Below are 144,179 nucleotides of genomic sequence, written 5' to 3' on the forward strand. Positions count from 1 at the left end.
TTGACCATCTCTCTATCGCCGAGGGACCGGGAAGAGTAGTCACGCTGACTGAGGTACTACTAAGGTTTCAGCCGCTCTCTGGTCTCACAGAGCAGGCCTTGTTCTGTCGTGAAAGTTCCGGTCTAGTTTTGTTTCAGGACCACAGGGGTAATCAGCAAAGCCTTTGTGGTCAAAGAAACCTCTGCAACAATAGGGCTGCCCTCCTCCCAAAGTGCTTGCTCCACACGGGAGGGAAGCCCGTTCCAAACCCAAGCTGTTCAGTGCTGTAGACAGAAAAGTTCCCAATGGGAGAAAGAGGCTCCCGTCTGTGCTTAGGCCAGTACTGACTCAGAAGGATTGCCCCAGCCCTTCCCTGGTCGACATCAGCCACACATATTCGGGCGGGACAAGATGAAACAAGATGCTGCTGAACCACGTGCCATATGCGGAACCCAGAATTTTCTACTTGTTATAGTTGATAGCTATTTCCTCTAGAGTTCTGGCTTTTCTACCAACAGGGGATTCCTTCGGAGAAGGGAAGGTGGAGGAAATCTGCAACTTTACTGAGCGTTTTCCTGAACACAGGAGATGCAGGAAGCACCACAATAAGGGTTACTATTTTTGAAGTGTGTATTGTGTCCCATGATTCGTGTTTGTCACTCTGCGTGATACTTTAGGTCACCTTCCATTCATTACAGTCTCAGAAGTATTCCTGTCATTGGATTGTGGGGTTTCCAAGGATAAGTGACTGGCCTAAAGTCTCCGTGTGTAAGAGAAATTTAAATGTAGAATTTAAATCCACATCTGTGTGACACAGAACCCCATCCTTTGAACTGAAATATAAATGACATATAACACACTACATATATTTAAAGTGTTAATAAGTTTCAGCACATGGGAAGTCAGTATAAAGATACACTTCAACTCCCAAATTCCTTTGTACTCCAAGTAATATCTTCTTTCCACAGTCAAGAATCCCTAAGGTCTGTGATCAATATTCATTAGCTTACAGTTTCTAATATTTGTAGCCCCAAGAACCATATAATATGTACTCTTTTATTGTCAAAACTTGTTCTTGGAGCTGGAGAAATGGCTCAGGGGTTAAGAGCACTGGCTGCTGCTCCTACAGAGGGTCTGGGTTTGATTCCCAGCACTCACATAGGCCACTCACAACTATTACAACGCTAGGCCCAGGGGGATCTGACACCCTCTTCTGGCCTCCATCGGTACTGCACACTCTGGTACACACACATGTAGGCAGACATCCATACAAATGAAATAAATATAAATAAATCTTTTCAAAACCCTAACTCTTTATTTGTATTTATGTTTTCCTTCTGCATGTAAATGATTAGGTTGCATTTTGTTTTGTTTTTAGAAACCACTTGATGCTCTACTCCCCAGATGATAATCTTTCCCCAGTCTAAGAATTCCTTATCCTTTGTCACGGCTTGTGAAAAATGATGTTCTTGTGGGAGAATTACTAGGTCCTGGAACTCAAGACTCTGCATAAGCAGTCCCAAACCTGGCAGGAAGAGGCAGCTGGAAGGCAGATACATTGTAATCTCCTGGACTAAGGTTCAGCTTATGCATGTCTAAGTGCAGACATTGATCCCACCATAACAATGAGAGCTGACCTTCTGAGGTAGAACACTCCACAGGACTGTGAGGGGTGGGGAGGAAGTCTACAACACTTACAGATTAAACCCCTAGCTAACTGCTTTCCTCAGAATGGCTCTCTTCTCAGGAAAACAAAAGATGCAGGTTTTAAAAATAATTTTTCACTTACAAAGATTTGAGTCGCTGATACATTAGCGTTCCTGGTGCAAGACAAAAGCGGCCAGTGATGGTAACATAAATCTGGCTTCTTGGCAGTCATGTGGGTGCACACCTTTAATTTCAGTACTTAGGAGGTAGCGGGAGAGAGATCTTTATAGTTTCAAGACCAGTCTGGACCACATTAGAAAGTTCCAGGACAGTCAGAGCTACACAGAGACCCTGTCTCAAGAAACAAACAACAAACTAACTAAATAAATAATTGACTAAAGTCTGGCTTGTTTTCTGCCCAATCATTCTGAGACTCATCCATATTGTGGGCATCACTGGTTCATTATTAAAGACTGCCTGCTGGTATTCCAGGATGAGAATAGAAAAGAAGTATCATGTGTTTCTTGCTTCTTCTCTTGGTACACAAATTCGGGTTCTGCCAAATTTGGGGCTACTACAAGTGAAGCTGTCATGAGCCCTGGTTATCCAGATGCGTGTCTTTGTTTCTTGTGGGAAGACACTTAGGAATGGAATGACTGGATCAAACCACTATTGTCAAAAATGATTATATCATCATATCTTCTACTGGCAGTGTATGAAGAAGCCCATTGCTCCACATGCTTGTGGACATTGGTCCCGTCAGCTTCATCCCAACCACCCTGAAGGTGTACAGTAGAGTAGCTCAGCTTTCCGAGTTTTGTTCATTACTGTGCATCTTCCTCCTTCATGAAATGTTTGTTCAGATCGTTTGATTTTGTATAAACAGATTTTTAGCAATAATTGCACTGTAGTCCAGATACTATACTGGGCTATATACATATATATTACATATATATGCACATACATACATATATACATACATATATATGTGTGTATATATATATGTATATTGAGATTTTATTTTCTAAACAACTTTGTCCAATTCTAATTTTTTAGATTTATTTTTATTTTATGTGTATAGATGTTTTGCATGTACATGTGTCTGTGCACCATGGGTATATAGTCCCAGGAGAGGCCAGAGATGGCATCAATCCCCTGGGACTGGAGTTACAGAGGTTAATGAGCCATCATGTGGGTGCTGGGAATCAAGCCTGGGTCTTCTAGTGTTGCATAAGGGCCGCATCCCACCACCCGGCTCCTGGCTAGCTTACACTCAAAATAATTACACAGAAACTGTATTCTTTTAAACACTGCCTGGCCCATTAGTTTCAGCCTCTTATTCGCTAATTCTCACATCTTGCTTTAACCCATATTTAGTAATCTGTGTAGCACCAAAGATCCTAACCTGACTCTGTCTCGGAGAGGAGAGTCATGGCAACTGCCTCACTGCCTTCTTCCTCCCAGCATTCTGTTCTGTTTACTCCACCCACCTATCAGGCCAAGCAGTTTCTTTATTAATTAACCAATGAAAGCAACAGAAATACAGAAGACCCACCTACATCATTCTAGAAGAACGGTCAGTGCCCTTAACCTCTGCCACCTCTCCTGCCTCACGTCCTTTTCCTTTAAGTTCAGTCTCGCTTATATTTTCAGGATATGGCCTCTAACCTGGCTTCTGGTGGAGTCCTTGTACCCCTGAAACCTTAAGAACACAGTCCTTATTTTCTGCATTTCTAACCATATTCTGTTTCTGAATCCCACTAGCAAGGCCCACTAAGCTTTGCAAGTCCAAACTCTTCAGCATTACCCCTGCAATGATCAGACGGCCTCAGAACTGCTGGTCAGGTTTCTCAGAACAATCACCTCATTCCTGGTACAGATTTTATGCTGTAATTACATTGTTTCTGGTTATAACTGAACTCTCTGGCAAAGGTCAATTTAAGGGAATGAGGAGCTTATTCTGGCTCGTGATTTGCAGGTACAGCCAATCGTGTTGGGGGAGGCAGAGTGGCAGGAACACAAGGCAGTTAGCTGGTCACATTGTGTCCGTAGTCAAGAAGCAGGTGTAAGAGAAAGTTCAGGCTCCCCAGACTGTCTTCTTTCCCACCTTTCATTCAGTTTGGGTCTCTGGTAAAAAACTGCTTTAAAACAGGCAGTATGACACCACGGCAGCGAATCCGATTACTCAAGTATCCACTGGCTAACAAGGCAGGAAACACAGTGTGTATTCTGGACAAAACAATGATTTATTACACTGTTGAGCCAAACAGCAAGCAGTTTCACCATGCTGCTCAGAACAGTGCACAATTTAAAACTTGTTTACTTTTGGAATTTTCTACTCATTATTTTCAGACCCAGTTCGCCGTGGCCTGTAGCAAAATGTGCAGCGCTGTGCAAACGCTTGAGCATCTTGGAAAGAAAGTCTCCTGAACAGCCTTCACATTTTTTTTTGGTCAAAATAATCAAGTAACCTTGTATCTGTGGGTCTATTTGCAAGCTTGTCATGCTGTTTAGTTGACTTATGTTATCGATCATCATGTCAAATCACCATTTATTGATTATGTTAGCTTTAGAATCAGTCCTGATATCAGGTAGGATTGGTCTTGTTATTTTTAGGAAATTTTATTTCAGTTTCTACATCTTTTGAAGAATTATGGATTTTAGATTCAGATTTCTTTTTATGGAAGCTTTAAAAAAAAAAAAACCCGTGTTTCTTTTAACAAACATTCGAGAGCTGGGCTAGAAGCTTGGTTAGTAGTGTACTTGCCTAACACACACACATGCCTGGGTTTGACTCACATTTCCACATAAATCCCGTCGCTGTGGTTTGGAATCCCAACGTTTGGGAGCTAGAGACAAGAGGATCAGAAACTCAAATGCACCATTGGTCATATACGGAGCTAAGGCTGGTCTGCCAAGCAGAGACCCTGTTTAACTGTACATGCACCCCCTCCAAACACACCTGGGCATGGTGATGAACCCAACATTTTCAATCATTTTACATGCTATCATATTTAACCCTTCTCACAAATTTAGGATTTAGTCATTATTCTTAACTTTGTTGTTGTTGTTATTGTTGTGAAGATGAAGAAACCAAGTCTCGCGCAGGTTATAGAATCTCACTAAGGATAATAAAATGTGAAGTAAAGTCAGCCGTAGTCTGTGCTGCCAACCCTCACATCCTGGTACTTGAAAGACCCAGCTGGTCATCCAGGGTTCCTGTCATACAACCCTCTCCCTGTCTTTTCCCCCTAGTCCCGGCAACTAGTGTCCACAGTAGCAGGGTCCTTTCAGCGTCTGTCTTGCCTCCCCGTGGCCCCTCTGAGAACGATTTCTTCTTTCTGTTTCTTCCTGAGATGCCTCTCCTCCTCCCATGTAGACTGCTCTCATGTGCCACCTTGTCCACAAAGTCCTCTCTAAGGACCTGAGTGGCGTGTGTAGGTTCTCAGCTCACTATCCAGAGTTACCATCCAAGGTCTGACAGGAGAAACACCGGATGAGGTTGATAGCGCATTAATTCAGCGGTTCGATGATATGGAGACAGACGTATAAAATGAAACCCCACAAAATCAAGAAATGTCAGGGAAGACAGACAAACTGTGGGACAACTTCAGATGGCTCAGAAAGGTGTCCTGGAGGGTACATATTGAGGAGATAATAGATGGATTTTTTTCTAAATTTGATGAAATTATAGCCCCAGAGCCAAGAGTGCTAACAAAGGCCCGAGACAATGAAATAGCAGGGCGAGTGCAGCAAGGCATGTCTCTACCAGCTCGCTTAGTCAGTTGCTGTGACTCATCTGCCAAATGTTTGTCTGTTAGAACGTGATCTCCGACGTGGTGTGCTGAGAGCTGGGGTCTTTAACAGATACTCAGGCCACGGAGCAGTACTCTGGGGAGGAATTGATACAACTTTCACAGGTTGGTTCCTGCAAAGAGCAGGGCATCAGAGAAGAAAGATCCCGACCCCTCCCTACTTTCCTGATTTTTTGCACATGCACTCCTACTCCATGGCCATGTTGTGATGCAAACATGGAGTCCTCCCTGGAAGCTGGTGTGGCCATCTACTTTTTATTTATTTGTTTGTTTGTTTAGAGCTTACTTGCGGCCAAATTAGTATTTTTTTTAAAGCACCTTGCATCAGGTTTTGTTTTTGTTTTTGTTTTTCAAAACAGGGTTTCTCTGTAGCTTTGGAACCTGTCCTGGAACTCACTCTGTAGAGCAGGCTGGCCTTGAACTCACAGATATCCCCCTTCCTCTGCCTCCTGAGTGCTGGGATTAAAAACATGTGCCACCACTACCTGGCCATTGTATCTTTTTAAATGCAATACACACCAGGTAAAATTTTTTAATTCTCTTTTCTTTTAAGACTTTTTTTTTATTTCTTATGTATACAGTGTTCTGCCTGTATGCCAGAAGAGGGCTCAAGATCTTGTTATAGATGGTTGTGAGCTACCATGTGGTTGCTGGGAATTGAACTCAGGACCTCTGGAAGAGCGGCCAGGGCTGAACTCTCTCTCTAATCCCCGTTCTCTTTTCTTAAAATCTCACAAGCCTGAACTCTAGCAGAGGCAAGAGACCTGTACCCCACCCACTTCCACCATGCATTTGACTTGACCAATCTGAGCCTGTTTTATGTTGGGGAGAAGAGTAAGCGGGCTATGCATATGTGTGAGAGCATGTTCATGAATGTGCACATTACTGTATGTGCACTGTGCCTGTAAAGGCCAGAGGTCAACTTCAGGTACTATTTCTTAGGTGCAGTCCATTGTCTTTTTGGAGACTGGGTTTCTCATTGGCCTGTAGGTTGCAAGCTAAGCTGCCTGGCCAATGAGCCCCAGAGATTCTCTTGCCTTCACCTCCTCAGGGCTGGGGTTACAGGTGTGCCTCACACTCATTTTCTCTTTGTTTTTAAATGTGGGTTCTGGGTATCAGCTTTATATCCCCGTGCTTATACGGTGTCCGACTTTTTCTGCTGCTGTGATGAAACACGGACCAAAACCAACTCTGAGGAAGAAAGGATTTATTTGGCTCACCCTTCCACACCATAGTCTGTCACTGAAGGGCGTCAAGGCAGGAACTGAAGCAGGAATTTGGAGGCAGGAGCTGGCGCAGCGGGCATGGAGAAACAGCTGCTTACTGACTTGCCCAGCTCACTCTACTAAATACCCCAGGGCCATCTGGGTCCAGGGGTGGCACCGCTCACAGTGTCACCACAGTGCCAGTCTAGTACCTGCCTCCTCATCTCCAAAACGATGTTTGTCTTCATCCGACGGCAAAACTGATGCTGCCGTGGTTTTTAGGACAGTTTCTAAGAGCAAATTCACAGAAAAATTAGGGTCGTAGATTTCAACGCAGCTCCTATCCCTGTGCGTGTATAGCCGTCTTAGCAACATCCCCATGAGTGATGTGTTGCTAAAGTCTACAGGGGTGCATCATCACCAGTTAAAGACGGGGTAACACGAGAGCTCACCCTCGGTGATGAGCGTACACAGGCATGTATTCACCATGGTGGTATCACATTCAGTGACTTGACTGTCCTCAGAGCCACCTGTGCTATCCCACCCGCTAGTATCATCTCGTCCCTAATCTGCAGTTCTTTTATTGTCTCTACAGGCTGACTTTTTTGAACACCATGTAGTAGTGAGAGCAGTAGAGTATGTGCCTTTTTATAAGATCGATTCCTTTCACTCAGTAATATATGTTTCAGACTCCACGTCTCTTGACAGCTTGTGTGTGTGCTCATGTGTGCATGTGTGTGTGAGCGCGTGCGTGCATGCGTGTGTGCATGCGTGTGTGTGTGTGTGTGTGTGTGTGTGTGTGTGTGTGTTATTGTCCATCATCTGGATGCTCTATGGCTCATCTTGGTTGACAACAAGTTTGGAAATGATTGTGAATAAAGCTCCAATAAATATCCCTGTTGAGGGTTTTGTGTGGACACAAATTTTCACCTCATTCAGGAAAATAGCCGTCACAGCATCTCATGTGATACATGTGTTCACTTCCGCCAGAGCTTCAGAGTGGCTGTGCTGTTTAAGAAGCAGTGCTAAGTTGGAGCCCCTGTTGCTCTATCCTAGATGGCATTTGGTACTGTCAGTATCTCTCTCATTCACAAAAAACATTTCAGACTTTAATTAAGCACATAAACTTGATATATTTCTCCATGAACTTTTTTGTGAAATTCAGATGGAAGTGCATTGTTTACAAATCCCTTATATCTTTTTTGATCACATGGACATTTGCACAGTTCTTTAACAACCCACTTTCTTTGAACCTTGATGTTGGCCTGAGGTTGGGATGGACCAGTGAGATTAAGGAGAGGGTTTCCAACCAGAATATTTTCAACGCAAATTCTCTCATTCTCCGTTTTCTATTTTGTTCCTTCCTGGCTGATCTTCAGCTCTTTCCTTTTTGGTTTCTTCCAGGTCTGCAAGAAGAGCCTCGGTTTCATCGTCATCTCTCTCCTCTTTAACATCCCCATCTTCCTTATCTGTGAAGACCGTCACCATCAAGGCGGGCTTTGAGAATCTGGTCTGAGCAGGGCCTCGTTGATGCTGAAGGGGAAGCTGTATGTTCTTGGGTTGGACAATCCTGTCCGTCTGTCCATCCATCCGTCTACCCGCCCCACAGCAGTTTTCTCTCTCTTTTAATCCCTCCCTGAAGTCATGGTTCCTTCCAGGGCATCCTGTGTATATTATCTTAGTGTGAGAGGGAAGGTCTCTGCTTGAACACCACTTTGAGACCTACAAGGTTGGCCTGGCTGTTGTTGGCGTCTTTTGTTTTAGTGGGGCTCTGACCCAGCACTTTCAGAGGCTCACCCAGGTACCATTGCTGCTCTTAGTATCTCATTGCTTTTAACTCGCGGTTGCTACCAAGCAAGAGTCAAACCATTTTTGTATAACTCCTCCCTTGGCTGAACTGTCACAATCCCGGTAACTACAATTTGTTTTCTAGAAGTAGTTTCTCCAGATTCTTGACTGCCTGCCCCAGGGACCCCAGCGATGGCCTCCAGGAGAGCTGTTTATGGATCACCCAACATTCTTGAACTGACTCATTAGTTACCCCTGGCAATGACCAACTGTGGGCCACAAAAGGAAACCTTTTATCTGCCTTCTGCACGATCTCGTCTCTGCCCTATAACTACCCTGGCTGGTAAGAGGACGGTCGGCTTCAGTTCTTACAGAGACAACTTCTATAAGTTGCTCCCCAAACAAAGGCCTGTGCCAACAGTAAGTGGCTCATTCCCTTGCCCGATTTCCTTCTGAGGGGCATCTCAACAGTTTTCGCGGGGCATATGATGTCGTCATGATGTTGAAGCACCGTTTTATATGCCAGTGTGCCACCTTCCTTTCATCTCTGTTGAGATCTTCCCAGGCCTCTGTGGGTCCCCAGCTGCACACCTCCAGAACCTCTGGTGCTGTGGTTCTCAGCCACCCTACTGTTGCAACAGTTCCTCATATCGCAGTGACCCCACAATCAAAAAATTATTTTTATTACAACTTCATAACTGTAATTTTGCTGTTGTTATGAATCATAATGTAAAGAGCTGTGTTTTCTGATGGTCTTAGGTGACCCCTGTGGAAAGGTCATTTGACACCCCTCCCACAAGGGGTTTTGACCCACAGGTTGAGAACCCCTGCACTGGTGACTAGGTCTTTGGTGTTGCAACTCTATAGTTTGGAAGGAAGTGAATAAAAGGCCTCAGGACAAGATAATTTATGAATTCCCCATGATCAAAAGACTGTTTGGCATCTGGTGCCACATGTGGAAGCCTGCAGTGGGGGCAAGCGTGGCTCTCCGTCTTTAGGCGGTGGAGCCTCTTGGTACTTGAGGACCAGCACCAGAGCGTACGCTCAGGGAAAAGCTCTGGGTCTAGTGTGCGGAAAAGCTGAAGGGAGTGCCCATGACCTCCAAGTGCAGAGCAGACATGTCTCCAGGGCCTCAGCAGCTCCAAGTCAGAAACCAAGTTAAGCCACAACATTGGCACATAGTTCAAATGCAAGCCTGAAGTCTGTGCAGTGGAGAACATACTCACAGAGTGTGCTGTGGCTGTTATCCTGGAGTAGGGTGAGTTCTACAGCAGCCTGGGGGGTGTTAAGGGGATACAAGGGAGAATTAGGTGAGATGAAAGACTCTTATGAGATAGATAGATAGATAGACAGATAGCTGATAGATAGATAGCTGATAGATAGATAGCTGATAGATAGATAGATAGATAGATAGATAGATAGATAGATAGATAGATGAATAGATGATAGATAAAGTGTCCTTGGTAGAGAAAGATTACTTTTGTCCTTTGATGAGAGCCATCCGGTCCTTAGTTTATTGTGTTGCTGATGTGCGGAAGGACTTCCTTCTCGAATTCCGCCTGAGACAGTTTTAACGCAGACTCAGGACTGAGCCTGTCTGATCCCCTCCCATGATGAGGCTGTCTTGTGTTATCTAAGGATGGGAAGTGGTATGGAAGGGAGAGGCAGACAGGGCATAGTGAGAAAGGTGGAGGTCACCTTTTGAACATGGCTCCTGAGGCTATGTGTATGTCAGCATGGACTCAGACACAATCCCACGTGGTCCAGCCCCTCTGCATCTCTCATGCTGAAAATGAGATAGAGGCCACTATATGCTGGCCCTGGGGGGCAGGGGGTGGCAGAGAGACAAGTTCTGTCCTTTATCAGAATGGGCCCTTGTTGCCAGAGATCAGAGAGGCCTTGCTCACACTACAGACTGAATTGCATTGGCATCTGGCTGGCTGTGCAATAACCATGCCCTGCCGGACAAACATACCCTGTATTTGCCTCCAACACCAAGGGAAAAAATATCCAAATCTTGGGACTTAAAACAGAAACAATTCAGGAGAGGGTAGAAGGGAAGGGGAGGAGAAGGGAGAGAAGCAGAGAAAAATATATAGTTCAATGAAAACAATAAAAAAAAAGCAGAAACAACTCTACAATATTCCTGACAGAAGCTATCCTTGCTAGAGATAAAACGGGTGTACCAATGGGCCTGTGGGGTGCTGGGAAGGCCCATGTCCTGGGCCTGGGGGCTTAGTGTTCAATGAGGTATGGTAGTTTGTGAAGAACTGTCAGGTTGTACTAATGGCTTGTGTACATTACACGTTAATAAAAGACATCTCTATTCAAAAATGAACCAGAGAGAGGAAAAGATGTGGGTGGCTTAGCCACCAATCAGCAGCCCCATGCATGGGGCATAGGCTTCCAAGAGCCCCAGCTGTAACCAAGGAGGGGAGAATGTTTGAGGGCTGGCTGCTGGCATGTATTGGCAGAGCAAACACATGGGCTTCCTCACACAGCATCCCTTCTATGTACACAGGGTGTTAGGCCAGTCTCTGCGAGCCGCACTTCACCGTAACAAAGACAACAATGCCACCATCTCGTCGTTGTCAACAGCACGGAGGCCCTCGAGTCTTTGGCCCAATATTTACGCAGCCAGAGAAGGCATGTCTACTTTGCAATATTGACTTAGATTCATTACTCTCCAAAAGAAGTCAGTGCCCAGACCTGCTCATGTACTCTGGCCTTTGGGAACGCCAATCCTAACTCTCGGGCGCCATAGCTGCCTATAGCTGCCTGGAGGTCAGGAACCTCCCCCCACTGCTGCTGAAGGTTGCCTGGAGTCCTTAGTAGTGCAACCTGCCAAAGGGTGCTGGGAAAACTGAAGCATGTCTGCCTTCTTGAAGTTCCTAGAACATCACCATCTATTAAGTTCTTCTTCGGGAAAACTTTTTTTTTTTTTTTGTACGAAAAATGTTTCTTTCTCATAAACGGCAGGCAATGCTACCCTTCAGTTGGGAGCTTCTTACATTCTCCTGTTGTTTCTGAGTGAGATCCTCGACTACTGACAAGTACAAGAGATTGCTTTTCCACACACTCTGTTGTCAAGGGAGGTAGCTGGGCCCTTTTGTAAGCTCCAGGGTCCTCAGGCCCGGCCACGACCTGTGACCCCCTCAACATCAGCTGGAGAAAGTGAGGGGCCCAGCTTGCACCAGCTGACAAATGAGGGCCTGGACACAGTCTCGAGGGCTCTGCTTTTGGTGAGGGGCTGGCCCCTCACTGCAGGTGCTGTGTCCCCAGGGCATCTTGGATGCCCAGTCAGGTGGCAAGGGGCTGCCACATGCTTGCTCTGAGGGTGTTTCCCTTTGCCCTCGCTCATCAAAAGAGCTTTGAGGAGACTCCTTGTCCTGCCCTCTCTGTGCCTCCGGGGGCCCACACAGCCAGTAAGCCCTCCACAACCATTAATTTAGCCAATTTCCTGGGCCACACCATCCCCCAGGGACCCCACTTTGGTGGGCAGCACTGGAACAAGACTCCCTGCTGTTTCCATTCCCTTTTAATTACTTAGGGACAAGCTTCCTTGGGCTGACTTTGGGAGGCAAGCCCCTGGCCGGCCTGGCTGCCCTCTGCCAAACAATGCACACATGTTCCGGAGAATTCCCTCCTCGCCTAATCCGGGCTGGGAAGAAAGGGGCTTTTCTTCTTGTCGTCAAAGGGGATCTTCGATGCTAAGATACCATTTTGTGTCTCAAGTCATGTCACGGGACTTCTGCCTCGGCCTCGCTGCCTGCTCTTTAGAAATGAAAGACACAGTCCTTGATTCACCTCCAGACAAGTGCCCTCCCCTCCACCCGGGAACATAAAAGAAGGCCGGGGAGCACGAGAAGCAAGGGAAGTGGCCCGCTCCCACTGTTCCTTTCTCCTCTGGGCAACCTCGGCTTTCTGGACTGTTTGCCCAAAGGGTGAGCAGGGAGGACTGAGCCTCACCTGCTGATCTCAAGGGTCATGAATATTCTTATAATCCCCGAGGAAGAAGGGGCTTTCATTAGAGGGGTCTGTCCAAGAGGCCGTGAGCATCGCCACCACCTCCTCCACCAGCTCGGCTTTCCGGCTTTCCGTTTCTGTTCCGCAGCCTGCTTTCCCTGCTTTCCCTGACTTCCCTGCTTCCTTCTGCTTCCTGTGGGGGGCTGCCTTCTGGCCCTGCTGTGGCTGGAGAATCAGGATTTCACCAGGCCTGCTATGCTGGTCTCCGTCACTAGTTCATGTTCCAATTTTATAAGAGAATGAAAGGAAATGACTAGGAAGTCACCGACTTGCAAACTGCTGTTCCACAGGGTGGCTCTGAGCCTGCTAGCCGACTTGCCTTGTCCCTCCCTGGAACCTGTTCCCAGTTACACTCCCATGCTGCCTCCAGGGGTGAACAGATATGGGAGATTTTGGAGTGGCAGTGTGAAGTCATGCCAGGGAACGAGTTAATGCTATATAGGCAACGTATGATTCTATATGAAGGCTAAATTGAACAACGGTCAGTTGAAGTGAGGGGCAGCAAGCAGTTCTCTCCTAGACCGAGGTCTGGAGCACCTTGACTCATCTGAGGACTTCCAAAACAAAACAACGCCCCCTCACCAAACTAAACAAAACAATAACAAAAACAAACAAACAAACAAAAAATCATGTTCTGCATTTAAAGTGTTAATCCGAACATCTCTGCACTACAAACAAGGGTTTTGGGAGGGAGGGGGGATAAAACAGCCTGAATCTAGATTCTCTGCATATCCTCATGACAAACAAACACAGATGTGTGGCAGCCCAAGTTTCCTTCAGAAAACTGTTTTATTCACTCTTGGGCCAAACCTCCCAGCCCCTAAGCACTGCACAGGTGCAGCCAGTGGGGAGCCACACAGCCCAGCAGGGGCCACAGCCGCAAGTGCAGTCTCATCCAGGCTGGCTCCAGGAAGCAGGGCGCTCAAAGGTCAGGCGGGTCCTTGGCTTGGCCCAGTGGAAGAAGCATCTTGGGAAAATAAGTGGCGTTCGATGTGCCTGAGCGGACGCTACAGGAGGTAGGCAAGCTTCCATTAATGTTTCTGGCACCATTCTTGTTTGGTTTGAAAACACCTATTGACTGGCTCTTGATTTAGACCCATATAGTTGTCATAATCCTAGCTAATGCTTTTGAACACATGCTGGATGCTTGGAAAGTTGCACATCACCTGGCTTTGATTACACCACCACCACCACCAACAACAACAACAACCTGAGATTCATACATACACACACGGATACACGCATGGACACCACATATGTGCACACACAGAGTTCTATTTTTATTTTACTTTTTAATGAAATGAGAACTCCAGAATTTGAGAAGAATTTGACACTACCTAGAGAAGTGGCTTCCCAGAATGCTGACCCAGTCAAATTTTCTTGCAGCACCCACAGTTTCCTCATTACACTTTTGGGGGAGTGGGGTGGGGTGATGCCAGACACCAGGATTGCTCTATTCTTTGGGAATTCCTTTTCTGAGCAGATATTAATCTCTACTTTTTTTTTTTATAGTTTCCACATTCTGATAAGCACACTCATTCAATAATAATTTACTGAGCCAGCCACTGTGTTTAGGAAATCAGGGGTCTCTGGTTGTCATCAAACGCAGTCTATCAGACAGACATGAGTGATCAAGAAGCGGCTCTCAGAAGACAGTCCAGGACATGTTCTTGGAAAACTTAAATCCTGACCCCAGTTTTTCACAATAAAGCTTCAGTTTGAAAAACAAGATGTCCTAAAAGGCAGACAGTCATGGGTTCAATCATGGGAGCTGGAACTGTCTGTAAAAGCATTCAGACACCACAGTGTGGGACTGGAGAGATGGCTCAGGGGTTTATGGGCACTGATTGTTCTTCCGGAGGACCCAGGTTCAATTCCCAGCACCCACGTGGCAGCTCACAACTGTCTGTAACTCCAGTTTCAGGGTACCCAACACCGTCATACAGATTTACATGCAGACAAAGTATCAGTGCATGCAAATTTAAAAAAGAAAGAAAAAAAGAACATCACAGCTATATTGTAGTAGCCACCAATGATCAGAACACTATTGTCCTTGAGGCTCAAGATAATTTGTTCTAGTTATATAAAAAGTAGGTCAGGTGAAGGGATACAGCTCAACTGAGGAAGTACTTATGTCTTAGTTACTTTTCTATTGCCATGACAAACACCATCACCAAGGCAATTTATAAAAGAAAGTATTGAATTTGGGAGCTCAAGGTTCCAGAGCTTTAGAGTCTATGGCGATTACGGTGGGGAGCATGGCAGTAGGCAGGCAAGGCTTTCGAGCACTAGCTGAGAGCTTACATCTGACCCACAAGGACAAGGCAGAGTGAAGCACGGTTAATAAAAATTCAGAGAGAGAAACTGGGGTTCAACCTGAAGATCCAAAAAGTGAAACAGCCAGCCACTGGCTCTCATCTTGACCTCAGTCTGAAAATGGCGATCCTGCCTCCAGGAATCTCAGAAGGAGGCGGACTGTCTGAGAGCTGTTTCCTACCACTTTATATTCCTCTCTAGGGCTGGGATTAAAGGTGTGCACCACCAGCATTTAAAGGCATGCACCGCCCAGTTTTTATGGCTACTAGTGTGACTCCTGGGATCAAAGGTGTGTATCATTGTGACGACTGGGATTAAAGGTGTCTGTCGTTATGGCTATGGGGATTAAAGGTGTGTGTTACCATAATCTGGTCTGTAAGGCTGACCAGTGGGACTGTTTTACTCTCAGATCTTCAGGCAGTATTTACTTATTAAAATACAACTGAACTGCCACAATAGGAGAGAGATAGACACTGGGGATGCTATGGGTTTTTGAAACCTCATATCCTACCCCTAACGACACACTGCCTCCATCAAGGCCTCCCTAACCCTTCCCAAACCGTTCCACCAACTGAGGACCAAGTATTCAAATATCTGAGCCTATGGGGGTCACTCTCAAACCACTACAGTTTGCCTACCATGCATGAAGTTCTGGGTACCATCTCTAGAACCAGACTTGGTTGGAAATGCTTAGGATCCCATCATTCAGGAAGTGGAGGCAGGAGGATCTGAAAGGTCAGTCGCATAGCAAGTTCAAGGCTAGCCTGGGCTACATGATATCCTCTAGTTAAGTAAAATAGAAAGAAATGGGGTAGTGGAGGGCAGTAGTAAGATCAGCCTTGAGGTATCTTTGAGAAATATACGTGCAAGTGCTGAGGGGCTGGGGATCATTGCTGATGACATAGCTGCCTTTGGGACCGGATGAAATTTAGCAAGAGCGCATAGACTGAGAGCAGGTCAGGACAGAATTCTCAGTGGTTGAATGGGGAAGGAAAAGCTGGCAACACAGATATTAGACATTCTAGCAGAGGAGGAGGAAAATCAGCATGGATATAATGGAGAGGTGGCCAGGATTTCAAGGCGGGGCTGGCCAACAGTGGTGGGTCAAACGAGATATAGTCTGAAGACAGACACCTGAGTGCAAGGATGGGAAGCCACTGGACCCTCAAGGGACAGAACAGACCGGGAGGAGTTGTCCAAGGACCTGAATGGAGTCCATTCTAGGACGTTTGCTATGCTGCTGCTGGTACTTGTCATTCACAAAAGAGACCCTGACTTTAGGTTAATAGACCAAGGGAGTTTATCATGGGGAGTACAGTTCTACAGTTAAACACGGGGTTGTTTGTTTGATTAATGCAAATCACTGTTACGAGGCTTAGCTATAGGATCAGGTCCTACGTAATAAAAGCAATGGTCTCTTTAGGAAATTTCAGTTTTTAAATCAGAGTACAACATAAGGCATGCTTGAACAAAGTGTGTGCCGTTGAGTTTCAATTCTGTTGCTGTGACAAAGACTGAGGCAAGAAGCAACATAAGGGAGGAGGAAGGGCTTATCTGTTTCACAGTCCCAGGTTATAGACCCTCGTTTGAGGGAAGTCAAGGCAGAAGCTCAAGTAATTGGTAATATCCCATCCATAGTCAAGAGCCAAGAGAGACAACATCCATTCTTGTGCTTCCGCTAGCTTTTTTCTCTTAGGAAATGGTGCTTCCCGTATTGGACTGGGTCTTCCATTAGTTAACATCAAGACAATACCACAGCACCCTACAGACATGCCCACAGGCTAATTTGATCTTGATACTTCTTTCTTAAGACTGTCTTCCAGGTGACACGAGGTTGTGTCAAATTAACAATTAAAACTACAAAATACATGTATGCGTGTAGTAACAATTGATGGAAAAAGAGGCCACAAATTTGCAGGAGAGGAGAAAAGGGTACATGGGAGAGTTTGGAGGGAGGAAAAGGAAGGGAGAAATGTAATTAAAACACAATCTCAAACTGGGCAATGGTGGCACACGCCTTTAATCCCAGCACTCGGGAGGCATAGGCAAGCTGATCTCTGTGAGTTCGAGGTCAGCCTGGTCTACAAGAGCTGGTTCCAGGACAGGCTCCAAAGCTACTGAGAAACCTTGTCTCGAAAAAAAAAAAATACAATCTCAAAACCAAACAAACAACCAAAACTCAACAACAAACTATGCACCAGGACAGCTCCAAATGCTACATCTATAACACAGTTCCTGTACCCAAGGCAGATGTAACATCTGGAAGGGGGAGTGGAAAGAGTGAGAGCCAGAGGAACAGGATGTCAGCTCTGGGCTTTTGTCTTCTAAAAACGACAGGGAAACTATGCCCACAAAGTCTCACCAACACAGTTGCCTAAACCAGATCTGAACAACGAGCTGATACCAACAGACATGCTAACATGGGGGGGGGGAGTCCCATGTGTGAATCTGTGTGTCTATATGCCACAAACAGTGTGGGAGTGGCCTCTGAGGTTAGAAGAGGGTTTGGCTCCCATGGAATTGTAGTTACAGGTAGTTGGTTGTGTGCTAGGAACTCAGGTCCTCTGAAAGAACAACAAGTACTCTTAGCTCCTGAGCCATCTCCCTAGTCTCTGGAGTGTATTTTTTTTTAATGAAAAACTGCATTTGCTTATTTATTTACTTAATGTGTGTAACAATGTAGATTTGGAGGTCAGAGGGCAATCGTCTCTGGAAGGCAGTTCTATAGGCAGGACAACCAGACAGGAAATAGAGGCAGGTCAATGAGAACAGAATTCTAGGAAGGAGGAAGCCCATTCTTCCCCAGTTCTGCCCAGACACAGAGCAAGGAAGATGTGATCTGCTCTGCTGGAATCGGTACTAGCCATGTGGCTAGTATATACTAGAATAATGGGCTAATATAAGTTGTAAGAGTTAATAAGAAGCCTGAGCTAATGGGCCAATCAGTTTATAACTAATGCAGACTCTCTGTGTGATTTCTTTGGGGCTAAACAGCTGAGGAACTAGGCAGGACAGAGACCCCAACAAGCAAGCCTTTGTGTTACACAGTTCTGTCTGCCATGTGGGTCCTGGGGATTGAACTCAGGTTGTCAGGCTTGGCTGCAGATGCTCTTACCCACTGTGTCATCATGCCAACCCTGGCACCTTACTTAGTTTGTTAGAATCAGGTTGTTATGTGATCAAGTATGAATCACCAAACTGTCAGTCACTCCTTTAAGGAAAATGGAGTTCCTTGGAGAAAACTTTAGTTTAGTTCAGCTGACCGAGGTTTCTGTCCTACCCGGTCCTTCAGTCATTCAGTCCCAAAGAAACACACAGAAGTCTACATTAATTATAAAACTGATTAGCCCATTAGCTCAGGCTGTTTATTAACTCTTATAGCTTATATTAGCCCATTATTCTTGTCTATGTTAGCCACGTGGCTCTGTACCTTATTCAGTGAGGCAGTCACATCTTGCTTCCTCTGAGGCTGGGTCACGTAGACTGAAACCTCCCTCTTCCCAGAATTCTTGTTGCTCCACCTATATTTCCTGCCTGGCTACTGGCCAATCAGCATTTTATTAGAAATAATACAAGCGACAGGATGAAAGACCATGTCCCACAGCAGTTCACAAACCAAACAACTGAATAGGTAAAAGCCCTCAAGATTTCCATCCTATTTTATATGCAAAATCTTCTATTTGACCTTACCAATTTGTTCTCACAGCCTTTTTTTTTTTTTTTGCAGCTCCAACAAAGACCCTTTACTGAGAGCTCCGAAAACATCCAGTCCTTGATCTGAGCATGTTTCAACTCAGCTGATGACTGACTTAGGTAAGGCTTCTCGGTGACAAGAATGCTTCCCTCGATAATACCAAAACAAGTTCTCGACTCCTGAATGAGCATCCTCAGGGCCTCTGTCCCATCTTCTTCAGGGTTCGATTAAGCTCTTCAAATTTGTGAATCTGCCGGATAAAGAAATCCCCATAACGTCTGGCGACCTTGGTGTCTGCAATATGGATCATGTCCTTATCAATATAGAAGTCCACCTCCGAGGCTGACTGGAATTCGCCATCTAGGGCAGAAATGCCACTGGCCCACACCAGGTTCTTCATCTTGTGCTTGAAGACAAGCAGCTGGATACGGAACTCCTGCTCTGTGAGGTCCAGGAAGCCGGCCAGCTTGGCCACAGGCATGGTGGTGTAGAGCTTAAGGAAGCTGCGGATGGTGGAGAGCTGGGCCTGCTGCTGCACTTCGTCAGAAAACACCTTCAGCTGCTGCAGGAAGGGCTCTTTGTGGTAGTTAGGATGCACATTGTCATAGTTGGGCACCACAGGTGACAGGAACTTGGGACAGGCATAGCTAAAAAGCTCCTCATAGACCTGGGGGTCGCCCTTCTGCATGCGCAGCATCTTGTCCCCGTATTTCTCTCGCAGCTGGAGGTGGATGCTCTCATCAATCCGCATGGGGTACATGGTGAGGGCAATGGCCAGCAGAGCATGCATCTCTTTAATCATTTAATTAAATGATTTAATCAAGTATTAATCATTTCATACTTGTATGTGGTCCTCTGGAACATACTCTTGGTCCTCTGGATGTACAGTAGGATGTTGGCAAAGACCCGGATAGCATCCTGGTAGCGACGCATCATCAAATACGCAAAGCCAACATAATAGTATGTGGTGACCTGGCACTCAGGCACACGGGAATACATGCTCTTCTTGTTCAGCTCGATATTCTCCAGCACTTTGATAGCCTGGTAGTAATCCCCCAATAGGGAATGCAGGCGCAGAAGCCCCACCAGGCTGAAGTAGCCCAGCATCTTGTAGAGGGAGTGTCGTCCATACTCCCCAGCCACGCTTTCAGGGTCACCTCCACTAGTGTAGACCTCCAGCTGCCGGTTGATGTTGGATTTGTCTACCAGTGAATGAAGTACATTAAGGACACTGTGAACATTCCAGATTTTAGGGTTAGATCTAAGGAAGTCAATCTCTTCCTCGGACTTCTTGGCAGTCTTGCAGCGGTACTGACTAAATGACTGGAACTGGTAGATGAACTCATCGATGATGTCCCAGAGCCACTGGTTGGGGAGTTCGAGGGGAGCAGGTCCATCAGCATTGAGGATGTAGTTGAATAGATTGCAGTAGTTGTAATAGGATTCGAACCTCTGCTCTAAAGAGGGTCCCCCACTGACTTTGGCATATATATGCCTGTAGTATAATTCTTTGTACAAAATTAGGAATACAGCATCGTTACCAACTTGGGGAGCGATGGCTTCCGCCTCAGGCCATGGTGTATTCTTGAAGAATCTTTCAGTTAGCTTGGTCCAGCTGTTCTCATAAATGTCCTGGATCTCATACACCTTCTGGTAAATGACATCACTGGAGACACGACTGGCCTGAAGCTCATACACTTTCTGGTCAATCAAATCTGAGACAGTCTTGTGGAAATACTGGATGAAGTTTTTGATCACTTCAGGAATCACCTGGTAGGTCTGCTGCTCATACTGCCGTTCGTAGGCAAGGTCCTGCTTCGGGTCTCCTGTGTGCATATCATAGTCGCCGGGGTATGCATAGGGATCATATGCAGCCTCAGACTCGTAGTCATCAGCCGGGTAAGACATGGCTACCACGCTCCAGAGCCCCGCGGGAGAGAGCGGAAGAAGTACCTCTCACAGCCTTTTATTAACCAATTTCTCCTTTATAAAAATTGTCCTTGCGTTGGTGGCTGCTGTAGGCTGGTGCTATTGACTGGTTCCCTCCTAAGGCCCTAGTATTCTACCAGGGCTGTTTCTTGGCCAGTGGAAGAGTAAAGCAAACACTGATGTTGCAAATTCATGCTGACCTTGGGGCAATGAAAGAACCTGGAAGACTCTGTACCTGATGCTGGGGCACAAGAGAGCTGGTATCTGGACTGGAGACACAGCTCAGCAGCTAAGACCATTGACTGTTCTTCCAGAGGTCCAGAGTTCAGTTCCCAGCAACCACATGGTGGCTCACAACCATCTGTAATGAGATCAGGGGCCCTCTTCTGGTGTGCAGGTATATATGCAGGCATAATAAATAAATAAACCTTAAAGAGATTTTTAAAAAAAATAATTAAAAAAACAAACAAACAAAAAATCCAAGAGAGTTGGTATCTAAGGGGGCAGTGACTCATGTAGAGACTCCCCTATGCAAAAAAAAAAAAAAACTAAAAGAAAAAAATGAAGGTACAGTGTTCTTCTTGACACATTTCCTATGTTGAGTCTAGTTGATAGTGCACAGAACCAGAAATGTGTGCAATATACAGTTAGAACTGTCTCAAGAAGTTTTATTGTCAGAATCGAACTGATTGATTAAGGTTTAACTATTTCATTCGAGGCATAATAAGAGAACTGAACCTATTCATTTCACACAATGCCTGCCTTATCCACCGGATTGATATATCTTGAAGATTCCTGGAGATAACAGCCATGAAGGTCACCTGCCAGTTGAAGGTGATTTTGTTTACCAAAGGCAGTTTCCCAGGAAGATGATCAAGGCTTTGGTGAGACCAGCAGGACTCTGATTTCTATCAACAGAGAAATCCAGCTACATAGAATCAGATCTTAACAGGCTGGGGGCAGGCGACAAACACAAGGCTTGTGGCAATCACAGAAGTGACGTATATGGGCCACAGTGAGTGTGTCAAGACAGGAGACTGGGAGAAACAGGTGACTGGTAGAAACAGGTGACGGGCTCGTTGATCATACTGAGGGGGGCACTATCACGTTTCTGTCTGGTGCACAGCACAGTGCCTGCCTCTAAACAGCACAAGTCAGAGAAGGGACAGTGTCGCGGAGGGAGGACTGGCTGCCCTTTGGCTGGGTTAGATAGAAACCATATGCAAGGAGCCTGCTGGAGATGAGGGTAGGAAGATGGAGAGAAGGGGACAGAGAGATGAGAGCCTGGAGTTGGCACAGGGAGGGGACCAGTCTGGGAGGGGACTGCCATCCCAGGGGCACCGACAGACAGCACTGTGTGTCGGCAGCCACTCTGTCATTTAGAGAGAAACCCAGGAAGGGGTGGTGGCACAAATACGGGGTTTACAGATGCGGCCAATTGATTTTCAGATGTGAGGATTCAATGACATTTTAAAAGTTCATTTTCCTTACTGCTGGGTAACTGCGTTCACAGAATCCAGGACGGAGAAAGTTAAAGTCATGGTAAAGAGCCCATCCACATGAAAAAGAGTAAAATAAAAATAGCTAATATAACAGCTATCCTGAGTCCTCAAGTGGTCGTGAAAGACAAGGGCTAGACCGATACCAAGGCTGTTTGTATAGAAGGGCAATCTCCCGCGTCTTGGCCAGGAATTAAGTTTACGCACACCTCACTTGGTGTCTGCTCTCAAGGCTCCTTAGCCTTAGAAACCTCCCTTGGTTTCAGGCCGGTTCACCCTTTTCTAGTGCAGACAGCTGAGCCAGGGCTCTTATGATTTCCCCCTGAGGGGAGGACTTGCCATCTCTGAGCTAGATGTTCATGAGGGACTCAGAGCTCAGTTCTTAGCACTGGGTTCAGAAAAGGTGTGCCTGGGGTAGGTGAAGCCATTGCTGCTTCAGTGGCCCTAGGAGGAGGCCTATCCACAGTTCCATGTGCTTACCTTCTGAACTCCTGACCTCGCCTCACCCTTCTGGACACACCCTGTGCCAACCACGATTTCTTCTTCTTGTCTTATACTGGGCAAGAAAGTTGGTGTTTTGGTGTGTGTGTGTGTGTGTGTGTGTGTGTGTGTGTGTGTGTGTGTGTATATATATATATATATATATATATATAATTATATATATATGATTAATTGCCTTCAGGCCCTGTCTGAGTTACTGTCCTAACTTCCTTTGAGGATGATGAGCAGTGTGGAACTGTAAGTCAAATATAGCCTTTCCTCCCCAAACCGTTTCTGGTGATGGCGCTTCATTACAGCAATAGCAGCCCTAACAAAGCTGACGTAAAAGCTTCTCCCTAGGCTCGCGTGTTTGAACTGCATCGCCTGGCAGGATTAGAGGAGGTGGTTCAATCTCTAGGAGGTGGAGCCTCCCTGGAGGAAGGAAGGGGGTCATCAGGACTGGGCCTTGGGATTTCACAGCAGCCCTGCTTCTCCACTCCCTACTTCCTGACTAAAGAGATCCTATGTCCAGCCATGTCACGCTCCTGCTGCCAACTGCCCCTTGCTGTGATGGTCTGTGCATCTTCTCGAACTCGAGGCAGAATGAAATCCTCCTGTGAGTGGCTTCCTGTTAGGTATTTTGGTCCCAGCCATCAGTTCTTATTCTTTTTCATTTCTGGTACAGGAGAAAGGGCTCTCCTGGGCCTAAGCAGATGGCAGAGTCCCAGAACAGGCGTTCTTCACGTTGTCTCCTGTGATCTGTTCCTCTTTTGACACAGTCAGAACTCTGGACGTGCCCAAGGCGTTGTCTCTCCCTGCTCAGCAGCAGCCTCTCCTAGCCTACTGTCAGGCAGGCTTGAGCTTTTTAGAACAAGGGATGAACTCTGTTGTGAGTCGTGATTCCATAGCTACATTCTTTGTGGTTTAAGGGGCACCCTGAAGAGGGCTGTCCTTTGGGTAAGAGATTTGTTAGTAGAGCTATTGACCCCATTGACAAATGGACAGAGAATACTGAGGGTTCTGAGACTTCAGGCCCATGGAGCTGAGTGGGGATCGTGTGTGTCTTGCATTTGCAGGAATGTGACTTTGAGGGTATGTGTGTGTATGCGTGCGTGTATGTGTGTAGGAGGAACCCATGTGTATCTACCATCCAGGTGCACCGCAGGTAACTACTGATAGTCTGGAGTTTGTTAGCCTGGGGTCTGTGTGCACAATCAGCTATTCCAGCTGCAGACGATCAAGACTCAAACAGCAGCTGGGATCTAACACACCCACCCAGTGTACAGACAACTGGCTTTATTGGTGGGGTGGTTTTAGGGAAGCGGTGCATCAATTACTAAATTACGAAGACTTTGAAATGCCTCTTCTATGGTAACGTGTAAAAATGCAGTTACCTCTTGGCAGAATTTGTCAAAATGAACAAACTGGCACGGTAAGCGCCGTTTCTCCCTGCGGAAGTTCACCAGTGTGCCTTTTGGAACCGGAACACACCGGAAACCGAGAGCACAAAGGTTTTTATACATCTGTGTGCAACTCATCCAATGACGGCTTTCCCTTCATTGCTGCTGAACGTAGCGGCAGCAACATATGCCTGCGAATGCGTGCGCTTGAAAAGAGGTGGTGAGCGCTCACCCAAGCTTGTGTGTGGAGAGGTCAGGGACTGGTGGCAACCCGTGGATGCCCTCCTCTATTGCTCTTCCCAGCGCGCGCTTCATCACCTGAGCTCTCTTCAGCACCTACTATGGCATCTTTCTGTGAACCTGGAGCTGGATGCCAGCAACGCCCCAGGGCCTCTCTGCTCCCACCACTCCCCAAGTGCGAGGGTTAGAAACGTGAGTGGTTGCAGCTGGCTTTTTCCAGGGCGCTGGGAGTCCAAAATCACTTTGCACACCAACCTTCAGAATATATGGATTCCTGTGTTTTTAAATCTAAGGGTCTGCATCATAAAGACACTGATACCTCAGGATAGAACAGATAAGGAAGCTCCCAGCCAAGGCCCAGTCCTTTCTGCAGTTGCGTTTTCAGGGCTTTGCAGCTACACTTACACGGGCTCCCATAGAGGCCCTGTCAGCTGGCTAGCATGGACTTCATATCGACCTCATTAGGGTACACTGGTAAGATGCTGATGGTGCCTACACCAAGAAGCCGTAAAAATAAGAAGGGCGGTATATTTGAAGCATCTGGAATACAGCAGTTGTTTAATGAATGATTACCCTCCAGGCCAGTCTCATCATAAAGCTGCATCTCCAAGAACAACCAGAAGTCGTGTTATTTTCAGGCCTCAGAAGCACCCAAGTCCACAGACGGACAGACTGCTGGAGCCGAAGGCCCTCAGACAGCCACTCACGGGTGGGCAGCAGGCTGAGTGTAGATACTTCTGACTTACAGGTGTCTGGATCTCAAAACTTAGCTTCAGGCATTTAAAAATAAGATGTCATATGATCATCCCAAGCTCCAACTTCCCTTACAGGTGGCCTGCTTGTGGAGGTGCTGTCCCGTGCCCTTGTGCCTGAATCTCCGTGGAACAGAATTTGCTGGAATCAGGAACCGGCTCTTGCTGTAGCGCCAGCTGAACCAACAGCTTTTTTGGCCCCCTCCGCCCCCCTCCCCCGCCTCTCTCTGCAAAATATGAGCTCTAGTATGGGGCTCTGACGCTATAGTTCATCTTTAGGTATAAAAAGAAAACCTGTTCTTTTTTTGTTTGTTTTTTTTTTTTTTAAGAATCCTTCCATCACACCATACTATAGCCACTTAGGTACTAGGACAGACAGACAGACAGACAGACAGACACTCACACACACACACACACACACACACACACACACACACACACGATTATCCTAACTGTAGACATCAGTATAAAGGTCATGATGACTCAGGAGTGAAGAACTCCCCTATGCAGAAACACACTGGGCAAGGCTTGAGCTTCCTGGCAGCAGATGTTGAACATGCCGACGTGTGGCATATCCATCTGCTCTAGAAGGTTCCCCATTTCCATATTCTCATCTTGCTTTTTTCTTTCTTTTTTTTCCCCTGAGGAGGTTAAACATGCCACGCCTCATCTGCACAGACTTTCTGCTTGGCTGGCCTCAGACAAAGTTACCATTAACTCCCCAACCTGCAAGAAAATGATTTGACACAAAGGAGTCCAAAATGTCCTCCTCTCCCCCTACAAGCCCGCAAACAAATAGTAGAGGAATGAGGTCAGAAAGGAATCCCCACCCACCAGGCACTGAATTCATTTACCTACCTCAGTGCCCATTCACAGAAAGGGGTGGGGCAGGGAACAAGAGCTGCATAGAGGCCAAGGAGAGTTTGGGGGTCGCACTACATTACAGGATTTGACAGGCCTTTGCCAGCCTTCAACTTCTTTGTATCCTTTCACAGAATGGAGCGACACAAACTGAGCAGCCACGATCCGTGGTGCCGCCCCAGCACCGAGCACCCTCTTTGCAAATGCTAATGGTATTGCAGCATCCTGTCACCCGCTAGCACAAAAAAAGGATGTTGATTTTCACATGAACCAGAACAGCCTCATTGTACACAAGTTTGTGACCAACTTGTACTATCTGCACATCAAAAGGCCAGCCAATCATCGAGTGCACAGCTGGCAAATCGCACCAAAGGGGGGCGCCCATGGGGAGAGCATCCCAGTCCCAGTGCCTCCCGCCACATGAAGAACACCGCACTCTATGGTCGCGATCCAGCTATGGCCATAGTAATTAATGTAATTAGCGGGAATGTAAATGTATCAAGATGTTTGGAAAGAGAAGTCTGGATGCATAAAAATGGGAGTGGCTTTGTGTTGATGGTGAGACCCTCTGAAAGTGTCTGAAAGACAGACATACTCCGAAGCGTCTTGGCAGGAAAAGCTGCCATTTCCATATTAAGGCTTGAGAAGTCTGACGTGCCTCAAAGCAAGAGAACCAAGGGGCGTATACGAGATTTCTGGAAATAAATTTAGTTGACGTTGTACAGGCTTCTGTTAACACCTTTCCTTTCAAAAGTGTTAGATTTTTTTAAGTAACAAAAAGACAACCAAAGGAGAAACTTGGGAAAACTAAATTTGGTACCACGGAAGAAAAAAACAATTAAAGTTTTAAAAACCGGGATTAAAAAAAAAAATTCTGCATCTTTAGAAGTTAATCCAAAAAGATCAGTATCCACAACTGTAAGAGGTGGAAATCCCCAAGGTGAAGGGAAATGGCACAGGAGGGCTGACGGGAGCTCATGCCCCGAGCTGTGCCACCACAGCCGGGCACACTCTGCTCAGAGCCGTTCCTGCAGCACAGCCTCACGAACTTCCCGACTGTTTGAATGATGAGCTCATCTTGCACTTTCTCACATATGTGTGCCAGTCGGCCCCAATACCATGCACATGCATGCTGTCCTCAAAGCACTTTGTAGAGGAGGTTACTGAGCAAAGTGGTTTTTGACCACTGGCTTTCAAAGCCTGACTTTGCCACCACAGTGGTTTTGTCAAAGGCAGTCACAGCCACAGAGACAGTTCTGCTAGTGATAAAAACACAAGGCATGCTGGATTTCTTGCTCCGGATTCGAGTTTTCTCAATCAATCCATAGGCACAATCTTCTGGCAAGATAAGCCATTGACCATTAGTGATTCCGGCGAGCTCTGGAAGGATCTCTTTGCTCAAGGCTAATTCTTTACAGTGCTGAGCCCAGCTCGGATCTTTCACAGGCCTTCTTGCCAACACACTTCCGGCACCTCCTACTCTAGTGCTGTTCAGTGAGGAGGCAGGTTTACTACTGTTTCTGGGTGTGTGCGCTTTGTTGTTGAGGCATTAGTATGGTGACTTCTATCTATAAATAACAGAAAAAAAATCATGTATTTGCATTCCAGGGGGTCTGGCTGGTAGGTTCATTATTGTTTGTGTGGACCTTTCAATTTACATTCACTAGACAAACATGTTCTTAACCAAGAGACAAGTAAGTAAGCCTCACAGTACTGGTTGGGTGTTGTCTTCAATCTCCAGTACCATGGAAGAAAGAAGGGAGGGAGGGAGGGAGGGAGGGAGGGAGAGAGAGAGACAGAGAAACAGAGGCGGAAAAAAGGAGAGGTGGGCACAGAAAAAAAGAATTCAACAACAGAAGGAGAATAGACTGGGCAACAAAAAGTGGTTATGCTTATTCCGCAAGCTGAAAGGTCAAGGATTTGCAGAACTTTCTAGAGGCTAAAGCAAGGCCAGTAAAATCTGAGTTCTGTCCAAAAGAACAGAATATTTGTTGTCTCTCATGGAAGCTTTGCAGGCTCAAAATTATCGAATAATTTTAGGGTAAGAGTGACAATCACTAGACTTTTGCAAAAGATACTGCTACCTTCCTTGAACAAAGGCATCATGAGAGCCAGGTTCTACCACCGTGGAAGAAGGTGAGTCGCCCAGATTGCGGGAAGAGGGAGCTAACCTATTCCTTTCAAATTCCATCACGAAACCTTCAAGGTTTCATGAGTGTTTGGTACATCCTACAGTGGATAAATACTGACTTCCAGGTTGTTGCTCTGTGACTCAGTTATGCAAGACCCGGGGTAGACTTGTCCCCAGGAGTGAGCAGGGGACTTGGTCCTGGGAGGCTGCGGCCAGCAATACTATGTGGTGACTAGGTCTTTGGTGGGGTCTCTGTTTCTCCTTCCAAGCTTTCGGTCTCAAATACTTGCACAGGAACCAGTTTATACTACTAATAAAAATAGCCGTGATTCTTTCCCACAAAGAGGTACAGAAGAGCTGACTTAAACATGCTTAAGAATAGTTGCCACCTTCCAAAAGAATCCTAACCATGGTTTTAAGAACATGTGTCACTCACTGAAGTCTTCCCAGGAGGAATCACGTACATGTTTGCCACCATTTGATTTGAAACAGGCTGCCATGTAGCTCAGGTTAGCTTTGAACTCCTCTTTTGAGCTAGGGTTTCTCTGTGTATCCCTGGCTATCCTGGAACTCACTATACTAGGCTGGCCTCAGACTCACAGAGGTCTGCCTGCCTCTGCCTCCTGAGTGCTGGGATTCCAGAAGGTACTACCACATCTGGCCACGTTTCTGATTTTTGAGGTGGTAACTCAATTCTGTCATTTTAGGAAAGCAATCTAATATAATGACTTATGAGGATGATCTTTCTTACCCATAATTTTATGAACTGTGCTCCTCAGCATAAAGATCACCTATTTAGTCTTTATAATGTTACTGTAAGCCTCTAACAATTTTGTAGTTCTTGTTTTAACCTTCCAGTTTTCTGTAAACGTCTACTTAGTCTGATTAGTGTAGGGTCAGTGACCATCAGAGCTATCTCAAACTGGTTACTTAATTATTCATAAATTTTCCTAAGGAAACACACTTGTGTTGTCTTTAGCACATTGTAACTATATTAATTCCTTAACTGAATAAATATGCTAAAAAACCAAATTGTTCTATTGAGTCTTTAGTAACTAAATTCTTCACTTTTTGGATGAAGATATGGAACTTGAAACACAGAAAGGACGAAAGCTTGAATTACAACAAAGGATCTTACGTTCACTGACCAGAAATCTGTCCTTCTGTATCTTCTCCCAGTGTTGACTGTGCCGAGCACACGAAGTCCCGCGCTCCGCTAGCTAACCACCAGGGAATTACTTTATAAGCATCACTCAGGAGCAAAGTGTGGTGGCAATGAAACGTGAGAATAGGACATTTTAATCAGAATGCATAGACGTGATGCTTACAGTCCCCTCCTAGCCTCGGAGTTAGTTAACATCCCTTAGCAAGTGTCCTGTGGAACTGAACACATCAGCATCATTAATGGAAGCGATGGTCACAGCAGCACAGTGTAGCTAGAAAACTGTTCTTTTTCACATTTTACTGAAGAAAATACCAAAGTGTTTTGACAAATATCAAGGCAGGAAAAGCAGCATCAGCTGGACATGGATTACAAGTGTGATGTACAAGGTTCAGGACATTCAGCCTTCTGAGAAAAGCCACTTTGAAAGCTCCCTAGGTCATGGGTTTGGCTATATTATGGGGCCAAATCACGAGGCGTCTCTTTCTCATTAAAACAAAGACAACGTAAAAAGATGCTCTCCATAATAGAAGTATAATGTCACTTCAGTATCTTTTAATTACCCATCTACACAAATGACCTTAGATCAAGCACAGGCAAATAGAAGTCGTAGTAACATTTACATCGAGTGTAAGGTTTAAAAAAATAATACAAAGTCCATTCACAGTGCACATGAAGACATGGTTAAGTTTTAAATATTTAGATATCAAATAGCCATGACTGTTTAGAAGGTAAGCATATTTCCAAGCATATTTCCATTTGCTACAGCAATGACAGTCTACCATACACCAGCGAAGAGGATGGAGATACGCCAGCACTGTGATCTCATTTACTGCAAAGAAAAAGATACCATGTTTCTTTTTATCAGATAAATACATCTGAAATAAATACAAAATTAACTAGAAATTTGTCCATTAAGTCTACACTCTTAATTGTATGGTTTTTGTTTTGTTTTGTTTTGAGACAGGGCCTCCATGCATAGCTCTGGATTGCCTTTAAGTTATGATAGTCCTGCTTCTGCCACTTGAGGGCTGGGATTACTGCTGCGTGCCACCAGAATCCTCATGTGACATTCCAAAATTGCAGTTAGGAAGTCCTACCTGATGTGTTCCCTGTGCACATTCACACTGCTGATTCACTTGGGTACCAGGTAATCTGTGAGAGTCCACTGAATATGGCCTAGAAAATGGGGCTAATACGAGAGAGTAGGAGTAAGACCCCCGAAAGGCTGGCAGCTCCGCCTGTAACTGCAACTTGTCCGTTGTGTGTGTAAAGCAGCAAGCTTGCGTCCTCTGGTTCATGTTGTTATAACCGACATCCCCACAGTTCATTTTGCTTATCATCTACTAAAAATCCCCTAGTTCTCCAAATAGAATTTTGTACACTCCATTCTCTGCAAATGAGGATGTAAAAAAAATCAACCATTTCTGGTCCAGTTAGACTTTACCTTCTATATATCAAGCACTTGAACTAGACTTGATACACAGGGCCGACTGCTAGACTGAAGTTTATCTCCTTTCTACAGCTTCTGCATCTGACAAATACCAGCCTTCGAGGGGTATGTGGAAAGACATGGTTAGCAGGAAACCAGGTTAAAATAACCCGTGGGGACATGAAGAATGACATGGATTTTTGGTTGAAGTTACAAATATTGACTCCCACAAAGAAATATAAATTCTCTTCCATGAAAAAAATTTATAAAAAGTGATATGATGCCTAACATCAGCTTTTCCTTAGGAGAAAACTGTAGCTCTCCTCTGCTGGCCTTAGCCAGGGCTTCCACCCAGTTAGATTAGCAGGGCTTAGGGGACCCTTTCCTAACCTGTGTGTCAATCAGCACGGGGCTCTCTCTACACAGCTTCTGTTCAGCACTGTCCCACACCTAAGGGACACAGGGCACCAGGGTACTCACATCCTAGGAAACGACGGACGCTGCTTTTCCTGGTGAGGACAGTACCTAAACTTCTTATTCCTAATTTAAATAAAATGCTTACTGAATTTGTAGTTTCTGAATATTTTGCCTTCCATACTGCCATATTTTCAGAGAATCAGAATGATCAATATTTATATATATGTATTTTAAAAGTATGTGTGTGTGTGGGTAGAGAATTGTTACAAAAACTAATTCCAAGAAAACTTTTTATAAAATTAACTGTGAAATAAAAACTACAACACTGGGCATTTTTACCAGCACAGTAAAGCCTTAATAATAATAATGATAATAAAAGTAGTAGATGAAAGGGACGTTTGAGTAAAATATGGTGCATTTGTTTGCTTTGCAGTCTTTTAACCAATACAATCCTAAATAAAGCACATGAAAATACTGTGAGGGTTGCTACTGTAACTGCAATGAATTAAATGGAATTCTCAGCTTTAAGGGGGCGAGTCACCATCCTCCCACTTGTTAGAATAACTTCATTTAAAACAGTGCCTGAAGGCTGTGCGGCAGCCTGCCCCTAATGCCCACTTCAGTGTCTGGCAGCGCCCTAAGTGAAACTGTCAGCTGATTACCTTGACTCTTCTCCATTTTGAGTCATAATCCAATGGCTGTCAACAGGAGAGACCCCACTACTATCGCCAGAAAGCCTGATATAAAGCACACAATATTCAAAAAGAACTAATTGTAAATGGGCACAGAGACTGTAAGAACAGCAACCGTGTAAGCTGCTGCTACTGGTTGCCAAGGCAAGTTTCTACACTGGCAACGGAAGGCTGATGTTTCTGACACTGAGTACACACTGAACCGTGCAACACGTGTTACCCTGTCTGAAGTATCCTTTGGTAAACCAGCTTCCTTTCACGGGGTGAACATAAACTATTACATAAATTATTACAGTCAAACAGTCCTGGATACAGCACACTGCAGGCAGATGACGGCTCAGCAGGCAACTATCACCATATACATAATTGATGCCTTTTAAAAAATTACCATGAGTTTTATTCCAAAGCAACTACCATTATATGTCTGAAGACATCCATAATGAATCCCATTGGTACCACCACAAATAAGACTTGAGAGATAACTTCCTTATCTTTGAGGGCTAAGCCTACTGGCCATGTCAATTGTTTTTTCCCAGTTTGTCACGTCAGTACAAGCACATAGACTGGGGATGCTGTTTTTACTGTTCTTCTGCTCAAATGGCAGCTGGGGGTTGAGGTGCCTGTAACACACATAGGTTAATTTTACCCTATGACTTTATTTTGCACTGAAAAGGCAGAACGGGAGAAAGGAGGCAGGACAAAAGACTGAAGTTTTCATTCTTCCAATGTATGCAGAGGTGATTATGAGCAGATTCTGTAAAAATAAATCCATTTGGTAAACTCAGATTTGGCAAGACAAATGAAAAGAGATAAGCAACTTAATCATAACTTGACTAAAAAGTAAAGCTTAACTATTCAAATCTACTAGATTTATTAAAATAATCTATTTCTGCCATAAAATTGTAGCACAATTTTACCAAGCATATTATGCAAACAAACATGTAATAGGATTCCTTTCTTTTCTTCAAATTTCTTTTCTAACATTTATTGTGAGCATGTGTTTGTACAAAGTGTGGGTGTGAAAGTCAGGACAGCAGGACTCGTCTCCGCTCTAACTGCGGGTGGGCATCGAACTCAGGTAATTGATGGCTAGCCCCTTCACCTGCTGACCTGCCTTGTCAGCCCCAGAACCCATTTCTTTCTTTTTCTTCTTTTGAGACAGGATTTCTCTCATGTAGCCCAGGCTGGCCTGGAACTAACTCACAGAGAAGTTTCCGTTTCTACTTCCCGAGTGTGCCACCACACCCACATTCTAGAATTCGTTCTGAAAACAGAACTAGAGCACAGAAAAGTAAAACTGCTACCCTGAGGCATGCCACACAGGCTGGCATCAAGGGTGAATACAGTCTACTTCTGGTGGAGCTTCAGTGGAATTGACAGGGAAGCTCTGTACGCTGAATTATTTAACACACATAACTACGTACTGTGAGCATGAGGGTGAGAAAGAGACAAGATCAACTATATCTTCAAGTTCAATGTAGAGAATGAGTCACCTACATGTTAGAAAATCATCATTAAATACTTTTATTAACCTTGGTTCTGTCCAAAATGGGTTCTAGAGAATAGTTTTAGTTTAGTCAGAAGGTAATCAAAAGACTTAAAGGCACGGCCCAATACAAAGGAAGCTGGTTCCGAAAGCCATGTTATCAAAAGGATCACATCACACAAAACAAGCCGGATGCTGTCATGCAGAACCATGAATTATTAGGAGAAGCTTTAAGTCCATGTTTTGTGCCAGTGCACCCCAGTCTCAGAATTACTCACTTAATACAGTCTACTTCTCCTGGTGAAGAGCTTCAATGAAAGCATCAAGCTTTTCTTGAATTTCTCTAACTTTCTCTATGGAGATAAAAAGAGATAAACACATTTACTTTTCAAAGGCAGCACACATTAGAGAGAATCCTTATCATTAAATCATCTACAAAACTTCTTTAGCTATTTGAGGAAAAGGGAGAAAATCATCCTCACTAAACCTCCTGTGGTCCATGTCCAAATGGGTCAGGAGAGCCACAAGCAGCCGCTTTGGGAAGTGAAGGAGGAGAAATGCTTGACAGACAGACCCCTTTGGGAAACTATTAAATAGAGCTGTGAACTCTTATACAGAGCAAGGCTTATGTGCCTACCCACAGACATGTTTTACTGCATCCTTAGATTCCTTGAAGCTCTACTGAAAAACAATAAGGCTGTTTTTAGGAATAGGAGGAAATGGTGGCTTATGCTGTACCCAGCTCGTGGAAGGCTGGATGTGAGTGGAACCAGCCTGGGCTGCTGGCAGACCCTACTATCTCACAACGAACAAAACTGTCCCTCATCTGAAAAATGACCTTTTAAATTATAAAGTAGAGGGTGAAGTTACCAGGAAGGTCAGGTAAAACTACCACAGTAAGATGCACACATCAATCATATTTCAAAATGTCACGAAATAAAGGCAAAGAAAACTGGGAAATATTTTTAACTAGGTGTGAATGTGGAAAGTTAAAAAAATATAAAGAACCACTGAAAGTAGATTTATATTTATTTGAAATTTTTACTTTTTCATGTTAATTGATTTCACGTAAAATCTCTAATTTCTCTCTGCAGATACGCGAACTGTCCCCATTGTATGCTACTGCTGCGGATTCAGTCATATACCTCCTGCCTTAGAATACCAGTTACACTACGCAGTGTGAGAAATGCTTCCATCCCTTCCACACAACTTAACACAGAAGTGGGAATTACCAGTGGATGGAAGCCAACGAGTTCAAGGCTAGTGACTTAGACATGAGACTGGCATGCATTCTGCTCTCTACTCAGAGGAAAGATCATAGAAGGTGTCTTCAGAGCTCAACATTTATATCTTCTGTAATTAAGCCATCTGTGTTGGAAGATACAAATTCTGCTAGCAGTGTGCCCTGTGATGATTGCCCAGCCAAAGGAAGAACCATCCTTCTGTCCCTTGCACAGCATTGTAGGACTCCAATGGCGGCTACTACAGTCACATCTGCAGATGCCCTGTAATTTAATACTTCTAATTCTTGGTATTAGATTAAGAATAAAGAAGCACATGGAGACGAAGCTCTATTGTTTTGATCAAACCACTGAGAAAATGTGGTATCAGTTAAGGCAGGAGTGACATTTCCTCCTTCTTCATATGAGTGAACCAGAGAAGCTAAAACAATATCAATCTATCTCTTACAATTTTAAATTACATATATGTGAGTGTGCATGCATGTGTGTGCACATGTGTGCAGGCTGGTAGGAAGAGCTTTAGCCAGAAGATACAACAAATGCTCCATTGAACTAAAGCTCAGTGTTCCCCTGGGCCACTTTGGGCTTCTGATGCCCTTAGGACAACAGGCTGAGGCAGGAAAGTGTTAGGAGGGGTGATCAATCTGGACTTCCATTGGGAAAGCAGACTGCTTCTCCCCAATGGAGATAAGGAAGATAATATCTAGAATACAGGAGAGCCTTTAGGACACCTTGATGTTACCATGACCTCTGAGCAACAATGGGAAACTACACCAACCCAATCAGGGCAGATGACAAATGGCCCAGAGTCTTCGGGATGAAGGTATTGGTCCTTTCTCCAGGGAAAGAACCAGACCTGCTGCGGTGTTTGCTGAGGGTTGAGGAAATAAAGAATGAGTAGTAGGGGAAGGTAGTAATAAATACCAGATAAAGTCATGTGACGAGACACAAAAATAAAGATGTAATTGACATTCATGTTTCTGTACTGTTTTGTTAAGAAACGACTGCATATCTGCGTCCATGTTAAGCAGACATCGTGCTTCCTTCCTCTCTTACCATGTACTACAACATCAATTGAGAGATGACATAGGTGGTTAAGTGTACTACAACAGCAACTGAGATATCAGTGGTTAAGGGTTATCAATCTATATTTTCATATTTAAGTTAGAAGGTGCTCAAAGACTAAGCATTCCTCAAGGTGACTTTGCCAACTATCTTTAGAGAAACATAACTGTGGTTGTATGTGGGAGAGTTACATCATGTTAGGTAGAATTATAACCGTGTTATTGTCTTCAAGGTTGATATAAAGAGATGTGATTGGGTGTCAAGTTGACGAGGAAAGACTTGTGATGGCTACTCTTGGTTGTCAATTTGACAACAACCTAGAATCATGTGGGAAGAGGTAATGCCAATTGAAGAATTGCCTTGATTGGACCGGTTTGCGGAAGATTTTTTTTTGGATTGATAATTGATATGGAGGGGCAGCCTACTGTGGGTGGCACCATCCCTACTTAGATAGAGCTGAGCTGTAAGGGAAAGCAAGCTGAGCATGAGCTGATGTGGAAGTCAGACAGCAGTACGCCAGTGAGCCACATTCTACCTGAGCCGCTGCCTCGAGGAAGCAAAACAAACTTTTCTTCCAGTTTGCTTTTGCTCAGTGTTTTAGCACTGAAACAGAGAAGCAAACTACAACGCTCCCTGAGCCGCTGTGCAGGTCCTTAGAACTGCAGCCTACACTTCTCTGGCAGGCTATCTTCCATTTCTTAATCAGCAGTCAAACTAGCAAACACATTTGCTTCTCCAAAAGAAACCAGTCTTAGTTTTAAAACAAATTCATTTAGTTGTTTAAAAACAGGTGATTTTTAAAAAATGAGTATTTTTCTGAGTTTCATATACATTTCAGTTCTTTAAATTGTTCTTTAAGAGAGAAGAAAAAGTTTTTCAAATTATCTCACTGCAGTTCTAGAGATGATCATAGTTTTTGTAAAAACAAAACAAACAAGAAAACCCCCAGCGAGGCCCTGGCGAGCTTGAGCAGCACACACAGGTGAACTCCCAGGTGAACTCCCACCGGTGTCTTCAGCCCTGCAGCCCCCATCACTCCCTGCTGGGCGGTCTCTCTGGGAATGTCAGGCCATATGCAGAAAGAATAATCCAATTTTATTCCCTACATGAGCTAAGTACAACTGGGCAGCCACAAGGTCACTTTGCCAACCTTTGCCCTATCAGTGGCCGCCATCCTCCGAGGGCAGACTGTCTGTAGGTGTGTGGCGGCACAGTGGTGTCACCCACAGGGGACAGGTCGGAGCAGGAGCTGTCTGTGTGAGGAGACAAAGCCCCACTGAGGCAGTGTCAACCTGGAAGGTCTAAAGGGAAATCCAATTTTTAGAAAATGAAGAGGTAAGCAATATTTTTTTTTCTAAATGAAAGTTAAAGAACTGTTTAACACAAAAATAAGAAAATTTTAAATTTCTTAAAAATCTACACTTTTATGATAAATGTTACAATTGATGGTATTGCCTTGCCACAAAACCTTAAGGATGCCACAAGAGTATTTAAGTAAGTACTGGAAGTAACGAGGATGGGAGGTGTGAGGAGAAGGGAGAACGGGCTGATACAAGAAGAAAAGAAGTTGTCAATAAGCATCACTTTCACCCTGAAGAAATTCAGCTGTCCTTTTCACCTCTAAGATGAACTAGATGGAGTCGTCTGGGACATGAAGATATTCTAACCTTCCCCTTTTAGAAGAGGTTTACCTGTAATTACACGTACGTGTGCCTGTGCTGTGTGGGCATATGAGCAGCCAAGTGTGGCTGTGAGTTGTGGTCCTCTGCTCTTCCCTGCTCAGCTGCTTTCCTCCTTTAGGAAACATTCCTTAGTGTTTAATCCCAGCAAGGGCAGGCGGATCTCTGAGGTAGAGAGTCTGGTCTGCAGAGCTAGCTCCAGGAAAGCCAGGGCTACACACAGAAACCCTGTCTCAAAAAACCAAAACCCTAAAACCAAACCAACCTGAAACAAAACCCCAATCCAACCAACCAAACAAAATGCATTCCTTGCTTATTCTTTTACTTTCAATTGAGGAACATCTACTCTTTTGAAGTAACTGCAAATTTGACATTTTGTTTGTCTCTTTCAGTCCTGTAGGCATCCCTGCTAGGATGAGCCATGGTCGCTTTCCTCTGATGTAACACACAGGAGGGCTGCTGCTTCATGCCAAAGCAGAAGAGCAACAGAGCAAATGGCACTGGAGTATTACCTTTTATGTAAAACAGAATACGTTTGGTAAAAACCAGAAATGAGCACAAATCAGCATGGTTAGTTGTAAAGCAAACTCCTATTCCTCTCAAAAGTTTGGGTTAAATATTCACATAGAGAATTCTTATAAAATCTGTGGTCTCTTTGATAAATTAAATCGACTCAGGAAGGGCTTAAACCATTCTGTTACACAGTTCTACATCTAGTGAATACAGAGGCTCGTTCCCATTTACCCAATGTTTACTTAAAAGATGAGCCATCTCAAACATCGATTCATTGTGCATCGTGATTGAGTCATGAATATTCCCATAATCCTCAACTCATAAACCACCAGCCTCAGTGAATGACGTTCCTTCTCTTTTTTCTTCTCTTCAGATGACTTGACACCCATTCACATTTTAGGTCTCTTTATCCCCACATGAAATGGCACTGTTACTCTCAGTGCTTTGAGTCTTCTGATACTTGCTCTAAAAGTCCCAAATACAGACTAATCTGTAATTAGGTTTTGAATACACTGCAACTGCCAAAAGGCCTAACCTGGGAGAGGGCTCACTTCAGTGGTTAATATCAGTTTAGAACATGAACAAAGAGCCACCCATAAAACACTACCTCGTGCTCTAAAGTAAACCTAAGACAGTGTTTGATGTCTTTAAAGAAAGCATGAAGAAATCAGCTGAAGAACTAACACAATGCGCTTTAAGAAACCATACACCCACAGATTCAAACCACCTAACAGCTACCCCGTAACATGGTGCACACACACTTTGGGACATGTGGGTGAAGTTCTTCAGTAAAGGGCTGTTCACTGCAAGGTTGGAATGATTGGCACCCCTCTTCCTTAGGAGCTCACACACCCTACTGAAAACATTTGCTGTTTATCACACAATTGTACTCTATAAATGCCCTTTAAAACTCAGGGACTATAGGAATCTAGGATACAGAGAAACAAGGAAAAAAATTACGAAGGGGAAATAGGAAATCAGAACCAAAATGATCAAAACTATAAACAAAATTGATAACTACGATTACTTGTTCATTCACTGTTTTGCCTCAAGTGAAACTTAATTTAAACATTAAAGGGTACTATTAAAAATGTGCTACTTAATGTCCCCAAAGTCGCCTTAAAGTTTGAGGGGAACAGAGCAACCCCATGTTTGCTAAAACATACACAGCTCAGTGACTCCCGGATAAGCACAGCTTCCTTTCTTTTCTTTCCCTTTTCCCAGAGAGGCTCTCATTGCTGTCTGTCCTGGACCTCACTGTGTAGACAGGCTGGTCTCCAACTAACAGAGATGGACCTGCTTCTGCCTCCTGAATGCTGGGATTAAAGGCATGCACCAACATGCCTGGCTCCGAATCCAGTTTTCTTAAAGCCTGTTCCCTCCCATAAAATTTCTCTGTGTAGTCCTGACTGTCCTGGAACTTGCTCTGTAGACCAGGCTGGCCTCGAACTTATCCTCCTGCTGCTCTCCCAGTGTGTTGGGTTTAAAGCATGTGCCACCACCACCTGGCACTTAAAAAAAAAAAAAAAAACACTTTAAGGCAAGCACTCCTATCAGGCTCCTTTGGTGAATATAAAAGAACGTTCATATAATTTCTAAATATTTTGAAGTCTATTCTCCAAAGGACTTTGGCATGAACACAGAGCAGCCTTACATTTAGGTCTTTAGAGCTGTTACATTCTGGAATCTTCCTAGTCAGATGGGACCACTAATTTCAACACAGCTACCTATGCATGACTATGGGTCTGTCTCATTTAACAACAGAGAACAGTGCCATTCAAGGTGCTGACCAAGTTATGAGATAACTTTTGGTTATATCATACTCACTAAAAGGCTGAGCTGCTCAATGAAAGCAGTTATATGTGGGATGGAAAATTCATCTACTTCTGGAGATGCATTTTATCTTTAGACAAGTCAAATTAAATAACTGAGTATTTGGACAATCTTGTGGATTCTCCCAGGAGTGCTTATACTACTGGCTCACACTGAGGACAGATACTGAAGACCCAGGGCTGGGAACATAGCTCAGCTGCTAGAGCGCTGCCTGACCCGTATGAAGCCCTGGGTTTAGTTTCCAATACTGCATAAACCAGGTGGGAGGTGGAGATGGAGGGCAGGGAGCATCAGACATGCAAGTCATGTTTGATCTTGGGCTACAGAGCAAATTCAAGGTTAACCTGGGCTACCGTAGACTTACAACAACAGCAACAGCAACAATACCAACAACACATCCCTAGAAACCGAGTGTCCACTCTGAGAGGACCACTAAGAGACATTTCTATCAGGTGTGTTAGCAGATGGATCCATCCTACTCCTAATCCAAACTGCTGTGTGGTGGTCTAGTGGCCACAAGAACCAGTTGTTCAGCCTTCCTTTCCATGGGTATTGGCCATTTGATGTCTAGGAGCACACAGAGACGTCTGGAGTGTGCACCTGAAGTGTGAGCAGCCCTAATCAGGTCATACTTGTGCAGAAGATGTGCACTGCCTGCTGACTCAGGCTTTTTATACTAATGATGCTTTTAAAATCAGAACTTTAAAGCATCCTGTAGGGTAATGGTGGAAATGACGGTATTTGTCACATTTAACCTTTAGAGAATTCTTTTTTATGGAAGGAAAAATGATTTATATTTTATTCTTTTCTTTATTTTAAAACTTTGAGAAAAGGCCTCGCTATGTAGCCCAGGTTGGCCTTGAACACATGGCAATCCTCCTGTCTCTGCTTCTTGAGTAGTGGGACTACTTGTATGCCCACCATGCTTTTGCTACGCTCAATTCTTAGCAAAGCCGACATTAGCAGTGTCTACAGCATTTACTTTCAGAAATAACAGAGAATGAGCTGTTATGGCATTCGTGACCATCGTTTCCAGTAAAGGTCACAGAGTCTGCCATGAGGCTACAACTGTCTAGTGTGACTCATTTTATTTTGTGTCCGGGACACAAAGTATTTAAATTATACCAGTTCACATTATGATAACAAAAATTTAAAATTATTTAATATTCTAATTCATTAGTGATACATTGTTTTTCCTCTAATAAGCTAAAATATACTTTGTCAAAAATGAATCATTTCATTTGCCCATGTATTGCCAGTATAGAAAATCTAAATACCATATTTCAATGAAATACTAACATAGACAATTATTTGCGACAATGGATAAGGTCAGTAAATTATTCTGTCCAACCAATTAAATATGAAGTTAAAATCTTTTAGTTTGTCTTTTCTACTTTTCTCCTATTTTTTAAAAGTATATTTTACTTTGAATTTTGTTGAGTAGAAAGCTGAAACATTTTGAAAAAAGAAAAACCACCCAGGCAGCCCTTAAAGAGGTAGGGCATCATTTATCACTTGCAAAGACAGATTTATAAGAAGAGGGCCCCTTCTGTTCCTTTAAGACTGCAAACAGATGGGAAGTGAATGGACAGTCCCTGGGACAAGAAAATGCTCGGGAGGTGCTGCTGTATGCGTGTTCCCAGCAGAAGAAAGGAGGCCAAGATTGGAACTGCATGACCGGGTCCTGGAGAGGGTCTTCCTTCAAGCTGGCCTCGTCCTGCTGTCAAACTGTTATAAATATTGGTTTGTCAAAAGACCTTCAGGACTGAAGCCTGAGAAAGGAGTTATAGCAGACAAACGAAGCCCGGGAGTGAGTCTCAGACAGCTCATTAACGTAATTTCAAAAGAGGAAGAACAAATATAAGCTCATAGAGTGTAATTCCAATTTATGAATTGAAAGCTTTAGTCAAGCTTAGGCTGAGAATAAATAAAAAATGTAATGCGACTTATAGCTCTTAAATCAGATGCTCCATTAGGCAAAGTACTGCCTAGCCTGTCGGAAGCACTGGGCCTGCAAGGGGGTCTAGTTACTAATACAAGCCGACTCTTCCCAATTAGAAATACTTGGGACCAGAAATTTTATAGACTTCTGCTTTTCTAGTTGAATTCCCTAAATCTAAAAGCCCCAAATCTACAATGTGCCAGCATCAGAGAGTCAGAGAGCATCAAGCGAGTGCTCAAGTTCAGACCTCACAGCCTGTGGTTAGAAAAGCCCAGCCCGTGCTGGTGCGGCAGGAGCAGGAAACAAGCCAGTCGCTGAGCCGACGTCACAGATTAAGTCAATTAGAGATCATCCTCAAAACTTTAATTACACTTTCTTTTGCTCAGCTGCCTGATATGGTGCTGGAATCAAGCTCGGGTCCCCCCTGAGAGCAGTATATACTCTTAACCCCTAAGCCATCTCTTTAGCCCCAAATTCTAGATTCTTTTTTAAAGAAACAATTTATATTTTAATTAAAAAATAACAGATATGTGTGTGTGTGTGCTGAGCATATGTGCACGTACAGACTCTTAAGTTTCTTTTTTGTTTGGTTTTGTCTTTGTTTTTTGAGACAGGGTTTCTCTGTGTAGCCCTTGTTGTCACGGAACTCACTCTGTAGACCATGCTGGCCTCAAATTTATAGAGATCTGTCTACCTCTGCCTCCTAAGTGCTGGGATTAAAGGCGTGCACCACCACCACTGTCTGGCACAAACTCTAAATTTCTGACGCTTTGTTTCACTAAGAAAACAGGCTCTGAAACACTTATTAACAATACAAACTAAGAAGCTAAATTACAGAGACTGTCGTTTCTACCGTCACTCACAAACAGAAACCAAAGACTCAAGATGAACAGGACCACCAAGCAATTCTAAAAAGGCACCACTGCTAACAGAGCTAGCCTCAGCTTCGCCATAAACACTCATGTAAATGGCTAAGTTATTAATTCAATGAGCATCAATTTCTAACCGCCTCTCAAGCCCTACAATTTTAAAAGATGGTCTATTAACTAAATAAGCATGAGGGACAGACAAGTTTGAAGCAGGACATGTAATTCAAAATAAGAAATGATGCAGTTACATGGAAATATTCTCTTTCTGAATAGAATATATCTCCTTTCTCTTTCACTACTTTCCTCTCAATTTTTAGTAATCCATGGGAACAATTTCGGTAGAGATGAGGAAGAAACAAGTGGATCGTGAAAAGCAGGGCAGCAGGCAAACATTTTTCCCTCCCCTGAATATAAGAAAATCAAGGTAAAAAGGTGGTTAGTCTATATGGAAAGAACGATGCATTAATTTTAAGATAAAAACAGTCTGGGCATCTTTGGAGTAGGAAGGATGATGATGGCACAAGCACACGCAGGAGAGCCAGGGTCCTGAACAGGTGGATCGACTCTCAAGGAGTGACTATTGGCCTCTGGGACACACAGGCTATAAAACAACTTCTCCAGAGGTTTGAGTTGTATTGATGCTGCTTGTTCTCTGACTGAGTATTTAAAACCAAGTTTGTACAAGGAAAAGGAAGGGAACTGTAGCCCACTGCCAGATGAGAAGCTGGATACAAGTGCACTCACAGTGAGCTCAGAGAAGAAAGCAGAAGAGACAACCCACAGCCCTCAGGAGAATGGTCCTAGAAACTGCCCTGAGGCCACTTCAATAGTCTGTTAAGCTACAGTGTTAAGAGTAATAGTCTCTGGTTGAAGCATTTTTTCATAATGTATATGTACTAGCTTTTTTGATAATAAAAGAAGACTTTAAAAATTAAAACTTAAATCCTTGCAGTATACCCGCTAGATCTGTATAAGAGCTGTGCACACAGCTCAGAGTAAGAAGTTGTGCAAAAAAGAGATAAAACATTAAAAACAAAACAACTTGAATTCCTGTCCCAGAATGGGAGGAAGAATTTCTTCTACTACAATTCAAAGTACTAACACTGGAAAAGATCAAAGAGATGTGTAAGGCATTAAAGTCGATGACTCTATATATGTAAACTAACAGTGAAAGAAAAATCTCCCTAAACTATCACAGTCTGAAAATTTCACTAGTTCAAGCAATACTCCAATGTGTTCCCATAGACTACTCTAGGTAGGAGAGGAAAGGCACACTGACTTCCAGCTATGACGTGAGCCATCATCATGTAGGCCGATGCAATGTCTCCTGGGAACGCTACGTGGAGATATTATTTGGAAAACATGAATTTCCTTCTAAGACTGAGCACATCATGTACAGGTTTCACCACTCCCGTGACAAGGTAATTCAAATGATGAAACCTCTAGGGAATTTTGTACTTACTCATTGGGAGGAAAAGTTCAGAAATATAAGATAGCAAAATATCAAAATTCCTTTGCCTCAACTGATATCTTCATCTACCCTAAGCGGTGTGCTTCACAGTGAGCATGGTGGTGCATGCCTTTAATCCCAGCACTCAGAGGCAGAGACAGGTGGATCTCTATAAATTCCAGGCCGGCCAAGGCCACATAGCAAAAGCCTGTCTCAAAAACCTAAAAGTAAAAAAAAGGAAGTGTATTTCCCATACACTGGTGTAGGGAGTCTGTAGTGGGTCTGTAATTCATCAAGGCTTTTTTTTTCCACAGTATCTGTTCTTGCTTTAAAATTTTAAAACATACTTTCATAAACCAGCAGACTATACTGTGATTAGAATTACATCACCATTACTCGTTTTAAAATTTAAAAAGGCAGAGCTGAAGAAGTGGCTTAGAGGTTAGGAGCACTGGCTGCCTTTCCAGAGGATCCAGGGCCCTCTCCTGTCTCCTCAGGCATCAGGCATGTATACACTGCACTTACATACATGCAGTCAAAACATTTATATACATAAAATCAGATAAAATAAAAAACTTCAAAAGAAATTCTGAAAAAGTTTAACCCCAACTTCAAATTTATTATTTCATTATCTATTGCTCATTAAGGAAATGGTAAGCATTATTAGGAGTGGGGGAAACTCAAATTTCTAGTTTTAAATATGTACTCTGGCTTCCATAATAGTACATAAATGAACTTACTTTAAAGTAATGGTTCTCAACTTATAGGTCGTGACCCCTTTGGAAAACTTCCACCTCCAAAAATATTTACATTATGATTCATATTAGTAGCAAAATTACAGTTATAAAGTAGCAATGAAAATAATTTTATGTTTGGGGATCACCACAAAATGAGGAATCATATTTAAGGGTCCCAGCATAAGGAAGGTTAGGAACCACTGCTCTAAACTAATAAAGAATGTTGATATGGTTATGCACACCTTTAATCCCATCACTTGGGGGTGGAGGACAGAGGCAGGCAGACTTCTGAGTTCTAGGTCAGCCTGGTCTACATAGTGAGTTACAGGCCAGACAAAGCTACCCAGTGACTGTCTCAAGACAAAACAAATACACATAAATCCCCAACACAAATCCAATCCACAGATTACTGAATGAAACAGTTTTATTCTCATTTAGAATCATAATCTCATTTATAATAATGAGTTATAAATTATAATTTATAATAATTTAAAACTGCACTTGATTTCCTAACCTGGTGACAATTTCTAAGGCTTTTATAATTTCATATACTCTATTTTGTATTCAAAGTTGATGACAAGTGTCAGCTTACTTCTGGAGCATGTTTCTAGAAATAATCTCTTCTCATAAAATCTATAGCTATCACAATTCCACATGATATTTTCCTTGCATAGTAATGGTGGTCAGATAAAATGCATGTAATAAATAGATTAACTTATAAGCATGTTCTTCAAGTGTTTCCCCTTATCAGAAGAAACCTAGAAAACTTTTTCATAATACCACCCCAATTAAATATAATATACATCCACACTCACACAAAGATTTGGAAGGTATCACCCAAGGGGTGACATAAAATGTGTGGAAGACTCACAAGCCACCTAGAAAGAACTATGTTATAACAGCGTGTACAAGCTCTCACAGCAGTTACAGGATAGAATTAGCAGAAGTCTTGTTGATGTTCTTAAAAACAAATCCAACTTTATTCACAGAGAGGTAAAAACTGAAAATTTTCTATACTCGAAGTATAAAGCCTCACTTCACCTTAGAAAACAATGAAGAAACCTACACATGAAAGCACCTTGCTTTCCCTCCCTTCTAGGATGTCACTGTAAGAGGGAAGCTAGTCACCCTATTCTGCTGTCTTCTGAAAGGCTAATGAATCAGCGACTGCAGGCTCCATCGCTGTCTTTTATTTCTCTATTGCATAGTCATTTTCATGTCTAGAAATGGACAATTTAAAATACATTGTGTCCTGTGATGTCTAAAACAGAGAGTGTTAAAAAAAAATCACTGCATACTTATAAGAATATAGCTCTGAACTTGAATTATATTGTTTTTATAACTATGCTCTTGAAGTGGATTACTTTGTTAAAATTTGAGGCCTGCTCACTTGGCTTAATTAAAGTAAGTGTTCCTGTTCTTACAAATTGTGTAAATGGAATAGAATTATTTTCAACTATGCCATTTGGAGGGGGAGAGTCTGACTAATATTTGATTCAGTGGTATGGAGAAAGGAATTTAGTAACCAGCAGAAAAAGTCTGAGGACCAATAACATGCAAAAAGGTGAAAATAAAAATGCAACAACAAAAAAAGATATTTGTGGAAAGTAGAAAAAGACAAGATCTCCTGAGTAAATTGGGAGCATGGGGACCTTGGGAGAGGGTTGAAGGGGAGAGGCAGGGAGAGGAGCAGAGAAAAATGTAGAGCTCAATAAAAAAAAAATCAATAAAAAAGAAGATATTTGGTAACAAAGTATTGAATATAGTAGCCTGTATAATATAAAGTAAGTATTCTTTTAATTTTATACCAATTTATTCCTCAATCATGACTTTAAAACATATTTGAGCCATGAAAAATGTACTTTCACCCAAAGGCTCAGTTTGAGCCTGTATTCCTCATTAACAACAGGAAAGCACACTACTGAGGCCTCGTCCCAGGGAATTCTGTGTGGAAATAATGACTTCTCAAACAAAAGCCTAAGGGTTGCTTTTCTCTTTGTGTCAGCTGCATCCTTTTTTGGCTATAACACAAAGCAGAGCCTGCCTTGCACATGCAGACTGCAGGTAAAAATAATCCTTCACTTTCCCTCAGTTGCTCTATCTCACTTTAGTGTGAAAAATACACAGTGGCAGAACTTGCAAAAGTAGTAACTCATGAAAGATGGCTTAAAGAGTTACTAGTAACACAGAACAGAAATGTTTACTCTTTCCTTTTTACAAACATACATATATCTAGAAATTACCATTTCAAAATACTCAAATCCAAGGGAAATGTGTTCCAATAAGCTTAAATTCTTAATATTAGAAATTATTTTAATTTTTTCTGGTGCATGTGAAGTGGATGGGCTAGCTATTAGGAAATCACTGGGGGCCCATAAATCAGTGGTTTCCATACAGTGCAAGCCAGACTACGAGAAGTCAGTAAGGGAGGTGTGGGTACCAGAGCCAATACAGCAAATGTGAGCCGCTCACAAGGGATGAAACCGGAGCTTCTGGCGAGACAGAGAAGAAAGGTTTCTGGCACCTCCAGTGCCACCCCTCCCTTTGAAGTCCGGAGAAGGGCTAATGAAAGTCAGTATTAAGATAGTGATCAAGCATTCACTGACCATGTATGATATATTACACAAGCTACAGTAGTCAGAAATGAACCAGATCCTTCTGCTAGGGTGAGTCAATCATAATAGACAGGAGAGTATTTTCTTTAAATGGTTATTTCGGCCGATTTACATTGGGTAGTGGAAAGGCAGTTTCTTTCTGCTCAATTACACAACTGTGGCAGTAGCTGAGTATGCTTTTAACACCGAGGGAAGGCAAGTAAGCAGGCAAGAGGAAAAATACTGGCTTAGGTCAAATGATAATGACCTAGCAGGAAAGATGAAATGGTACTGGGGCCGATGAAAAGGCAAGAGGACCGAGAGAGAAGTGAGGTCTCAGTCCTGCTCTCATGCTTTCTTCTCCAGTATTCTGACTGCACCTCACTTTTTTTCTTTTCAAAAGACTTATTTCTTTTTGTTTTATGTGTGTATGTGAGTGCCCGCATATCTGTGTGCAGGTCACTTGTGTGTCAGGGTCTACAGAGGCCAGAATGAGGTGCTGGAGCCCCTGCAGCTGGAGTCCCAGGCAGCTGTGCGCTGCCTGCTCTGAGTCCTGGGAACTGAACCTGGGCCTTTGCGAGAATAATAAAGGGCCACCTCTCCAGTCCCCACTTTTCCTCTCTGGACTGAGTTTAGGTACCTAAACTCAGTGCTATCCTTTTCTTTAAAACTTGTTAAAACTGACTTCCTTTGTTAAGTCTACATAGACGAAAGTGACATGCTACCGCATTTGGAGTTCAAACGACTTAAATTTGTGACAGTCACACACTACCCTGACTAATGGAGAGAAAATTGCCTTGCTGTGAACAGAAGAATTCTCCAGAATAAACAGGGTGGGGAAGTAAGTGGTGGTGGTGACTGACCACAGGGAACTTTGTTTTCATGCCATTTATGTTCCACATTCAAAATAAAGTGACCCTTGTGGGGTGGTGTTAGTCCCACATCTTTCAGGACCTCATCTATGACAGGGCAAACACTGGGGCAGATTAAACATACAAAGCAACCAACAGAAACTAAATCTCAGACTCACCTGATAATTTCCCTTTCTAGATACAATAGAATAAAAACATTCCAGATAACTAAGGTTCTAATAGTTATATCCTACCTGCCTTTTAATTCAGATTTTAAGAGGGTATGAAGAAATTCTTACGACTAGCCTATAAATTAGGATGGTGTTTGAGTCTCCGAAAGTGTCTTTATAGACTTCGGCGGTTTTGATAAAGTTCTAACCATGGGTTTGCAAATGACGTCTTTGGTCATTCTTCTGTTGCTTTTTTTTTTGTCATCATGATTCAAAAATGAACAAGTATATCTGTTTTCTGTCATTAAATAATATTAACCACAATGAACAGAGTTCTCATAGTAAACATGACTTACATTGCTGAATTCTGGTAATTCAGAGATAAAACCCCTTGTATCTGTAGTCTCTATGGCCAAGTGTTAGCGTCACAAGTGAATGTCATGCAGCCTAAGATACAAAGGTTGTATCTTTGTGCCTTTCTAATTATCAAGAGAAAGCACAGGATGGCGGATAAGAGGAGGGTGGGAACGTGAAGGAACACAAAGAGGAGTCCGAGTAGCATTGTATACGCTCAAGAGAAACAAACTCTAAGTTTCCAGTAACAATTGCTTGCTGTCTGGGAGATGCTCAGGCATCAAACAATAAAGAACAGTCAACAGAGGCAAGAGGCCGAGCATGCTGCTCTCCTGCTCTCTAATCCCTCTGAGCTCGGGTAAAAAGGCCAGCTGTTGCCACCTCGCGTAGGATGGAGGCAGTCAGCAGAGCAGATTAACTGGGGGCAGGGAGAGGGGATATTGCGAAATTTTAAATTAACAGTGACTTTGATTTTACTGCTTTTAACATGAAAGCTATTCAACTATATCATTACAATAAGTAAGACTGCACAATAACAGTCAGAGTTCATTATTGTTTTTATAGTTCATGTATTTTTCTTTATTTTATATTATTGGTTAATGTGAAGGAATGCACAGAAATTTGGTAGATAACATTTTAACACTTTCAATCCTACTCAACAAAAACCATAAAGTTAGAATGACAGCCAGTTAAAGCTGAAAGGGTTGGTGTATTTCATAGCTCATGAACACAGCCTCACTGAAGAGCTCTTAGCTTGGGGCCTGGGGCTGCGGTTCAGTTGGGAGCCTTTGATGAGCATGGGAGAAGCCCTGGTGTTTTGGGCCTGGAATACTTAAGTACTCAGAAGGTGAGAGCAAAGAGCAAGTCAAGCATGAAGTTCAAAGTCATTCTAGATACATCGTGAGGCTGAGACCAGCATGGGGGAATATCTAGGTTTTGGCAACTCTGATTATAGTAGGATCTGGTAGTCTTGAGACAGTTTACAGCCATATAAAGAAGATGCGTTCCTTCAGTGCAGCTGTTGACTTCATAAGCATGTTGGTGTTCTTTAACCAGATGTTTTCAAAGAGTGGAAGTCTTAGTTCCAAAGCTTCTTGGTGCGGGAGAATTGTCTGTAATCTGTCAATCATATTTTAAATAAATGCTGATTGGCCAGGCAGGAAGTATAGGCGGGAAAACCAGACAGGAAGTAAGGTGATGCAATGAGAACAGGAGAATTCTGGAAGGCAGGAAGTTCCCTCTGCCATTCCTGCGCAGACCACCGAAGAGGCAGCATGTAATTTGCCCAGCTGAGAAAGGTACTGAGCCATGTGGCTAATGTAGATAAGGATAATGGGGTAACATAAGTTATAAGAGCTAATAAGTAGCCTGATCTAATGGGCCAATCAGTTTTATAATCTTATGGAGTCCTGTGTGTGATTTTCCTTGGGGTATGCCAGCTGTGAGGTACCTGGTGGGACAGAAACCCTAACATGCTGGCCCCTCGTGTTACAGCTTCTTACAAGGCAGGAAGGATGGAAGACATGCCACTATGTACACATCCCAATACAAAAGGGTAAATATATGTATGTGTGTATCCTTTCCAAAGCTGAAAATTTTTCCTTCTAATAAATTAAAAAATCTGGGATCAGATACTACATATTTCTAAGTCTCCATTTTTTAATCTGTAAAATGAGAAAAATAGCTACAGCTACTTCAAAAGGCTGCAGTGGAGACCCCAATGGGAACTTATGAAAAACAGTCTTCTGGCTCAAGACAAGTGAGCCAAGTATCAGTCCACACACATAAACAACTTAATATTTTGATATAGAGTTTAATATTGAGTGCTAGAAAAAAAAAACAACAAAAATGGGGAAAGAATCTTCTCTCAGAGCAAGCTATCTAAATGACTGCAAATATCCCTTTAATTCTTGGCTGACTCTGAAGACACAAAGAATGAAAAGAATAACTTGGAGCCTGGTAGTGATAGTGCACACCCTAATCCCAGCACTGGAAAGCAGGGATCTCTGAGTTTGAGGTCAGTTCAAGGAGTGAGTTCCAGGACAGCCAGGGCTAAACAGAGAAATCGTGTCTCAAAAAGAAAAAACAAACACCACCACCAAGAAACAAAGCAAAACCCACCAAAACAACAAACAATAACTTGGGTTTTAGTGGACAGTAGTTAAGTAAAAGAATTTCACTATGTACTGATGAAACTTATCTATTGTTACTATTGCCCAGATATTCAGTTTCCAAGGCAGGGAAAAGAAGACAACAAATCTCAGACAACAAGTACTCTTATTTCATATGGTGACAATTACTGAAAATTTGATAGGTAATCCAAACATCCATCCTCACAGTTGGTACGGCATTGAGACACTGTAACAATCTGTTGAACTTCCTCACGGTGTGCTGTTCACACACAGTAGGAGGTACTGTGAATAAGAATTGAGGTAGGAAGACGAGCTGTTATCTCACTCAATAGTCCATGAGGTGCTCAGTCTTTTGACATCTTCACAGATCACATCTATGAGTCTCATTTTCTGCATTTTCATGTGACACTGATCTTCTATTAGCTAGAAACACAAGCTTTCTTTTTTTTTCTGTTTTATCAAAAAACCAAATAAGCCACCCAGCTCACAGAAAGCTGCAACAACCCTATAAACAGCTTATCCTTCCAGAAACTTCTACTGTCACCAGGCTTCATCACATCTGAATGTTGTTGTAAACGAGTTGGAAGCAAGAGTATTCTCTTAAATGATCACAACCAAACAATGAAGCCTTAGATTAGAAACAAACCAACACTGGTGTAGCACTTCCAGGAAACACCAGCCTGACTTTCTGCGTGCCCTGCTGATACCCTTGGAACAGATTCAGTATTTTAGGTCCTCTAGTTGCTCTCCATGTGGACTATGTCTTTTGTTTTGCCTTGTCTTTGATGAATGTGAGCACTGCAGACCCAGGGTAGAGCACGCTCTGGGTTTGTCTGCAGAGGATGCTCTGCCCTGGTTTGTCAGTAGAGGACGCTCTACCCTGGTTTCTCAGTAGAGAACGCTCTACCCTGGGTTTGTCTGTAGAGGACGCTCTACCCTGGTTTCTCAGGAGAGGACGCTCTACCCTGGGTTTGTCTGTAGAGGACGCTCTACCCTGGTTTCTCAGTAGAGAACGCTCTACCCTGGGTTTGTCTGTAGAGGACACTCTACCCTGGGTTTGTCTGTAGAGGACGCTCCCCTGGGTTTGCATGCTATACTCTCACACTGAAGTCACATATCTTTGGGAAGAATGGTCTCTTCTCAGTGCACTCCATAAGGTGATATAGGATTTTGGTTTGATCATATGATTCAGATGGTAACTGCTTAGGTTCTATGACAATTACCTTTCACTTTAAACATTTATAGGTATTTTCTTTGAATACAATTTTTTAACAGCTATTTTTTTTGTTGAGATTTTTTTTTTTGGGGTAAGATAAACCATTCTATTCTTTACCACTGCATATGCCCCCTCCCCTCCCCACCCCCAGCCCCGTGTTACATTCAATAAGCTACAATCTGCCACTGTCTCAGTATCCTGAGGTCTAGCTAACTGTGTCAGGTGACACAGGCACATCACACTCCAGACACATCCTTCCTTCTTACTCTAGGTGTTCCAAGCTTGTCCTGTCCTTCCCACGCTCTAGCTATGGAAACCATTGTGTGTCCAAAGAGTCTTGACTTCTTTAACAAACCTCCTCACACAAGAAGTGGGCTTTCTTCCCATGCCTAACTGTTTCAATGCTTTACTTTGGTGGAAAATGATAATGAACCCTAAGAGAATAATGTACTACCTACCAATGAATGATCAGTTGATGAATATCCAAAGTGATGAATAATTGAAAGACAGGTAAATTTATGACTGGTGAGACACGAATGCTACCAACATTTACTAAATTTTATGTGACAGCACTCTTTACAACTGTGAACTTACTCAAATCTCTCGATTGCCCCATACTGGTGTAAGAGGTCCTTCTGTTTGTGTGTTGCTTTCATTGGTTAATGAATAAAGAATTGGCCTAGTTGATAGGGCAGAACTTAGGTAGGCGGAGAAGACAGAACTGACGCTGGGAGGAAGAAGAGCAGAGTCAGGGAGAAGCCATGGATCCTCCACCTCAGATGGATGCTGGTTAGAATCTCTAGTAAGCCACATGGTGATACACAGATTAATGGAAATGGGTTAGATTAAGATGTAAGAGTTAGTCAATAAGAAGTTAGAGCTAATGGTCAAACAGTGTTTTAATTAATACAGTATCTGTGTGGTTATTTTGGGTGTAAGCTAGCCGGGCGGCCGGGCCAAACAAGGGGCCTGACTCCTTGTAACGCCATACTATATCCTAAATGCATCCACAATACTAGATACCCCGTTCCCTACAATACAGCCGTGACTAACAAACCTAGAGGGCAGCCTGTCTGGAAGCACCTAGGACTGAATTCCCAGGCCTTAGACTGAAGAGCGACAGTAAGGAAAAGGCACTTTCAGAGCTCTTCAAACCACGGGCAGTCAAGGCTCATCTCCGATAGTGTGACTGATGAAGCTGAGTCAGGGGTGAAACCCCTGCTTTTAAGAACATTATTTGGAACATTAACACCATAACTCTGTTTGCACAAAAGTCACAAATCACTTCAAGGGGTCGTATGACTGTTTTCTTAGGAAAACTACCAGAACAGGGAACTTGGCTTGGCAGAGCACATATCTGAGTTACTAGCATACTTTGTTTAAATAATCAAATTACAACTAGCAAGTAATGGTAACTGTACAGAATAACTCTATTCTAAGTTATGAAAAAACACATCACTTTTCTGTCACTTTAAAATGCAGAAGCTGGAAAATTTCAGTGAAGTAATTCACAGTCTAATAGTCATGTCCTGAGGGACACAGGAATTGTACACACTGTGACAAAGGCAAGCCTTTGCCTGTAACTGTACAAACAGTATGGAATCATGAGTCAGGGTTTTCCAAATGCTCGTATTTTACCAGTGAATAAGTGCTTTGAGGACTCCTTTGTACAATACAACAGACAGCAGGCCAGGCTTGTACACAGGGCTTCTGCCACAGTACGAACTTAACTACACTACTACAGAGGCATGAAACAGCCAAACATGACAGAAATGGAAATAAGTAAAATGAGATATATTTAAAAAATTAGAAAAAGAATAAAGCAAGAGTAGCATGAGAAAGCGATGGAAGCTCAGATAGCCAGAAAGAGAAGACAAGATGAGGCAGGGCAGACAAGAAAAGGAGAGCAGCGCTGAGGCAGGGCACAGAACCAGGGACCCCTTGCCTGCTTCTTCTGGACATTTTCATGACTGTCTACAGAACTACAAACTTAGTTTACAGACTGTAAGCTTCTTCCTATTCAGTGTGTGCTTTCTTTTATGCCAGAAAGCACACGGATCTAAGTACACTCTGAAAGAAAAAGCAGTTTCATTGGCTCAAAGGAACATTTATAACTAGATAGACTCTAGTTAGACTCTGATGGGGCGCTGACTACCAACAATTACTAAGAATGGTAATGCTTCTGTGGTTGCCTTGGGCTTGCAAAGATCCAAGCAAGTCGCCATGCTAGGAACTCACCAGCATTTAAAAACCAAATGTGTTCCAAACAAATATGGTTGGGGTGGGGTGACAGGTACAAAAGTCCAACTGGAGATAATGGAGTGCTGAAAGCCTGGTCCCATGGAGCAGACCTGTGTGGGGTAATGTGATGTAGGGTGCTGGACTACAAGCAAGATGAAGCCTGTTCTGGCTTCAGGGGAGAGAGAGAACATTGGAAAGATGAGATGGGGAATTCCTGGACACAAAGGTCAGAGCATGGGCTGGTGACAGAACTCCATGAGGAAGAGTAGCCTCTAACAGGATGTCCCAGCCCGCAAGGCAAGAAGCACATCGACACAAACTGTGAGGGACTGTGGCGGTGATCTGGTACAGGATAGCCAAGAGTCCAAGTTGGATGAAAAGACCATTTTTGTAATGAAGGGGGCAGCAAAAAGTTTGGTTATACATTAAGAGGACTGATCAAAATAAGCAACTATGCTAAGGAGTCTAGAAGCTGGGTTCTCACTGTCAGAAGGAGTTACAAGCACAGGGAAGAGCAAAGCTAAGAATATACTTGATAGAATTGGATACAAGTTGGAAGTACCAGTACCCATTTCAGTCTTTGGTGGATACACACAATTAGGAGTGGATATGTGAGCAGCACACACACACGCACGCACACACACACACGCACGTACGCACGCATGCACGCACACATGCACACACACCCTTTCTATTGAGAAGGCCTGGGAACTCATACGTCACGAACAACAAGCATATATAGTTATCAGAACTTGATTTCTAAATACCATTATTTTAAAAGAAGAAAGAAAGAATGAGTCTGGACCATTGTGTCATACAGTAGAGCAACACTGAATAAGAGATGAATGAGTCTAAGTACATTCAGACTTTGGAAGTTGCTAAGAGAAAAATCTTTATTCCTAGGAAACACACATTCAAGTATTTGGAAGTGATAAGGTTTTAGGTCAATGTCGTATTTCAAACCTTCAGGAGAAAACAAGTTCTTCCTAGATAGCTGCAACTTTTCTTTAAGCTTGAGATTAAATGGGCGCACAAGGGAATGCGGAAGGGATCCCGGAAGTTGGGGTGGGAGGAAGTACTTACTGAGATCTTCAGCCAGCTGAACCCGTTTGCCAGTAAGCAATTTAATCTTCTTCTCACCATCTTCAGCAAAATCTTCTAGTACCTCTTTAACGTTTTTCTCTAGTCGCCTCACTGTTCAAAGTTAAAAACAAAACCCAGAAGAACAGTTTTTATGAATGTACAGAATGAAAGATTTCCATGTGCAAAGAAAATGATGTATCACCATGTTAGCTCTACACTTGAATTCGCATTTCTCATTTTCTAGTACATACATCAATAAATCTGACCCATATTCTGAGGACCACATGTTCTTAAGCCGACATGTAACAGACACACAGATTCCAAACACATAAAGCAATGTTCAGGACGCCACTCTCTTTACCATAATTTTTACCTAATGGAGTGGACATATAGCATCTCTTATCCCTATCATTTCCTAATTGTAATTTCTTTTTTATTAATATTTTAAAGCAGATTACGATTCTGAGGTTTTTCTGATCAGTCAGTGTTTTTAGAAGTTACCTTACCTTCAGTGTTTGTAAGCTGCTGCCTTAATGTATTGGCGGTGATAGCCAGCATGCGCTGTATTCGCCAAAACAGGACCACGTCATTGCATTCCAGCTGAGGGAGTAAACAGTTAAGATCAGACGCAAATTTAAAAACAAAACCTTTATTGAACACACAGAACTTATTTCCTAAGCTTTAGTATGCACACCAGTGCTTATCTAATAACGCATACGTTTTCTTTGCGCTGAAATAAACCAGAAAAGCACTTAGAAGCTTCAATTTAATAACAACACAGTTTAGCAGAGCTTTTCAAGGGCTATTTTAAAGCATTTTTGTCTGTAAGAAAATGCCTGAAAAGCATCAGTCTGCTGCCACCTAGGGGTTCCTTTAAGAGGTGTGAGAGCTATATCCATTAACAGAACTTGGTTCTTTTAGAAAAAGCAAGATTCCAGTGATGTGAGAAAATTATGACACATAAAAGTGCATAATAAACAAGTTTTGCTACATGGACCCCACCACACATGTGGCTACCTATGCTCTACACACGTCCCCTCCTTACAGAAAACATAATAGTGCTTCAAGTCACTCTGGGGTACACATGACTGCCCCCCTATCCTTGGCCCCTGATGATACACATGGAAGTCAAATTATTCCAAAATTGGTGAATCTCTGAAAAGACAAAAGGTTATTCTTTACAAGTTACACATTCTTTTCTCCCAGAAGCTTAAGGGCTTAAAAGTTAATAGTAAAGCTGAAGTTTGCTTTTTAGCATCTTTCAACAACTGGTGCTAAAAATGACTTCTTTTGCTTTGTGAAACCTCACCTCAGAATCTATAAAATGCCTCTGGTAGTAATAAAAGCCTCTTCGACAAAGGTTACAATGATTTAGAGCCGTTTTTAAGAAATGTCTTCTGTAAACTTGATGCCAAGTATCCTTAATCTGAAATGAGAAAAGGAAAAGTGACGCGTTATGATAGCCGTTGTTGAGCGCTGTGAAGTTGCATGCACACCTTCCTTTCGGAAGCTCACTGCAACAGCAGCGCTCTCATTGTGCCGCCTTTTAAATGCACTTTCGTCCCTGTTCAGTTATCAGACTTACTAGTCTTCAGACTCCCACATCTACCAATCAGTCACACACTCACTGTAGAGTAGGCTGGTAAGGGATGATCTCTGCATAGCTAGCAGTGGGGAAACCAAGGCAAGAGTTTGAAAGCCTGGTCTATGGACGGCATTAGGACCTGAAAGCTGGTCTCAGACTATGGCCACCAGTACCAACAGTCAGAAAGCAATCCTTTCTATTGCCACACTGTCACACAACAGTATCCCACCACTGTGGCACTATGGTTTCTCAGCGTGTTTAATGTTCATCACATCTAAAAACAGTAACACTAGCAGTTGGACAGATGAAGAAAGTGGGACTTGAGTTATCAATCACTAAAGGGAGCAGTACCAGTAATAAGTACAGTGGAACGACCTGAGAATCCACATCCCCAGACAGCCCATGTTCCCTGACTGTTATGGCAGCCTTACAGAATGTACTAAACAAAGTGTCACAAGGAAAAAAACCTGAGGTGTTCTTGCCTGCAGAGAGTGGCAACCTGTTCCCCTCTACTTCCAAGAGAAAATCGCTACTGCATTAACACAAGTGTCAGAAAATTAAAAGTATCAAGGTACACAAAGCTCGAGTAACCCTGACCACATCATGGGACAGAACTGTTAGCATTTCTGGGTGCGGTGATTTTGTAATATTTACATATATACTTCAGAGGTGGGATAAAGGTCTAACTACAAAATTCACTTATGTTATATATATACCTTACACACATAGTCTAAAAGTAATTTTCTGCACTACAATAGTGTGCCTGGATTCAGTGCCATGAAGCATTTTCTTGTGATATCAAGCTGGAGTGGTAAAGGTTCCAGGTTTTGGAGCACTTAGACTTTCCTCTTCTAAATCAGAGTATCGGATGCTCAATTTGCATGCCTCCCCCACTTCCTTGTTAAGACAGAGTTTCTCTGTGTAGCCCTGGCTGTCTTGGAACTTGCTCTGTAGACCAGGATGACCTTGAACTCACCACGCAACTGAACAGCCTTTTAGCCTTTCATTAATGAGAGTCAGGACCATGTAGACAAGCTGGATCTATCTATACCTAACTAAAAGTTTCATGTTCAGTTTATAGATAATGTGACATGCACAGCAGCTTAAGCATTTAGGTTCTCACCAATTTTCCTGTCCTGACAGCAGGTAAAATCTAAAGCTAGTACAGACACAAAGCAGGTGGCCTTTAAGCGTAGTCACGGGGCCTAGAAGGTTTTCAGGCTGCTTTCCTCACTAGCTTTATTTTTCTAATTGGGTTTTACCGGGTGTTTTGCTTCTATGTCTGTTGGTGCACCACATGGGAGCAGTGTCTGAAGGGGCTGCCAGATACTCTGGAACTGGAGTTAGGGGTTTAGCTAGTGGACCGGGACCGTGGGTGCTGGGAACCAGACCCAGGTCATCTGTGAGAACAAGTGCTTTTAACTGTTGGAGCCACCTCTCCAGCCCCTAAGCTAACTTTTAAGATTTTCAGTCCTCTTCATTCTAACTCCTAGGCAGCAGGAAACATAGATCCAGTAACTGTTTTAATATAGTGCTGCAAATAAGTATTCTGAAACTAAGAAAAAGATGGCTGAATGTGTAGACTATCCTTGTTCTCTTACAGGAATGAGGGAAATTGGGTAGGATTCAAAGGTCTTATCTAATTCAATAAAAAATTAAAATGCACGTTTCCCCTAAATCTACTTACATATAATTGAGCTACATTTACTGTAAGCACTATAAACATTATCTATGTTGCTAGGAATGTGGCATGCCCCAATTTAATTGTAGTACAGTACTTGGGAGGCAGAGGCAGGCAGATCTTTGTTAGTTTGTGGCCAACTTGGCCTACATAGTGAGTTCCAAGTCAGCCAAGGCTATATAGTGAGACACTGTCCAAAATGAACAAACAAAGCTACCAAAAAAATAATAATAATACAACTATGCTCTCCCCATACACACGAATATCTGTCTATATAAATGGCCATATTTACACAAGTCAGCTGTACTCTGAAAATATAAAGCAGCACTGACACAAGGTCTGGATGCCCTTTATCCCTTTTGTAAGAATTGCTATAACGATTCAAGTAAATCCAATTTTCTAAATCTTAATTTCTCTAGCTACCCTTTAAAAAGTGAAGTAAAGAGAAGCCACTGATAAAGGCACTGGGACTTGTTTTTACGGCATGTTCTGACTTTTTGGGACCCTAGTCTATATGGATGCACAGCTACCTAGCCCTGGATATAGGGGGAAGGGCTTTGGACTTCCCACAGGGCAGGGTTCCCTGCCCTCTCTCAAGCAGGGTGGGAGAGGGAGGAGGGGGTGTGGGGGAGTGGGAGGGGATTGGGAGGAGGGAAGGAAGTGTAAATAATTGAATGGAAAAATTAAAATAAATAAATAAATAAATAAATAAATAAATAAATAAAGTGAAGTAAAAAATGCTACTCTTCATATAATCAAAATGACTGTAATTATCCCAGCAAATGTGCACACGGTCAAGCAGAACTCAGCCCAGATCTTATGGCGCTCCTTAGAGGAAGGGACACTGTACTATAAGCTCCTTAGAGGAAGGGACACTGTACTATAAGCTCCTTAGAGGAAGGGACACTGTACTATAAGCAGCACTGATTTAGAAAGCGATCCCCACTCCTTTGCCTTTTCCAAACAGTCCCTCTCAATCTGGGCTATCTCAGCCTCACTTCGTAGCTGAGGATGACCTTGAACTCCTGTTTCCACATTCCAAGTACTGTATCCGTCACCTCAGCTGGCTTTCAATGGTAGTACCCCCACTCCAAGAGCTGAGGGCCGAACCCAGGGCCTTGTGCTTGCTATGCAAGCAATCTACCACTGAGCTAAGTACCCAACTCCTGTACAGTATTTCTTACCAAGCTTGGATCTACTTCAACTCCTCGAGATTCCAGATTCTTCCGAACTGTGGTAATCTCATCGCTTGCAAGGTAAGCTGGGTGCTCCTCATTACACTTCAGCATCTTCTCCAATTCATTCTTGGTTTCATTGTGAACACTCTGGAACAAGTTAAAAGAAGGCTGTTTAGACAGTGCAAGCTTGGCACTGGTGAAAATCAAGGCCAGAAGAAGGGCATGGGTTCTGGGCACAGAACTCTGGAAGAGTAGCAAGCACTCTTGACCGCTGAGCCAGCTCCCTAACGCCTGGGTTTCTCATCTTTAACAAAGGAAAGTCTGGTGTTTCTGTTCTTGCTAAGTCTGGTCACTCATGAAGGCAGGAGGAACTATACAGCTATCTAAACTAACAAGGGGACACCTTCTGCCCCTCTTGAAGGACACTCCCCACTCTTTCTTCTAGGTAAGAAGGACACATGAGCAGTTTTCAACTGAAGTGGAAGGACAGAAGGAATAGGGGAGGAGAACTCAAGTCAGTCAATATTTTAAAGGAAAAAGCAAAACTGATACACAAACACCTCCCAGGTGACTCTGGTGTCTTTTCTCTTACGTCTCAGTCGTCAGCCTGAATCTTATATATGCTACCCTGGGCTTGGGATGGGGTGAAGGCTCGAGATTCCTCTTCTAAGAAAATAGATCCTTCGCAATGACCATAAAATGCATTTGTTTCTTCTCTTAAATGGATTCTGGAGAAAAACAATGTGTGAGCAGGAGACATCTCTCTCTGGTTAGTCTATTTGCCAATAGCTGCTGAGGCTAGTACTGTGGCCACTGATTACTTTGGAGGCTTTCAGTACTATACTGAGTTTAGCTGCCATATACCAGCCGTTTCTAATCAATGTCTCTTCCTGTGTCTGAGCCAGAGACCTCTGATGGATAGTCCCACAAGGTCTTTCAGACAGGCCTTCTCTCAGCCCAACTGTATGGTGGTGAGAACACATGCGCTGCTCACTTAGGTGCAAACCACTTAACCTAGGGAGCTTATAAATCAAGGAGGGTGGGGCATTGGAAAAGAAACAGGATACTGATCATGTATGTCATTAACTTTATTTAAAAATGCAAATAAAAACAAGGAAATAAGGTTATGCTCTTCGGGAGCATTTTATTCTCTTTACCTCTGAATTTCCCCACGTTTTAGCATCCCTTTTGCTAATTAAGTAGATTCAGTGAACACAGGAAGCAACAGCAAGTGGACTGGATACCACCTATTTTTCATTCATTTATCTATTTTGATTCTATATTCTATTTATGCTCTTCCCTTTAAGAACTGAAGTGAAGGATGAGACTGACGTTCACAGGAGAGAAGCTAGAAGAGTTCGAAGGAGCCGGGTGGTGGTGGCACACACCTTTAATCCAGCACTTGAGAAGCAGAGGCAGGGTGATCTTTGTGAGTTCAAGACCATCCTGGGCTACAGTGTGAGTTCCAGGACAGTCAAAGCTATACAGAAAACTCTGTCTCAAAAAATAAAACAACAACAACAACAAAAAGAGTTGAAAGGAATGAAAATGGGTTGTTGGTATGGGAGTGACATACACTCTTCTGCAATTTACCCATTTTTAAAGTTGTTTATATTTAACTTTGCTATTTTGTTCTGAAGCGCTCATTCAATATTTACTAAAGGATTGATTTGAGATTCCCCTCTGTATGCTGTGAATACCACTGATTAATTAAGAAACTGTCCTAAGCCTGTGATAGGGTAGAGTAGAGCTCTGCGGGGAAAACTAAACTGAAAGGAGGTGGAGTTGAGAGACGCCATGTAGTCGTTGTTGGGAACAGACACCCTGGAACCTTGCCGGTAAACCACAGCCACATGGTGATACACAGATTAATAGAAATGGCTTAAATTAAGATGTAAGGGTTAGTCAATAAGAAGTTAGAGCTAATGGGCCAAGCAGTAATTTAATTAATAAAGTTTCTGTGTGGTTATTTTGGGGCTGAGCAGCCAAGACCAAACAAGTGGCCCCTTACTACAAAGGATGAGTTCTATCATATTTCCCATCTGAATTTTCATATTTACTTTGTATGCATTTTAACAAAAGTTACTACTAAAAGGTAAAATAGTTTGAATGAACTTCCAACAGTAAAACTCAGAGATAATAAACCATATATACAAAAATCTGTATTCTTCCTAAGCACAATTGCCACATATCCTTTGATTCTGTTTCATGTCTTTTGCTTACAACTACTCTTTATTTAAAGAGATTTTATTTATTTTACTGTAGGTATGGGTGTTTGCCTGCATGTATATACATGCACCATGTGTATGTCTAGTGCCCACAACGGCTAGAAGAGTACATCAGATCTTTGGAACTAGAGTTCCAGGTTGGTTGTAAGCTGTCCTGTGAGTGTGGGGAACTGACCAAAGCCATGTCTTCCATAGGAGAGCAAGTGCTCTTAACCACCAAGCCATCTCCCTAGCCCACCTACTCTCCTTTGAAATTCAGTTAGAGAACTGAAATGAACAACGTAGTCAACCACAAAGGAACCACATTTTATTTATTTTTGTAATCTTTTAATAAAACAGATTCATTATATTTTAGAAAGTTTATGTAACTAAAATTCTAAAGAATCTTCTAGAGCCATGAGAAGATGGTATACGCATATAAACATGTGCATGTATGTGTGCGCGCATTCACACACATATACACATGTATGTTTGAGTGTAGACCTGGTATATGCATGTGTGATGTATGTGCACATTTATGGTTGCTGGCTCCTGTGGGCACATAAAGAGGTCAGAGGAGGACATCAGATGCCCTGGCTGCCACTCTTCACCTAATTCCCTCAGACAGGATTTCCCAGTGAACCTGGAGCTAGACAGGCAGTCAGTGGCCCCAGAGGTCCTCCTGCTTCTACTTCTAGAGCACTGTAGTTACAGGTACTCAGGCAGCCCTGCTGGGCTTTTTTTGGGTACTGGGATCTGGACTCAAGTCCCATGCCTCCATAGCAAGAACTCTTACCTACTGAGGCATCTTCATCAGTCCCAAGACTGTGTGTTAATGCCTGAACTGAAATGAGCAAAATGAAGGCAGATGTGGTGGCACATGCCTATAATCTCAGCAAGTAAGAGGCTGAGGAGAACTTCTGTGAGTTCAAGGCCAGCCTGGGCTACTGAAAACCAAAACTTTAAAGCAAACTAGACCATGAATGAAATGTCATCATAAGAACAGAGATGTCTTTGTTCCTACCTGTTCTTGAGTCCGATTCTTCCAGTACAACCACCTCTTTTTCCAGTCTGGGCCTATCATGTTTTCAATAGCATTTTCAGCTAGAGGAAAGATAAAAATTAATTAAGTAGGAATTTTTACCACTTACCAAGGCTATAAATTATAGCTAACAATGCTCATGAATTGTTAATTATTTCTAAATGCTCTATTAATATGAAATTAATTAAAATACAGGAACATATTGGTATGGCAAAAGTAGGAAAATTATGTATGTGCTTAAAATATATGAAAAGTACAATTGTTTATGGAATTTCTATGTGTAAGGAATAAATGTAAGCATCTCGGATCCAATCTAATTATTCTCTTTATTAGCCACAAAGCAATTCACACATAAAAAATATTTATCTGTATTAAGGACAAAGACTTTGAAGTGTTAACTGTATATTAAAAATTACTTTATTCTGTATGTGTATATATGAACGTTTGTGAGTGTAAAAGTGCATGTGACTTGCGGGTGTCTTCTCTCTGTCTGTCTCCTCCGTGGGCTCCAGGGACCCAACCCAGGTTCTCAGGCTTTCATAGCAATTGCTTTACCCACCAAGTCATCTCGCTGGCCCAGTGATGATTATATTTTACAATGCTTACAACTCAAGAGCTTATGTCCTACTTACTGTCCTTGAGACGAGCTTGAAGGGCCTCCTCCATAAAGTAAATGGCTGCATCCCACTGCTGCTTATCCGATATGGACCGGTCTTCCAGAGCATTGTGCTGAATGACCCTCTGAAACGGGGCAGAGAAAGCTAACTTAATTTATGTTCCTACATGTCAGTAATTTTATTTGAGCTGGCAACTTAGTAAATATTGACATAACAAATAAACACATACAGCAAGTTATCCCCACAGCAGCGCAGGAGCTCCTTTTATTGGCTGAACCTGCCAGTTTCCTATCTGAAAAATGAAGTGGAGTCTTGTGTGGCTGAAGCTAAAGAGCTGAGGGGACGCTCAGGGAAGCAAATAGCACATTTGACTATATACATCATAAGAGCTTGAACCATAATATTCAGAGGGCCACTTCCCTTCTGTATCTATTTATTTACTCCCATATGAACTATGAAGAAATATTTTAAAACAGGACAGAAGAAAGAAATCATTAACCATTTTCTTGTTGTTAACAGAAATACAGTGGCAGAGCACGGGCTCAAACACTTTGGTAATCATAAACATTAGCTATTATTTTTATAATTAAAAACTGGTTTCTAAACTGGATAACTTTTGAGTGAACAAATGAAACTGGCACTTCTTTTAGAAAACCAGCCTTCCACGCAGGGAAATTAGGCTACGATTTCAAATATGCAAACAAATATTTCTTCAAAATGAAACTATGATTACAAACAGTGCACAGGTAGATCTGTGCATTTCTAGAAAATTTCCCAGTCCTTTCAACAGTTCCTCTTGTGACCTGGCCCTGCTAGCAGAAGTGACTAACAAAGGCTTGACTATGGTGGTAGGAGAATGCGCCGTTACAAAAGGGGCAGCAGGCGGAGAGGTCAGGAGCTAGAGAAGGTGGAGAAGGTGGAGAATGGCCACTCAGCCACCGAGCACGACAGGACTGTGGCTGTCCTTACCTGTCGTGTCCACCAAAGGCTTGGTCTCCTGATGCTGGTACTACTGAGAGGTGACTGGATCACGAGGGCGCTAACTTCATCAATGAATGAACCCACTGATGAATAAATATCAAAGGCATCATTGGATGGTGGGGCCTGAGGATAGCAGGCAGCTGTGGGACTTCCTCTGAAGGCTATCTCTTGTCCCTTGTCCCCTCACCTCTGGGGTTGGCTATTACTAACCACGCAGCTTTTCTCCACCATGCCTGCCTATCAGACCCTTGCTCTACAGGCCTAACAGCACTGGAACCAAGCGACCCACAGGTGGAAACCTCGGAAACCATAATCCCAAGTAAACCCCTCCCTCTTGTCAAGCTCAGTGGTCTTACACAACAACAAAACCTCACTAACACAGCTGCTTCAAAATTCAATCAAGCTTTGGGCCTGGTGGGTCAAGCCCATCATCCCAGCTATTTAAGGAGATGTAGGCGGGACTGACAGTTCAAGGATTACCTGGACTACAGATTCAAGGTCAGCCTGGAGAACTTAGTAAGATCCTATTTAAAGAAAAAGAACCTGCGGATATAGCTTGGTGACAGAAGCCTTGCCTAGCACACATAAGGTCCCACACTCTGAAAAAAATTTCAACCAAATGATGCTTACAAAATACTTAAGAGAGCTGGGCAGTGGTGGCGCACACCTTTAATTCCAGCAATCGGGAGGCAGAGGCAGGCGAATCTCCATGAGTTTGAGATCAGCCTGGTCTACAAGAGCTAGTTCCAGGACAGGCTCCCAGGCTATAGAGAAACTGTCTTAAAAAAAAAAAAAAAAACAAAAGCAAAAACAAACAACCCCCCCCCCACCCAAAACAAAACCAAACAAAAATACTTAAGAGTTGTTCCTGGCACACAGCAGATATTCAATACATAGTGCTATGATTCTACACCAAAGGTACCTACACACAGGCCCAAAATAACTAATGGATGGCAATTCGTGGAAACATATGGGAACCTACTTACTGCAAAATTTGACTTTTCTTATGGAAGGGAAGTCAAGAAAAAAAGAACAAAGGGTTATTTTAGAAGAGCCAGAGGAATGTTGAAGGGCAGGTTATAAATCATACATCTATTACTTCACCCTGCAGCTGTATAAGAACTCCATGAAAGAATCAGTTTGAGGCACCCTGTGAAAACGATGCTGGCATCATGATTAGACAGAGGGCACACCAGGCTCTAACCTGGCATCGTGACTAGACAGAGGGCACACCAGGCTCTAACCTGGCATCGTGACTAGACAGAGGGCACACCAGGCTCTAACCAGGTTGAGGACATACCAAGCTGTCTTCTGCAAAGTCATTCCACTTGTGCCGCTTGATACTCTCCTCCTTCACAGCCTCTTTAAGCTTGTCAAATATGTCATCGTGCTCCTTCCCTTTGGGTTCCGTCATGAAGCGGGAAAATTCCTCTTGTAGTGTCTCCCAAGCAACCTGGATACAAAGAAAAAGCTGTATTTAGACTACTTACCCTTAAAGAATGTGCAACATGAAAAAACAGCATGAAACCAAACATGTGCTATAGCAACTGATCAGGAAATGCAAGTTCACTGATAAATGCATGCACACTAATAAAAAGACAGCAGAGCTGGGCATCATAGGGCTTTAGTCCTATCACTCAGCAGGCAGAGGTAGTGGATCTGTGGGAGTTCAAGGCCTGCATGGGTTACACAGTGAGTTCCAGGATGGCGGGGTGACATACAGATGCCGTTTTTTTTTCCCCCCCCTTAAAGCTGCCAATTTTAAAAACTGAGACTTCATTAACAAATCTTCGCCTATAGTGCAGGGAGATAATCAACTCATATCTCCCCCCCCCCCCCCCCCAGGATGTACTCGCTGAGCTGAGCAGGGTTGGCTCCTTTAGGCAAGCCCTACACCCCAAGTCTGCAAACACATTTACTTCACTTATTTCAATCAATTACATGCCTGGGTCTGCCTGCTGCTTCCACACCAAACCAAATTTAAGAGACAGGGTTTCTCTGTGTAACAGTCCTGGTTGTCCTGAAATTAGCTCTGCAGACCAGGCTGGCCTCGAACTCATAGGGATCCTTCTTCTAAATTCTGTGTGTTGGGATTAAAGGCATGCACCACCACCACCTGGTTCAAGTTTAAGTTCTTACTCACTAAGCCAATCATCTTTACAGCTTTGCCTGCAAGCAAAGATTCATATTAAAAGTTTTAAGTACTACAAATTATTACTCAGCTAACTTTTACCCAGTCTCAATGTGAAAGGAAGAGTGCAGGGCAAAAGTGATGAAGAACCAAATAAACACGTAGAAGGTGGGGCAAGGTGGTTTTTGTTTTGTTCTGTTGTGAACTTGTGGGCAATCCCTTGCTTTAGTGTCCCTAGAACTAGGATTACCAGAGTGTACCTCCATGCCTGCATGGGATGGGAATGAACTTACTAGCTTCTCATCAGCTCCACTCTTCCCCCAAGATAAAGCCCAGGGCAGAAAGCAGAAAGGCAGAATTACTGGTGTCACAAGGACTAGTTTCACTGGTGAAAGCTTTGGCTATGCAATGTTCCAGCCCAGGACACACCAGAACTAGTGACTGAGAAGCAGCAGCTCTCCAGTTATTTCCATAGCAAGTGGGTCAAGAAATGGTCAGAGTTCAGCAGCATGCAACACAGGCAGAGGCTGTATGAGCTGCAGCTGCTGGACATGGGCCCAGGAAAGCGAGGACAGAGGTGAAGGGGGTAGTCTGGGCAGGACAGAAAGAGCAAAGCCACGTTCAAGGCATGTGTGCAGAATAAGATCACATCTCGCATTGACCGCAGGCTGTTGAACACCTTTCAGAATCCAGGACACACTGTCTCTCAGCTGGAGCGCAGGAGAAGGTGGATAATGGTGATAAAACCCTGGGTGGCTATTACGGATGGGTCAGGTGTTACCTAAGTATGCTACATACTAACTCACCTAATCCTGACCGCAACCAGCGGGCAATACTGTCACCGCAGCTTCTTGGAAGAAGCTGAAGGAAGGCTGAGTAAGTAGGCCAGCTATCAGTTTTCACATGGCTGGGTCAAGATGTCTCGGGACAGAAATGTATTCTTTGAAGTACTTTAATTTTGTAAATAATTCCTAGTCAAAACCAGCAAGACCATAACTCAATGCAAGTGCTATAGGGTCTTGAAGAAAATGTAAAAACAGTAACATTTAGTCCATTTGAAGATACTCCTTAAAGAAGCTCAATTCACAGACGTTCAAAATATTTCACCTTCAGGCCAGTTTTGCTGGTTTTATTAATGTTATCTTTGGAAGAAGCAATGCCTTTAGGCAAACAGCATCCTGATTAGTAAACTTTTATGTTAGCAGCAACTGAGAACAATATCAAGGTTAGCTCCAACACAGGCAGGCGCAGCGCGTACATGAAGTGCTAAATTGAGACCAAGGGAAAATAGACCCCAATCCAAAGCACCTATTTCCTCCACACAATGCTTCTTACCCATTTAATTAAATTATATCCTAACCTCTACTGCTTTATTAGGAAGCTGCTTGTCAGTCCACTGTTTAAGTTTGATGTCCACTGTGGTGTTAAATGTTCCTGAATTCATGGTCTGTGCAGCCGGAAGGTAGATGTTCTCAATCACATGAGTTGACACTCTTTCCCACAGAGACTGCTGAAGGATTTCCTCCCTAAAATTAAAGTTTCAAAAACATCAATATGGCATTAAACAATTTAAATTAGTTTGACTGAAGTATCACTAATCACAGTAATAAACTACACATATTTGAAAGGTTGACAAATTTGGGATATGTATATCTGTGAATCACAGGAATCAAGATAAAGATAAACACTCTCATTGGATCTATAACCACTCTATTTGCTGTTAATATAACTATTGTATTTCCTAGAATTTTACATACATGTATCATGTACTCTTCTACCTACCTTCTTTCACCCAACATACTTATTTTGAAATCTGTGGTGTATGTATTACTATTTCACTTCTTTTTATTGCTAAGCACCACTGATGGTGTACAACCCCCCGTTAATGGGCAGGTACTATTTCTCGTTGTTGGCTATTATACAAACAAAATTGCTGTGGGCATATTGTCACAAATCTTTCGAAGGATGCATGCCTTTCCTTTCCGTGGGTACACATCTAAGAGTGGAGTGGGTGAATATACGGCAGTTTTGGGTTTAGTTTTTAAAGATACCATTCTTTTCTAAAACGCCTCAGTGGTTTACATTCCTATTAGCAGAGGAGGGTCCCAGATACTCTCCACTCACGGCGCTGTCCCAGCTGTCTGTTGAGTGGGTTTCCAGTGCATCTCACTGTAGCTACAGGTCTCTAGTAATCATCAAAAATTTTCTTTTTGAGGACAGTCAAAAGTGTATTTTCATGAGCTCATTAATTAACTCTGTTCTCACATACACTATGTGTTTACTGGAGTTCAAGGCAAAAAGTTTCTGATATAATTTTTACAATTTAACAAACTATCACAAAGCATAGAGACATGGGATATCATTGTATAAAATGTTTCAGCACTTCACAGCTAAGGGGATTGTATAAAGGACGCATACATAAGCTAGAAATTCTGCCTTTTGAAGTATTCTTTAAGAATAAGATCTCTAAATAAGAAAAGACAATCATTTCCACTCCGAAAATACTTAAAAAAAAACTCAATAAAGTATTTATTTGGTTTCCACTGAAATAAATTCTACTGTTATAGAATACAAGGTAATATCAAAACAAAAACCAACAAGAAGAAAACCAAAACTACCCTCTTATCATTTGGTTCATCTGGACTGTAACCACAATCTGTGAGAGCAGAGGCACTTGTGCTGCCAAGGCTAAGGGGACTTGTCTGCTCCTCCACTCAACACTGGGCTTAGCTGCTGGCGTCACCCTGCCAGTGCTCAGGTGGCTGTTCAGTTACCACACAGGGAAGGGTAGACGCCACATTCATTACCTAGTGATGGAGTAGAATGGCTGGATGTAAAAGAAAGTATTCCTCCTTATCACTGCTGTACCAGCACTAATCTGTCAGTTCTGCTTTCCGTGTCACCTTTCAAACACCTCAAGACTCTCCCACCTGCACTGCCACCACCCGCCTTCAAGTCACCTGGCCTCTTAAGTGCTTCCTGGCTAAGAGCTTTCCTACCTTAACAGCTTCAAAGAACTGGCTTATAGCTTCTGTTTATCTCTGCCCTTCCCTCTCTCCACGAGAAAGCCATGGACACAAACACCCATGTTTTCTTTTTCCCTCTACCTCCTGGCTTTGCCATCCCTTTGCTCCCACGTTTACTTAACACCAATCCACTCTTTAAATGTTACATTATGATATCACAAATTCTCACACTCCTCACATATGAGTTAGGGGGTTCAACTGTACGTTTTCCCCATTTGTATTTTAGTCATTAAACTAATCAAAGTAAACATATACTTTCACAAAAGTTGCACAAAAGTTGCTCAATTTGGATTTCACAAAGTATATTTCTATAAAGCCAGTCAATTACTGTGCTAGAAAAGATGACTACATGCAAACAGCATACCAGTATCCCATTTATTGTCAGCAGGGCTATCTTTAGGATCATACACATTATTGGACAAACGCCACGTGTGTATATTTACTACTGTAACACATTATATGTTAATTTGAACTCCTTGGGATTCCTTTATTAAAACGTGAATAAAGCACGCAGAATGTCTGTAAATAAATAACAAATTATCCCATTAGGACATACAGTACTTACTACACACTCCTAGGATGTCAATAATTCAGACTAAGGCATTCATCTTAGAGTGCCATGTAATGCCATTATGTCAATAAATAACACCAACAAAAACTTCTAAGGTCGCCCCAGCTATGCTACTGAAATTCTCTGGTGTAATGCAGTTAAGGCTAGGACTGGGTATTCTGTTCTTTATGTCAAATTCTAGAGTCTAAAAACACAAGCTGATCAAGAAAACTTGCTAGAGGTCATTTGATCAGACAGCTACGAATTTTCAGCCACCAAATGTTCTAGCTCTCAGCTCTGTCTTCTCCACTGGAACTCTCATTTCTTGTCTTTTCACAGCTCTGTTAAGTGTTTGTGTAGTAAACAAAACAGGTTTACTTTTTAGGCTTATTTCAGTGAGGGTATAGCATCACAGCATTTTAGCATTGCTCTACCAAAACAAAACAAATCATACTTATGGCAATAAATTAATTTGTAGTAGGATCACATTTCTTTTCCTACCATAAATAATACTGTTAGTTATAGGCTTTCCCCCTTTACGGTGGTACTGAGGAGAACCTGGGGTCTTGACTTGCTAAGCAGGCACTTTACCACCGAGTTGCAGCCTTGGCCATTAGTTATGGTTTATAAACCACCTTTTATGTATATTATCCCCATATAATCTAGGAAGGAAACCAGATTACATTAATTAATTATACTTACATACATTTAAAATTTACTTTATGCACACATCTACATATCTTTATCTCTCTTGAAATTTTATGAGCTAACTCAGTTATACAAACTCCTAGGCAGGACTGGCTTAAAATACAAATAAGAAACACAACAGCTGTGTCATTATATATTTGACTAATCAGTCAACAGTAAAAAATAAGAGCAGCTACTATTTTCTAAACAAGGAGACTAAAAAACTTGGCAAATACGATGACTTAAAGAAAGGGGAGGGTATTGCTGAGGAAGGGCCTGGGATGGGGAAACTAGTGAAAACAAATCCAGACTTGGGGATGAGATGCTAGTGTCCACTCAGTGTGATAAATGACTGACTGAGCAAACACAAGTACTGAAAATGTGTATCATGAATGGTGTAAGGATCGTTTTGTGCCAAGAGTGATACATTCAATCCAATACCACAGGTTTATTGGAAGATAATTTAGGCATGGCCTAAGATTCATATGGCAATTTTTTAAAAAGGATGGATTTACTTTTTTTAAAAAATCTATTTATTTATTATGTATATAGTGCCTGCATGCCAGAAGAGGGCACCAGATCTCATCACAGATGGCTTGTGAACCACCATGTGGTCACTGGAAACTGAACTCAGGACCTCTGGAAGAGCAGTCAGTATTCTTAACCCCTGAGCCATCTCTCCAGTCCCCAAATTTACTTCTTAAAAAAACACGTAGGAAGCAATAAGAATATGAAAAATAGTGGGTCTGCTGAGATAGCTTAGTGATTAAAAGTACTGGCGGCTGTATTAGAGGATACAAGTTCTATTCCCAGCACTACAGCTCACAACCATCTACAACTCCAGTTCCAGGGGACCCAGAATCTTCTTCTGGCTTCTGTGGGCAACAGTTATGCATGTGGTATAGACACAGTCAGGTAAAACACTCACACACAAAAAATTAAAAAAAATGTTATTGTGCACAGCATAATACATACATGTCACAGAAAATACCAGTTATTTCTGGTCTTACATGACATCTAAAAAGCAGGCATCATCCTTCCTTTACAGATCAGTGTTCCCTGTGATGCTATTCTCCAGTTAGTAAAAACCAGTCCTGATAGGTTACTTTCTGACAATTTTAAGAAATTATGTGTAAGTGATTCTACAGAAATAGCAAATCTGCACTTCTTAAGAACAGGTGAAGATAAACCAAAGATCAGAGCAGATTCCACAGGCAGTCACCTGACAGACTGCGGCTGCAGCTATTTTAAAAGGAGGCACTTTACTCTTTGCCTACTTCATTTTGAGGGATGAACCCAGGCAACAGAAACCACTGCTTTCTTCTACTTTATAGTAAAAGACACCGAGACACGGATTAATACTCACCAGTGCTTTGGAGTAACCTGGCTCAGGCTGATAACTTCATCAAGGATCTCATTTTTAGCTTTTTCAAATAGTTCATTCTGGCAACACAGAGACAAGTTAGGATTGTCATGACTGTTACGATCTTCAGAGATAATCAGAAGGTGGACAGGGACAGGGTGTGGTTGAGTAAGTTTTGGTTTGAAGAAGGAAGACTAGTAAATGACCTGCTCTCCTTCAGGAATGTCATCACTCAGAAAGGACCAAGAAACAGTCACAGTGCCTACCCTTTAATTCTGACTGCAGTTTTAAATATAACGTTTTCACATAGCAAATGCTAAAGAACCAACCACATAATCTAGTGATCAGTGATAGTAAGACACTGCTGGGTCTTACAACTATTGCTTTTCTTTCTCTTTCTTTCTTTCTTTTTTTTTTTTTTTTCGAGACAGGGTTTCTCAGTAGCTTTGGAGCCTGTCCTGGAACTAGCTCTGTAGACCAGGCTGGTCTCGAACTCACAGAGATCCGCCTGCCTCTGCCTCCCGAGTGCTGGGATTAAAGACCACTGCCTGGCCAAACTACTGCTATTTTAAAATCAAAGAGAAACATATTTAGCTCTCATTAAACTCTATATGTCCAATGTAAATACCAACAAAGTAAAGAGATAATGTATAACTAAAAAGAAATATTAGATTACATAGGTACATATCAATAAGACTACCAAAGAATATTTGCAATTTTTTGGAAATCATTTTGTTTTACATACTATGATTCCTAATTATTTTAAAATATTATAATAGTTAAAATTATTGTAGAAAAGATAACTACTACTAAGTAATTATCATCAAGATCACAGCAGTTCTGCTCACCAGATCAACAGCTCTGTAAGGACAAGGTAAATTAAAGCATACACAAGACCCGTGGGGCACTGATATTATTACCCTGTCGAGCTCTCGCAGGCGAGGGTAGTTATTCTTCCACTCCGTCTCCAGGTTAAAACGTGTCGCTGTGAAGAAAGGAAGATGCTCCAGTCTGACTGTTGAAGGCTTCCTCTCTACCTTCTGCATTAGCTGGGTGTCTGAGTAAACCTGGTGCCCTGATATTCTGAATGCTATTACTGTCACAGCTGTCTAAACTATTCTCCTTACTTCTAGTTTCTCCATGTTCATTTCACAAAGCCACGGCTGTAGCAGTGTAGTGCAGCTGCTAAGGAAATGGACTGTGGTGCTGTAACTCAGATCCTGCCTGGGTCCTAACACTATGTGGCACTGGTTATGTAAATTACCCTGCACCTTTTTTCCTCATCTGTAAAATGGAAAGAAATATAACACAAAATTGCTGTAATACTAAGTGGAATAAATATTAAGAAAACTTTCAAAATGGCAGGAGGAGAGGATTAGCTGTTCTCACTGAATGTAGCTCTGGAGGCAAAGACTTGGTGTAGAAGAGCATGTGCCTGGGGAAACAGTAGATGCAGGGCTCCCAGCGTTTCCCTTCTTCCTGCTTCTGAAAACTCTGTGATGCCCCCCACTGAGAGGGACAATCAGTTCTTATATAATAGAAGGCTTGCATCTCTCCAGTTTTCCACTGCCTGGATTTGTGCACTTGCTGTAAGAAGCCAGCTTACCTTTGAAGCTATCAGCCTGTTGTTCAACTGACTCTCGAACCATTTTCCAAAAGCAGTCGGACACAGCAAGGCTTAGATTTCTCGTGGTGACCTGGTGTGCCTTCAGCATACTTGTCCTACAGAAGACCAGAGCTAATGCGTGTCAGAATGACAAAGGAGCCCTTACTCCGCACTAACGCTGCCCCATTAAACGTCCTGCTCTGAGGAAATGAGCTAGCTAACCTGCCCAGCACGGCAAGCGCTGGCCACATGCATTACCGAACTCTTCAAGTACATAGTTAGTGAGCTGAGGGATGGCTTCTGTTTTACCAAACACTGGCAAGGCTGGGGTATGCACATGACCAGTGAGCACCACAGTTCTACAAGCTCATTGCTTCCTTCCCAATAAAAAGAGAATCCTTGGCTATGGCTGCAGGAACTGCCCTTACTACTGTACCAATAATGGAGGCAAACATGCTTGTCTACTTCCAGAAACTATGTAGAAACTTTCAGTGTAATTCTATTTTGAGTTGCAGTGCAGTGTCTTACTTTCTGTCAATTTCTTCCGGTATCTATTTAGGAATATCCTGTTGCCACCCCCCACTCCAACTTTTTCTATTATTACAAGAGAAATGTGCACACATATTTAAAAAAGGAAAATTAATTTTAGAAAAATCACTGTCTAGGAAAACAGCGTAAGAGGTGTAAGGGTGGTCCCTTAGTCCACATCTGCTGCACCACATGATAAGCTGCTTTCACTTCCATTCCAGAGTGCTTCAGGACAGCCTCATGATACAGCCCAGCACGAGGACAGACACACGACAGGGGGCCGACTGCTGCCAGACATGCGCAGTACAGCTGAAGAGTGCAGTGAGGCTGTGTCCCCCCGAAAAGTCTCTGAATACTGTAACATGGCACCTACTTTAGGAGCTTTGAATTCTGAAAAAATTCTTCTTCATATTCTCTTATAGCTTCAATGCTTTCAGAGCTGTTTCCTAGGAAAGATGGTGACAATTTTCACCAATAAAATTAATTTTTATTATCTGAAAACAACAAAAGCTAAAAATTAGTAGCAACAATCCATCTTAGCATACCTTTTCCTGTTACAACAGCAAAATAACCCAGAGCTTTCATTGGGAAGAGCTTGCCTTCAATTATCTGTTGTATCTATTTTAATAAATTGAAAAAATAAATGTGAAAGATAGACTCAATTTTTAAAAGCACAACATGCAATTAGAAAGCAAAATATTAAAACTCTATATGTGTATATACTTATCAGCATATATCTATATCTATCTATCTATCTATATCTGTTCAAAAGCATATAAATGCATTTTGATGGCTATTTCAGGAAAATACACTTTACCATATTTAAAATGTCTTATTAAAATGCATATACCAAGATCAAAACTTGGAACGATTCACAGGTCTGAGCCAGACCCTGGCTGGAGTTCTTGCACTGCTATTTATTAGCTGTGTGACCTTGAGTAAATGAGCTAATTTTAGTAAAAGGTTATTGAGGTTATGAGATAATGGCACTTAGCACGGAGAAGCACTCAATAAATAGCTTTATTACTTTCCCTTATACTTTCTTTGAATATTTAAAAATTTAAATTATTCTATTAAATTAAAAAAATGACATTTGTTTATTTGTATATGTATATGTGGGCATGCATATAAATATAGGTCAGAAGACAATTTATAGGAGTCAGCTCTCTCCGACTCTGCAAGTTCAGGCATCAAACTCAGATCTGGCCACACTTTTACCTGCTGATACATCATGTGGGCCTTGATTATCTTGATACTCACCACGTGTGATTATCTTTTACTAATTTCTCTTCTTATCCCTACTTGAAACAATATATTTTAGATTGGCTTTCAACTCTTTTAAGAATAAAAATCCTTTTTCTGTGAGTTATAAAAACTTTGGCGTCTGGATACAGGAAATGCATCTCTACATACATCTATCATTCACACACAATGGAGGATTGCTTCCAGAGGCCCAGTCAGACAAACACTGTGCCGAGACAAGTTAAAGTCAGACTATGGCTGAGTCTTTGCCATAAGATGGCCTGAAGTAAGCTTCAACTGGCTCCCCAGTGAAATCCAACGTGACTTCCCCAGAGAAGGAAATGGGGAGAAATGGAGACTACGGACATTGTTCCCACCTTGCTTCTCCACACAAGCCCCAACAGTTTCACAACAACACTGCCTTGCTCTTATAAACAAGCCAGAGAGGGCTGGAGAGATGGCTCACAACCAAAATAAAATAAGACAGAGGAGCAGAGGCATAAGGACACGTCGCCCAACAGGACCCTACAAAAGCTCTGCTTGCCTCTGTCGGGCATTCCCAGGCAAGTAATGAGGTATGTGCTGACAGTTTCCTTCTGAGAATCTGGAATTTTGGTACTGCCTCTCCGAGAAGCCTCTGAGGGAAGGTCTCTGGAAACACGAGCAGGGTGCCTCTGACTGCATCCCATGCATCTTCTCCAACTATGACTATGTGGTGACCCTGCGGGCCCTTTGAAAGAATCACTGCACCTGAGGCTGGTATATCTGGGGACTCTAACACAGAGGCAAAGTCCCACAGGATTAAGGTGGGTAAGAGAAACAGTCTATGCAGTTGCAGTGGAGATGAGGACTTAATGCCATTGTTCTACAGGGGACTACAGAATAGGAATTTATCATTCGTAAACAAGTCAGTCACCAGTTATGTAACATCTGATACCTGAGAGCCATTCTAACCACTGTGTATTATTTGGCTAGTAATTCATCAAAACTATGTGATCATATCATAAATGTCTTCATTCCCACTAGATGAGAAGCCCAAAGCACTGACACACACACACACACACATACACACACACACTCACACTCACACAGAGCCCTCACCCTGCTTGGACTGGCTACATTTTTTTCTGCCAGGTCTACTTTGGTCAAAACAAATATGGTTCTTCTTCCATGAGGATCCATTTGACTGACCAAGTCTGTAACAATGCTGCGCTCAGCATCTACAGATCCATCTGCAAAAAGAAGAAATAACAATGTAATAATTACAAAGTTGATTGTGAAAATGTCCAAATACATTTACTTTAGAGATGTGGCCAATAAAAATTCCAATGATGTCGAAAATGAAAACTATCTAAACCTTCCCAGCTTAAACTCTATTTATTACTAAAATGACAAGGGCAGTGGAGACATATTTGCATGTATGCTTCTATGACAGGCATTGTATCAATGCCTCGAATTCTAGAGGAGTTCAAGAATTCAAGGACTCACCTTGAATGCACAGGATGATGGCGTTGGGGTTCTGCATGTAAGCTTTGCTGATACTGAAAATCGTCTCCTTTGTGTCAGGAGCCATGCCTGATGTCACAGTCTTGAAGAAAAAGGTTTAAGTGTCATTACAGATGGCTTCCCCAGGAGGAATAAAATGAACACATATTCTGCATGCACTTACATTGATCACACCGGGCAAGTCCACAAGCACCATCCTCTGGAGTCCAGGGCCTTTGACATTTAAAGATATGGTCTATTTGGGGGGAAGGAGAAATCAATATTTGTGGTAATAAATATCCTGAAAATTCTTGTTCATTCAAATATTTACTTCAAAAAAGTTACTTTCTTTTGACATCCAAGTAATTATTCTAGAAAACTCCCCCTTAATGATATATTGATACATTTATTTAGAACATTAAAAAATATGTTGAGTATGATGGCACAAGCATTTAATTCCAGCATTTGTGAGGCAGGTGGATCTCTGTGAGTTCAAGGTTAGCTTGGTCTACAGAGTAAGTACCAGGCCAGCCAGGCATGCATAGTGAGAACCTGCCTCATAAAGAGAAAAACAAAACAAAAAATTAAAATAAATCTATCTACCTACCCACCTATCTTGGAACAGCTACAAACTGAACACCACATCCATATTAATCATCACTATCCATAAAACCTTCCTATCTCCACAACATGGCTGAAATGACTGCTTCTCTTACCTCAGGGCTAACAGTACAACCTTCTTTCACATTTTTCCGCATTCGGAGTTCGATTTCATGTCTTAACGCCGCAAGCTATTAATGGAGAAGAACAAAGTCCTGAGACCATCTTAATGGCAAATATTTCATTTCTTTGTCTAAGAGCACACAGGGGTCATAAAGCCATAGAGATGAATCTGATTTGAATTCTACTTACGTCTTCCTCCTTGGTAAGATCAAACTCCCGAGAGCTATCTTTAAACAAGGCCACATGGTGAGGACCTTCACTGAGCGTCACCTGAAAGGACAGAAACATAAGATGCATTCATAGCTAACATTAATTCCCGGCACCCACACAGTCCGGACAGGGTCAATCACGGCACTTTTAGGCTATACTCAGGAGCTGTCAGCAGGCTGCTCTGCGCTGTGTGTAACGCCAGGCTGACACTGGGCAGTGAGACTGGTGGGTTCTCTGTCTTTTATGACCTAGGGTGCTGCTGGCCTCCCCAGGCAGGCAATGCTCTGCAGACCACAAAGCAGAGAAACTGCCCCTCTACAACTTGAAGAATTCAAAGAGAAGCCAAGGCTTGACTTGAGATGAATTCAGGGAAAGGAAAGTTCATTTGGTTACCACTCTTCAATACATGAACTATATAGCAGTATTAGAGATGGGGACACACAGGCCTGACAGTCTCTGCTTCAGGGCTCACTCCACATAGAAAGAAAGAGTGTGGTGGAAGGTCCGGAACCACAGACTGACCCTGGCTGGCAGGATTCACCGCAGGCTTCTTACGGGAGAATCAGGATGGATTATTTAACAGTATGCAGTGACAGTGAGTCATTTTACAAGTGTCTAAGCTCAGTATTCCTTTATCTTTAGTTTACACATTTCAGGGTATCATAATTATGCTGCTTTACTTTGAAAATGTATTTGTTTCCCTGAAATAAATCGAGCTGGTTACACAAGAAAACAAAGACCAATGCTGAAAGCGACTATGGTGCTTGGTCTAAGCGGCCCCTCCCAGAGGCCTGGGTGGGCTGCGCAGCAGGTACTTTTGAGTAGTTCCTTATCTGTGGTGCAGGACAAAGGGCTAAGGGAAAAGCTTAAACTCTACAGCAACTGTACTGTCAAGCAGACCAAAACAAACAAACAAACAATAAATAAATAAATAAATGGAATCCAGGCTTTTAAGCACAACTGTGACCTCAGGTGCCAAGATCTTAGCAAAAAATGAGCTACAGAAATGAATCACTTGAAATGAATCCTTTATGTTATGTACAATGTCCCTTCAAGACAGGGATATTTAGAAACCAAGCAGAAAGCTGGGTTAAAGAAGCAGAAATGCTAAGTCCAGATCTGCCAATTTCACTGCTCTGAGGAGACATAAATAGGACTCCTATATCAAGAAGTAAGAGTCCTGGTGAACAGAAGGCTAATGGCCGTTTTTCTATTTGAAGGCAATCTCCTTCCAGAACCATCACTTTTCTGAAGTTCTCCTACTGGAGAAGAATATTTGATCACACTGTCAACTCCGAGATTGCCTTATTTACAGAAAAAAATCCTGTTTCTAGTTGTGGTATGGCTCAGCCCTCGCACCTTTAATCCAAGAGCTTTCTGCTTATTGTAAACAGGATTAAATAAAATTAACTATAGGTCAAGAGGTGGAAAAGAAACCAGATGACAGGAAGTAAATATGAAAAAACCATAGAGGGTATGAGGGAGTCAAGAGGATAGAGAGAGAGACACACACACAAACAAGAAGTAGAAGAGAGGGACACTGAGTCGGAGGAGTCTTGCTTGAGATGGTGTAGGAGGAAGGTCTTTTTTTGGAGTATCAGTAGAGGAGGAAGGTCAGCTAGGTGCTTTCTCTGTTTCTCTGAGCCAGTAGGCTTTCACCTCAGCATCTGGCTTCTGAGTCTTTATTGTTAAAACGGAATGACTGAGATTTTGTTAAAAATGACTCTATAATTATGGTACTTGTAGCAAAGTAAAAGATGAACTCCCAATGTCTTTATTTTTTTTTTTAAGAATTATTTATTTACTATGTATACAGCATTCTGCCTGCATGTATGCCTGCACACCAGAAGAGGGCACCAGATTTCATTACAGATGGTTGTGAGCCACCATGTGGTTGCTGGGAATTGAACTCAGGACCTCTGGAAGAGCAGTCAGTGCTCTTAACCTCTGAGCCATCTCTCTTGCCCTCCCAATGTCTTTATAATGATTACTGAGCATGATATAAGCACAAGTCCACCCTGGGCTTCCCCGGCATGTAGTACAGTAGACTCTCATCGGTATATAAAGGATGTTCACCAAATACCGCCAGTCGATGAAGGAGGAACCACTAAGACAAAATATGGTACCACTCACAGTCAACCCCAAGGAATACTGAGAATCACACCAGATGCCGAATATTCCATCTGGTTGCAGTTCCACTCAGATATCACTGGGAGACTTTAACACCAGCCTCACTGTCTTACTTTCTATCACAATTCTGAGCATACTTCTTGGTGATTTCAGTTTTCTATTCTGAATTACTTTATCTTGACCTCTATCAGAGGAATGTGAAAGAAAAACAATAACCAATCTCCCAAAGACAGATTCACTTTAAATTTATGCCCATAGCCTTACTGGTGACTTCAGTCTGACTAATCCATCTTCATTTTACTCAACTTTATCAGTAGAGTTAACACAATCTCTTAGAAAGACTTTGCTTTTGTTCTTCTGCCTCAATCTCCTCCGTTCTCACTCTTTTTTTATATTGATTTTATTGAGCTACACATTTTTCTCTGCTTCCCTCCCTATCTCTCCCCTCCCCTCCAACCCTCTTCCATGGTCCCCATGCTCCCAATTTACTCAGGAGATCTTGTCTTTTTTCTACTTCCCATGTAGATTAGATCCATATATGTCTCTCTTAGGGTCCTCATGGTTGTCTAGGTTCTCTGGGATTGTGATTTGTAGGCTGGTTTTCTTTGCTTTATGTTTAAAAACCACTTATGAGTGAGTACATGTGATAATTGCCTTTCTGGGTCTGGGTTACTTCACACAAAATAATGTTTTCTAGCTCTATCCATCCATTTGCCTGTATATTTCAAGATTTCATAATTTTTTTCTTCTGTTTAGTACTCCACTGTGTAAATGTACACATTTTCCTTATTCATTCTTCGGTCGAGGGGCATTTAGATTGTTTCCAGGTTCTGGCTATGACAAACAAAGCTGCTATGAACTTAGTTGAGCACATGTCCTTGTGGCATGATTGAGCATCCTTTGGGTATATACCCAAAAGTGGTATTGCTGGGTCTTGAGGAAGGTTGTTTCCTAATTTTCTGAGAAATCGCCATACTGAAATCCAAAGGGGCTGTACCAGCTTGCACTCCCACCAGCAATGTAGGAGTGTTCCCTTTACCCCACAACCTCTCCAGCATAAGTTGTCATCAGTGTTTTTGATCTTGGTCATTCTTACAGGTGTCAAATAGAATCTCAGAGTTGTTTTGATTTGCATTTCTCTGATGGCTAAGGATGCTGAGCATTTCCTTAAGAGTTTTTCAGTCATTTTAGATTCCTCTTTTGAGAGTTCTCTGTTTAGGTCTGTACCCCATTTTTTAATTAGATTATTTGTTCTTTCGATAATCAATTTCTTGAATGCTTTGTATATTTTGGAGATCAATCTTCTTTCCAATGTGGGGTTGGTAAAGATCTTTTCCCATTCTGTAGGTTGCTGTTTTGTCTTGTTGATCATGTCCTTTGCTTTACAGAAGCTTTTCAGTTTCAGGAGGTCCCATTTATTAATTGTTTTTCTCAGTGTCTGTGGCTACTGGGGTTATATTTAGAAAGTGGCCTCCTATGCCAATGTGTTTTTACAAGTGACCCCCAAAATTCTACACTTTCAGTAATGTAGCAGGATAAAAGATTAACTAAAAAAAAATCAGTAGCCCTCCGGTACACAGATGATAAATGGGCTGAGAAAGAAATCAGAGAAACATCATCCTTCACAATAGCCACAAATAGCATAAAATATCTTGGAGTAACTCTAACCAAACAAGTAGAAGACCTGTATGTCAAGAACTTTAAATCTTTGAAGAAAGAAATTGAAGAAGACACCAGAAAGTGGAAAGATCTCCCATGTTCTTTGATAGGTAGAATTTAAAAATGGCAGTCTTACCAAAATCTACAGATTCAATGCAATGTCCATCAAAATCCCAGCAAAAATCATCACAGACCTCTAAAGAACGGTACTCAACTTCACATGGAAAAGCAAAAACCCAGGATAGCCAAAACAATATTGTACAATAAAAGAACTTCTGGAGGCATCACAATCCCTGACGTCAAACTCTACTACAGAGCTACAGTACTGAAAACAGCCTGGTATTGGCATAAGAACAGACAGGAGGACCAATGGAATCAAATCGAAGACACAGATATTAATCCACACACCTGATTTTTCACAAAGAAGCTGAAAATATAAAGTGGAAAAAAGAAAGCATATTTTACAAATGGTGTGGGTGTAACTGGATATCAACATGCAGAAGAATGAAAATAGATCGATATCTATCACCATCCACAAAACTCAAGTTCAAATAGATCAAAGACCTCAACATAAAGCCAGCCATACTGAACCTCATAGAAGAGAACGTGGGAAGTACACTTGAACGCATTGGCACAGGAGACCACGTCTTAAATATAACCCCAGCAGCACAGACATTGAGAGAAACAATTAATAAATGGGACCTCTTGAAACTGAAAAGCTTCTGTAAAGCAAAGGACACTGTCAACAAGATAAAATAGCAGCCTACAGAATGGGAAAAGATCTTCGCCCTTTCTTTTAGGTAGATTTATTTCTACCTAAATAAATCACCAGGTTAACAGTTGATTACCTGGTGATTTACTTAGGTAGCAGCAAGCAAAAGGCCTTCATAGTACCCAGCACTTGAGTTGGCCCCGGGGTAAACTGAACGACTGGTGCTCAGCCTTCCCTTGCTCCTTAGGTCCCTTCCTCTTTGATACATCTTTCCTGGCTCCTAGTTGATGCCATGGTTCTGGTTCTACTTCCACGGCACTGGCTGACCCTCTCATGTTCCAACCTTTAACCTTGTAGGTCCTGTGTCTTTACGTCCACTCACTCTTTTAAGGTCTTATCCAGTAGATATTTCATTTTAGTTCTGAAATTTATGTCTCCAGTCCAGACCATTTCCCAAATTTGTATATCCCAATACCTATTTATTATCTCCCTTTAGCAAAAATATCCAACCCTGGAACATCTTTCCCAAACTGGACCTATCTACATGTTTCTATGCAAACTCTAGCATCCTCTAATCTGTTCAGGTTGAAACCCAAGTCCTCAATGATTGGTCTCTTATCAATCTGTCAAGAAGTATTGTTGGTTCTACTCTAAAAACTGTTTCATGAGCCCATCAATTCTTTTCACCGTCAACAATACTTCCTGTATCCAAGTATCATCTAATCCAACTACCCTTCATCTGACCTCTGTGGTGTGACCCACTTACCAACATCTCTTTTCAACACAGCAGCCAGAGCCTTTCAAAAGATAATAGAACTATGCTCAGGACTTCACTGGCTTCTCATTTTATTTTAGATAAAACCACAGTCTCTAAACCGGCCTGGCAGGTCCTGGTGATCTGCTTCTCCCTGCCACCCATCATCTCCCGACTGTACTGAGGATTCTTCACCGTGGCCCATCACACTGGCCTCCTTCCTATCCCTCAAACAGGCTTATCCCCAATCCCAGCAGGGGCTGTGCAGCAGCTAGTCTCTGCTGGGAGCTAAAAGTACCAGACTGCAGCATGACTACTTCCCTAGCTTTCTGTAAAGCTTGGTTCAAATGCCACCTTAGCTATACCACCTACAAGCATCCTGTCACCCCCACTGGCTCCATTTCTAACGTTCTAAACAGTGCAATATTTAGATACTTATTATGCTTATGGAGAGAATCTTCTTTAATTTACTGTACACTGTCTAAAGCCAGGTTTTTCTGAACTGTGACCCACGGGCTACATGTACCCTAGAATAACTATGAATGTGGCCCAACATCAAACCATAAACTTCACATTGAGATACTTATTTATTTACTTTTTTGGTAACACGGGTCTCAAGTGTCTTGTATTATAATATCGCACTGTCAAAAGGTTGCACATGCTTGGTACATCAATGCTGGCATATATTAAAGCTGAATAAATATTTATAGTGGTATATTATTTGTGCTTTAATAAATAAAGCTTAACTGAAGATCACTGCAAAGCAGTCAGACTAGTCAGCCATATATACCAGGCAGTGGTGGCACACACGTTTAAGCCTGCAGCCACAATAGTTAGCCATAGAGGCCAGGCAGTGGTGGTGCATGCCTTTAATCCCAGCACTAGAGAGGAATATAAAATGGAATGAGACAGGTCTCATGCTCAGTCTCATTCTGAGGATTCCTGGAGGCAGGATCGCCCATTTTCAGTCTGAGGTAGAGGGAAGGGCCAGTGCCTGACTGCTTTGCTTTTCTCATCTTCATATCGAACCCCAATATCTGTCTCTGAGTTTTTACTATTCGTGCTACAAATATTTGCTTAATGAAACAGTCTACAGTATTTACGTTCTTCCTGTCTCCACTGGGGAGTTGTTAGTAGTTTTGTATATGGGCAATGAACATGCATGCACGCATGTACACATACACACATACACACACACACACACACACACACACACACACTGATACAAGCCTCCTTTACTTCAGTGACTATGTTCTTGCAATGTTTCCTGTTATCATTTTTTCTAGCTTAACATATCATGATAATCAGCATATAAATACTATAGGAAATTATCTACATTCGTTGATTTCACTTCCAATATTCACATTCTCTTTCTGCCTCTGTGCCCTATTCCAAATACCTTCAAGAGGACTCATAGCATCACCTAGACAGCCACTGCGCCTCGGATGTCCTTTCCCACCACTCTCCCTTCAGTTACTCTCTCAGCTCTGCACACGTGTGCCCCTGGCTACGCCTCCACTAACTCCTACAGTGGGAATGATCCAAATGCTAAGAAGCCCTCTTACGTAAGTGAAGTGAGGAAGCTACACCTTCCCTTTAACACCGACTGGCGCCTTCTCTAAGGTCCTCCTCTCCTACCTTCACGGGAGACCTTGTCATCATCTCCCCGGACCCTCGAGGGAATATCCGTGCTTGAGCAATCATTTCCAGCACACTTGTTTTTCCGGCACTCTGATCTCCAACCACAACAACCTAATCACAAAACAAACGGCAGTTCTTAGTATTTTTTTGATAACATCACCTAAAACAATCTCTTAGATACTTATAACCAAAAGAAGTGATTTTTTTTTTTTGTAAAAAGAATGAGGGTTGACACATGTAGGCACTCTGAAGACACCACACATAGCAGAAGCATTGATTGGATCCATTAATTATAGTCCAATTTTTATCTTTGAAAACTATGCTAATTAAGAGTTATTTCTAAAATAGATCATTAACTTTCCACAAATATCTTCCATAGCCAGTTTACATTTTACTAACACACTTTGGATCTTATCAGACTAAATTTCATCCACATGTTTAATTTTTTGCCTAGGTATTTTAACATTATAAAGAAAGTATAAGGGTAAATATCTGATGGCTTTCTTTCAAAACACATGTTTACTTTTATAGTCCCTCAAACAAGGAGCCATGCTTAGTGTTTAAGACATCTCGGGAACACGGGAGTTAGAAAGACATGGTGCCAGCAGGTCCCTGTTTATTTCCCCTCACCCGTGGCAGATGATCTTGTGTATTATAACTGGCATCATAATCGGAGAGAACATCAAGAACTTCAGAATACATGTCAATCAAAGATTTCTGCAAAGAAATTAAAATTAATAAAACTCAGTGAAAGAATCAAACAATAAATATACCACATATATATCAAGAGAAAACACGTGGATAAATTCAAATTTGTGTTGCTTTTTCTAATTACATAAACATATTTTCATAGTAAAACCAGTATAAGAATAAAAATTCCACTTCTTCATTTTATTTAGAAATATACCGATTTAATAAAAAGTTCATTAATTTAGGATTTCATAATCTAATTAGATAGTAAAAGGGAAAGCTCATTAACATTAACAAGCTAACTACTAATACCATAAATGTCAAAGAAGGGATCAGGTGATCAACTGACAGAGAAACTACCCCCTGTCAGTCTAGGGTGTATGGGAATGACAGGAGAGGGGAAAGCACATGACAGAGTAGAGAGAAGCCGGGTGGTGGTAGCACACACCTTTAATCCCAGCACTCTATTGGCACAGGCAGGCAGATTTCTGTGAGTTCGAGGCCAGTCTGGTCTACAAGGGGTAGTTCCAGGACAGGCTCTAAAACTACAGAGAAACCCTGTCTTGAAAAAACAAAACAACAACAGAGTGGAGAGAGAGGGCAGGAAGCAAGGACAGGGAGAGCCAGAGGACAAAGCAGAGGTGGGACTGAGGGTCAGGAAAGCCAGTAAAGCAGCAGAGGATTTGAGCACTCTAAGAACGGCAAGAAGGACAAACTCCTGGATTGCTTTTCTCTGGAGACCAGGATGGAGCATGGCATTCCGGATGTCACAGTGTCGAGTAAAATATCTTAGGGAGAAAAAGGGGAACTACCAAGCATTTACTAAGGCCGGAGCATTATGAGAGTTTAGGGACATTTTTGACTCTTAATATATAGAAACACTAAATGTAGACAGCTGCTCTCACATCTGCCTAAAAAAGGACACATTTCATTACCATTGTATGTTATGAGGAAAAACACCATTTGTAAGGTAGCTCTCTGTATTTCCTAACACTTGAGCAGGACGTTTCAGTGGTCAAGCAGCACATGTAAACACAGTCAGGCTTGCTGGGCGCTGGGCGGTGGTGGCGCACGCCTTTAATCCCAGCACTTGGGGGGCAGAGGCAGGAGGATCTCTGTGAGTACGAGGTCAGCCTGGTCTGCAAGACTGGCTCCAAAGCTACACAGAGGAACACTATCTTTATATTCGAAGATATATAAGAAAAGGAAAGAAAAGAAAAGAACAGAACAGAACAGAAGAGAAGAGAAGAGAAGAGAAAAGAAAAGAAAAGAAAAGAAAAGAAAAGAAAAGAAAAGAAAAGAAAAGAAAAAAGACAGTCAGGCTTTCGTGCACTGGGTGGTGATGATTTAGAGCCAAAGGTACTAAACTACTTTATTAAACTAGAATGACATCTGTGGATCTTGGCTCTAGAACATCCGCCATGATTCTCTATGCTGCAGCAGCTCATGTTCACTTTTCCCGACACTGATTATCGCATTAAACCTTCAAGTTCAAAGAATCATGTCAACTTAGTACACTGGCTGAGTCTGTGGTGACAGTATGACTTTGTTCATTGATAGTGGTAATTAACAATATGCTGGTGACAATAATACCAAAATACACTTATTTTTAAAAATTTATTCTAGTTTCTGTAGTAGAAAATTACCTTGGAAAATAAATGTTAAATTTCCAAACTGAAGACAAACTGAAGTGGAAATACTAGTGAGGCAACAGTGGCGAGTACTACTTAAGAATTCAACAAACTAACAATCCTAATTTGGGGCAGCCAAGATGCTCAGCAAGTAAAGGCAAATACCATGCAAACCTGGTGACCTGAACTCAACTTCTGGAGCCCAGCGAAGGGGAAAGATCCACCTCACAGACTTGCTCCCTGTCCTGCACTCACTTTCTCTCTGTCTGGTACCAGCATAGATGTGTATTTGTAAACACGCACATATTTTTAAAAAGCCTTTAAAAGAATCCCAATTTTATAGATATGGAAAATTAAGCCTGAAGATAAGAAAGTCTTCTTAAAATATGAAAATTTTATGGGCATGTTATATTATGAATTTAACTATAATTTATGAATTATTTACACCGGCTAGGATGAAAAGGCAATAAAACACTTCATTATTTAAATATTTTTTATCACTTAGAGGATAGAGAGAGGGTCCATTGGTTAAGAACACTGGTTGCTCTCCCAGAGAACCCAGGTTCAATTTCCAGCACCCACACGTCAGCTTACACAACCACCTGTACCTGCAGTTTCAAGGAATCTGTCTCTGGCCTCCATAGGCACTGGGCATGCAAGTGGTACATAGGCATACAGGCAAATCACCCAAACAATATTTTTAAAAGAAGATAAACTAAAAATGTATTATTTAATACATGATGTGCATACCAAAGTTCTGAGAACTACTGAGCTAAGCTAAAGTACCTTGAGCTTCCTATGATGGATGCCTTTGTCATCCTTCTGCAGTACCAATTTTCGCAGCTCCTTGTTCTCCTTTTCTAAACGCTCCAAGATCCTCTGATACTTTAACTGCAACAAGACAAAACCATGACTGTGTAAGAAAAAGATGGGTTAACAAATAAATATTAAGTCTAATTAAAATCTTCCAAAATTCTGAAGTTATATGACTTAACTGGTTACACTTAAATTTACACTTAAAATGTTCCATGACAATGTGAAGAAAATAAAATTATGATTATTTAAAGAAAGCAGTGAAATCCATAATTTTCCATTATAATTTAGCATTTAACTTAAAAATTTATTTGCTTATGTTAAAGAAAGAATTTAAAAATACTAAAATTTAAAAACTGAATAAAGTCTGAACTATGCCCCAAGAAACAAGAAATATTTCCTAAAATCCCAAAATAAAGTCTCCAATATAAGGTTATTTGGCCAAAATTCAAATTATTCTCATTTAGACATTACTTTAAGAAAGATCACAATATGACATACAACACGAGTGTGTAACACCTATGCATGTACCATGTGATGATCCTTTACAGAAACCCACTGGAGTAGAGGTTTTACAGACCTGCTAGCTTGTCCTAACTAAGGTTCTGGAGGAAAGAGCATTTAAACAGGTCTGTCTGAGTGAGAGGCTTAAACACCAGGTTTGGTCAAATGTTCATGTCTGGAGAAGTTTGTATTTAAAATACCAATATAAAAACAAATACTTAAGAAAATCAACTTACTTAGGGTTATTATTTCAAAGTAGCTAAATGGCAATGCACTTTGCTTTTCAAGGTGAGCTGTTCAAATTGGTCATCCTAGTTTGCACAGAAAATTTAGACTAACACTTCCCCACTTCCCCATAATCAGCAGAATGCTTAGATACACAACTTTTATCACATTACAGAAAACATTTCTTAGACTTTTTTAGGTTTTAAACTCCCGAGAAAATGGCCAATAACAGGAAATCAAGGTCCTATCCTTACAGAATGTATAAGTTAGGCTTAATCAGAAAAAACATCTGTAGTTAACCTAAGTAGAACTAATTGGTTATATGATAAACATTTAATAAAGCATCCATTTATAGCCTACAAGGATATATTCTACTATTTCTTAGCTGTTTAAAGCCGCTGGCCACCCACAGCTATCAAGCTATCTGCTACATGGACCACAGGCTGAAATGATAGTAACTTGGGGCACAGTGCATTAGGTAACATATATTATTAAAACTAATTCCTGTCTGCTACCCCTTTAAAATGAAAATGAAAACTGGCACATGCAGCCAGTGTATCTCTTTTACCGGAGAATCGCTGGTGGGGATAACTGCACAGCCCAGTATGCTCCATGCTCCTCACACGGCGTATCAACACTAACTGGCTCAGAGCTGGAACTGCCCCACTGCAGGGTACAGTGCTTAGCACATTTCTTTGTAACTATGAAATCAATTGGGGAATCTATGTTTTCTTTCTTAGATACAAGTGTCAACCTACAGGCACCTTCTGGAAGCATAAATGGGTTGACAAGTGTGTCTAACCAGTGGACAGCAGCGAACAGAGATGCACACAAAACTGTAAATCTACTTCAAACATTATAAATTCTTTGGAGTGTGATTTTGTTTTGTAACTTGATTGTATGGTTCTTCAGTGTGAACGTTGTAGGCAACTATGTTTGTTACAAAGTCAGAAGGTTGGGCATGCTTATGTAGAACAAAGAATTCTCAAATTTAGGACGTATCATAATAATTACCTTAAGCACATTAAAAACAAAGACTGTAGCTGGGTTTAAAAGTGAGCAGGCATTTAGGAGTCTAAGGCGGGAGGACTTGTGTTCCAGGTCAGCTACCAAACGAAAACCATATAAATGAAAAAGAACTACAAAATACCCCAAAGATTACTGAGTTCCACTGCCAGAGATTCTAACTCTGTGGATTTAGGATGAACTAAGAATCTATATTTCTAAAACACTCCCAGGGAATATTAATGTTATGGCTCTAGGGAACACCCTCTCAGAGAACACTGACTTTTTTTAAAATTAAGAATAGCATATTGAGTGTACTACAAGGGAGCAGTAGAGACTCGAGCGGTAACTCATGACAGAGAAGTCTCAAGAAAGACAGGTGCTCTTAGTGAAAATCGCACATGAGACTTCAAGAACAGATGAAGGAAAACCATATATCAGAAATAGAACAGCTGCTTGATTTCATTTAGACTGCCCCTTCTTTTATGTTTTCCCTAAAAAGACCCCAGATAGTAATTATGTCTTCTGGCTTACAGAATAAGTCTTAATTATTAGATGTTATGAATATAGAGTAACTGCTGCTGACAAATCCTATATGGGAAGGTAGTTGGGTACTCTCTACATCGTTCAGAACTGACTTTTGAACAACCATTTCTACTGTTAACTCTAAGAGATAGGCTTATACCATCAGAGTTATCTCTAGTAAAAAAATCATATTGATTTCAGGTTTCAAGAAAACAAAGAAAAGCTTTAGGGGACTTGGTAGAGATACATAAAACTCAACTCAAATTTCTTTATTTTGCCTAGCAAAGTGAAAATATAAGTATTAGGTTATATAAGGACAAATACTTCTATCCATTCCCCTCTCACAATAATTTATCTTTAAAATCAGGACAAGAATCACTCAAAATAGGAATCTCTACATAATGAGTTAACCTGGTATTCATTTGGTTTCTTCTTATTCCCTGTTTCAATCAGCCTTCATAGATACAAAAGTAACTTTTAGTGGAAAAAGTCTGTTACCAAGTATTCCAGCTTTTGTTCTGCTGGAAAAAGAACCCGCTGTCCATATCCCAAAGCAGTCCCTGGGGCTGAGGATGCTGCTCAGTGTCTGAGTGCTGGCCCCCCAGGTATAATGCCCTGGGCTCGCCCCCAGCAGCTCACAAGGAGGGGAGCACTGGGCACTCTTACCGACCACAGTTACCTGAGTATGCAGAAGTTCCTCTTGAAGTTGGTCAATTTTTTCTTTGTCCGACACCTAAAAATTTAAAATAGATTAATTTTGGTTGAGTAGGGTTAGGGTTACATAGACTACACAATAAGCTAAAGTTTGAAAGCAACACTGACTATATGTATATTTTAAATAAAATTTAAATCAAGTGAATATTTAAGATAATAAAGTTATACTCATCAATAATAACAGTTCTTCAAAATCTTATGAAATAGAAACATCAAGGAGTCATTGTCTCGTCACAATCCAGTAGAAGTGGATCTGGGTTTGCTCTATCAGAGTTGTTCTGCATGAAGGCACGGGAACCTAACATCTAAAGCACTGTCATGTCTCCAAAAACAAGCTCGGGCGTTCCAGATACAAGTAACGGTTCACAGTCACTGCAAAAGCTCCCTGGTCACAGTGGATCTTCTAAAGCACAACTTTCAACTTCCTCACTAGCTGTACACAACCACTGGTCACAGAGTCTAACTGGCCTCTTCAGAGAGTGGAGCCAGAGGCTCATTTTTAAGTTTGATTCCAATGTAACATGAGCTAACTCTCAACAGAACAAATGTATCTGTAAAACCAAGTTAAGCAGCTAAAACTGATTTGAACATAAAAACAAAATTTACAGTATTGTGTAAACTACTTCAAATTGTTATCAACAGTTCTAAAACAAACTTTTTTAAGTCTCCAAATTTGATTGTATAATATAATTTAAAGTAGTTACAATACAATTATAAACAGAAAACACAATGAAAACAATGTTACATATGACAAATTCATGTAAGTGTGTACTGACTTCTTGACAGGGCAGAGTTGTCTTCATCAGATTTTAAATGAGTCTTTCTTTTTAATTGAGGTAGACATTAATAAATCTTGTCCATGCTACAAAATGTTTTTAGATTTTCAACTCCTAATTCCAAATAACTTTTCAGAATTTCCCCATTTTCATGGATAATAATTTTTGCTAGAAATGATAGATACTGTCTGTATTTAAAACCTCCTTAAGTTATTTTGTATGAGATTTTGTGACACAAATTTTGTTTCTAGCCTTGAGTGGCAACTAAGAGGAGACTTGTTGATGTAATCTATTGTTCCATTTTGATTATGTGTGCTGAGGTAGATTGGACAAGAATTATTAAGTCTCTTAAAGCACGAGGAGGCAGGTAAGCCAAAGAGCCCATGGCCCAAAGAACAAAGCCTAAATGACCAATGAAGAAGCAGAGCACTCCCTATCCCGATCACAGGGCACGCTGTCATTCTGCAATGTATGAGCAGAGAGATTTGTAATGCAGATTAAATTCCCCACTCATTTCAAAGGTCCTTGGATTGACTTCCTTCCACTAAATAGCCATCCAACCATAGCGAATTTACAATACAAAACACAAAAACTAATACTTCTTGACAAGGTCTCACTATGTAGACCAGGCTGGCCTTAAACTCACTGAGATTGGACTGCTTCTGCCTCCCGAGCGCTGGGATTCAAGTTTTTCTTTGCCACCATGATCTGTTTTGTTTGGTTTTAGTTTTAAATGTAAATTGAGTGATTTCTTGCAATATATCCTGAATTACTATAAAAAAGTCAATGTTGCTCAGCATGTGAAATAATAATTAAGAGACTAATATAACTAAATTAAAAAGCTAAAATGTTAATATAAGCCAAGGGCTACAAAAGGTTAACTTAGTAGTTGGGTTAAAGGACTACAAAAGAAATCAAAACAATTAATTAGAATATTACAAAATGACATACTTCCTAGCTGCTTCAATAATAAGAATCAAAATAAATGTTTTAAGAAAGGCAGTTGAGTAAAAACTAAGATCTCACTTGTTTTCTAAAATTTAGGATAAAAAATTTTAGGTTTATAAAACCAAGTATTAAAGATTGGTGAGAAGATGACTTTCACATGCTTCCTTAAGGGACTACTAGCACGGGCTATTCTACTCTGTCATTTACTGTAGTTATTTATTAGATGTGCACGTGCATGCATGCCCAGGCATGTGGAGACAGAAGACTAGCTTAGTGTCATCCTCAGGGACACTACACACCTCCTTAGAGCCAGTGTCTCTCGCTGCTTTAGAGTTTTCCAATTAGCCTTGGCAGGCTAGCCAGTGAGCCCCAGGGAGCCCATTTCTACCTCCCCAGCACTGGGATTACAAGAGGATGCCACCATACCTGACATGTTTACATGGGTTTTGGGGCTCAAACTCAAATTCTCTTGCTTGCGAAGCCTCTACTTCTCCCTACCTCTTTAGACAACTTAGGATGCTATCTTCCAATGGTTTTACTGGTAAAGCTCAGCTGCTTACATGAGACTCACATTCTGCTGTGTAATATATTTAGTTTTTATTATGAAATTAATTTTAAAGTCACCCTGACAAGAACAAAACCAACGAACTTGAACCAGAGCTTTTCCACAATCCCAAGGCTGTGAAACTGAGGGAGAAAGGGGGGGATCTTCTGCACAAATGAGCTCAGATGAAAGAGAACCTTAGCTCCTCACGAGAACACTGACTTTAGAACTCATTCTAGTAGGTCACCATGGCTGTTCTGAAACAATCAAGTGTGCATCTGAGGATCTCTGGAAAATTATACCTGGACATATTCATAGGAGGAAATGACCAACACCCGTGGCCTCAGTTCATCTCTTTTGCTCAGAAAATACAGGCACAAACTTTACTTCTAACAAAACGCTGAAAAAAATGAAGACCTAGTTAGACTCTTCAAGAACAGAGAAATAAATATTTAAAGGAATTAAAAGTGCCTGTGGCTTACTTTAGGCCTCCTGCAATCCTCAGATGCCTGGAATGCTAATCTTTTGACCATAATGGTGAAGAGCTGATGACATCTCTGTCCTAACTGTGAGGTGCAGAGGAAGACACAGCATGGAACTGGACTTTCAGGACTGGAAGAAGGTCATTATTATGGGATAGCATAACTTCTTTTTAATGCCCCATTAACTTTCACACAAGGTCACTACATAGTGGGCAAAGACAAGCCCTGGCTGGTGTCCCACTAAGTGTTCCTTTACAAACAAAGCCCTGGTTGGTGTCCCACTAAGTGTTCCTTTATAAACAACCCAGACAGAAGCATAGTTCGGTCACAAATTCCCCAAAGAGGGGAACAAAAGGGTTGAGTAAATAACCAGTAAAAAGAACAGAAATGGCAGTCAAAAGTCTGAAGACCTGTAAAGCAGGCATGTCTGCTATCACAGAAAATCAGCCAGTACTGACTGCTGCAATCCCTGGAAAGGTCAGAATTAGCAGCATGTTGGTGCAATCTTAATCTGCATCATAGAGTTTAGGATGGCAGAAAGATGGGCCTCATTTCCATCTTACCACTATGAAAAAGACCAAAATGCACTTGGCACTATGTTCATATTTCTAACATTCCAGAACACACATTCCTCCCACTTCTCTCTGTAACAAATCTATGGTATGGATAGCTCAGTGAAGGCACCTAACTTCTTAGAGCATTTAGATGATATAATCACAACATATGGAATGAGAGATGTTTAAAATAAGTCCTTCCTCAAGTCAGGGTATCTACTTTAACCACAAAGATGAAATAACTTGGTTCTTCTACTTATTTTATTCATCCACTGAAAACTGAACAATATACAGTGAGATGTTGGTTGCATAGCCATGGAATTGGGAAAAGCCAGGAAGTGAGAGTGAGTGAACATGGAATTAGGATGAACACTCTCAAGTATTAACCACCACCAAGATTAGCATTGCATTGAGTCTGTATCTATATATTCCTTGATTTAGATCTAAGAGCAAACAAGAAGACAACTATATATGACTGATTCTTTTTGCTTGGGTAAGGCTTGTATATAGCTTTAAAACTTCTCTGATCTAAATGAAGTGAGATAATTAGTTTAAGATCTGCATACAAATGCATAATCATTATACTTGTTTCATTGTGATAAAAGTCTGTATAGAATACAGGGACTGACCCAATGGGGCTTTGATTTAATGGTTTAAAGCCCGTTTTTAAAAACTTCATGAGAGCTTCAATACCCAGGTATTTGAGTGACTCAACTGGATCACATAAACAACAATTCCCAGTTTCACCCTAAATACAAATCTATGGACGCTCACAGATAACCCAATCTTCCAAACCTAAATTTCTATACTGGAGTTATATTTTGGGTTTTGTCTACACTACCCACTTTAGGGAGTATGATGTATCTTTTTAATTTAATTTGTTAAAAATAATTTCCCGTGACTGGAGCCCATCAACAGATTAAGGCGACACGATCTTGGCAGAAATGATTGATTAGTGAGATGCATCAGTAGCCCCCGTAAACCATCCATCACCTTGCGCTTCTGTTGGGCATAGCTCGTGCTATACTGGCCAGCGGTTCTGCGTGCTTCCTCTTCGTGCTCTTGAATTTGCTGTTGTAAGAGAATGAGCTCACCAAGCAGACCCTGCCATGAGTTTACAATGAGGAGAAGAGGAAAATTGGGGAGGAGAACAATGTTAAACCAAAGGGTACAACAGAAGAACAGATGCAAGACAGGGAGGAATGGATAGCTTAAAACAAAAATGGAAACTCAGGCACCCACAGTGCTAGCCCACACATGGGCTCTGCACTGCATTTCCATTTTCCCCTTGGCAAACTGGGTATCTCAGCAAAATAAAGCAGCATGGTTTAAAAAGTGAACGTGAGAGGGCAGTGACCACTGGCTTAGCAGCCAGTCAGACAACATCAACACAGAGGGAAACCAGACTACGGGCGTGCACAAGGAGGACTGCAAGGCAGATCCCTGGATTTCCTGATAAAACTCTTTATAAAACTGCCAGTGTGTACTACTAATCAATGTATGATGTTGACTTGAAACGTTACACAACCAGCTTGACGGAATTTTCACTTTTTATGAGCTGTTTTGACATAAAATAGAATAGCTTCTGAGAAATAACAGCACATATCAATTACTAAAAAAATAATTAAGACACAGAAACAATACAGTTATTATGAAAACTGAAAAATAAAAGTCAGTTGGACCATATTACTTTTTAAATTTTATCTCTAACATTGATTGATTCTACTCAATCATTAAAGTTGAGCTGGTACACTGTGAGAACACTGTGCTCCCCTGTGCTTTACTGAATGAGGTAACCCAGACCCAAAAAGAGGAATATGGTATGTACTCACTCATAAGTGGATTCTAGCCATAATTAAAGGTCTTTGAGCCTATATTCGTGATCCTAGAGAATCTAAATAAGAAGGTGAACCTGAAGAAAATCATACAGTTATCCTCCTGGGTATTGGAAGTAGACAAGATGGCCAGGCAAACTTGGGTGCACGCGGAGTGGGGGGGTGGAAGTAAGGGGATATGGTTAGAGAGAAGGGAGAGGGGGAGGATTGGGGATGGCTTGGGGGAATGGGATGGGGGGAGGGAGGAAGAATGGATATGGGAGCAGGGAAGTATATATCTCAACTAAGGGAGCCATTTTAGGGTTTGCAAGAGACTTGATTCTAGAGGGGTTCCCAGGTCCAAGGAGAGGTCCCCAGATTGTTCCCTGGGCAGCAGAGGAGAGGGTGCCTGAACTGGCCTTGGCCCATAACCATACTGATGAATATTTTACATATCACCATAGAACCTTCATCTGGCGATGGATGGAGATAGAGACAGAGACCCACATTGGAACACAGGACTTAACTCCCTAGGTCCAAATGAGAAGCAGAAGGAGGGAGAACGTGAACAAGGAAGTCAGGACTGCGAGGGGTGCGTTCACCCACTGATACAAGGGGACTGATCTAATAAGAGCTCACCAAGGCCAGCTGGACTGGGACTGAACGAGCATGTGATCAAACCGGATTCTCTGAATGTGACTGATATGGGGACTGTCTGAGAAGCCATTGATAATGGCACTGGGACTTGTTTTGTCTGCATGTACTGGCTTTTTGGGATCATAGTCTGTTTGGATGCTCACCTTCCTAGACCTGGAGGGAGCGGGGAGGAACTCTTGAACTTCCCACAGGGCAGGAAACCCTGACTGCTCTTAGGACTGGAGAGGGAGGAGGAATGGGAATGGGGGGAGTGGGAGGGTATTGGGAGGAAGGGAGGAAGTGGAAATTTGTATAAATTAATAAAAAAAATGCTGGTTGACAGCACACAAATTTTAGTTTGTAGAAGGTTCACTTATTTCCCTTACATAATCCAAGAAGTTAGGTAACCATAAAAAGAGTTCCTAAAAATAACATGGGGGGGGTTGCATTACACAGTAAAACAGTCAAAGTTATAGAAAAATTGACAGAAAATTTGGGGATTTTTGCTTCATTCCCACTTTTGATGCTATGATTACTGTCAGTATTAGATAATGAAGAAAACTGAATGATTTACAGAAAATCAAAGGATGAAAGTAGCTGACAAGCAAAATGTCAACATTTGTTTCCACATTCAATAGTAGAAAAGGGACTCCTTTTTACTGGGGCTGTCTTAAGATACACATGTAGTTTTATGATCACTGGTAAATTTATCAAAGTCACTGCCAATTATCTTCATTATTCCCATAATTTTTGTCACTCCATACATGAAACAACAAAAAGTAATTTGGCAGTGTTATCTACTAGAACTCTTATCTTGATCATCCTGTCTTCTAATCACCCAGGTATTTAGATGACACAGACATCTGCCTTTGAAGAAGGCTTCCTATGTTAGCCTGCAGAGGGCCAACCCCAGGCCCATGGGCCACATGCAGCACAAACTTACTTAGAAGATTATACTTGTTTGACTTTTATGTCTTAAGTCAGTTGTGCAATTTTTCAGTGTGAACTTTGTAAATGACAACCAGTGTCAGTGTCAAAAGGCTGGACATATCTGGTAATTTACCCGTTAATATTTACATACCACTACTACTCTAACTCACAAAATGTCAAGTGACTCTGTCTTAGCTTAACTGCCCCACCCTGAATCACCGCTTATATCTAAGCACAGCTGTATAGTTAGCATGATAATATCTATTAGACTACCAGAAAATACTCTTTCTAGTGACACCTCACTTTCCTTCCAAGTCTGTTACTGAAGCACTGTTATGTGAAGGTAGGTGAAATTAACTGTTACCTCCTAAAAAAAAGTAGGAGAAAACAAGAATTAGAATCATGTATCTTAAGCACCTTCCCCCAAATAAATAAGGTGTGCAGCTGCCAGTCTCTGAGCATGTAGAAGAGCCAAGGGACAGAGGGACCCGATGCACAGATTCACAAAACCTACCTTTGCCAGTAACACTCTCCTGAGCTTGAACTCTTTTCTCTCAAGAAATAATCATTTTAAAGATATTATATATAAATCACAGTAACTGTAGCAAATCACAATGACTATGACTAACAATTATAGAAGGTAACTTCAATAATTTATCCAAAAAAAAGAGAGAAAGAAAACCATGTAACTCTGACAGGCTATGTAGACCAGGTGGTCTCAAACTCACAGAGATGCACTTGCCTCTGCCTCCCAAGTGCTGGTATTAAAGGCATGTACCACCATGCCTGGTTTGAAAGGTATAATCTTTAACAATACTTTGGTCATTGGTAATTTGACAATATAATTTTGTCTCATGTTTCAGGTATAACATTTATAATTGTAAAAAAAGACAGCATTATGTGAAAAAAACTGGTTATAACTAGAGCTCTAAACACCAACTGAAAATGCCAGCTTAAAATTTAATGACTTCGTTACAAAAGATTTTAAGAAATTTGAATTATTAGGCTATGGTCTAAATATGAGCTCCCCCAAATTCACAGTGAAACCTAACCCTCAGTGTGGCAGTAAGAGAATCAGGGCGTCAGCATGGTGATGATGTCACAAGGCCTCCAGGTTAAATGCTCTTATAAAATAGACCCCAGGAGCTGCCTGCCTAGTCACTTCTGCCGTGTAGACAGACAGTGTTCACCACACATCACACTAGCTTCTAACTCTCATATCCCAGCTCTAGGACCATGAGGAATACATTTCTGTTGTTTATAACCCACCTCTTTATGGCCCTTCTTTTATAAATCTTGAACAGGCTAAGATAACTACCTCACTTGCTATGTTACCCAGACATGTCGCAAAGGCCTGACTTCCAGCAAGCCTCCCATCTCAGCCTCCTGAGTGTCTGGCACCATAGATAAGCTCCACTTTGTTTATTTTAATACCTAGCACCTTAAATAAGGCCTGGCATACCTGAGATGTGTTAACAGTCAGGTAGAATAGGGTTTGGCACATGTTGTTGCTTGAGTGAGTCAAAACACAGCTGAATTTTACCTATCCATCGATCACCTGTAGTTTCTAGTTAAGGATAATTTAAAAACTCTTTAGAAGCTACAAGGTCAGTCCTACAGATAATTTTTCCATTTTCACAATCTCCAAAAGACTTCCTAACAAGCAAGGAGAAGAAATTAATCAGATGTTAATGTTCCATTACACATAGCATCTCACAGCACACTGTCACCACCCTTAACTCCTAACAGCTTTACATTTACTGACTCACAGCCTTCCCAACAGAGGAAAGGAGGAACTCAGAGAAGCTAAATAATTTGTAGGTTACAGTTTAGAAAACACGAAAAATGAGACCTGTGACTCCAAAGTTTGTGTCAGTTCTACCCAGTAATAGTGCACAGCTATTCTCAAAGTGCCTTTGACCCATTAGAATCAACCTACAGTTCAAAGAGCACAATGGCCGGTATATCTAGATTACTGCAGAGCGGAGTTTACAGCATACAGTGGGCAGGCTAAAAGAACTTTAGGCAATATTCCTAAGCGCTATTTTCCAAACTTTGAATAATTCAGCTATATGTTTAGCTAAAAACAACTGGTTTTCTTTTTTTAATTTTTTTAAAATAAAGCTGGATCCTGGAGTTACAGACAGTTGTAAGCTGCCATGTGGGTGCTGGGAATTGAACCCAGGTCTTCTAGAAGAGCAGTCAGTGCTCTTAACCACTGAGCTATTTCTCCAGCCCAACAACTGGTTTTCTAATACATACCTGCTCAAGATATTTATGAATGCAAAATTTGTTATTGGTTGCCAAAATGAAATGTCTTCCCACTTTGGGTTATTTAATTCTTTTCAATCAGAAATAGCACACTATATATTTTACTACTTGGACATTTTCTACATATAGTTTTAAGAAACAAATAAAATGGCTACCAGTAATTATCAATTATAATTTCCATTACATTTTTTTTTGTTTCTAAGTGGCTACCCACAACAGTCTAATTTATTGATACATATTCATAGTATTTTCTAAATGACATAAACACGCAGTATGCTTACTAGGCAATGCAGTAAGGCCGACTGCTTAGTCATTTCACAACAGAACTTCTGATCAACGCAGCATAGTGTCCACAGTCTAAACAGATAAGAGTTCAGGTAGAAGCAAAGGAACGGATGATGTCAGCTGTGCAGCGTCATGTGGCTTCTTTGTTTTCTGAAGATCTCCACTTTAATTCCCCAGACAAAGACAAGTGAGCTCAAGACAGGAAGCACAAGCCACCACTTGTCGTGTTGGCCATGACTCGGGCCACACTATCTGACATCCGAGTTTCCTTTCAGCTGGCTTTGAGTGTTCCTAACTCTACTGCCAAGACTTTTCAATTTGTGTTCTCCTATTAGAGAGGGCAGCTCTTCTCTTCAGTTCTAGTTCTAGAAATGTATTCCATTTACTACTATTTTCAACAATCGTTTTTGCATTGCATCTACTATTCTAGTAGAGAAGTCTTGCCAGAAACCACAACCATGAACAGACAACTATTAACTAAAGCATGACTGCTTCGAACCCTCAATAAAACGTAGGTGAAATCAGGCACATTTAGGCTGGTATGGATGTTGATCAGAATATGATTTTAATGAGGACATTTTAAGAGCCAAGACTAAATCAACTAAAAAGGTAACCAGAGAGGACAAACTATGGATGTCATCCTAGCACTACTGATGATCACTTAAATCTCTCTCTCCCTCTCTCTCTCTCTCTCTCTCTCTCTCTCTCTCTCTCTCTCTGACAGAGTTTCCCCATATAACAGTGCTAGCTGTATGGGAACTCGCTCTGTAGACCAGGCTGGTCTCAAAGTCACAGAGATCCACCTACCTCTGCCTCCCGAGTGTTGGGATTAAAGGAGTGCAGTACCATACCAGGCCGATCACTCAACTCCTTAAAACTGCTATCTGAGTGGGCTGGAGAGAAGGCTAAGTGGTTAAGAGAACTGAGTGCTCTTCTAGAGAATAAAGGTTTGATTCCCATAGCAGGTCACAACTCACTATAACTCCAATCCCAGGGGATCTGACCCTTTTTTTTGGTCTTTGTGGGTACCATGCATACAGATGGTGCACAAGCAAAACACAAACACACACACACACACACACACACACAAATAAAATACATAAATGAACAGAAACTGGGGTCTGAATGATCTCTTTTATTTTTGGTTATAAGCCTAGCCTTTAACGGCCGAGCCATCTCTCCAGCCCAGTCTGAATGATCTCAAAAAGATTACTGGCTCAAGTCTCCTTGCAAGACGATATTCAAACATGACTTTGTAGGCAAGGTTCATCAAACCACACTAACCTATCTATATCTTGTCTATGTGGCTTATATTACTCTCAAGTATCATAAGCAAGAGTCAAACATTAGAAATAACACTACATCAACAGAACTGAAAACTATTAGCACAAGTTTTGGACATGGCTTGACTCTATTAGTATTTTCTATAACTTGATTTAACCTGTATTAAAAGCAGCATAGGTACAATTCTATATGAACAGAATTAATATTTACAATAAATCACTGGAAATTGATAAGCTTAAATCACTTAATAAATAATTAAAATTATATGTGCATGTATGTATCTGCATGTGGAAATGTAACATGTGAGTCCACGACTCAAGGACTCCAGAAGAAGGTACAAATCCTTTGGCACTGGAGTTCAGGTGGTTGCACCTGGTGTGGGTCCTCTGAAGTCCAGGAAGCGCCCTCAACAGCTCAGTCATACCGCCAGCCCCAATTAGTAAGTTTTAATAGGGGAAAGTAATTACCATAAATTGAGAAAAAATTTAAAGGAGAGAAGTTACAAGGGACATTTACTGTCAAACTAATTCATTGTTTAAAAAAGCAACAAATTTATTTTCAACTCAATTGAATTAAAAAAAACTATAAGATAATTAAATTCCCAAAGATATAGTCTCTTGCTTCATCTATTCTGCAGAGATCAGTTATAGATGATTTGCTTATCATCTTGGCAGAGCTTAGGGGACTTAGTCTGAGTCGAGTCTAGAATCAGCTCTCCATTTACTGAAGTGATCCCATGCAGTGCCAGTGAGAGGCAGAGACAGACACAGCGACCTATGTAGGCAAATCACTGCCGCTCAAGGGTCCACATGACCACACCTGTCAAAGGGCTTCCTTCTTCTCACATTACTTTTCACATTAAGTTTATTGGATTTCTTAGCCAAGGCTTTCCCTGGCTCAAATTAGCCACATCTGATAAGCTATTTTCTAACCCTATTCCACGATGCACAAATAATGAGTGTTCCTTAATTAAAAGTATGTGTACTAAAAACAGGTCAAAATGAAAGCAAATATGTATTCTATAGTATGTTTTACCTAAAAGCTGATAGAAAATAAATCTTGGAAATATCTTTAAAATTTGGAATAGCATTAAAAAAGGGGCTCAAGTAGAAAGAAATGGAAATACAGAAAAGATTTCTTCTTTCTGCTTTAAGAATCATAAAATTATTTCTTTCTTATGGTGCTTTAAAATTCAGCACAAACTGCACAGTCCATATTTAACTTAAATATTTAATTTAAATATAATGTTTACAGAATCTTTTGCTTATAAATTTATTTATCCAGGCATTATTTTTACAAAACTTTACATGTAATTATTTCTTTTTCCAGTTAAAAAAGGTGATGAAAGTTAAAAACCAAGGCAGTAATAGCAGAGCACCTGACTGGAAATGCAGAGTAACTCGTGCTAACACCGGTTCTGTAGCGTCCACATGGATTTGACTGAGATGTATTCTCAATGGACTCATTCATACACAATCATATAGGTTCTCAACATTTAAGAACTGATTCATTTGCTAATAACACACTTTCTATTCTCTCATATTTTTCTCCAAACTTCCCAATGTAAGTCTCCAGAAGAGGAAATAGGTTCCATACATAAATGTGGTATTCCTTGTACATCCTGAATTCTTTTGGAGATCTATGAACATGTATGAATGAATATATATTGGTCTGTGAAGTCCCAAGAAAGAGAAGACTGCTTAAATGTCTACAGCCCCACATATATTTTATAACAAACTCTTGAATGGTTGAAAAGCAGAACCAGAGGGGATGGGCATCCTTGATTCTTCCCCAGAGTTGCTGCAGTAACTCCTGCAGTGTTCACTTAGTAAGCATACATTTTTTTATTTTCTAGAAATGGATTAACATTTTCAAATATCTAAACAATAAAGGAAAAGTCAAATTTTCAGTACTCCATACTTACCTTCCTATAATGCTTGTCACTTTCGGATCCATGATCTGTTGCTCTAAATGTTGTTTCTCCAGGTGAACCTTAAAGAGAAACATAGCTTTTTACATTCCCCAGTGATGTCAACAGCCCAAGCTAAATTCCAAATTTGACCTAAGCAATTAAAAAGTAAATGGGGTGGGGAGACTGAGGTACAGCCCAGTGGCAGAGTGCTTGCCTAGTATACACTGGATCCCTGGCACTGAGAAAAGAAACCAAATCAAAACACACAGGCCAGGAGCATGCCTGCAGTCCTGGCACTTCGTGCTCAGGAGACTGAGGCTGGGCTCAACAGTGAGGTTGTGGCTCAAAAGAAACCAAGCAAGGTTCAAAGAACACATTTTTATTTTTAAGAAAATTACTGGCAATCAATGTCAAGAATGTTCAAAATCAACTCATTTTTAAAGTATAAGTGAAAATTATGATAAAAATGAGAAGTCTTTGGTAAGGTTTCTTTTTAAAGGGATCACTTACAGTTTCGTCAAGTACCACTGCCATCAGACAAGGTATATGATACAAAGCAAATTTAATGTCACTATGACAGGGCAGATGAGACAAGCTAAAATTACTTTTCATTTCAATTATCAAAAAATAATTTTTTTTCAAGAAAACACTTTGGCTAAGCAAATTTTCTTTTAATAATTTTATATCATGTATTTAGCAATTTTAATTTTGTCATAAATGTAATTTTTTTCTTTTTACTATTTCCATCAAAAGGATATAAGTTTGTCTAATACAGTTCTGGGTTTAAAGATCAGCATATATAAGCAGGATTATAAATTTGGTCTGCAATTTTATTCGTGACTAGTGTATTAGAAGCATTTAAAAGGCATGTTAAGGTCAGCAAAAATGTCTGGTTACACACCTAACAAGAGAAGTGGGCCAGAAGCTTCTATGACTTCACTAACCAATTTGTGACCTGTGAAAAATCAGCAAAAGGGGAAATAAAAATTTAATAAGAATAAGCAAAGAGGTCTGAGATCTCAGACTTATATCATATTAGGGCAACACTTGGGCAAATATGGGAGGATAAACCTTATGAATTGTATCATATATGGCCTATACTATTAAATTTGTTTCAAAGTAACAATACTGGGTCTAAGCAGTTATGAAAAGCAAGTGCATAGGTAGTCTCATCCACTTGTCAAGAAACAGTATTTTCTTACTCACCAACTAAAAGGGAAGCACACATTCTTACAAATTTTCATTTGATTAGGCTAATGATGATTAAAAGAATTGTGCAAACTTTGTGTTTATTTATCTTGTGTTAAAACAAAATGCTTTTGGGTTTGTTTTAAAATGCTTTAATTTAAAAGATGAGAAGAAATAAGACTGTCCATGTCTTTTCCCCAGGTTCCTAAGTCGTAAAGTCAGCTGAAAAGCCTCCCCTCACCTGTGGTGAAGAAGTCCTTCAATAAGCTGAGGCTGTCAGCAATCTTGTCCAGGTCGGGTGCTAACTTGGCAAGGTCTTCTGAACTGGGAAGGGCTTTTCTAATTTTGTCTAGAGAAGATCAAAACAGGAGTCACAAGCTGCCTTAAAGTAGAAAACAGCAAACATATTAGGTATATATTAGGTATGTGTCAACTTGTTTAAACCTCAAGCCAGTCCTACAAAAGACTTATTACTGTCAACTCTGCTTAAGAGTTGAAAATCTAGAGCATGCAGCAAAGAAGTGAGGGAGCTGGGGTTCAAGACCAGGCAGCCTAGCTCCAAATCCAGACTCTCAGCTACTACACTAGGATCCTGGCAAATACAGTATTGCACAGTACTGACATGTATTCTATTTTAAAAAGCGCAACTGTCCCCTTCCTAAAAATGCCTTTGTTACATGGTTACCTTTAAGAAGTACTAGGACGGAGATTTATGCAGACTAATTCCACCCCCATAGATCTCAAAAAGGGACCGAAGGAAATACACCAAACTTTTTAAGCTCACCATGAGTTACTTGCAATCAGCTATTGCTGTTCTCATCTACTTGTCAAAGGGAGAGGTGGGGTTTTAAGGGATGAAGCCACTTTCCACACTAACAGACTTTATAGAAACTTGTATGCAGAAAGCACAAATAGCCAAAGCAGTTAACCAAAGAGAGGGTTTTTTGGTTAAGGTCCTAGTATGTAAAATGCCGGCAATATTGCATAATACTAAAACTGGTGTCTGGAAAGGCTGCTAGAAGCATGGAAATGCAGAGGGATGTGCTAGGGAGCAAAATACAAAATGTCAAGGTACATATGCCTATGACCATGTAACTTTTAAATAAGAAAGCAAAATGTTACCCACATTCAAATAATAAGCAAAACCAGAAGAAAATATTTCACAAGAGTGGTGGCAGCCATGTTAAAATAGCAGACTGCTGGGTACTTAGTCTCATACTTTTATTCTCTGAGGTGGCAAAATGGCTCACTGGGGTAAAAGTGCTTGTTACCCGGCCTGTCAACCTGAGTTTGTTCCTGTATCCATAGGATCCCTTTTAATTTAAAAAAAAAGAAAAAAAAAACCTCTCTCCAAATGTCTTCTGACCTTTACATGCATGCCTTGGCATGCACATGTGCACACGAGTGAATGCACATTCACACACATATAAATAAGTGCAATAAAAATTTTCTTTTATAGATTATTATTTTATTAAAATAAAACTATCACATATTAGACTCAAAAGCTAAAACTATCAATGCATTTATTTCTACTCCCATCCCTCCCCAAAACATGCAAAAGCTATTTTTAGTGTTGATGATACAAACCCAAATCAATATACTCATCAATTTCCCATATAAAGTCAGGCACAATCCACTTATAGTCACTAAGGTCTGGTATCATATCTTTCCACTCATCGAAGGTCTAAAAGACAAGAACATATGTCAATCAGATATTCTAAGTGCCATATTCAATAAAAACAGAAAGCAGGTTGATGAAAACAATCTACTAGGAAATGTATCATGTACAGAACTCTCATGGAACAAATCTACGTAAGTCCAGGTCTTTTAAGAACAAATCAGTAGGTGAGTATATATTCTTCTATCAAATGTGAGAAACGTAAAATTCAAAATTCTATTTCAAACAGGGTTCGTGTTGGCATTAAATAACAGCATGAAACAAAAGGAGGATGGGTCAGTGAGGAGTCTCCTTGCCACTGGACTCAGAGCTCTTAGAAGTAGCCCTGTGAACACACCACCCAATTTTCTCTCCTTTGCTAAGTGGCAATGTCCAGAGCCAAATTTAAGTTTTCTTACTCCCAGACTAGGGCTCCATCTTCAGATCATTTATAATTATAGTTAATATTTAAATGGCACCACTGAGACAACATAACATTGTAAGTACACACAGTAAATGCTTCAACAGCTAACTATATTTTACTCACTAAAGAAAACTGACAACTTCTTTCTCTTATGCTACACAAATTTATGATATTTTGGAATAATTAGAACTACAGTAAGAAAGTAAACTCACTTTTTTTGCTGTATATCCACCTCCAACAGCAGACCCCAGTATGATATAGCGAAGTTTTAAGAGCCTTGCCGCTAACCTTGCTGGCCAAAAGTTCCTGCGGGGCTGGTAGCCATATTTAATGGGAGAAAGTTTTAATTTATGCAAAGAAAGGTTAGTTAGAGAAGAGAACTGCTGAAATGATGTCCTTAGTTGGGGTCTTTGAAGCTTTAGAGCGGGATGATGTGACCGATAAATACTTCGTGAAACCAGATGCAGTTTTTGGAGTGGTAAGTTTCTTTGTATTCCAGAGCTGTGCTTCACTAGTGATTGGCAGACTTCACTGAAAAACAAACAAAGACAGGAGACACGTCAGAGAAAGTAACAATGCCTGGGAACTGAGAGAAAAGAACACACCTGTATACTGACACACTGTGTCCCATCACATGATAGTCTCAATTTGCTGTGTGCCAACTCATTCAATCCCTATCATGAAATAATTACACTAGCTCCATTCTACACATGAGGGAAAATCTGGCACAGAGATATAAACACAACTTGTCCAAGAAGACAATAACACAGGAATAAAGATGAATTATAAGTCCAGGCTTGGGGACTCCAGACTCTACATGTTAATTTATTTATGCAGGCTGTGATCTTACTGGTCCAAGGAACTGAAACCAAAGAAGAAAGAGGTGAGCACCAGTTTACCAACAGCTGTGCACTGTAACAGCTGGTAACAAAAAGGCATGCAAAATTCTGCTTTTAAGGACAAAAATTCTAGCAGTCAAGAATATCTGCTTGTTCTGCCTCCTAATCCCAATTTAGCCTAGAGATGGAAACTAAATTAATCTTGTCTCAAAAACCTGGTTCCTTAGGAAAATGCAAGTATTGGAGCAGCCTTCAAAAAATGAGGATCCTTCAATGTACACGCTAAGGGCCTGTGCTCCAACCTACCCTCCTTTGGCACAAGAAGCCTACATGCTCTATCTCATTCAACCACATCTGGTTCCATCCTGTTGGTGAGGCCCAATGCTAAGTAGCGTTAGAATGTTCATTCGTCCAGTCACACAGAAAAGGCATCACAGGCTTCAGCTCTTGCTTCTAGCTAAGTCCCAGATATTATGCTAAGTACTTTCACAAACTCAAGAAGGGAAAACTTGAAAGAATAAATAGTTCCTTTTATAAACCTGCCTGTATAAAAATGATGTCTTGCCTAACAGTGAAAGAGAGGCTGAAACCAGGTTCAGTTCTGTAATAAAGTCTGAGCTCTTTCCACAAGAAATGATGCAGGGCAAGTGTGGAGAGCAGCACCTGATGTGGGCTTCACCTCTGTATGCTGTAAATATCATTGGGTAATAAAGAAGCTGTTTGGGGCCTGTGATAGGGTAGAATAGAGCTAGGCAGGGAAACCAAACTGAATGCTGGGAGAAAGAAGGTGGAGTCAGTGAGAAGTCATGTAGCCCCTCCAGAGACACACGACAGACGCCGGAACTTTATCTGGTAAGGCACAATGGGTTAATTTAAGATATGAGTGAGCCAGAAATATGCTTAAGCTATTGGCCAAACAGTATTGCAAGTAATATGGTTTTTGTGTACTTATTTCAGGGCTGAGCAGCCGGAAACAAACAAGCAGCCTCTTACTACAAGCACCTGTGTAAACAGTGTTTGAGGAAACACTGGAAATGGGGCTGCGAGGGCATTATGGAGGCCTTGCTATCTCCTCTGGATTCTGCAGGACAGACCTTTGCTGTGATCCAGTTTTTCTTTTTCTTCATGACTGTGTCACCCTCCTTCTCACCTTGGGGCCTCCAAAGAACTTAGTAAAGGTTGCTTAGAGTAAGAGCTTAATGTCACTTCAGTATTAATTGTACTGCCAATGTGTGAATGAGTGACTGATTTCTCCTTTTCTGAAAGGGGCTAACCTAAATATAACCCCACCTAGACGAACTGAACTCCAAGGCCAAGTGCAGCCCTAGGGTACTTATGTCTTTGTTGTCTCCCTCATTTCCCTCCATGGCCTCATCTACTCCTATTTTTACAATGGTGACAGCAATAACCACGAGAGCCAGGGACAGGATATTCCAGGTCAGTAGTTAGATGTAGAATGTCTTCAATTGTCCTCTGGAGGCATAATGGGCTCAGAACAAATCCCTGTACTAAGACAGGCATTGTCTAGAGCTTCCAGTTCAAAAGGCAGACAAAGCTCACCCAGGGGAAAGCTAGTCTTCATCGGGTTTCCCCCCCTTTTTTTTTAACTCTTAAAAATGCTATTATTACTTACTTTCTGTTTATTACTGGTGTTTTGCCTTCATGTATGTCAGGGTACCACATGTGTACATGGTATCAGCAGAAGTCAGATGAAGTATCGGACTTCCTGGAACTGGAGTTACAGATGGTTGTGGGCTGTCATGTGGGTGACAGTATTTGGACCCAGGTCCCTTGGAGGAGCAGCCATCTCTCCAGCCCCACAACAAAGTATTCATGATATATAGGGAAGAGAGTAAAAGGAGCAGGAGACAGCAATTGCCTCTGGAAGCTGAGCACTGTCAGGGAAGACCTGGGGATCATAAGTGCATGTGTATGTGTGGAGGAGGCTTCCAGGGTGAGCTGTCGTCAGTTCTGGCATTTGTAGCAGGCTCGAATCACCTGCCTGTGCAATTCCATAAAAGTCCAAAAAGGAAAGTTGCTAGGTGAAATAATCAGCAAAGAAAATGCAGCACGGACAGAGCATCTGCAGCAGTCATTGGCCCTTCACGTTTAAATGTCACCAGACAAGCAGACCCCACAGCAAACCAGCAGCCCTTAGCATGCTACCACTGGTATGGAAAGGATTCCTGAAAATACTGCAAACTTAAGTAAGAACATGTTCAAAAATATTAGAGAATATAGCACTTATAGATTGAAACATTATAAAAGAGCTTAGTGAATATTAAAAAGCAGTCCATGGAAAGCAAAGCTGCACTTGCATATACATCAATAGCAGAAAATAATTAAGGACACTGCGTAGGATGCAGAATAAGGAAAAAAATGTAGAAAACATAAAAGCTATGATGCAAAGAAGTAGGGGGATGTGAGGAATAATGCAGCCCATGGGGTACACAGCAATGGTCCACTGGGCTCAGGGAATGAAGCACTGACTATGAATATGCCTGAGCACCTCTGAGTGCTTTGTAGGTTTGGAGACTGCTATTTTTTTTCAGTAGAGTTTGGGCATACCCATAAACAGACTATAATATAAAAGGACTTTACAACATGCAGTTTTATGACTTGGCTGACGACTTGGTACATTACAAACATTTTCTCTTTTACAATGGTTAACTGTGTAGCTTGGAGAACACATGACTGAATCCTTGCAGAGAGGTAACCTTATATCTTTTAAAACGTGTGGAGAGACAATGGGACTCCATGTCTTTACTTTGGAATTGAAGAACATACTGGACCTACCTAAGCAATCTCATATTCTTTTAAATTATTTAGAAAGAAAAAGAACAGATGCAATGGGAGGAAAAAAGTAAAGCTGAAGAAAAATTTTGCAGAACTGAAGAAAGATTTTTTTTAAATCAGAGGTCAAGCCAGACGACTGAGGAAAAAGAAAACTCACAGCTGAACAAAGCCTTAAGAAATCCAAGACAAAGGACAAAGTCAAGAAAGATCCTAAAAGTGGCTATGAAGAGAAAAAGACTTCTTTATCTAAAGAAACTTAAAAACAAACTTCAAATGTGATGCAAAGTAGATCTTGCTCAACGACCACATCTTTTACCCATACAGAAAAAATACTTAGTGCACCTCCACAATGTTGGCCATCAGTCTTCATTTTGACTTGTCCAGGAAGAGTATTTTTATGTGTATACAAAAAGTCTGTTTTTATCTTACGACTAGAGTAGTACTAAGCTGCAATATTTCAGATATAACTTGCAGCGGAACTACAGCAAAAGGAAAATTCCTGAGCTGGGTTCCGGCTTTCATACACCCATTTCTGCCCTTAGCTAAGCTGTGCTTCGGCATGAGACATGCTAAAGCGATGACTGTGGAACCCTAATTTCAGAAACAATTCAGCCTCATGCTACACAACTGATTAAATAAACAACTCAAACTATACATCTGTTTGCCAACTCAATTTAAAGTGTTTCCTACATACCTTGTTGGTTAAAATGAATATGCTATCTTCAGCATTTTTTCCTATTTTATAGAAAATAGAAATGTCTCTGCATTAATTACAAAATAGTGAAAATGCAAAAGTTGCAGATAGCTTATTTCAATACCAAAAATTGTGAGTTTACTTGTAATTAAAATCCCACAAGATTAAAAAGAACCACATTGTAGCAAAGGTGGTTCCACTTTTGGCCTCTTAATTAATTCTGAGAAATGGTTCCTTTCCTTTAAGTATAATAAAATCATTTACACCATTAAAAAGAAAGTTCCTGAGGGCAGGGCTGGAGAGATAGTTCATTGCTTAAGAAAAAAGGGCTGCCCTTCCAGAAGACCAAGGTTGGATTCCCAGCATCCACATGATGACTCACTACTGTCTGTCACTCCAGTCCCAGCGGGCTGAATGCTGTGATCTGGTCGCTATGGGCAGCAGGCATATCTGGCACACAGACATACATGCTGGCAAAACAGATATACACATTAAAAAAAAAAGTTCCAGGGGCTGCAGAGATGGATGGAATGGTTAGAAATGCTTGCTGTGCCTGCAGAGGATCTGAGTTCAGTCTCCAGGATCCACTTCAGGCAGCTCAATCGCCTGTAACTCCATCTGCAGGGGGATCCTACCCCTCTGCACAGAGGGGGCACCTGTACTCATGCACAGATCGCCCCTCCCACACACATAATTAAACCAAAATCCTTTAAAAGTTCTAAATAAAATTTAAGATCAATGTTTAAAGGTGAAGTTAATTCAGGAGAACTACATTTCCCCAATCTTCCTTGGTGCATATAACTTGCTATGATCAAACATCTGAAATAATGTGTGAAGCTTGGAGGCTATGGGAACAAATTACAAATATAACACCAAATTTGGTAACAGTAAAGTGTATACAGCAATCCACACATATCAAAAATATTTTATGACTTTTCTACTTCAAAACCAGACTAGGGTAGCAATAGTAGCGTGATTAGAAAAGTGGCGCCGCACGCAGCACGTAGTACCTTAAAGTGTACCTCAACACTGAACAAATCTCCTCTGAGGAGGGCATCTCTTTGTGTGCGTCACTGCTCGAGATCTGACTCCAGCCAGAGGTTCAGACAAATAGGCAGACAGACAGATCCCTTTCATATAGAAGAGCCAAAGTGGCTGCAAGTGCAAAGTGGACATGGCATACGGCTGGAAGACGACAGTTCAGTGACACGAACAGATAAGAAACAGGCCGGGAGAAAACAGCAACAATAAAAGCAGCAACTAGGGCAGAGCTAACAGCGAGATCACAAGGGCAGGGGCAAAGGGGACAGAAATGACGGGTCAAGACCGAAGGTGTCCAAAATCTTCGAGTTGAACAAGGAGGGGTCACCAGTCAGGTGTTGTCAGTTTCGGGTGCTCAAACATATGTGAGCATTCTCTTAAGAGTCTCGGCCTGGCCTGAGGGTCACCTGCACATTCAGGAAGTAGTGATGGGACAACCCCGCTGTCCAAATGGCCCAGACTATGACATAACGGGGCCAGGTCGCAGGCCGCACTTACCAGGCCACTGCCGCCCGGCGTGCTCGCCACATCCCGCCAGCGCAGACCACACACAGGCGCCGAGTCGGCCACGTGGGAGCCCCGTGTCGGCCCCAGTCCGACTCCTGCTCCCGCAACGACCCAGGAAGAGTCCCTCGGCAACAAGGGCATAGAGCAGCCGCCGAGTCCCTCCCAATAGCGAAAGGACTTCCGTAAGAGCCCACCGGGCACCCGTAGTCAGTCCGTCACCGAAATAACCACCCACAGGAACGCTAGGGAGGCTGCACAAACGGGCCGCGGAGTACGAGCGCACGCACCGGAAGCCTGTGGGCGGAACCCATTTAGGCACCCCACCAGCCCCGCCCTCAAAGTGTCCCGGTAGGAATTCTGAAAATGATCTTCCTCTGTTTAAGGGTTCGGAGCGAGAATGTTGAGCGGGCTGGACACATGAAATACACACGATGAATGTTTATTGGGAGCATCCAATTTAATGAGATCTGTTTAAAAGTATTTTCGTAACCGAACAATCTTAGAGCCGGGAGGTCGAGTCCTGGTCGGCTAGTTTAGAATGCCTGCGATCAGATCCGAAAGGGCATTCGGACAGTTAAATTCTAGGTTTGGAATAAACACATATTGTGTTTAATGAAGGCACAGTTGATTTTATTCATTCTCTCTTTAGCTGGCTTTCATCTGAATTTTAATGGCGCTGATTTATTGAAGTAGTGTCTGTCAAGGTCTCTTAACAGCTCCGTAGCTCGAGTAATGGCCCTTCAGCAGCGTTCAGCTAAGTTCTCTTCTAAGTCTTCTTTTGACTTTCAAAACGTCATATTCGTTCTCCCCTTTCCTTGTAACCCATCCTTCCTATTTCCTCCCTACCATCCCCTCTCCAGACACAGCTGCTTCCTAGTCCCCCAGCTATCTGTTTCTCCCAACTAATTCTTAATGTTCAAAAGTTCCAGTTAGATTTTGAGCATCTTGGATGCCTTCCTTTCTCTAGCTACATTTTCTGAATTAGTTGCATTACTCCAAATACCTCTTTCATCTTCAATTCAACCCTTTTGTGTTTTTAAAAGGGAACTGGGCTCAGAAAAGGGATATTGCCTGTGAAAGGTTATAAAGCCAATTAGTGGTATCGGTGGGAACTAAAGTCAAAAGGCCTTGTACTTCATCTCACTTCAAGGACACATTCCTTTCATGCTCCCTGTCCCCTCACATCACCACCACCACCAGACCAAATAAAATCCCTTTACACTTAATTGTCAGAATCTGGATCCACCTACTCACAATACCGTCAAGAACAAAAACACAACTGCCTGAAAGTAAACTTTCCTGTTGCAGGACCCACAGGATGTATTCACTGTGGTGACTGTTTCAATGATAGTTCCAGGTAGACACCTGCGATGACAACAAGTATAAACCCTAACTTCTAGTGTTGTACTAAAATGTGTTTGCTACCGTTCCTTCCTAATTTTTGTTTGGGGAAAAAAGAGAGAGAAATCAAGAAGAGCTGCTTCCCCGTGTAACTGTCTTTGCATTTGACAAAGCCCTTGTTTTGTAATTCCAGCTGTAGGCTGGGACTATTGAACCAGTCCTTCGTACAGATGATGTCTACTGTTATATGGAATAGCAGGATATGAGAATCAACCTAAAAGTCACTGGGTAGTTAGCTAATGAAGCTACACTTGCACTAGCCACAAAAACCCATCTGTATCCTAATAGAGAATAATATCTGAAATAGATGCTCCTAATTAGAAATGGCTTTAATCTAGGGCTTTTTTTTTTTAAAACCTCACACTGGTGACAAAAGTGACTCCAAATGAAGCCAAGTTTTATGTATTTGTTTTGATTAGTCTATTTTCTGTTTTTTAAAGTTAAATTTTTTTATTTTACATCCCAATCACAGTTTCCACTCCCTCCTTTCATCCCAATCCCCTCCACCATCCACTCTTCCTCTGTTTTTGTTCAGAGGCTTCCCATGGGTATCAACAAGGCATGGCTTATCAAGTTGCAGTAAGGCTAAGCACCTCCCTTGTATTAAGGCTGGGCAAGGCAACCCAGTAAGAGGAATAGGTTTCCAAATATCAGACAAAGGATTAGGGACAGCTCGTGCTCCCACAGATAAGAGTACACAAGTAGACAAAACTACACAACTGTCACATATATGTAGAGTGCCTAGGTCTGTCCCATGCAGACTCCATGAGCTCCTATGAGCCCAGGTTAGTTGTTTCTGTAGGTTTTCTTGTAATGTCTTTACCCCGCCTGGCTCATATAATCCTCCCTTCCTCTCTCCAGTATATTTCTCCAAGCTCAGCCCAATGTGTGGCTGTGGGTCTCTGCATGTGTTTCCATCAGTTACTGGATGAAGGCTCTCTGATGACAGTTGGGGTAATCACCAATCTTTGAGTGTAGCAGAGTATCATTAGCTTCATTACATCGACATTTTTTTCCCCCTCCAATCTTGTTTGCTTCTATCTTAGGTCTTTGACCATCCAGCCTCTGGGTCCTAGCACTCCAGGCAGTGTGTGTGTGTGTGTGTGTGTGTGTGTGTGTGTGTGTGTGTGTGTAGGGTCTCACTCTCATGGTATGGGTCTCACTCAGGATGTACCAGTCATTGGTTGGCCACTCCCACAATCTCTGTGCTACTCTTATCCCAGCACACTCCACAAGCAGGACAGGTCAAAGGTTATGTGGTAGGTTGGTGTCCCAGTCTCTCTGCTGGAAGTCTTGCCTGGTCATAGGAGATGGCCAGTTCAGGCTACAGTATCCACTATTGCTAGGAATCTTAGCAGGTCTCATCCTTGTAGATTCCTGGGATTTTCCCTTTCACTGGGTTTCTAAATGACTCCGAAATACCCCCTCTTTCCAATATCTCTCTCAGTATTCTCCTCCTCCACCCACCCTGCAACTTAATCCCTCATGTTCCCATCCCCACCTGCCCTCAGTTCACCGACGAGATCTTTTCTATTTTCCCTCACCAGGGAGATCCATGTGTCCCTCCTCGGGCCTTCCTTGTTCCCTAGCCTCTTTGGGTCTGCGGATTGTAGCACCATTAGTCTTCACAACTAATATCCACTCATAAGTGAGTACATACATGTTCATCTTTCTGGGTCTGGGTTACCTTACTCAGGATGGATTTTTCTAGTCCCATGTATTTGCCTTCAAATTTCATGATGTCATTGTTTAACAGCTGTTTTCTATATTCAGTATTCTATAATAATTACATGCGTTATTACATGCATTATTTATTCATCTATAAAACAGTTCTTATGTCAGACACTTTTGCCACCTGTCTTCTAGTGTTTTTATTGTGAGCATGTTTAATGGTTTCTATTGCTGTGAAGAGGCACCATGACCACAGCAACTTGTACACAGGAAAACATTTAATTGAGGCAGTGGCTTACAGTTTCAGAGGTTTAGTCCGTTATTATCATGGTGGCATGCAGGCAGACATGGTGCTGGAGAGGTAGCTGAGAGTTCTACATCTTGCAGGCAATAGGAAGAGATCTAAGACACTGGGCACTATCTGGAGCACATAAGAGATTTCAAAGCCTGCTTCCGCATTGACACACTTCCTCCAACAAGGCTACACCCACTCCAACAAAGTCACCCCTCTTAATAATGCCTTTCCCTTTGGCGGGACATTTTTTTTCAAACCACCACAGTAGATTAGACTAAGGAAGTTTGAGAGGCAGGGTGCCTCAAGTGATATTTTCAAATTATAATGGGTTTACATGATGTTGACCCCATTGTATGTACATTGAGGAACATCTGTTTACAGTGCTGAATAAGAAAAATAGTCAAATTGTTACAAAATTAAATCATGACCATTAGTTCAAATTCAGGTCACAGAGTTTTTTGTTTGGCTATACAATGTGAAATAATATTGGACTCCTTACAGTCATTTAAAAACAGATAAACTTTACATTTAAATAAACCAGTTACACTTAGAATATCAGACAACATTAAGTCCTGATCTTTACATTTTCTGGAATGAGGAGCTGAGTAGGGAGGGCTTCATACTTTTTTCTGAAGTTGAGCACATCAATCGCTATGATTGTTGTTTTATTTTTATTTTTTTCAGAAAACTCAAGAGAATTTTAGAATATAAGCCATTGTTTATGTCAGAAAATTATTAGTTGATGTACTTAGATGGCCTGGTGTTTTTAAAGCAATAAGAATCCCACCCCAGAGAAGAACATAGCTACACAAGTAAACCATGTCATGTTCAAGGAATATAGTTGAATGTGATATACAACAAATACTTGTGTGTTACTCGTTCACATGACACATGCGACCCAAGGATTATTTAGATTAATGAGTCTTTGTGAAAGGCAGAGCGAGAAAAGGACACATTGCTTCCTAAGTGGGAGAGAGAACCATCCTTGTTTTTATTAACTTATACAAGTTAACTTTTGTTAACTTTTGTTAACTTGTATACTGTTAATACAAACAAAGATGTTAACTGTATCTTCTGGTCTAGGAGTCATGGAATAATTTTACTACTAAACCAAGATTTCAGGTCCAGTTAGGAAGTGAACAGTTCAGCAGTTAAAACCCTCAAAGCATTCACCTTATTGTGCAAAGCAATACTGTTCAGTTATCCAGTGAGCCAGAGATCTTTAAAAAAGAGTAAAGAAATGTTATTGGGAATCTAGACATTTGTGCTTGTCCATGGGTGTGGATTTCAGGTTTTATTAAGCTTTGTTTGTTTTTTGCCAAGTTCATCTTGGAAGGTGTCCAAGGTCCCTGGCATTCCATTCTTCCTCTGTGGTTTCCTGCAGAAAGAAGCACCTGAAGACAAGTGCATTTGCAGGTCTTCGTGATCAAACTCTCCCAGTGCCCAGAAAAGCATTTCACACTCATCTGCAGACATGTCATCTTCTCATCAGTGCTGCCTGCACGTATGAAAAGACTCGAAATTGTTAGGATGGTGCCTTTCCTCCGATTAGTCTCTTTAAAAAAGATTGATTTTACTCTTCGTTATAAGCACGCCTTGTGTTCATGTCTGTGTTTCATGTATGTGCATTTCCCGAGCATGACGACAGAGGGCAGCCTTGGAGTTGGAGTTACAGGCAGCAGTTGGGAACTACTCAGCGTCGATGGTAAGAACAAACTCAGCTCCTCTGCAAGAGCAGCAAGCACTGGTAACTACTGAGACATCTATCTAGCCCTCACCCATGTGTTTAATATCTTTATAGGAAGTTGAAATATTCTAAAATTTACTTAGAAATAGAAAAAAACCAAAATGTTATAAAATGTATTTGAGGATGGAGCATATATGACATTTGACCTAAAATCTTACTTCAGAACAGCTGGAAAGAAGACAGTGTGGTAGGTATAAGGATCAATACACCCATGGACAAGAATAGAGGATTCAGAAATAGATTTCAGATTGTATGGTGTGACGGTGATGCTGAAAGTTACAAAATAATCTCACACTAGTTCAGAATTACGTATAATAAAGGGTTATTTATTTAGAGGTAGACTCACAGATCACAGACCTCTGCACAAATAGGGAACAGAAACTGAATCTAGCAGCCAGAAGGAGAGCAGGAAGCAAGAGAGCCAGCACATGCTTTACAGCTGTATTTATACTTTGAGAAACCATGCCCAAGTGGGCTGGTATCTTAGAGGCTATTGTCTGAAGGAGCTCCCACAGCATGATGGCTAATCTTAATAATCTGATTGAACTAAGAAATGCATAGAAGACAATAAATCACACCCCTGAGTTTATCTGTGTGTTTCTGGACACAACGAGATAAAAAGGGGTCTGACTTAATGAACAGTTTAACTCTTTGATGGATTTCAGTATTTGAAGAGACCTTTAGGAGGTGGTATAGCTGTGGAAGATGGTGGAACAGTAGAATCATTAGGATCCTTGCCCTGTCCTTGTCTTGTTACTGCTTCACTCCGCTTTCTGTACTCCAGTGTTGTAGAATATCATTTTAAGTAGGCAAAGATGTGTTACGTTTGTTTATGCTGCAGACTATTACTTTAACTGTGTAAAGGTGTGTTACATTTGTTTTTGCCGCATTTGTTTAATGATGTAAGGATGTGTGACACTTGTTTGTGCTGCATTTGCTTAATTATGAAAAGATGCGCTGCGTTTCTTTCCCCTTGCCTGCCCAAGGCACCTGTTTGGGCTAATAAAGAGCTGAATGGCCAATAGCTAGGCAGAGAAAGGATAGGCAGGGCTGGCAGGGAGAGAGAATAAGTAGGAGGAGCAATCTAGGCTCAGAGAAGAAAGAGGAGAGAAAAATGGAGACGCCTGCGGCAAGAAGTCAGGCAGCTGCCAGCCAGACGGGAGAAGCAGTGAAAGTAAGATACACAGAAGGAAGGGAAAGTAAAAAGCTCTGAGGTAAAAGCTAGATAAAGAGAAACAGCTGAATTTAAAAGAATTAGCCAGAAATGAGCCTAAGCCAGACCAAGCATTTTTAACTCATAAGTAGTCTCCATGTCATGATTTGGGAACTGGGTGGTGGCCTAAAAGCAAAAACCTGCTACACACCAGGAGGTAAATCTCCCTCCTATTCTATATGCTCTAGGCACTATGCTATGCTAGGCCATAGATATCCTGAGATCAAATAAATCTCAAAATAAAGTAAATATTTTGATAACAGCTAAAAGTAACTATACATACACTTAGCTGGTTCATGATAAATACCATCAAAACACTTTAATGGAGAAGGTTTGTGGCTGGGTTGGTGTCCCAATCCCGTCCCTAGAAGTCTAGTCTGGTTACAGGAGATGGTCAGGTTGGGCTCTGTATCCCCCATTGCTGGGAGTTTTAGCTAGGGCCACCCTCATAGATTCCTGAGCATTTCCATTGCTGTAGGTTCCTAGCTCATCCCAGCGATGCCCCCAGATTCCAGCTGTCTCTCCCAGTGCTCTCTCTCTCCCACCATCCTCACTCCCTCCAATCTCCCTTCCCTGTTCCCATCTTGATTCTTAGAAAAAAGGAAGCACTTGGTCACAAAATGTAGATAGATCATGACGCCACTAGGAGGCAAAGTTGTCTCAGTAAACCAAGGTTTATTTAGCTAAAACCCTGAGTCAGTTTATAACAAATCTAAATCTAAGGTCTTACTTTGGCACCAGGCTTCTTTGTTTGTCTTAATAAGTTGATAACATAAGTTCCTGTAGTAACACATTCTATTCACACTGCATTTGACTAAACTTTTAAAGAATAGTTTTAGGCTTTTTTAAAAAAAGCTATAAACATAGTCCATGGAGTTCTCATGGGCTCCAAACCAGATTTGGCCTGCTGGTATATTACATCAGCACAGCATAGTAAACACATGTAAGGGACCAATCCTGATTTGGTCGTACTAACTAAACCATTGGTCTTTTAAAGTAAATGTCCATTCAGCATACCACACCATGCTGCATTGCCCACACTTCCTCTGACTCTTTGAGACTAGCATTTTCTCAGAACCTCTTTCTGCTGACCTTAACGATGTTGGTGAGATACTTTATACACTGTCTTTCAGTTTACATTGTCTGATGTTTTTACTCACATTTCCATAGCATTCTGGGACACGGAACACGGATCACAAAGAAACAAAGGGCTATTCTTATACCTTATCCGCATGACATAGCAATTTTGATTTGTAACCTTGATCGCCTCACCGAGAAATGGCTGTCAGGCTTCGCCACTGACCTATATTTTATACTCTGCGGAAGGAAGTCACCATGCAGAGCTCACACCAAGAAATAGAGTTGTGCTGCCCTTGAAGGGGCTCTGCACGGCTTCTCTGGAATCTTCTGTACAGACTTAATCTATTCTCACCTATTTACTTGCTCTATTATTTAACCACTATGGACCTATGGATATATTTTGTACTTTGCTTTTTCTACTGTGTCTGTCTGGCAAAATTTAATGCACTTTAGTGATAAGAGCACAGCAGAGAGTTTAGAGATATGGCTGTCACTGTGCTACGAGGCATTCTGTAAACACTATCTCATTTAATTCAGCAATGATCCTGAGGGAAGACATACCCTTTAGTCCAGTGGTTCTCAACCTTTCTAATGTTGGACACTTTAGTACAGTTCCTCATGCTATGGTGACCCTCAACCATGATATTATTTTCATTTCTATTTCATAACTGTAATTTTGCTACTGGTATGAATTGTAAATGTCTGATACGCAGAGTATCTGATAGGCAATCTCTGTGAAATGGTCACTCGACTCCCTGGAAGGGGTCAGACCCACAGGTTGAGAATTGCTGATTTAGTCACAAATGAAACGCTTGAAGTTGGTAGGGGCAAATGGTTTCCTCTGGCCCTGCCGCTGAGAACCTGGGTACAAGCCCTGCTTGGTGAAAGGTCAAAGCCTGCACATTTCACAGCCTTTGTTAGAGAACAAGATGTGCGAAGAGATTGAGTTAAGGTTAAGGATCGTAAGACAGCTGAGGGCTATGCTTGTTTGAGACCCAGAACCCAATTCTTTCTTCTTACATCTCTTCATTAACACCTTATTAATTTATTGTTTTGATTTTTCAGATATAAACATTTCAAAAATCATGAAAAATCCACCCCCCCCGCTTGCCCCTCACCACCTGTGACAGGTGAGAGTTGACTCTGCCCCTCACCAGCTGCAGCACTTGGGACAGTGGGCCTTGTACTTCTCTGGGCAGTAGTAGAGCTGATGTTGTTAATGTGGTTGGGCAGCTGGGGGGTTGGGAGGGTGGAGTGGGAGTGGGGGACAGGTGAGCCCTGAGAAGGTAAGCATGTGAGATCTGGCCTTGCCCCTCATCTGCCATATGGTGGCGTGGGGGATGGAGAGATATCCCCTGCCCCCTGCCTTTGGCAGGTGGGAGAGCTGGCCCTGAGGTCATGAGAACAGGAGAGCTGGCCCTACCTCCCCCTCCCACCCCACCCTGCAGCTGCAGCACTGGGAAGAGTGGTCCCTGCGCCTCGCCTGGGCAGCGCAGTAGAGCTGGCCCCGTGGTGTAGGAGTGAGCAGCCCCCAAGGGAATGAAATCAGGAGAAGTGGACATGCCCCTTGCCCCTTGCTGGAGGAGTGAACTAGCTGGGGCAGGGCTGGTAAGTGCACCCTAATGGTGAGAATAGGGGAGAGCTGGCAGGCTGACCAATCCTGCACACCCAGGCCCAGAACCAGGACTGTGAGTTGTCCCATCCCAACATCCACCTCATCTATGATCTGCTGGAGCATGTGAAGGGGCCAGTACTGCAGTTCCCAAACTGCAGGATCTCCAGGACCACAGGGCAACAACAGGATATCCACGCGGAGTCCTAATGAGGTCCCAGTATTGATAGTGTAGCAGACAGCAGAGGCCTTGAACTAGACCAATGGCTCATTGGAATGAACATTTGCAAATAAAGATACATGGACTAAAGGGTTTACTGTGTGACTCACTGTGTCACATTACAGCTTCCACGATGAGATTTTTCTTTTCCTTTTTTTTTTGTCCTTTTTTTTTTAAATTTTGCTTCATTTTATTTTGGGGGGAGGTTGCAGGGGTGGAGGGAAGATGCAAGGGGACAGTGAGGTGGATTGAGGGACAGGAGCAAGATGCATGGTGTGAAAGCCACAGAGAATCAATAAAAAGTTAAAAAAAATAAAAAGCAAAAAAATCAATAGAACTGTATTGATTTTATGTGTCTTTATAATGAGTTGATATATGATAAGAAATAGATTTTCTGTAATAATAGTCCATAAATAATCTATCTCAGGAGAGAGAAAATGAGGAAAAATTATGTTCCATAGTCTATAAAGCATTGAAATGATTGTGTATGGTGTGGGATGGTGTGTGTGGTATGTGGTAAATGTGTGTGTTGTGTATGTACATGAGTGTGTATGTATATGTGTGTGAGAAGAGGCGTGTGCATGCTATGCAGACATTGGAAGACAACTTCTCAGTAGTTGGTTCTTTCCTTCTACCTTGAGTTTGAACCTGTGTCTTTCTTGTTCCTGAGACTGCATTGTGTTCTCCAGACTAGCTCATCTACATACTGCCAGTTGACTCTCCTGCTCCCTCCCATCTTGCTGGTGTTTGGGACTACATATGTACAACACATCTGGCCTTTCATATGGGTTCTGGAACTTGTGCAGAAAGAACATCTACCAACTGAACCATCTCTCCAGCCCAACTGAACCATCTCTCAAACCCAACTGAACCATCTCTCCAGCCCATGTTTTTTTTTTTTTAAAGTACCTCCTTTTTTTTTTTTACAGTAAATCTTTTTTATGGAATAGTTTAAAGTTTAATGAAAAATGTGAAGACAGTATATAACATTCATGACATGTATTATCCAGTTGATTAAACTGATGTTGGTAATTAGTTTCAACTAAAGTCTGTAATTTATTTAGATTTCTTTACTTTATTATTCTCTATGTGTTCCGGGATCTCATGAGGATACCACATTGCATTAAATTGTCATATATCCTTATTGTCTTCCTGGCTCTGATATTGCTCAAACTTTACTTGCTTTTGAAGCCTTTGGCAGTTTGGAGGGGTTGATCTGGTCTCTTCCAAGGGACTTGAGTTTGATGTCTAGCACCCACATCAGGTAGCTCACAAGTGCATGAAATTCAAGGGGATCCAACACCCTCTTCCAGCTTCTAGGCACACTAGCATACATACAACATATAGTTACACAAACACACCTTGTAAATTAAGAAACTGTGAGCATGTGCTTTTAAGCTTTAAGCTGTTGACTGAGGTTTCTGTCCTGCCCATTTTCTGCAGTCGTTAAGTCCCAAAGAAATCACACAGAGGTCTACATTAATTATGCTCTGATTGGCCTAGTAGCTCAGGCTATTTATTAACTCTTATAACTTATATTAGCCCATAATTCTTGTCTGTGATAGCCACGTGGCTTGGTACCTTTTTCTGCGAGGCAGTCACATCTTACTTGTTCTGTGTCTGACTTCCTCAGTGTCTCGATGCCGGCTGCTGACTGAAACTTTCCTCTTCCCAGAATTCTTGTTGCCCTGCCTCACTTCCTGCCTGGTTGCCCTGCCTATACTTCCTGCCTGGCGACTGGCCAATCAGTGTTTATTTAAGATACAAGTGACAGGGTACAGACCATTGTCCCACACAATGCTTCTCACGTGCTCAAATGGGAATGCTGGGTTAATGGAGGCCTATCTCAGAGGTGCCATGCTCCTCTTCATACATTGAGGATGAGGATGCACACTTGGCATGGCTGGCTATTTTGGGCATTGACTTAATCTACTTACCTGAGTAGAATGGACTTGCTCAAATTTCCTGATTGCAAACCTTCCCTACCCCATTATTAACTACCTTATGTTGCAATGGGGTGAAAAAACCTTGATCAAATCATCTTAAGTGATTTTGGCTCCTAGTTTTGGAGATCTCAGCCTGTGGTGGACTGGTTTTCTTGCTATGGACTGTGTTGAGGTAAAGCCTTGTGGTAGAAGTAGGAAGATGCTCACCTTATGGCAGCCAGAAAAAAAAAAGGGGAAAGGAGAAGGTGTGGGAGGAGCAGTCTGTCCAGGAACAAGACATACCCTTCAAAAACCTTGCTTCAGTGGCCTGTGTCCACCCACAAGGCTTCACCACCCCCTAACAGGTCCATTTGGCAATAACTCATGATTGAATCGTCTCTCATTTCCTCCACAAAGGCTCCAATATACATGCTTGTGGGGGACATTTCCTGTACAAACCATAATATTTTAATTTTCTGTAATGTACTGTTTGTAAGGAAACTACCACAAAAAGTCTACACTTAAAGATGGAAGTGTGTGACCCTCCTTCAGGGGTCAGTATTGCACACACTATTTGAGTTTTCCATGAGAAGTTGTCTCCTCTCCCCCATATGTTCACTTATTCTGTATTTCATCCCTAGGAGTGAGGACAATGGACATTTATTTTTCAACGTTGAATTGCAATTCAGTATGGCTGCTTTTAAAGTTGTGGCTCAAAATGCTCCAGCGTTGGCCTCCTAAAGCTCTTCCTGTCACTCCTGTGCCCAGCTGGCATGCATCACCAAGTTTTTAGTACTTGACTTCTGTAAGAGGCCCCAGGCTCATCGTTTACAGCTACTGCCTTATTCCTGGAGGCAACCATTTCCCTCAGTTGCCCTTCTTGGAGTAAGGTGTGAGAAAGATCCAGATGCTAGGTTTACGTACACGTACGCACACACTTGAGCACCCCTTTCATTCCTGTGAGAGACCTCTCGGTTATGAACTCTGTTTGGTAGGAAATCAACCTTTGTGATCTGGTCAGCCTTCCATGTCCCCTAGCTAGGTGTGAAACTTGGCCTTCAAGCAAAGATTTGGGGTGCCTGCACATCCGTGTGACATTATGTGCAAAAATACTAGCTAAAGTGGAAGATGTGATTGTTATCTGTAGTTCGCTGACAGGTTTTGTGTCTAGTCTCATTTCTCACCTCCCAAAGAAAGAACTAACTTTTCTCCAGGGATCAGCAGTTCCCTGAAGCTCGTTGGCAGTCAAAACATAGTGACTGAGGCATTTCAAAGGTCTCTGTTTAAGTTAGGGTGCCACCACCAACCTAGGAGCGTACATGGTGCCACTCTATCCAGACTCACAAGATCAAAAGCGGGAAGTGTCTATTAGAGGAAACTGCCAGGCTGACCCAAAATAGAACAAGGATCAATCATGTTTGGGAGGCAGAGGGGCCAGCTGGAAAGAAAGAATCAAAGGTGAACACTAAGATAAGAAATCTTGGGAGATGGTGCTTGGTAGAAAAATTCCCACTTCTCAGGGTGGAATATCAACCACCCCACAGTTTTTTCTCAGTTTGATATTTTTTATATAATTAGAATAAACTTTGTTACATTTTAGACTTTCTGTCTTTGGGAATAATATGAATGTGTAGTTCATGGGCTCTGTCAAAGAGTCTATAATATGTCTCATCAAGACAATGAAAAGACTTAGGCTCTAGTGGACATTCACTGCAATTTAAAGGCATTTTATTACAGTGAAATATTGTTATATTTTTAAAATTTATTATGTGTACAGTGTTCTGTCTGCAAGCATACCTGCAGGCCAGCAGAGGTGCCAGATGTCATTACAGATGGTTGTGAGCCACCATGTGGTTGTTGGGCATTGAACTCAGGACCTCTGGAAGAGTGGTCAGTGCTTTTAACCGCTGAGCCATCTCTCCTGCTGTGAAATATATTTTTAATATATTACTTTGTCTGATAATAACTTGGAAAGCAAAATTTTTACAGAAAATTAGATATATGTTCAAACAAAGCAACAACTCCTCTCATTTTGACAGTCATTGTTAGGATGTCTGCTATTTCTGTCTCCCATTGGATTCATGTTTTCAATAAAGTTGATGTTGCATATGATAATTAGCATACATCGTTTTACATTTAATATGTTATCATCTCACATTATTTGGTATTCCAGAAAACCTTTATGCTAGGTGACTATAATATTCTGTCATATGGATATATTTAACTTGAACAATGCTTTGATACATTTTTATATACATAGATTTTAAATGTACCAAAGAAGGTTGCCTTAGGAGCAATCTCTAGAAGTAGAATCAAGTGCCTATAATAACGAAGTGTGTGCTTCATCAAGCTGATGTATGACAGTGAGCTGCGGTAACTGACAGCAGTGTGGGGTGATGTCAGATGTTCCTAGTAGATGCAATAATCCCAGTATACAGTACCTGATAAATACTCTCAAATAATATTTCAGAACATTCATTTTTGTTTTTAACAAAAGGTCTAACAGTAAATATTTTAAACTCAAATATTTTAAAATGAAAATTCGGTGACTCACAACAGTCAGCTTTGTGAGTGACTTCAAGGCAAGATAGCAGGTCATGTGTGATCCAGGCTCAGCCTAGTTTTTTAGTGCCTAGGCTTGGAGAAGAAAGAGGAAGGGAACGAAGCTCAGGTGATGCTCGACATCTTTTATAGCCTTTTAGACCCTTGCACGAAATGTTCTGGGCTGTACCACCAGACAGGATCACATAATATTGACGACAGATCGTAAGACCCATAAGTTACATTTGTAGTGCATAAGGAGGCCAGGCAGTCAGTAGTCTCATGTGTTAATTATTCAGGTATGAAGAATGTATAGGCAGAAGGTCATCTGTTGCATCATAATCATTAAAGAAAATCAAAGAAAGGAATGCCTAGTGAGCTGTAATTAAGGGTAATCCCTGAACTATTAAGTTTCAGTAAGAGAAATCAGAATATAGGATGAGCAAAAAGAGTAGGTTGAGAGAAAAAAAGGCTAGTAGACCACTTCTAGGAAGCCACCTTCTAAGGTGTGTTTGTAGAACTGAACAAGGACAACACTAGAAGGCATGCCAGAGCAGATGGGGAAAAGCCCAGGAGGCCTCAGCTATCTAAAGAACTACAGGCATCTGAGAAAACTGGGAGCAGGAGGGGTGGTGGTCTGTCCCAGGGAAAAGAACACCAATCGGTTGTCCAGTGCCGAATGGTCAGTGTTGAAAACATACATGCAAGTAACATTCTAAGAACTGAATGGGTTATATTTAAGAAGTACACACACACGTGCACACACACACACACACACACACACACACACACACACACACATGCATGAACCTCAGTATAACAATTAGTGAAAAAAGAGGCCATGAATTTGAAGAGTAGAGAGCAGGGGCATATGTGAGGGTTCAGAGGGAGGAAGTGGGGGGTGTTGTAATTGTCATTTCAAAAATTAAAAAAAAAACCCTGAAATGAAATGTATGGCTACAACCCAGGGGGAGCCACCCTCCCCCAGTCTCTTTCAGCTGCTACACAGGTTTGTGAGCTGAGAATATGGGCACTCTGCTCTACATCTACTGATTCTACAACTACTAACTCCCACAATGCTCATGACAGTCTATACCTGGGCATCCAAGGGGCATGTGCCCATGTACTGAGCAGGACTCAAGCTTTAGAAAATCTCAGGAGTGGAGCGAATAGCATCATCTCCATCCTTGCTCATTCAGCTGTTGCTCAGACAGTGAAGTGACCTGTTGTGGATCTCACAACGGGAGATAAGGACAGGGGGTGTGTCCTACAGTCCATCCCTAAATACTTGACCCTCTAAATAAGGTCTGATTTATGCAAGCTCCTGGCTGCCTGGTGCTAACTTAAAGGAGGGAGACTGTGGTAACCTCTCACGGAGAGAGTAGGTCACTTGGCTGGGAATAGGACCAGCCAGTCTCTGAAGTACCTTTTAATGCCCAGTTTATTTTACTCTCAGGTGTTTTTTTTTTCATTTGCTCAGTGAGGGTTGCCTCAATTCAGGCAGGAAAGCCTCTAGAAGATGGCTATGATTCTCTCTTCTTCCGATACTTGCTGGTGTCCTTTCCAAGGTATCAGAAAGTCAGGGCTCTAAGACTTTCCTCCTAGGTTCAGTAGGTTTAAGCCATACAAAAATTAAGAACATCACAGAAGTCTGAGTGATCACAGTTCATTTTTTTCTGTCCATATGTACTATCTCATCTTACCTCATAGGGACCCCAAAAGGCTTATTTTGAGGCTAAGAAATTTGTCTAGGATCATACAGTAAGATAAGGCAATGACTAAGACCAAAGCCATCTGACACTGAGGCTTATTGTATTTTCTATTTCGCAGAAGTATACTCGAAATACAACAACAAGCCGAGCAGAGGTTGCTCATGTCTTTAATCCCAGCACTAGAGAGGCAGAGACAGGCAGATCTCTGTGAGTTTGAGGCCAGCCCAGTCTACAGAGTGTGTTCCAGGACAGCCAGGGCTACACAGAGGAACCTTGCCTTAAAAAAAAAACAAAAAAACAAAAAAGAAGCAGACTCACCCAGGAGGAGTAGAAGACTGGAAATAATCAAACTGAGGGCTGAAATCAACAAAATAGAAACAGAGAAAACAATCCAAAGAATCAACGAAACAAAGAGTTGGTTCTTGGAGAAAATCAACAAGATTGACAAACCCCTAGCCAAACTAATCAAACGGCAGAGAGAGAACATGCAAATTAATAAGATCAGAAATGAAAAGGGGAACATAACCACAGACACAGAGGAAATTCAGAGAATCATTAGATCTTACTACGAAAGCTTATATGCCACAAAGTTGGAAAATGTACAAGAAATGGACTTGTTTTTAGATAAGTACCATTTACCAAAGTTAAATCAAGACCAGGTGAACAATCTAAATAGACCTGTTAGTCGCGAAGAATTAGAAGTTGTTATCAAAAACCTCCCTATCAAAAAAAGCCCAGGACCAGATGGTTTCAATGCAGAATTCTACCAGAACTTCCAAGAAGAGATAATACCTATACTCCTTAATGTATTTCACAATATAGAAACAGAAGAGTCATTGCCAAATTCTTTTTTATGAAGCTACAGTCACTCTGATACCAAAACCACATAAAGACACAACCAAGAAAGAGAATTACAGACCAATCTTACTCATGAACATCGACGAAAAATTCTCAACAAAATACTGGCAAACCGAATCCAAGAACACATTAGAAAAATTATCCATTGTGATCAAGTAGGCTTCATCCCAGAGATGCAGGGCTGGTTCAACATATGCAAATCTATCAATGTAATCCATCACATAAATAAACTGAAAGAAAAAAACCACATGATCATTTCATTAGATGCTGAAAAAGCATTTGAAAAAATTCAACATCCCTTTATGATAAATGTGTTGAAGAGATTGGGGATACAAGGATCATACCTAAATATAATAAAAGCTATTTACAGCAAGCCAACAACTAACATCAAACTGAATGGAGAGAAACTCAAAGCCATTCCACTAAAATCAGGAACACGACAAGGATGTCCACTCTCCCCATACCTCTTCAATATAGTGCTTGAAGTTCTAGCAATAGCAATTAGACAACATAAGGGGATCAAGGGAATTCGAATTGGAAAGGATAAAGTTAAACTCTTGTTATTTGCAGACGATATGCTAGTGTACATAAGCGACCCCAAAACCTTTACCAAAGAACTCCTACAGCTGATAAACACCTTTAGTAATGTGGCAGGGTACAAGATCAACTCCAAAAAATCAGTTGCCCTCCTATACACAAAGGATAAAGAGGCAGGGAGGGAAATCAGAGAAACTTCACCTTTCACAATAGCCACAAATAGCATAAAATATCTTGGGGTAACTCTAACCAAGGAAGTGAAAGACCTCTTTGACAAGAACTTTAAGTCTTTGAAGAAAGAAATTGAGGAGGATACCAGAAAATGGAAAGACCTCCCCTGCTCTTGGATTGGGAGAATCAACATAGTCAAAATGGCAATTCTATCAAAAGCAATCTATAGATTCAATGCAATCCCATCAAAATCCCATCAAAATTCTTCACAGATCTTCAGAGAACAATAATCAAGTTTATATGGAAAAACAAAAAACCCAGGATAGCCAAAACAATCTTATATGATAAAGGAACTTCTGGAGGTATAACCATCCCTGACTTCAAACTCTATTACAGAGCTACAGTATTGAAAACAGCTTGGTATTGGCATAAGAACAGAGAAGTCGACCTATGGAATAGAATAGAAGACCCAGATATTAACCCACAAATCTATGAATACCTGATTTTCAACAAGGGAGCTAAAGGTATACAATGGAAGAAGGATAGCATCTTTAACAAATGGTTCTGGCTAACTGGATGTAAACCTGTAGAAGAATGAAAGTAGATCCATATCTATCACCATGCACAAAACTCAAGTCCAAATGAATTAAAGATCTCAACATTAATCTGACCACTTTGAAACTGATAGAAGAGAAAGTGGTAAGTACTCTACAAGACATAGGCATAGGAGACCACTTCCTAGGTAGAACCCCAGTAGCACAGACAATAAGAGAATCAATGAATAAATAGGACCTCCTGAAACTGAGAAGCTTCTGTAAAGCAAAGGACACTGTCAGTAAGACAAAAAGGCTACCTTCTGACTGGGAGAAGATCTTCACCAACCCCTCATCAGACAAAGGTCTGATCTCCAAAATATATAAAGAACTCAAGAAACTAGACACTAAAACTCTAATTAACCCAATTAAAAAATGGGGTACTGATCTGAACAGAAAATTCTCAACAGAAGAACTTCGAATGGCCAAAAGACACCTAAGGTCATGCTCAACCTCCTTAGCGATCAGGGAAATGCAAATCAAAACAACTTTGAGATACCATCTTACATCTGTCAGAATAGCTAAACTCAAAAACACCAATGATAGCCTATGCTGGAGAGGATGTGGAGTGAGGGGAACACTCATCTATTGTTGGTGGGAATGCAAACTCGTGCAGCCACTGTGGAAATCAGTGTGGCGGTTTCTCAGGAAACTGGGAGTCAACCTCCCTCAGGATCCAGCAATTCCACTCTTGGGAATATACCCAAGAGGTGCCCTATCATACCACAAAAGCATTTGCTCAACTATGTTCATAGCAGCACTATTTGTAATAGCCAGAACCTGGAAACAACCTAGGTGCCCCTCAATAGAAGAATGGTTAAAGAAGGTGTGGAACATATACACATTAGAGTTTTACTCAGCGGTAAAAAACAATGACATCTTGAATTTTGCATGCAAATGGATGGAAATAGAAAACGCTTTATTGAGTGAGGTAACCCAGTCCCAAAAAGAGGAATATGGTATGTAGTCACTCATAAGTTGATTCTAGCCATACTTAAAGGTCTTTGAGCCTATAATTCGTGACCCTAGAGAAGGTAAATAAGAAGGTGAACCTGAAGAAAATCATATAGTTATCCTCCTGGATATAGGAAGTAGACAAGATAGGCAGGGTTGCACGGGGGGGGGGGGGGAGGAAGGGGAGTTGGGTAGAGAGAAGGGAATAGGGGAGGATTGGGGAAAGCTTGGGGGAATGGGATGGGGGGAGGGAGGAAGGATGCATAGGGGAGCAGGGAAGTATATATCTCAACTAAGAGCCATTTTAGGGTTTGCAAGAGACTTGATTCTAGAGGGGTTCCCAGGTCCAAGGAGAGATCCCCAGATTGTTCCCTGGACAGCAGAGGAGAGGGGGCCTGGACTGGTCTTGGCCCATAACCATACTGATGAATGTTTTGCATATCACCATAGAACCTTCATCTGGCGATGGATGGAGATAGAGACAGAGACCCACATTGGAACACAGGACTTAACTCCCTAGGTCCAAATGAGAAGCAGAAGGAGGGAGAACGTGAGAAAGGAAGTCAGGATCAGAGGGAACCTTCATCTGACGATGGATGGAGATTGAGACAGAGACCCACATTGGAACACTGGACTGAGCCCCCAAGGTCCAAATGAGGAGTAAAAGGAGGGAGAACATGAACAAGGAAGTCAGGACCGTGAAGGGTGTGTTCACCCACTGATATAAGGGGACTGGTCTAATGAATGCTCACCAAGGCCAGTTGGACTGGGACTGAACGAGCATGCGATCAAATCGGATTCTCTGAATGTGGCTGACACAGGGACTGTCTGAGAAGCCATTGATAATGGCACTGGGACTAGCTTCCTCGGCGTGTACTGGCTTTTTGGGTTCCTAGTCTGTTTGAATGCTCAGTTTCCTAGACCTGGAGAGAGGGGGGAGGAACTTGAATTTCCCACAGGGCAGGAAACCCTGACTGCTCTTAGGACTGGAGAGGGAGGAGGAGAGGAGGTGGGGGGAGTGGGAGGGTAATGGGAGGAGGGGCGGAAGTGGAAATTTTTATAAATTAATAAAAAAAACTGAAACCCCCCCCAAAAAGATAGAAATACAGTAACATATTCACACAGCAGCAATGACACATACCACAGGTGCATCTGTGTAATCATGACCATAATGAACACAGCAGCTTCCATCTGTTAATCCTAGATTTTCTCTTGAGAACAAACTGTGTCTTATGTGCTGAGAAGTCAGCATACCTGGAGATGACCAGCCTGTGCTGTGCATCTCCTGTTCCTCCAGATAAGCGCCTTCATAAGTTCCTACAATTGCGTTTCACAAGACCAAGGTGAACTTCACTATCAGTTTATTCATCTCACTTTGGGATTTTTGACTAAGATCTGAATGACTCTCTAGTCTGTCAAAATTAATTTTTCACATTGGCACACACACACACACACACACACACACACACACACACACAGTCTGGAAGACAGGGAGAGAGTTTAGTTGGTAAAGTTCTTTTACAAACAGGGGGCCTGAGTTCAGATCCCCAGACAATAGAATGACCTGTGCATAGCGGCATATACCTATAATCCCAACATTCAGGAGGGGGAGCAGGATGACCAGGAGGCTATACAGCAAAAACTTTATTTTTCTCAGTGAATATTCTGGGATGATACATTCTGGCAAGGCTTGCCTAGGTCACAGGAGACTTTGTCTCAAAATCATAACAAAACCCAGTAGGATGCAGTAAAGAAAATCATACTTATGCATATGTCTATCAAAATGGCTTGGCTTAGTGGGATTTTTGAACAAATAAGGGGAAAGCCCCTTTTTGATAAAAAAGAATTAAAAACTGAACAAAGCTGATTATGAATAAAAAAGCTGTATATAGTTATGAATGCCTGAAGTACCAAGAGGGAGAGTCACATGGATCCCTAGAGCTTACTAGCATCTACCTACCGACCCATCCATCCATCCATCCATCCATCCATCCATCCATCCATCCATTCACCCATCCTTCCATCCACCCATCCTTCCATCCACCCACCCATCCTTCCATCCACCCATCCTTCCATCCACCCATCCATCCCTCCACCCATCCTCCCATCCACCCATCCATCCATCTACCCATTCATTCATCCTTCCATCCACCACCAAATTAGCCAGCCAATTTAGTTGCATTGGTAAATTCCAAGTTCAATGAGAGACCCTGTGTTGAAAAGTAAGATGGAGAGTGATTGATGAATCATCAGGACAGCAGGTAAAAACTGACTTGTAGGTTGAGACTGCTCCTTCCAAGCTCTCTCAGGTTTTATGTGGACACAGTTGCCCTACATTGGGCACCAGATGTAGATGGACACTAGAAAGCAGTCCCACACTAGCTTAGAATTAAGTAAAGTGTTCTTTATTTAGGGGTAGACTCAGGTCACAGTAGTCTGCATGAGCAGGGAACAGAAACCAAATCTAGCAGCTGAGAGAGAGGCTGTGCAAACTTTATGTCAACTTTTATAGTACAAGAGACCATGCCCAAATAGGCTGAAGGAGTTCCAATAGCACTAACTCTCAAAGATTGTCCTCTGACTTAAACACATAGACACACAGATACAGACACACACACACACACACATTTTTAAAAACATTTAAAAGATCCATTCATTTCAAATGCTCCCTCATTGACTTGTTTACTTGCTCATTTGTTTAATTTTTGAGTTCTCTATGTCTTTTAAATATAAATTCCTATAAGGTGAATATCTGGCCAAGTCTTGCTTTAGGTGCCTCTCCACTTTGCTGATGATATGTTTTAGTGTTTTCTTGTGCAGTAGTGTTTAATACAAGGGAATCTTATTAGTTGAGTCTTGCAATGATTTTCTGAATTATTGGAGCTCTGGTTGGAAACTATTGAATGCCCAGATCATAAAGTGTTTCCACCACAATTTTCCTGTCAATAGTTTCCAAGTTTAGGTATTATATTGATGTTTCTCATTCATTTTGAGTTGATTTTTGAATAGTGTGGCTATTCCACAGGATTGGACATTGCACTGGACATGCTTATGTTATTTTATTTACCTTCACAATTATCCCACAGGATACTGTCGCAGTATTATCTCATTTCATAGGTCAGAAATGAAAGTTGAGGGTAATGAAGTATCTTGCCAAATTTTTCATAGTCACGGAATAAATGGTGGCTCTGTCATAAGATGTCTGACTCTTAGGGCAGACTTGGTCTCACTGTAGCGAAGCTTTGGGAGACAAATGGCAGAGAGAACAGGGAGCATTGACTACAATCCTAAGTGCAAAGACTCTTTTGTCTAAATATTTTTATATGCATCACATCACACACCAAGATGCGTTTATTGTGGTACAAAAACCAGATGCAGAATCTCTAAAAGCCTTAGGGTCATTGACACACCCCACTAGTAAAGAACTGTTTTCTGCTGCCTCCTGTGGTATGAATAAGGTCAAAAACAAGCAGAACAAACAACAGAGCATGTGGCCTGCCTATAACAAGACTCCTGGTGCCAGAGAGACTGGTTGGGGATGAGGAGAAGTTGGCTCCATTCCCAGGGGTGGGGAAGTATACCTTCATTCAGTAGCAGATTCAGGTAGGAAAGGGGAATGCAGGGAGCATGTGCTGAGTCAGCCACAGTCACACAGGCTTCTGACAGAAAGGAGGCGTTGGGAGTTGAGTCGTTGCTTTAAAGTTGCACTTGCCTTGGAAGTACATTTCAAAGTTATCTGCATATGGTTAATTTTTAATTATTTATTTGCACGCGTGTGTGCGTGCGTGTGTGTGTGTGTGTGTGTGTGCTTTGTTTATGGTGGTGCCCAAGGAGGTCAGAGTGTTTCGGATCTCCTGGAGGCGGAGTAACGTGCTGTTATGAACCCACTCCATCTCACATCTAGGTTCTGGAAACCAAATTTGGGCCCTATGGGAGAGCAGGAAGCGCTCTCAACCATGGTGCCATTGCTGCAGCCCCCTTAAATGACTTGTTTAGCTGAGGTGCTTTGTCAGAGTTATTGGAGAGCTTGAGGAGAGTTTCCCTTTGATGCCATACCAACGGGGAGACGGCTTTACCAACAGAGTTCACTTTGCCTCCTCGGGTCGGAAATAACATATCCCATTATTGACTTGCTTAGGGCATAGAAAGACGTGTCACGTAGAAATCAAGCCTGAGTTGTGTTCATTGGTAATTTAAGTTCTTTCTCCTGAAAATATCATGGATTTATCTATTTGACATCTATCTGACATCATCCCACTTTCTGGCGACTTGGAAAAGAGGAGACGGCACCTGAAAGTGGACTGTTGGAAAGACAGCAAACACAGAGATTCAGGGCACCCTCAGCCTTGCTTTATTTCTATCCCCAGCAAGGGTTTATTCTTCATTCTCGAGTGAGGCCTGTTCACAGCTCGTTTTCTTGTTCTGTTCTCTTTCCTGGTCACTCCAGACTGGCGGCAGAGGAACGGAACCCAGTCAGATATAATGCTGTGTTAACTGAGTTCCGGCTTCACACGTCCCAAACCTAAGGTTCACTGTAGGGACTACTGTTCCCCAGCCTCTGACTGACAGTTTGAACCCAGACCCTTCTTATGAGAAGACAATCACCTTTTTCTTGCTGGGCTACCACCCCAAGTTGGAACATTACCCTAGGCCAAAAGTTTCTCACTGGAGCTTAGCTCCTAGCAGATGGTGACCGTGGAGTTAACTTCCTGGGTGTACTTCCAAGTACCGCCAGTCTCTTTTCCTGCATTCTGTACACTTCAACTTCTTGACTCCTTCCTCATTGGTCACGTGCTCTACTAGCAATGAAGTACAAACTACCACATGCTCCAATTGCCTGGTTGGTTGAACTTCTTTGTTAACGCCTGAAGTTTCCTTTGACTCCCCAACTAGACATTTTTAACCCAGAGATGAGTGAATGCCATGTTCTAAGCATGCTACATGAATAATTGGAATTGGCAGAGAATTTTATAATATTGCCTTTACTATAATCTTTTGTTTAGTTCTGGAATATTCTGCTTAAATCTCTGCTTTGCAAATGAGAAGATTTTTAAAAAATATTCAAACAGGATTTTCCCCCAAATATTTTTATGCTAGTCCCTTAAAAGAAAAGCCAAGCAGTAATGTGGCTGGGATGAAGCCCACTATGGAAAATGAGGGGCATTGTGTGTGACTTGGCTCTTGCAGAGAGCAGGACAAACCATTTTCCAGCTTCCCCAGAGCTCTTCTTCACCTTAGCAATGGGGAGGCCCCAGCCAGTTGTAATGGCTCCTGAAACTTACGAGTCACATTCTAACCTGTACTGCTTTGTATATCCAGTCTTTCAAAAATTCTCAAAATGAAATACACTGTCATTGTGGCGATTCTTCAGAAAGATCCAGTCTTGGTTTCTCTTTTTAAAGACCATGTTTAGTGACCTGGAATTAATTGTCCTAACAGTCACCTACCAAGACAACGTTCACCGAAGGAAATTTTCTTGCTGCCGGAGATCAGCTTTCTTATTTTAATTTTTTAAAATAACAATTAGCAAGGGAAGATTTTTATGAATATGGGACAGGTCTCCTCAAGCTGTCATGAAGGTCAGGGGTCAACCCTGAGCCCTGATGGTTGAGAGCAATTCTTCTAGAAGCAGAACCATTAGCTTGCTTTTTTCTTCGGTAATTAATGGGGAGGCCTTGTATCTTCGTATTAAACCCTTTAATCCTAGCGTTGCTAAATGTTTTACAAACATTAATTAATTCAATTAAACTTCCCACCACCACCTTGAGGCAGGTAATTCCTCCCTGGGACACCTCATCTTTGCTTGTTACAGTATTGTGTACCAAGTATATATTAGGGCAGATTAGGATAATTAATAACAACAATAAACCTTTGAATTTAGATCCTGTTGTGAAGCTTTGCACATGGCAGATTTGTGCACGGAGGACTGAGGAGGAAGCCTGAGCCAGCTGAATGCCGGTGATGACGGGACAGAATTGGTGCTCCTCTTTCCAGTTCTGCTGCCTGCTGAGGCCGCGTGACCTTGAACAGTTTCTTTGTGACCTCTTTCTGAGTCAGTTCCTATAGCTTTCAAACGGGGGCAATAATATATATTACTCACCGCCCTGCCTCACAGAGGTGTTGCAAGGAGGAATGTTGTAATATTCTGTGAGGTTCTCAGACGAAAGGCAGAAATTAGCATATGACGAAACGTGACAGAACTTATCTTCACACCGTCTGCATGGGCCAGGCAAGTGAAATACCAGCATCCTCACGGCCTGGCAGGGAAACCAGTGCCACCATTATCCTTACTTAACAGCTATTAGAGGCTTCCAGAGGCTGAGGACTGCTCCCGGGATAAAGGAAGGCGAGGCAGGAGATACCAGATCGGCCAAGAGGTAGCTATTTACTTCCCTCCCCCTTTTCTCCGTACACTTTTCTGTCTTACTTGGAACAGAGTATTTGAGAAGAAATGAGTGCAGAGAGGGAATCAGAGAACGGTGGAAGCAACTTTCCCTCTTGGACATTCTTCTCAGATCCCAGTGATCGACAAGTCTTAGTTTCTAGAACGAGCGTAACAGACCTGCTGTCAGCCTCCCTGGTAAACAGTATCTTTGGTAGCCATCTCAATTTATTCAGGACAACATTAGACTAACTCCCTTCCTTCACAATGCCCCCCAGACCTCCCTCTCTCCTTGTGTTTCCTCCGTTGCTCCTGGAAACCTTGTGTATGATTTGGGATTTTGGTGTTGGTCTTGCTTCCACAGGAGACTTAACTATTGAAGGTCATTTCCCTCTACATATTTAAAGACAAACAGCAATTTGAATTACACTAAGTGATGAGCGTCATCATGATGTCCCAGAAGAAGATTTGTTCTTCACCAGTCACTGGTTATAAAAAAGATCACATATGCAATCGTAGCCATTCCTACCACACAGGCAGACAGAACAAACTATAATTTTTGTTTCATTGTTTATCATGTTAAGTCCAGACCCAGGCCCAGTACTCAAAAACCTGCATAGGATGACTTTATCTGTGCTTCTGGTCTCATCTCACTCCCTGTACATCCTGTGGACGGGCAGCGAAGGAGGAGACAGCGACTCTGCACAAAGAATCTGTGTTTCTCTGTTACCATGCATGTCTTGCTTCAAGGGCGCTTTCCCATGACCTCTCTCCCTGGACCCCATATCTCCATCCACTCAATAATTTTCTATCCACTTTATAGTTCATTCTCAAATATTCCTTCCATGGAGAGGTGTTACAGGTCATGAAAGCCCAGCATCCTTGCTGAGCGCTTTGGATGTGCTAAACTAAACTGTAGAAACGGTGCTGTCCGAGTCACAAGGAAAATGGATTGAGAGAGCTGCGCCATTTTGGTCAAGCTCGAGAGCTCCTTTTGCCACTGGATCGTTGTTTTCATTTACATACAATGCTTGTTTTCTGCTAAGAGGTTTCCTCATCTGCTGAGTGAGCATGACCAGCGTAGTATCAGCTGCAGTGGGTGGTGTATGGAATGGTCGGGGAGTAACCTCTCCATGGAAGTGCATGCTAACTGTGCCTTCCTACTGAATCTGCTCTGTCTCTGGGTTCCTGTGTGGAGCTGAGCAGGGCCAAGTGAAAGAGGTAAGGACGTCCATGAACTTGCAGACACGTGTAAAACCTAGACTTCTTTCTGGCATTCTTGAGAGGCTTGAAGAAAATATTTCATTACGGTAGAGGTCTCAGTTCTTTGGGCCCTGAGTTTTGACGCATACTGAAATGTGGTGTTTGTTTTTGTTTTTTCCACTCCAAATCCTTTTAGTGATTGTAGGGATTTAACTTTCTCCTTACACTTGTCTTAAACTTTGTTAAGAGAATTTGTTTGTTGGGGTAAAGGTGCAGACGGTTTCTCCTGCAGCCCCAACCAGTTACTCGCTTAAGGTCACACCTGGTAAGTTGCCAAGCTGATACAGGGTTCTGGTTGGTAGGAAACAATGCTAGTACAGCCAGTTCCATGAGGGAGAATTAAAAACAGCCCACACCTGCCCACTAGCTCTGCCACTTACCCTACCAAATTGTCGAAGTCGAGATGCAATTGGAAGTCTTTTTGTTTTATTATTTTCTGGGCTAAATATACAAAATAGTTGCTTGTTGAAATACAAACCAGTGAATTGTGGGTTATTTACAAAAGATAAACCATCACTAATTCTAGACTGTTTTCATTATCTGTAAAAAGAAACTTCTTTGGTTTACCTTGTGAAAAAATAGTTTTTGATTAATTTTTTCATTTATTTTACATCCCAATTGCATTTTCCCCTCCCTTTCCTCCTGTTCTCTCCTCCTACTTTCCCTCTACCCCATCCTCTCCTCCTCTGTCTTCCTGTGATGAAATATGAATTTTACTCTTATTATTTGATTAAATAATACTTAGGAATTTTGGAAATTCCAAGAACTACACACTATACCTGCATACACACGAATACTTATAATACATCATTACTGCTACAGTGAATTTTCTTAGCTTGCTTTTGTTTTTTTATGTTTATCTTATGCTTTATCATTTGCTCAAGATCTCTCTCTCTCTCTCTCTCTCTCTCTCTCTCTCTCTCTCTGTCCTTTCTCACTCACCTTTATCTCAATCTCTAAGGGTTTACGTGTTAAGTTGGGGAGATCAGTGCTGTCTGGAAGGGGCAGTATGTGGACACAGTAACCACCCTTCCTGAACATCTTCCCCGGCCCTGTTTCTCAAAACACATCTTCATGAGGGAGACTCTGCAGTCATCATTCTTACTCTGCATCCAAACAAACAGAGGCTGATGGAGTTTATGTCGCTTACTATATCCCAATGCGGCAAAGCTGCTACCTGGTAAAAACCCAAATCTGAAGTCAAGTCCTCCAACTTTGAAGTACATGTCCTTAACACTGTGCTAAACTGATACTAAATATCAACATTTAGTTTAAGAACAGCAACGACACATGACCAATGCTGTCGGCACACGTTCACAGTTCACCACTCCCCTCCCTCAGCAGGCCTGTCATTTGTGGGTGATCAAAGTCAGTTCTTGGAGGTCAAAGGTCACAAAGGAAGACGGATTCAGAGATCTATGACTGATAGCTCTCTATGCTTCTCTACAACGCACCGGGGCTCTCTATGGTTATCTCAGACCCATGTTCCAGCTCTCAGAATAAGAACTTATCTCTTAGCAAACTTACTTATCTATTTGAACCCTTATACCAACCTGAGAAGAGCAAATGTGACTTGGTCATCTTAGGCTTCTATGCTAAAATCAATTTTTGCATAATTTGAGCTGGAGAGATTGCTCACTGGTCAGAAGTACTTGCTGCTTTCCCGGAGGACCTGGGTTAGATTCCCAACCCATACACGGTGGCTCATAACCACCTGTAACTACAGTTCTAGGGGCTCACACCAGGCACACATGTCATATATGCAGGCAAAACACCTGTGACACATAAAATAAAAAAATAAAAAAAATCAACAAAGAAACAAAAAACAACCTCCCATATTTTGGGGTTGTTTGATCACTTGAATATTTTGTTTATGGACATCTCTAAGAATTTGCTAACAAACATTTGAGCTTAAAAGGACTGCCTGGAATAATTGGTTATGCTTTTATGCCTTTACTACATGGTTTTCAAGAAAAGCAAGTCTAATTCTCTAAACACATCAAGTAGAATATTTGTGTGTGTGTGTGTGTGTGTGTGTGTGTGTGTGTGCAAAAGGGGTCGGCAATTATAAATATCTGTTGAGGTGGATTATGAGTGACCTATATTATCTGCAAGCAAAACGAATGAGAATGGTACCGAAAACCTATGGATTGGGAACTTCAACTAAACAAACGAAAACCTAGCTCTGTTAGCCTCCCTGCACCCCAGTTCCTTAGTTTCTGGGAATAAAGCAGCGACCTGGGAGTTCTTGAGCCCGCTTCTCCCGAGGGTCCTGCCAACTCCGCATTGTCCCGCTGGATTTGCAGTCAGATGCCTTAGGCTGGCAGGCTGTGGGCAGGCAATGAGTTTTCCCCCTGTAAGTTGGGTCCAAAAAGATCCGCCTGGGAGCGGCTTCCTCGGAGACAGCTGCCTTGAGAGAATGCAGCAGCAGCGAGCAGCCAGAAATTCCTCCTGGCACAAAGTGCCCGGGGGAGGAGTCCACTTGGCTAAGTATTGTCATTTGCTGAAAGAAGGTGTGTGTGCTCAAGAAGGAGTTTTTAACCTGGAGGATCATTAACTCTTTGATCCAGCGTCAGGAGGTGGCTCTGGAGTTGGTCCTGGAAGCGGCTGCAAGCAAGGGTCGGGGAGCAGGAGCGGAGCGCGTTTCCATGGGGGACCACCTTGAGAAGGGCCAGCATGCTTTGCTCAATGAAGGAGACGAGAACGAGATGGTAAGATTCCAGCCACATCCTGTGCCCCTCTGCCAGTCCCCCTCCCCTGGCTTCGCACACGCACACCCGTGAACACACTCGCATACTTCATTGCCTGTTGACTCTGGAAATACACAAGAAGAGATGATATCCAAGCAATCTCCCTGTCCCATAAATGTAACTTCTGACGGCACGAATTTGGTAGAATGAACACATTGTATTCACTTTTTATCGAGATTGTTTTTATTTGAAGTAAAGCAGAAAAGGAGAGGAACATACGGCTGCTTGATTATTCATTTCATCTGTATGGGAAGTTCGGTCCAGAACCCCCATTTGGGCAGGTCCCCAAGGTGAGGACCAGGGTCTTCTCTGAGAGGAAGAACTGAAACCCAAAGGCAGAGGGCAGTTGGTGGCTGAGCCTTTGACCCCTTTCTTTTCCCACAGTCTTGTTGTTCATCCGGGAAGGCACAAAGCACGCGTACTAACAGACATTTCTTTTTCCTTCACAAACTTGACTGCTGTGGAGATGGGTTAGGGGAAACTTTGTGCAGTTCACTGTGTCTTTCGTTTTAGAGGATGCGCTCCCAGAGCTTGGGAGGTCTAAGAAAATCAAAGCTGATTCCGTGCTTGTTGGATTTACAGTGATATTTCTCAATTACAATGTAATCAAGGGAGAGTCAGAGATGTGCGCTTCTACTTAATAAGGTCTCTGTGCTAATTGTGTAAGCATAGCCTTTTATGCCGGTAATGATGCAATTAAAATGTGAAAATGTGATGCTCTCACTCTATAATAGCGTTTTATCTTCCTGGAATTAATATACAAATAACAAACCCAAAAGATATTTACTTAAAATGTTTTCTTGGTTAATTGTTGGAGTCCTGACTATTAAATTCTTTGTTCTAAAACTGGTCTTTCAAGTTTAATCTGCTTACTCGTTTCTATAGCAACAACATTTTTTTTTTCTTTTGGACATTCTGGAATAGATCCCATCTCTCAAAGCTGAAAAAAAAAAGTATAGGGAAAGAAAGGGCACCTTAATTCGGTTGGCTTTCTTAATCATGTCCTTACTTCTTTCCGACTTACCTATCAAGTAACAGTTGCTTTCAAGGCCCTACCCAAATGTCACCAGAACTGACTTCCTGGTCTAATGTTGGCTTATGTTCCTTTCCCCTCCCAAGCATTTCCTTGAGAGGTTGAAGTTGAGTTCTTATCCTCATCTTGAATGCTCTTACCAGAAGCCAGGGACTTCTTGTACACCCTCTTCCTTTCTCATTTGTAAGCACACACATTCTTCTCCTCTCTCCTCATTTTGATCACAATTTGCCTTTGAAATACATTATGGATCACCTATATTCTTGAAGACTATCCCCCGCCCCACCAGCCTCACAAATGCTTCAGGTGAAGCGGTTTTGCTACTAGCTGGTCTTTGTTACAGCTCTGCCAAATGGCATTGGGGGTCAGCCCAGTTTTGTATGCAGCTGGAAGCCCAGCTGAGCGCTCTGGCTGGGGAAGGGACGCTGTGTATTTTGGTGAGCAGCGCTTTGACCAGTAGGCTCAGCAGAGGTGCGGCATTAGTATGCACCCAGCTCCTTGTCCTGTTCCGACTGCAGAATCCTGGCCACCTGCCTGGTGCTGCATCATTTTTGTTACTACACTGTTCTTCATTCATGGCAGTAATCTTCAAAAGTTGTCTATCATCTATCTATCTATCTATCTATCTATCTATCTATCTATCTATCTATCTATCTATCTTACTGATTTTTATTCTAGGTTCTCATATACAAAGTACTTTCAGGGCCATTTAATTTCCACCATGACCCTGCGAGGTAAGCAGGGAGAGCAGTGTCTAAGGAACTTGTCCAAGAAGCATCACATAAGCTGGTTGGAATTGGTAGTTCTGTGTCTCTGGATCCACACACGGGCCACTTTTCAGAATTTACTGGGGACACTGCACTCTAAACAGAACACATTGCTTCTCCTAATAAAGCAAAGGTAAGAAGACTAGCTGGTCTTCGATCCCCTAAGGTCTGTGGTTTTATAGAATTTGTATTTGCTGAGTCTCTTTGGCTCCTTATCTAAATGGCCAATCCCATTTAGAGAGCCAAGATTGTCTAAAACCGTGACACACAAAGTTGTTTACAGATTCTTTGTAAATGCCACGAGTGTGGACATTTCCAACTGTCATGCCTCCAGTGTTAGAAACGGTCGCAAATTTCAAGAAAAAGGAATGATCCAGAGTTTATCTTTCAGAGAGTTTATAGAAAGAGTTTATAAAAGGAAGAAAGTGAATATTTACAGGCTGAGAATATGTGGAATTATCTTTCAGCCCCTAATTAAAGAAGTAGGGACAAAATAGCAATTGTAGGTGACCTGAAGGCAATATTGTCAAGTGCAAATAAAACACTAACTGATGGAAGACCCTGTTGGAGAATAGAAAAGTGCCCTTAACAGGGAGCTTTGACCAGGCCCCTCTCAAAAGGCCTTAGAAAGATGTCTAGAGCACACACTCTGGGCTTGGACAAGACACTTGTCCACTCAAGTCCTGGTGTCCTTACCTATAAATTAGGAGTGGTCCTTTTTACTCTACCTGTCCCACAGGGTTCTTAGGAGGATTAGCTGAGAGCATCCATGTGGAAATGTTTTGAGAAGGAGCGATTCTGGGAACTCATGAGCTGTTACTGTCTAAACAAAGGGGGGAGTGACTCCTACCTGTGCAATTGAGTTGTATTCGCTTCTCTATTTACGATTGTGTTCACACTGTCCCCACAACAATAAAGTCATTTTTCTATTAATGAAAAAATAAACATACAGTTCTGTTTTCTCTGGAGATCATTTCTACATGGAGAGGCTGTTGTCCCTTATATCTGCCTTGTAGGGCTCATCGAAGATGGTCCCTTTCTGTGACATGAGAGCATTAGGTTTCCTGGGAGTTCCTGCCCTATGAATTCCCATGCTGTGCATTTCT

At 41.9% G+C, this 144,179-nt stretch overlaps 2 protein-coding genes, 1 long non-coding RNA gene and 1 pseudogene across 8 annotated transcripts in view; 2 read left to right on the plus strand and 2 right to left on the minus strand.

Moving 5' to 3' along the window:
- Positions 1-18,504: 18,504 nt before the first annotated feature.
- LOC148123001 (eukaryotic translation initiation factor 3 subunit L pseudogene) lies at positions 18,505-20,417 on the minus strand (annotated as a pseudogene).
- A 9,047-nt stretch (positions 20,418-29,464) lies between these two features.
- On the minus strand, positions 29,465-112,531 carry Opa1 (OPA1 mitochondrial dynamin like GTPase). 4 transcript variants are annotated; one of them, XM_048453942.3, is made up of 31 exons: positions 112,340-112,530; positions 106,684-107,002; positions 105,978-106,074; positions 104,632-104,739; positions 104,104-104,157; positions 103,215-103,282; positions 95,064-95,174; positions 90,732-90,785; positions 87,767-87,871; positions 85,290-85,376; positions 84,657-84,770; positions 77,743-77,823; positions 77,547-77,621; positions 77,015-77,086; positions 76,834-76,933; positions 76,447-76,577; positions 74,649-74,721; positions 74,477-74,549; positions 73,576-73,691; positions 72,890-72,954; positions 71,973-72,049; positions 67,704-67,869; positions 65,513-65,665; positions 63,247-63,355; positions 62,597-62,676; positions 59,372-59,512; positions 56,231-56,347; positions 55,428-55,521; positions 54,922-55,032; positions 33,230-33,304; positions 29,465-32,219 (listed from the first exon to the last, which is right to left on the minus strand). In XM_048453942.3, the coding sequence occupies exons 1-30, from the start codon at positions 112,369-112,371 to the stop codon at positions 33,240-33,242; spliced, it is 3,048 nt and encodes a 1,015-aa protein (XP_048309899.1). In that variant the 5' UTR covers positions 112,372-112,530; the 3' UTR covers positions 29,465-32,219; positions 33,230-33,239. The 4 variants fall into 4 exon arrangements, with proteins under 4 accessions (XP_048309899.1, XP_048309900.1, XP_048309901.1 ...); XM_048453943.3 differs by lacking the exon at positions 104,104-104,157 and having other exon boundaries at positions 112,340-112,531; XM_048453944.3 differs by lacking the exon at positions 95,064-95,174 and having other exon boundaries at positions 112,340-112,531.
- Positions 112,532-114,714: 2,183 nt separating this feature from the next.
- On the plus strand, positions 114,715-120,967 carry LOC148123002 (uncharacterized). The gene is made up of 3 exons (XR_015735198.1): positions 114,715-115,397; positions 117,100-117,420; positions 120,821-120,967. It is a non-coding gene; the product is annotated as an uncharacterized LOC148123002 (long non-coding RNA).
- A 19,937-nt stretch (positions 120,968-140,904) lies between these two features.
- Positions 140,905-144,179, plus strand: part of Atp13a4 (ATPase 13A4) — a 129,896-nt gene continuing 126,621 nt past the window's right edge. Inside the window, exon 1 of one of the 3 annotated variants that reach the window (XM_085685387.2) lies at positions 140,905-141,234. In XM_085685387.2, the coding sequence (XP_085541513.2) occupies positions 141,172-141,234 (63 nt within the window). In that variant the 5' untranslated portion in view covers positions 140,905-141,171. The remainder of the gene's footprint in view (positions 141,235-144,179) is intronic. The other 2 variants (XM_085685385.2, XM_048453941.3) reach the window with 2 other exon arrangements.

The sequence above is a fragment of the Myodes glareolus genome, chromosome 2 (assembly GCF_982192425.1).
Source record: "Myodes glareolus chromosome 2, mMyoGla1.1, whole genome shotgun sequence".
NCBI lineage: Eukaryota > Metazoa > Chordata > Mammalia > Rodentia > Cricetidae > Myodes > Myodes glareolus.

What these genes read in the sequence shown, in the direction of transcription:
- Opa1 (XM_048453942.3), bottom strand. Translation starts at nt 112,371, where the DNA reads ATGTGGCGAGCACGCCGGGCGGCAGTGGCCTG. An exon ending in CAGAATTCAAAGCTCCTAAA is followed by an intron (nt 73,692 to 74,476) that starts GTAGGTGCCATG and finishes GGTCTTCTGTAG; the next exon opens with GACAAGTATGCTGAAGGCAC. An exon ending in GCAGCTTACAAACACTGAAG is followed by an intron (nt 55,033 to 55,427) that starts GTAAGGTAACTT and finishes AACTTTGAACAG; the next exon opens with TGAGGCGACTAGAGAAAAAC.